Genomic DNA, 122,947 nt, shown 5'->3' on the forward strand with positions numbered 1-122,947 from the left:
TCCCGGCTGCGGTGGTCAGTATCATTTTCATCTGTTTTCACAGGCAGGCAGCACAGACAGACACCATCTTGTTTGGAATTCCAGCAGTCCCACATCGTTGCAAGACCTTCAGTGTCTCCTTGTGGACATACCAGAGGGGCATTAAGGGCAGCCGATCTGAGCCTCACGTCGGTTATCATATCTCCACGCTGTCGTATCTTTCAGGGGCATCACGCCGGAGGCTTTGTGATGGCACACATTGCTTTGTCACAGCTGAAAAAACAGAAGGGTCTGGGTGACGTCAGAGCCGGCGAATCACTGTGTTGATTCAGCAGAGGCAAATCAGGGCTGGAGTGTGTTTGTCACTCTGTGGGGCAGACTTCACAGGCTCGAGTCAAAGTGCAGGATTAAGTGTGAAAGACACACCAAAACCACTTTGAAAAGCATGAGGAGGAGACGAGTTGTGGCACCGCCGAGGTTGGCTGCTCATCATGACTTGTGGGGGTGTGGAGATGGAATAACTTGTCAGGAGGGGTAGCTCACCACAAGCAGAGCATGAGAAGCGCTAAAGTGGTCCGCAGGCGAGCTGACAAACTCGGCATTGGTTTTAGATGAATGGCAAGCGCTGGCAACATCTAATTAAATGAACTATCCCATCATAGTGAAATGCAGAGTTGTGATTGTAGAGTAAACGAACAGAACAACCGAGTGACAAATTTATAGCCCGAGCGATGTCAGAAGTGCTTTCTCAGAAACATAAAGTAATCATGTGGTATTCTGCTAGTCCCCCCATCACCAAAATCCCAGTTTGAATTCCATTTAACAGCCACTTTGGCAGACGGTGGTGGACTATTCTGAAGCACAAATAGGCCTTCACTTCAACGTGCAGAATTAGAAACCACTTATTCATGAAAAGCAAGAAAATATGCAAGTAATTTATGAACAAAAGTAGATTGTGTTTTTAAAATTTAAGCATGCGAGTGGCATCAGAGTGTTGCCTCAGGCAGGCCGTATGTGGTGGACTCCTGCTTGATCAATAATTGAGTGAAATGACCCAAAATCTCCAGACACTCATGAATTAAGCATCAGATTTCATTCTGAGCAAAACATTTTGGATGGAGATTGTTTGGTGGGGACTTTTAGGGTGAAACTCCGAAAAGTGGATGAAAAAATACTGCACCCACCATGTCATCATATGCATCTGCAAAAAACACTAGGAAGAATATTTCGTCAAGTTGGGGAGGTTTTCAAACTTCCTTAAAGGAACCGTTCAGCATCAATTGGCTTTTTCACTCAACATGAGAGAAAAATTTTGCATTAAATGCGGCCCTTTACAATTAAGTTACGCAATAAAATTAGATGGAAATTTTTAAATGAGTAAAACACTTAAATTAAATGTTTTAATTATCTTTTTGAGTGTATGGACCAAATAAATACGATACACCGTGTTGATTGGTGTGCATCAGAGCTGCTGGTTGAAATTTCATCCTTCTTTTTAACCTTTGGCATAGCCGTTTCCCCATCTTTGTGCTAAGCTAAGCTAACCGTCTGTAACTTCACATTTATCGTACAGAAATGAGTTCCACCAGTCTTTTCATCCAACGCATGACAACAAAGCAAAAGTCACACCGTTCCCACACTGAATACTGATATCAAGCTCAGTCATTGTCTCATGTCATACAGTTCAAAGAAAAAAAACAAAACTCCACTTTTATAAAGGAAACGAGAGTCAGCGACACAACTGACCTGCTAATGTCAAATAGCTCTTGTGTCTTCCACACTGACCAGCATTGTTGTTTTCCCTGCTCAGCTGCCAATCACTTCACATGGCGGGTTAAGGGTCACAGGCCACATTAGGACAGAACTGCCCACTCTCTGCAGGGAGCGTTTCCTGTGCTAGTCTGCAGGCTGCGGCCAATGGGAGGTCAAACACCAGGGGTCAAAGGTCAAACACGGTGCTATGTATTAAGGAAATTAGTTTCTCCTGCTCAGATCCCAAATATGCAAATCAGCGCTTTGGAACAGTCTGAACAGCCTTCCCTTTGGTGCGTTTGATTTCTATCGCGTGGTGACTTTAACTGATCAAATATGTGGGACAAAATCATTTTCCACAGCAATCCAGAAGATCTACAACCATAACCTCTATGAGAGCAGCACAGTGAAATGAATGATTAACTGGCACGTGGGAGGGGCTGGAAGGGATACCTGAAGTGCATAAGAAATTCCTCACATCTCCAACCCATTTAGCAACTGCTCATTAATTTTAAGGCGACTGGAAGGCAAACAAGTAAGCTAAAAACAAAAAGAACCTGCGTTTATAATCACAACGTTTTGCAGCTTCACAGCATTTCAGCTTCTTTATTGTGTGTTGTTCTTTTTTTTTGTTGTTGTTGTTCCAGTTTGAACCAGTAGGCAATTAACAAATAGTGCAAATTTTACAGAATAAGATCACCACTAAACCAGCTGGTCTCTGATGCTGAGCTGAGGTGGTGTAGACACCAGAGTTCGGTGACGTATTCCTCTCAGGTTTTAAAATGCTGCCTTCTGTTTGACACATACAAGGAACAAGTGCAAATGCCAGGAACCGCGTGGAGAAGGTCTTTACAAATCAGCATGTAGCTTCACGTAATGAAGGTGTTTCAGATCTCAGAGATCAATAAGAGCAGTCAATGACGAGTGGTTTAAAAATTCTTTAAAATGAAGATTTTCTGTTAAAAAGAAAAGCAGCGCGATCATAAAAGAGTAAAAATTTACAAAACTTCATTCTTCATAAAGAGATTCCTGCTGTTGTGACTCACGTTAAACAAAGCTTCACCTAAGCCCAGGGTCCCCAGGCTCCGCTGGGGCCCGGGTCACATTTGGGGTCATCGGCGGGATAATTTATGGGCAAAGCACTTTTCTGGTATTGGTAGAGCCTGCTGAGGAGATACTCCACCACTGCGGGGAACTGAGCGGATACTTCATTCCTCTCCTCTGGATCTTTTTCTATGTCAAACAGCATGACGGGCTTCAGCTGATCCACCTGCGAGGGCCTCGACTCCGAGCTGTTGTGGTCCGGCCGGGGGAACCAGATGTCACAACCTGAAGAAAATAAGATGAAGGACATCAGGAGCAGCAGCGGAAAGTGACTAAACACATTTACTCCAGCAAGTTCAGTCTTCCACCTTTTAAAACTTAAATTTCACAGCAATTTAGAGGTGTCTATGATTTGTTAGCAGTACAAAAGAGATATTTGTAGCATAAAGATATTTGTTGTATATCTTTTTTTTATTTTTTCATCTTTCCTGTCCCAGTAACCATCTCACAACCCCTCAGATTTATCAGATGATTGGCTGTCGAGATCTCCACCTTCTTTTGAATATAACAGAACTAGACAGAACTTAATTTCTGTGCTCAAAGCGCCCAAAATAACAATAACCCACAGATCTTGTTGTGAGCAGTTTCACGTCTTTTCTTTCTACTGAACTACACCTTATGAGATGAAATACACAGATAGCTTTAATAAAATTACAGATTTCTCTGGGTTTGAACATTGCTGTAAAACTTTGTGATAATATGCAAGCACAGAACTGAACAAAATACATAACAAAGGTTGGGTAGTTTTGACATCTTGATGCTGAACTGTTAGATATCTGATTAGCAGAGATAAGAAGTGAACGTGTGTGTCTGTGCCTGATTTTTTTTGGTTCTCACTTAGACTAAACATGTCATTACAGGTGACAGAGGATACCGACCCGGGTAGCCAGTCAGCAGCTTCCAGTTTGAGGATCGAATGGCGGCGTGAATGGACACATTGAAGCCAGAGTTGGCCCAGCAGCCTCCGCTGACCTCCTGAGCCAAAGTTAACCGCTGCTTCGTGCCAGTACCTGCAGAGAGCAGAGGACAGAGCCGATCACGCAGGTCATCCGTTAAAGAAAATAACAGAAACTGCTGATGAAGATCATATTAGACCACCACTGGATACAAGAAGCCCTCTGTGGGCGCCTATGTAAACCATATGTGTAGGCGCCGAATACCAGAGAATACCTGGGAATCAGTCAGTATCAGGTGAAGGTGTGAAAATAAATGGACCAATGACAAAGTGCTGTAAAATCAACAGCGAAACAGCAGGAAGTGAGCCATTCAAAAGTTGCTCCAAAACAATCCTTCCCTTTAAGAAGAGAAATTGTTGTGTGTATGAATTTGCTCTAACACATGGAACTTCGGGACTGGAGGAATTTGACAAATATGGTGGTAATGTGGTCAACTCAGCACCAGTCTCCCATTTCTGCCAAGCACAATGAATAATTTGCCGTTGCTGCAGCTGGGCAGATTTGAAAATGGCGAACAAATGAGGGACAAGAGTCACGGTTAGCAACTGGCATCACTTTACCAGTTTCATAAGGCAAAAGCAAATAATTTCTCCTCATTCTGAGGGTGTCCAGACATGTGTGCAGCCTCCTGCCACAGGCTGTTTCTGATCTTATGGAAAGTATCTCCCAGAAGTGGAAGCACACTTTAAAAAAAAAAAAGAGGAGATCTGGCCTTGTGAGTATTCTCAGGTTCATGCTGTGGTTGACCCTGACAATATGGTCCTGATTAGAAAGATTTGCAAGTAATTTCAGCATCCTAACGCTCTCAAAAACAAGTATTTCCTCCTGTTCTTAGCATATGGACAAATCCCCACCCGCTGAAATCCCACGTTCCCCATCAGAGCTCGATTTATAGTCGATCCAACTGCGGTGACACGACTGGAGGATGAAAACACGTCCGATCTTGGAGTTTTTTGCAACCGCGTGACGTTTGACGCTGAGTTCTTCACTGATCATTGCACAAATGACATGTGGGTATCTTAATGGTTCACACATGCACAACGCCGAGTTGCTCAATGAAGATTTGCGCAAGACTCGCAGAGATCATGTCATGAGATCAGTAAACGTCGTTATGTAAGCAGGTGGGAAGATAAATGGTTAGATTTGCTTTGGGGGAGCTCTAGCTCTTCATCCACTCGAGGGGCCTCAAAACCCGACACACAAACACACTGTGAAGGACAAGAGCGCCTCAAAGCAGGCTCATCTGGACCCACAGCAGGAGAACCCACTAATGGGCCTGAGAAAAACGAGGGCGGCGAAGGGGAGGAACAGTGGGCAGTGGGACCCTGACAGAGCGGAGGGGTGTGGAGGGAAAATTTTGGGGCGATTTAAGGCTTGGACAAAGTCCAGGGTTTCTCTCTTTGGGCAAGTGAGATGTTCAGGGACCCCTTTGAGAGGGATGTGAGAGGGATCCCCTCACACAGAGGACGGACTCTGAAAAGCAACTTGAAAGGAGAAAGTATGCAAAACAAGGACAACAAGGCCTTTTCATGAGTTAAACAGAGAAAGTGAAAGAAGCATGAAGGCAGAGTGAAAAGGAAAGGAGAAGAGAGGTGGAGGTCTCAAAGAGAGGCCGGGTTAATAGGAAAGGGGGGATGAAAGAAGGAACGAAGGAGGAATCTCAGCCTGGAATGCATCAGGAGGAGCTCCCGGTTGTCACCGTGGTGGCTGACGATAAAGATTCACACATCAAACATGAAGGCTTGTAAAGCAGCAGTGTTGGTCTTAACTGGGCTCCGTTGTCATCCCAGTGATTTAGATGGTAACGACCTGCAGTAAACTCTGAGGATAATTTGAGCTCCACTGACTTAACCTGTGTAAACAGTCGTGTCTCAAAAACGCTAATAAATCAAACCCACAGAGGATTATCACCCTGCGAGGCTGCAGTTCCTCTCAGCTCTACTGAGGGTTTTAGCTCCTTTTAGCTCATTGTTTTGTTTTTTTGATCCACCAGTCGAATGTTTTCGTCTCACTGCTCCTGTCAGACTTGTTTCCAGATGCTGCGGGCAGCTGTTTTCAGCAAACAAGCTCTGAACAATTGAACACCTGTATGCAGGGAAAACAAGTTTAGTGCCAGATGGACGGGCGTAACGGCACACAGCAGCCACAGTTCAGGTGAGTTTGGTACAGTAGGGGGAAAAAAAATCCATAACGCTTTCTTTTGCCAACACGCCGTCTTTGTCTCATCCACAACTCTGACCGGGAAACTGACTTCGTTCCGCCGTTTCATTTACATTTGCCAAACTGTGACCGACCGGTTCACCAAGCCACCCGGATCAGCACCGGGCAGAGACCGTCCAGATGCCACCCACTGAGCAGAATGAGTCTGAGGTGCTGCAGTGACATGAACATGATCCCTCACCCACTTCCCACCAGTGAACGCTACCAGTTGTGTTAGAACAAAGAAGAAAACTCCTGCCCTTCTAGGGGTGACTGTAAAACCCTGTGGCGGATCAAAGCGCACACATATGATGCCCCATTACGTGTCCATTATGGTACATCTGTGAAACATTTCGGCACAAAAATACTCCTCCTATACCTCTGCTATTTTCAGATGTGTAACTGAGGTGCAGCGTCGTCCGCAGAGTCAGAAATAGCGGGCTCGGACCAGGACCAGGACCGAGACCACCAAATATTAAGTGGTTTAGACAAGAATGAGACCAGTTCACTGTGTCTGACAGCAAGGAGAAAGAAGCACTCACAAGACCTGCTTCCTGGAAAGTTCCCTATGATCACAGTGTTGAAACTGTAAGCACACACACACACACACACACACAAACACTGCTCTCAGACGTCAACCATCTCAGATTTCAACACTGTTGACCAATTCTGCTGTGACCGATTAGAACTCCAGCCTTGTGCTATCAGCATCGCTCAGATGAAAACAGAATAACAAACCATTTTGAGAGTTACGGTAATCATGAAGACATGGCTAAAATATGAGGTCCAAAATGAAGACAGTTAATGCAATATTTTCTTAAACAACTCAGATAGCCTTTGGGGACAGCCCGTATTCATGATCATCTTAATAAAACCTTTGCAGGCCACGATGAAAGATCAAATTAAAGCAAAATGTGTACATTTCATAAAGGAAGCTTTCAGGTTTAAGGACATGCACTGATAACAATCAAGACACAAACTGACTCACCTCCAGACAAATTCCTCACCAAGTCTTAATCAAAATTTCAAACCCTCATAATAAACATAACGTGGATGCTAATGTGAGTTTAGTCAAATGTTATATAATGTGATATTCTTAGGCCTCGGTCTGCTCTGACTTAATTGGATTCACAACGTCTGGAGTTTGCGAATGCCGACTCAAACAATGAGCCCTTGATACTTGTGGTCATGTCAGGAAGAAAGAGAAAACGGTGAAATAACGTTAGAAAAGAAGGGACACACACATGACGGACATCACACACACACACACACACACACACACACACAGAGGAGGAGGAGGAGGAAGGTAACATGAGACTTCCATCACCTCGACATGCTTTATTCTTGAAATTCTCGTCACTGAAACCATTTCAGCCTGTTCTTCATGTGTTTCCTCCCACAGTCCAAACACGTGCACGCTGGGTTAACTGGTCAGAAAGGCTGTCTGTTTATATTTCTAGGTGACACCCAGGCAACCTGTCCAGTGTGATGTGCGCCCCACCTTCCTCCCAGTGCGAGCTGATGGATGAGTCTAAACCCGTGGCTCCCAGCGTCATGAGAGGTCAGCACATCATCAAAAGGGTTAGCAACTAGCAGCTCTGTGAGGCTTTATGAGAGCTGCCAGTGATCTCCATCAGAAATGCTTATCAACCTTCCAACGTCTGATTAGGCGGCGAGTGTGTCTGACCATTTCCGGGACTAAGTGTCCAGCTTTACATTAAGACGTGAAATGATCTCAGCTGCTTGGCAGGATTCTCAGCTGTGAACATAACGTGTGGTGAAGTGATGGGATCTCTGCAGCTGTCAGCTGATGTTTGTATTTCACAAGATCCTATTTCAAAATTCATGTCAGAATTCTCTCTTTGGCAGGTGTGCATGGGAGCTCAGACCCTATCCTGTACTGTACCGAGTGTGGGAACTGCACCTCAATAGATGAAACCCTGCTGGAGGTAGCTGAGGTCTTTACATCATGTGTCGAGACCATCAGTGAGACCTGTGAACTTACATGGCATGATGTCGTTATACAGAGGATCAATGTTGTGCAGCAGCTCCAGTCTGGGCGAGGCAAACCCTTTGCTGCAAGACAAAAAGCAGAGTAACTCTTAAACATATGGATTCACACACACACACACACACACACACACACACACGATGCCTGACTCATGCACTGTGAAGTCCACTGGGGTCTGTAAATCTAAAGCAGCTGGCCGTTGTTCACCAGGCAGTCATATGCTCTGACCGCACTCCACCACAGAGAAAACACGCTGCTCTGGCTGACCACAGTGTCTGATAACACGACTGAAATAACTCTCGCTCTCTGCTGCCCGCCTACTGTTCATTTGCTTTTTAATTTCCCCCGGCCGGGCTGTCAGGCTTCTGTTTTCTGTAACATGAGAGCCAATTAAAAACAAGGTGAAGCAGCGAAAACAAACAGCAGTTTGCGTCCTGTGTTGCTGCGTAGCTCAACAAGGCACCGCCAGCAGCCGGCGGTCAGCTGACGTGCGTCAGCCAATCGAGTCAAGTGGAGGCTGTGAGTAGTAGTTTGTGGTTCGGGCTAAGCCTTGATTTTCTGCTAGGGCTCTGCTGCAGCCCTCAATTTCACCTTCGTTGCCGTGTCCACATTTAGTTTACAAATATATTGTGTCAGTCAAACAGGACTCGGTGACAGCTGGTGTGATGACCTGTTAACACGGAAAGTTCATCTGTGGCCTGCCAACTGCTGCATGTGACTTATTATATCACACAAGTTCTCCAAAACATACAAATTAAACTACACATAACTTAATATATTAAAGGAATTAAAACATGTCAGGTATGTTGGATTATAAAAGGATTTGTAGCTAAACTAATTATCTTGTCCAGGAGCAGGCTTTCAGAGGTCTGAGAGGCAGAGCTGAGGAAGGAGAGAGAGTAAGGGAAAAAGGGATGGAAGGACTACAGATTTGTGTGAGAATGACTGATGGAATTTCCTTCTCTTTGAGCACCCATTGCCTCAGTAACAAAGGGCTTATTGAAGGAGCAGGAGCTCCTACAAGAAAAAGACGCTGGGTCAGGGAGACAGGCAGAGGGACCTGGAGCTGGAGGAGGGGAATCGGAAAGAGGCACAAAGAGAGGGCAGGCTGTCAGAACTCCAGAGCTGGTATCACCCATGCTGTGTCACCAGCCAGAAAATACACAAGCCCGTGGATCTGCGACCACGGCACAACAGCCCTCACCTGATTGTGTCCCACACGTTGAATCCGTCCAGCGGCTTGGTGCCGTTGGTGCTCCCTCCTGCCAGGCTGACGAGTGTTGGCAGCCAGTCGGAGATGTGAATGAGTTCGTGGCTGACGGTCCCCGGTTGCTTCAGCAGCGGGCCGGCGACAAACCCGACTCCCCGAACCCCTCCTTCCCACAGCGACCACTTCCTCCCTCGCAGCGGCCAGTTGCTGCCCCCGTACACCGTCTGACCCCCGTTATCTGTGCACCAAGCAGAGGGACAGGAGGAGGACAAAGACAGACACGTAAATATAAAGAACTGAGGACGTGTCAGACACACCAGGAGTCATTTAAATCAACGTTAAAAACGCGTGAAAAGAGAGCAAAGTGGCGACGTCTCTGAAAATAAACATTCAGCTTTCCAGTCAGAAGGGATCTTTGAAGACACAACCCACTGTGGGATTAAAGCAAAAACATTCACTTTTTAGCACCAAAGACAAAGTACAGCTGAGGCTCATGGGAATGTCACGAGTTCTGCAGGTATCTGGTCATAAACCAATAAAGAGGTGGACAATTAAAAAGTCTGAAAAGTCAGCTAAAGTTATTACAGGCCATCCTGAGGAGGAAATGAGTCAAATTTTAACCACAACCCATCCAGTGGGTGTTGAGGCATGTCACTCAGCACTACAAATGTCAACCTCATGGTGGCGCTAGAGGATTACCAAAGTCTTTAGGATTATCTGCTGTGGAGTACAACATGACAAAGTAAAACAAGTAATCTAGGTCATTTCAGCAACACACCAACACCCATCAGTTTGTCTCCCCTTGTTAGACAAAAACTCCTGCAAAACATCCAACCATTACACAAGAGCGCACACACACACACACACACAGCCAGTTAGACAGACTGTCATCATCCCAATAAGTCTGTCCAGCACAAACACACTGGACCAATCACGTCCAGGCAGGGCTCCCCTTTCAGCAGCAGCAGCAGTGTCATGCAAGTCCAGGAAGTAGTCTGTCCCGAAACTGTTCTGGAAAAGACCGTCTGCTCCTTAATGCCTTTTCAAGCTGCCTTGGCTCCCTACTGGCCAATTCTCTTTCCCCAGCTCCCACCCCCAGTTTCACCTCTCTCGCTCATTTGCTTACAGTAAAGTCCCAGTGAGGCAGTCAGTTTGCAGAAAATTTCACCAAAAAGGAATTTCAGCATCAGGGCTCACTGAATTCCTGTAAAGCCCGGCACATGCGGGCCAAAGACGACAGCTTGAACTTGAGATATGACAAATAAACCCGACAACAGCCCCAACTGATAAGTGACGTTTATGTGTTTTTATTCTTACAAGTCAGATATTACATAAACAGCGCAGCAGAATCAGGAAATATTCTGTGTTTCTGCCTCAGCTTCAGCTCAGCACAGTCAGTGTCTGCCCGACATATGGCTGACTGAGTCCTTCCAACCAGAGCCGCAACCACCGTGTGGAGGAACAATGAAACAGGCCACCTACCGCAGCCCAGCACGGGCATAAAAACCCTCACACTTTACTTTCACAGCATTGTTCCCGTCTTCTAATCACCCTTTAAAAGCCCCTAAAAATAACCCTCAAAGGAGTTACCTACATCACATGTGATTCATTACACGTTCCACATGTGGAAACCCGAGAGCGGACGCATGTTTTCCGTGATGCTGCATACATTCATGTTGGCCGCCGTCAAAAAAAAAACAAAAAACAAAAAAAACAGTCTCAGTGGATATGTTTTAAAAGTTCAACAAGACTCCAGTGGTGTATGAGCCAATTAAAGAGCTCCGTCAGTGTGATGTCTCTCTGTGAGTCTTCAGATCCTGCTCGCCAAAACAACCCCCCCATTAGAATAACAACAACTACAACAACACTGCTCTCTAGTGGACATAAAGACTACTACAACAGCTAGTGTCAGTGTAAAAGGCTCTACATTTTGTGCACTCTTTCACCAATATTTCTCAACCATTTTCAGCTTTATAAGATAAGAAGTCAAACAAATAATGAGTGTGTATTTTTACCACGTAGATCCCATACATTACAGGTGTGATATCCTGCTACGACAGTAAAAATGTGGCTCATCCAGCCTCTCAGTACAAACTCGTACCTGTTGAGAACACCAAGACCGTGTTGTCCCAGAGTCCTGCCTTCTGCAAAGCCAGAGTGATGTTGCCCACTGCTTCGTCCATGGCCGACACCATGCCGGCATACTGCCTGCGATTGTGGTCTTTGATGAAACTGTAGGGGGCCACGTAGCGCTCCGGCACCTGCAGTGGTGAATGGACCGATTGCATCGCCACATAGAGGAAGAGAGGCTGAAAGATAACAGCGTGAGACTTCTGTGACTTCCTGTTTAGTTTAACAAAACACAAATCGGAAATGCCACATTTCAAGCAGGCTTTCATCAGTGCACATGTCGCTATGGTATCCGTATGCACAAAGTACTAAGTCATAGTGTCATCAGCCGTGTGCAGGTCACCTTGGTCGAGTTGTGTTTTTCAATGATGCTGGTGGCCCTCTGGCTGAACAGCTCAGTGGAATAGACTCCTTTGTATGCGGTAGCGACCTCCTCTCCATCCCGCAGGTCCAACGCACAGCGGCTCAGGTTCAGAGAGATGATGGGAAAGCAGTGGACATGACTGTAGTAATCCTCGCTGCCCGTCAGGTAGCCTGGAGCACAGTGAGTGAGGCAGAGGACAGGAATCAAGCCATCTGTGAATGTGTAAAAGTTAAGAATAAAAGCGCATGCTGGCTTTGTTTAGTGTGAAACACACCAAAGTATGTGTCGAAGCCCCGGCGTGTGGGCAGGCAGTCCTTCTTGTACATGCCCAGGTGCCACTTGCCCACCATGTGCGTGGCGTAACCCGCCTCCTTCATCAGCTGAGGCAGCAGTTTCTCATCCAGAGGCACGCAGTACGGCTGACAGGGCCAGATGATCTGGTGCTGCATGCCGGTGTGGATCTGAGGAGGACGAAACACACACACACGTGGTCAGGAAGTAGACCCTGTCCTCATTCCTCGCCTCCTCTGCCTCCCACCTGGGCTGCGAGCACTACGAAAGGCAGGAAATGTGATGGCTTTAAGTGACTAATTTCAGAATGGAATACAAAGGTGAAATTTTCGTGTTTGTGCCGTGTGTCACGCCTCTTTCACACATCACGAGAGCTAAAAAAGACTGAGGATACACCTGTGCGTCCTCGCTCGAAGCTCCTCCACCGAGCCTCCTCGCTCCTCAACACGCACTTCAAGAACTGAGACGTGCTGAAAGATGTCAGGCCTTCTTTGAAAGGAAGACGGGGGAGGAGACGAGCAGACACACAACAGGGGAACGAGACGAGCCCTGAATACGCCTTGTGTTGAAAAAGGTGCAAAACAAGCGAGGGCTCATGAAAGAGGGAACCAACAGTCTGTGTGGTGATGCAATCAAACGGTTCAAAGTAAAGGTCCTGAAATGAGGCCACGCTGTCCTCTTGTCCTGCACTCTGCTAGAGTTCAAACTCTGGACAGTTCTTCTAAACGTGGTTAGGACCTGTGACAGCGTGAGGACAGGCCCGAGAGTTTCTCCTTCCTTGTTTGCTGTGTTTTCCTGTCTGCCAGGCCACTGACGGACGAAGCTGAGACGACCTGGTCACATGCAACGCACCTGATCAGGCTCAGCTCAGGAAGCTATGAATCAGACGCGGAATCAAAAGCGCAATATTTGCCTTTGGATTTTAGTGAAGTGCGTGCATCAAGCAGCAGGAAACGGAAATAATGAGCTGAAGTGCCTTAAAACTACACAGGAACAAACTCAGCTCAGCAGGATGCGGGTCTCACCTGATACCTCCCAGTCATGAGCTGGTTTCTGGAGGGGGTGCACAGAGGCTGGACGTAGTAGTTCTCCAGGCGGACTCCCCCGGCCGACAGCTTGTCCAGGTTCGGTGTCTTGATCTCTGAGTGATGGTAGCCGACATCGTACCACCCGTAGTCATCCGCCAGGACGAACACGATGTGAGGCTGCCGAGCCGCCGAGACCCCATGAAGGCTTACGAGGAGCACAGCAACGACGAGCGAGAACGCGGACGGTCTTCGATCCATTTCTTGGTTTTGAACCCAACGGAGGACCAGCGGTGGAAGTCACTGAGTAAAACCGGAAGTCAGTCTGGTTGACCTTAGCGTCAAACTAGCGACTGGCTGTCCTGCTTACATGTTTTTATTGTAATGATATAAAGAAATACATCACCGTAAGTTAAGTGTTGCTGACGCTTCCGTGTAGTGCAAATCAAAAACGCTGCCCCGTTTAGCGCAGCCAATCAGGTGACAGGAAAAAGCAGCGAATCACGTGAATGTATGGAAGAAAAGATGGGTGACTACTGTACGTAAAATACGTAGTGTAAAAATACCACAATAACCCGCTGTTGTCCTCTAATAGTGCGGATTAGATCTGAAACGATTAGGTTATCAATCAGTCAGTCGGTCGGCAGAAATTTTGATCACTTATAGATCATTTTGGTCACTTTTAAAGTATATATGCCAAATGTATCCTCAAATACGACACCTAAAGTTGATTATTAAATTAAATTAATTTACTTTAAATTTTAAAAAATTAATAAAATGTTTGCTGTTTTATGACATTTTGTAGTTTGATTGAGAACACCATAAGCAGATTAATCAATAATAAAAATTGCTGCAGTTTTATTGCATTGCATTATCATTGCATTATATATTTCCAATACTATATAATAATACCATATTTTCACTATATTATTATCGTGCTTTTGTTATTATATACTGTATCATTGCATTCTCTTTCATTTCTATTAGACATACTTCACAATATTTGTAATATTACTGTATAGTGTATGTATTTGGCATACATTATAATGTATATCCCATTTAATGTGTGCGTGCAAGCTGGGTGGGGCCAGGTTTTGATGACAGGTGACCTTCATTGTGCTGTGCTTCTATTGACCTGAGCTGTACGTGGACGTTTCACAAAAACAATCATTCAGCAATTATCAGACACTTGGCATTTCTCACCTGCTTTAGACACAGAAAGTAACTAATCTGTTGGGACTCAACAGAAGTCACAGTGGAAGTGTTAATGTGAAAAATACTGTTATGAAATAAAGACTTGTGAACATTTTGACTTTTTTTTTTTTGTTTCACACAATTCATTTATGTCATAATGTAAACTATGATGTGTTGAACACTCCATACAATGTGGCCATGATGGATTTTATTCATGTTTTGACTAATCCATCATCTTCATGTGATGTTCTTCAGACGTAATTTGTAATTTCTGGTCCTCCAGTCAAACAAAGTAAAAATGAGGAAGACTGTGGCTCTGAGGAAAGACACCATCACCAAATACAACACAGTGAGTGCATTGTTTTAATTATCAGGGTATTAATGTACACATATTAGCGCAAAAGAAAATAGAAAACAGATTAATAAAACAATCTTTGTGCATGTTTGTCAGCATTCTGTTTCTTTTGTTTATTGGTGTACATTTCTCAAAGTCTCAACAATTATGAAATGCAGCTGCATCATTTTTTTAAAACAAAAAAGGCATTTGTCATTTGATCCTTTCTGCTGAAAATTAAATAATCAAGCACCAAAAAAGGCTCAACTGCCGACCTGTAAACATCCAATTCATGGAATTACAAAAAGTCAATGACTCTTCTAACACTCTAAGACATTGTGGTGCAAGAACATCAACAGTTACCACTTCACATTCATAAGAAGCACCAAGCACTCTCACACGCCGAGTCTGTTCTCAGCTTCCTCTTCCTCGACACAAGACGAGAAGAGGAAGTTGTGAAGAAATGTGACTCTTTTTCCCTAAACTGGCCGCTTACTTTCAGACACAAACAGCTCAGTACAGTTTGTTCCATATAAGACTCATGTAACACAGTAAAACTGTTCTTCATTAGCTGGTGAGAAACTGATTGTGGACAGTCTGTGCTTATGCTTTGCCCTTTGCTTTCTTTTGCAGCCGCGTCCGTGTGGGCTCGGTGAGGACTAAGGGCTCCTGGATGACCATGGCGGGGTACTTCCTCCCCAGCAGTTCCACCTCCACCTTCTGGCCCACAGAGCACAGCTCCAGAGGCAGGTAGGCGAAAGCAAGGCTCTGCTGGGAGCTGTAGCTGTAGGCTCCGGATGTCGTGTTTCCAACCACCTGATGAGAGACACGAGGGACAGGCTGAGCGAGCATGAACACAAAAAGACAGATAAAAGCGAATGTGATCACAAAAACTCTTCACAGCTCACCTTGCCGTTGTGCCAGACGGTTTCGTTGCCTTCGGGGTCGATATCGTCTGTATCCACGGTGATGTAGGAAAGCTTCCTCTTCAGACCCTTGGCTTTGATCTCCTGAAGCGCTGCTTTGCCTATAAAGTCAGCAGGCTGGACAAACACAGGAGCAAAGAGTTTTTATTCAGATCTCGTGGTTAAAGAGGGAATAAATCACGGAAACCTCTATACGAGCAGTTGATGTATGTTAAAAAAAAAACGATGGATGGTTACCTTGTTCAGTTTGATGAAATAATCCAGTCCAGCCTCCAGAGGATTGGTGTCACAGTTCATCTGTAAAGATCCACAAGCTGATCTCACGAGCAAAAAAACATAATATCTGCTGCTTAAAGGAACAGTTCAACATCTATCTTCCCAAGAGTTACATGAGGTCAGTACGCCAGTGTTAGCTAAGCTTAGCCTAAGGACTGCAAAGAGGAAAAAAAATGACTAACTATTCCTTTAAATCCCTTAGGCATGTGTGTGTGTGTGTGTGTGTGTGTGTGTGTGTGTGCATACCTCAGCTCCCCAGCCCCTAAAGCCCTTTTCCAGCCTGAGGGAGGACATGGCGTAGGTGCCGAAATTGTCGATGCCGTCGTCTTTTCCCGCCTCCATCACGGCCTGGTAGATGGCAGCCATGTTCTTCTGGTCGATGTACAGCTCCCACCCGAGCTCACCTGAACACACATGCATGTAGTATCACCATCAAGTACATTAAGAGACAATCTAAAAATCAAAAATATCCTCAATTCACACAACTGTATGAAACGAAAGGAAAAACGTGAGAACCTGGAACCATCATGTTTGAAAGGTTTCGCTTGAAAATTTACTCCAGCAAAGGATTTAACTCCTGTTAGACAACAGGATGTGTGTAGCACCTGTGTAGGAGATCCTGATGGCCCGGACAGGAATGCCGGCCAACCTGATTGTCTTGCAGTGGAGAAATTTGAATCCGTCATCACTCAAATCCTCATTTGTCAGTTTCTGCAGAACTTTGCGGGAGTTTGGTCCTGCGATGCCCAGCACACCGATATCTTCTGTTACGTTGCTGATGTCGACATCATATCCGCCGTCTGCAGCCTCCGCCTCTATCCACCTGAGCTCACATCCACAGGGAAAACATTCAGCATCTCTGGTGGCGGATATACAGCCATGTACAAACACATATCACACATTGTCACGTCTCTCTTGAGCTCTTCATCTGTAGTCTGGTCGTGTCACCACTAGAGGGCGGTACACAGCATGAATCCGTCCTTGCCTGCCCTCAGGCTTTGGGAGAGAGTTGGTTACAATATAGTGGGGGGAAAGAAGACGAGTTTTCACGTACTGCCTCCCGATTGGAGCAAATGGAGGGGCGTTTTGTTAGCAGCTGCTGAGAAGTTTTAGGTTTCCTCTGTATAAAAGTTTTACTGAGCACAGCCTGAGCCTGGGTGTGACTGAGAACTGAGGGGTGTTGTGCTAATCTGTTAACCAACCATTATGTACTCTGTGTTCTCTGTAACATGAATACTGAGATGTTTGTCTGCTCATATATGTGTGCAGTTCTGTGCACAAAGCCGTGTATAATACTGTGGAAACTCAATGCCTCTGAGGACTACAACTACACCAAACAAATAACTTCCTGTAACAGCATGCACTGTTACAGGAAACACATTTCTTTAATTTTCTGCAGAGACAATATTGGGCGACTGATAACAGGAGCTTGAATGCACATGAAACTCCTCCAGTTGAATCATCAGAACAAAAGAAGATAGATCAACATCTATAAATGTCGGCGTGTTTCACCTGAGGTCGTGACCCTCTGACCCCGAGCCTGTGATGAGCAAAAACTCTCCTGGTGCCAGCTGGGTGATGGTGACCTCGGCAAAGACTCTCCCAGTGGGTGTCAACATGTGACTGATGTTTGTCAAGCCCACCTGGAAACACACAAGGTTGAAAGGCGAGTTTGAGAAAGGCGTGTATTGCCTCCAAGGCACCGGACTAACTTTCAGAGGAAGAAGAGGAACTGTTAGCCGATGTGTGGTGGTACAGCAGGCAGGCATTTTGCAGTGATGTGAATGAAGTGCACATGTGTTTCACCTTGGGCATGGTGTTAGCAAACAGGCGGTCCAGCAGCTTTTGCGAGTCCTTCCCCTTCACTATGAACTTTCCAAAAGGCGTCAGGTCGATCACTCCCACCTTCTCCATCACCAGCTTGCACTCTCTGCCAACTGGTCCGAACCAGTTGGTGCGTCGGAAACTGGGCCTGAGCACAATACAGCATAAGTGCTCGCTTTCCACTTGGCTCTCTGTAGTTTTAACCAATGCCAACTTTCCTTCCGCAACTTTTTTTTTTTTACTACCTTCTTATTGACTTCATTGCATAATGTTAAATTTATTGCATGCGGGATTTAAAAGACTATTGTAGAGTCTACATCCAAGCTAGCAGCTCTGTAAGGCTGTACTTAGGACTGAGCTGAACACTGATGTTTAGCATGTACAATGTCTAGCTTGTTCACCATATTACTTTAGTGTGTTAGCATGCTAATATTTGACAATTAGCACTTTACACAAAGTACACCCGAGTTTGGCGGTTTTGCAGGTATTTGTTCATGAAAAACCCAAAGTGCTAATATTTTTTTCCTGCTCTTGAGACATTGAAGACATGTCCATTCTTAGAGCCATGCCAGTAGTGTGCCTGCAAATACAATATGGCAAAAGGGAGGGGAAAGAAAGATGCACGGCAAGATTATGAGCTTTTGTGAAAGGGAAAACTCTGTGTCACAGATATAAACCAAGTATGCAGTGACTGAGAAGGCCAAATGGATTCAACACTCGCGGCTTTGGCAAGACGCCAAAACATTTGCTGGATTGTCTCAAAAAATCTACGATGGTTTTTAAATACTGTCATGGTGTATACTGGATCCTGCCCATGCTGTTAGGTGAGCGTTAGCAGCTGTCCTGGTCTTTCCAGTGTGGCATCTGAACATCTAAATGGTTTTGCTGTACGGCTGCTTAGCTGTACAGCAGAAACAGCTCACTGGAAGCGGCTGGCAGGCTGTGCTTTATTTTACACCTCCCAGTTTCACCTAAGAACATTTTGTCTTCAAGCATTTATTCCAACAAGCATGTACTGGACACTATCAGAGCTTCCTTCTTTATGCTTTGGTATGTATGTATGTATCAGCTGAGCCCTCACTATATTCTTTCTTCACAGTGATGAGAGTTTTTTGTAAAATAAAACACAGTAAATGTGCTGTGATTAATTAAAGGACTGCAAAAACAGCAGTTAGCAATTACATTAAAACCGGTTATGAAACAACAGTGTGGAAACCTCTTGTTCAAAGGTTTACTCTTGCAAATGACTGTTACTGTTGAGATCCAAATGTAGTTATTGTTGGCATCTTGCCAATCAAACAATAAATATTTGACTAACCGACTGCCTTACTTGTATCCAGTGTCATCTCCTTGTTTGTAGAACCAGTGAGGCTGTTCCCAGCCAGCGTGAAAGCCCATGGATGCTTTGTCCTTCAGCAGCTCGTAAACACCGCTTGTCCGGTAGGTTGGTCGACCAGCGAAACGCTCCTCCTTGGGGTAACCCACTGGAGAGACCGACAAGGTGAGGCAGAGACAGCAAAGAGTTTAGTGACAGTAAAAAAAAAGAAGAAGAAGATGGTCTTGTTGAATGAAGGTGTGATCCTCTTGTGTTCTTCTTACCCACATTGTTGAAGCCATAGGACTCTCGAGCTTTGGCACACATGTACGGCACATCAGCCCATTTACCGTAGCGGTTGGGGTCACATTCAATCAGGTCGTAAGGAGGCTCTCCATTCCTGATCCAGTCGCTCAGGAACTTACCTATACCACCGGCGTGGATGACTCCATACCTGAAAACCCAAGCGAATCAGTTCTCTGAATGTAGAAAAATATCAACTACAGAACTAAACGGTCTTCATCGTGCCCAGATAACACATACCCAAAGCCAATGGCTGTCCAATAGTTGCGAACTCCTTGGTGTGGTCCGACCATGGGCAGGAGGTCAGGGGTGTATGTGATTGGTCCAGACACAATGTTGATGATGTCAGCTTTCTTTAGCACAGGAACCATCTCCATTGCCATCTCAACATGCTCCATTATCCTGTCGAGGTCTGACTCAAACAACTCCTTACCGAAACCTGTAGCAGCCGCAGAGGAAGCAAGGCGGACGTGAACATGATATTTAACCTCCAAGAAATGTACCCCGTCAAAGGTGTAAGAGCTAAAACACACAAACAGTCTAAAAGGTGAATGGACCAATCTTTATCCACGGCAGACAGACCTGGAGGTACTCCATCTCTGACCCAGGAATCCTGCAGTTTCATCTTCTCCATCTTTTCATACGGGCCAAACAGAAGGCCGTCCCTTTCCTGACGCAGGTAGTAAGAAGACTCCAGATCCCTGATGACAGCCAACTCCTTCTTCAGAGCCTTCACCTCCGGTATTGTTGCTGTGACGACGTACTGGTGGTGCACTGGGATGGTGGGGTGCTCGAACCCAATCATCTTGCCCACCTCACGGGCCCAGAAACCTAAAAACCCACAGAGATGGAATTAAATCAATCAAGAAATCAAGATGGATTTCAATTTACCTGTATTACTCTGAGTGATGCAGCGCTAAATGAGAAAATGTGTTCTGCATGTACAATAACGTGATTTTAAGGTTGAGATTTAAAAATTGTAAATGCAAACATTCAAAAATACGCCCAAAAGTAAAACTAGACACCCAAAGGCACATGACAAACACAGACAACTGTGTGAATGAGAAATTACTACAGGAAAGAAAAACTATTTGATGAGGAGAACGTTTAGTGATGACTTGCAGCGATCTCCTGTGGTAACATCCTGGCATTTATGAAATACAAGACAATATACAAGTACAGAAGCATGTAAAGTTCAAAAAGCTAAATGAGTGCATGTCCAGTATATACCTGACGTCACTGCACAGTCTGCTGCCGTGACCCTGAGCCACATTGTCATGGCAAGCGTCCGACGTGTCTGTGAGACCATGAGATTCTATTGTGTTTCAACAGCACTTGTGGATGTAAGTTATGTAACAGCAGAAATATTTCACTGTGTGGCTCCCCTGCGAAATCTAAGTCAGATGACTGAAATGTGAGCCTGTTTACTCACAGCAATTCAGTTGGTAAAGAACACCTAATTGGTTCACAAAATGTTCAAGCTTTAACTCCACTCAGGGACTGTGGAAACAACTCACCAAGGATCAGTATAGACCTGGTGCCAGTTCAGTTGCTGTGACGAGCAGAGCCTGTTCCAGACCCGTTGATCTCTGCTTCTACCTTCAGCGTTACAAGAGTGACTCTCATACACAATAATCTACAAATTCAACCTAAATTTAAACAAATCCCCACTTGAAATCTATTGTCTCAAATGGTGTAAATGTGTTTTATCAAATGCAAGTCTGCAGCCCATCAACATTCCAGCATCTATTCATGTTCTTTATGTGAACTTTATGTGATGGTGAGGGATGGGGTGGAGGTCCCAGGTAGTTTAGGCAGGAGGCGAGCTGCAGAGGAACACGTTTACCAGAACACACAGGGTCGATTCACTGCGTTACCCACTGATGAACACGAGCTCACAGAAATGAAAGAACACTTTGCTGAATTCACATCAGCCATCCATCCTGTTAATCTCTATTTGTTTCTCTATTCACAAATCTAAACTCATACAAAAATAATGTATAAACAGCTGAAACACTCAGCATCTGCTATGTAAGTGGCAGCATAAAAGCAGTGTGAAAATACGGCAGAAATAAATTTTTATGTAATCAACAGTGTTAAACACACACCCAGCGGGAGCCACTCGGCTAAAACAAACTACTGATAACATGTGAGAAGGTACAGTTCACTGTTCACGCAGCGTTGCCTCCTTTCCTCAGGTCACAAAGCAAATGCACTGAAACCCTATATATTCTATATGAGGTGACATTCCAGGGAACGACCTTTGACCTAAACTTAGGCTCTCGTTGGTCCGAGGGGTTTATTGGGAGGAGGATAGTGAAAATGAGATGTCGGGGAGGGCTGTTGGCCTGACAACAGAAGTGGTCACGGTTCAGGACGAGGCTCTGTGTGGGCGGCGGTGGGGAATGGGAGACATAAAGTGTGGAGAGAGCTCTAAAATGAACCCACTCAGGACGATGCGTTTTAAACCATAAAGTGAACACAATGCGTTAAAAAATGACTGCGGTTGCTGTTGTTTCTTGGGACTTGTTTCCCTCCTTGCTACATGGGATTTTCAGGGCTGAGATTTCAAACTAACTGCTTTCCTGCTGGGCTTATTTCTGCAGCAACGAAGCAGCATCTGCCGTTAATCACAAAAACGAACAAAGGGAAAGACGGCGACCGTGACTCAAAAACAATGTTAGCTCGCTGTGGGACAATAATTCATGCAAACAGACATACATACACACATCAGTTGGTTATTTTAGTCACCGGATAGAAAAAGCAGCAAAAAAATGTTTCAAACTGTTTGTAAGGAGGAGTGCATGTGCTGCTGCTTCAAGATTGGATGAAGTCTGAACTGCTGGCCTGTTTGGATTGGCTGTCAGGACACAGTGAAGGCGAAAGGCTAGCAGGGCCAACAACATAACTGGCTTCAACTGGAGAACAGAATGTGCAAATACATGGAGAAAATTTGGAGCAAAAAGACGTGAAAGAGCTGTAGAAGATTTGTTCTGCAAGCAGAGTTTCTTGCATTGTAGCAACGGTCAAAGCACGATTTTAAACATGCATGCATAACAGCTATCTGATGCATTGATTTAGTGTATTTTGGGGGTTTTCCTTAGCTGTACTTTAGCCTGAACGTTCCTGCAGAGAAAAGGCAACTGCCGAAAAACATGCATGACCTACATATCAACATGTGTTACACAAAACACCCCATTTAGTCAGAGGAGACACTAAAGCAAATTCTTGAACCTTGCCGGGTAAACAAACAACAGCAGCAGGGATGAAAAGAGTCTTTGCCAACAAAATCCCCCCAGAACTGGTATGACCCAGTTACAGCTGAACTCTGCAAGCAGTGGTCTGTGTGGGCAAAGGTCTCCTGTTATAGAGCGTCCACAGATAACAGGAATTACAGTGACTTCGGGATTCTGCACATTTTTTTGTCTTTTTTTGGACAAAACAAACAACCTGGAAGCAAAATTCTAATTTCAGCTAAGCTTTGTGAAACACCACCAGGCCTTAAATAAAGTGTACACACCTTTCAAACCTGTTCTAGTCTGATCTTTCACCAAAGAACACAGTAAAACATTTACTTTTTCTACGCTTCTGAAAATGGACGATTCCCATTGGCCTCTGTTGGAATACGGAAGCTCAAACCTGTTGCGTTGACGATGCGGTTTGCACGGATGGTTCCATGAGGAGTCTGGACATCCCACTTGCCATCAGCGGTCGGGCTGAGCGCGGTGACCGGGGCCGGGTTATAGATCTGGGCACCGTACATACGAGCGCCAGCAGCCAGAGCCATAGTGAGAGAGTACGGGTCAATGTGGCCGTCTCCTGGGGTGTACAGGCCAGCCAACACCTGAAAACGCAGACAAACCTCCATATAACAACAGATATTCGTCTTTGTGCACTTGCTTTCAGAGTCGATACTGATTATTAGTAACCATGGAGACCAATAACCAACATACAGTTGGAAGAAAAATGAAAATCTTAGTGTCAGGCTGAGAATCACACCCTCCATCAAGAAAAAGACTCACACTGACCTTGTCCATATTGAGCAGAGGGAAAAGTTCTTGGATTTTCTCTGGTCCGATCAGGTACTGTGGCGTCACATTCCAGTGCGTGCGGGTCATCTGGTACTTCATCTCATCCACTCGAGCTGCCGTTGAAGCGATTCGGACACTGCCGGGCTGATGTAAGCCCACTGCCTACAGAGGGAGACAATATGAACGGTCGCAGGAAGACACCTGAAACACATCAAAGTCGTGAGGGACGAGCGACGGACCTCACCTGTCCAGTTTCAGCTTCCAGCGTCTCATATAGTTTAATACTGTCATAGTGGACTCTCTTGAGGTTGATGCCTGGATGGTAGTATGTTGTCAAACCAGCCTGAAGTGCAAAACAAACACTGATGTGTTAGCAAACATCTCTCCTTTTGGCTCCGTTCTGGTCCCTATCAACTCCTTAAGCAAAAGCATCTGGCTCTTCAGCTGCTAAATGCTTCACCTTGATCACAAGCTAGTCTCCATCTTTGTCTGTCTCCTGTTTGTTGATCATCGAGTCAGTTTTCTGAGCTTTTTTTTTTTTTCTCACAGAAAACAAAACCCCGGTTTCGTCCGGAAACAGGAAAGTGATGGGATGTGAAACAAAACAAGCACGAGCTGAAAGCCCCACTCAGATACTCAATGCTAACTCAATACTATTCTATAACAAAATACAGCATACAGAAGAGTATCTGATTATTTATATAAATTCATCACAACTTCTTGCTTTTAAACCGAATATAAAAATAGTAAAAATACACATAAGAGCCTCTAAACTCCCTCCAGGAGTTTCAGTTTCCTCACACAGCAAAAAAACATGCAACTGGTATGAATGTTAACCTGGAAATCTGTACACTGCTTCTCACCCAGTGCATGCTGGGATATACTCCTGTAACTGAGTAAGAGTAAGACCCCCCTCTGACCCGTCACACGTGTATTAATAGAGTTAAAGTGAAGCGCTTGTGGGTCAACCCCTCACATGCCTTGAAAACTTGTGACAGCTGCCCACACTGGATGTGAAGCTACGACCAAACGACCCAAACAGAAATGGCTGTAAACACGTTCGCCGAATGAGGCTGTCGAGGAAGACTTCGCCGCTACTTGCTTGAAAGTAACATTTTCTTACAGTTATCAAGAGATGACCCGAGATTACTGGGGAAACAGTGAAAAAGTAAATGAAAGACAGGCCTGACACAAGCGGTCAATCAATTTGAAATGATTTTTCAAGCAAAAATGCCAAATATTCCTCCATCCCAGCTTCTCCTCTGCCAGGATTTGCTGCTTTACGTTGTCATTGCTGTTAGAAAATCAGACAACTTTTGGTTTCAGCCTCCCGGTTGGACAGAAGAAGCAATTTAAACATTTTTTTACATTTTATGGACACAACAATTAACCAAGAAAATAACAGATCTATCAAAAATGAAAACAGCTGCTGGCTGAACTGAACATCTTTAAAGTATTTTAAGACAGAACTTTGAGCTTTAGGAAAATGTAGTGGAGACTTTTTTCATTAATTCCTTACATTTTATAGCCCAAACCATCAGTCCAGAAAAATAATGGCAAATTAATCGCCTGAAATGAAAACGTTTGTTAAGAGCAGTAAGTGTGACAATTCGCGCGGTCTTCCACAGACTTTGCCCTTTGCAGCCTTTGTCAGGTCATCTTTCTGCCATACAAACTGCAGACTCTGTCGGACGTACAGCGTGCCAGGTGGATCCAGCCGTCAGCTCAGACTTCTCCAGCAGCACCACATCCTTCATGCCACCTTTGGCCAGGTGATACGCCAGGCTGACCCCGACGCATCCGCCGCCAATGACGACAGTCTCCGCTGTGTCCTTCCACCTTTTTGCCAAAACTGAGGAGGCATCGCTGCAGGGAAAGGAGGAGGAGACGGTATTACAGGTGAATAATCACAGCTCCAGCATGCACACACCAAGTGCCACGACCGGAAACTGCTGTCACACCTGCACCCAAGGCACTATGTGGACAGAACCACCGTAACAGCCCTGCGCAAACTGTGCAGCTTTACACACGCGAAGCAGTGAATGTAAGTCATTACGAAGTGCACGACCAAAGCGTGTTTAATGTGGTCTCACCTCTCCTCGGCGCGTTTTCTGGACGTGCAGCAGATGGTCCGCACAGGAAGCCGAGCGACGCACCGACACGCCGCCAGATCTGTGCGCAGCCGAGTGTTTATCAGGTTTAATATCCGCGACATGACTGAGGAACTGCTCAAACGCTACAAACTAACTACCGACGCACCTGAGAGCATAACCGACCCCCCTCTCAGCGGCCCACGGCCCTGCTGCGTGACACTCACTCAGTCGTATCTCAGTGTGACCCGCCCACAGGACCACAGCAAGTCAGGGCGATAGACGAGAAACTTTAGCCTGATCAACCGTCAGCCCTGTTAACGCTTTGTGTGCCAGGACTCCAAATGTAGGCCACCGGCACCAGGACGGGGTCTGATACGAGCTTTAACAAAACCTTACTCAAAGGGAAACAGTCAGAGAGGCGGCTCACACTTCGCGTTAAAGCATTTTTGTAGTTGGCTGAGGGGGAGTCTTACTTACTTTATACTTTATATGTACTTTATATGTAGTTTAGTGCAGCAGTGTCCAACCTAAGGGTCGGGGCCCCTTCAAAGGTCACTACAGAAATATGGGGGGGGTTATTTTGTAAATTAACTAATGCTGTAAGATAAATGTAAAACATAAAATGTACAGTTGCAGTACTTGAATGTACATATTTGTTGTGAATCATGTTTACTGTCATTTAGCCTGTTAGCATGCTAACATTTGCTAATTAGCATTAAACACGAAGTGCACATGAAGGATGCAGCCTGTTAATCTCTGTAGATAGATAGATAGATAGATAGATAGATTGATAGATACTTTATTGATCCCGGGAGACATTCAAACATGCCTTAATATGCTTTCATGAAAACAACAGAGCAGATTAATAGAAACAATGATGGGACTCATGCTGTTATTTGTGTCTAGATGTCATGTAACGTGTGTCATGTAAATGTAACCGACCTGTGGGATCCGGTCTGAGCAGTCCGAGCAGAAACCTCGATCTCGGCCTCTGACCCACCTGGAACAGCAGCGACAGGTTTGAGCTGGATGTTTATCTGCAGAGCTCGTCGTGTAAACACTGAAACGGAGAGACAAAATGCATGTCTGTGCTGATGTTTGTTTGTTTGTGTGTGTGGTCATCTTCACAGATCGTTTGATAACATCAATGACAGATTTGATTTGATCGGTCTGTACTGGGAGCCCAGAGTGTGTTGAGTGTTCAACTCCCCTGACTTACCGGACGTAAATTAGAACATCAACAACAAAATGTGGCATCTGTGCAACATGTGGCGTCACAGAATATCACGTTATGTTACGAAACTTTCTAAGATTCTCAGGTGTCTTCGACTTTAGGAAAAGATCCAAGACATTTAATCATTACATGTTTTGTCTTTTCCTTAACTGTCGGCTATAAAGTGAACTCGATATAAATGCGGGCTGATGCGTGTTGTCTCTCTGTCCAGAGGTTTTGTGTTTTGATTTTCCTTGGTCCATTGAGGACAGCTGGTCCAGGATCAGTGTGACACACCGCTGGTTGCCTTGACTCGGTCTGTTGTGTTGATCTTGGCTGGATTTTTGATCATCACTATGGTGACGTGGACTGAGAGAGACAATGTGGGACGCTGAGCTTGTCTTGTTTCTCAGTTTGGGATTCTTGAGGTTTCATCCACTGGTATTGTATTGTAAGTATTGTTGTGGTGAGATTGTTTTAGCCCTGAACATCTTTAACTTTTAATTATTGCGAGACTAATTAAAAAAAACCCCACATAATTAAATCTAAATTTGAAAAAGTCACGTGGCTTTGAATGAGATTTTCAGCCTCTGTGCTTAATTTGGCTCTGATGTGTTTTTTTAACCCCTGAAGTCCCCTCAGCTTCACACTTATGTTTAATCTCTTGGGTGCCTGGAATAACAGGTCATCTCTGTCATCCCTCACCTGTCCAGCAGATGAAAAGGCAAACTCTGCTTTTCTTCATCTGATGGGAAAGTAAACTGATTTAAATATTCTGAGGGATTTGAAGCTCGGCCTTTAGGAAGTCCTGAAAATAATCAGCAGATTAATCAGTAACCAGTGATGGAAAATATTATTCAGCTACTGTACTTAAGTACAATTCTGAGGTACTTGCTTCCATTTTCTGCTGCTTCACAACTTCACAAACTTCAGAGTGAAATAATGTACTTTTAATTCATTCATTTATTTTAAAACTTTAGTTACTTTGCAGATTCAGAATAGTACTACAAAATCTAATTAATAAATAAACCAGAATGTTTTATGGGGACATGAGGTGAGACTTCATTCACAAACTGCCCTGTTTTTGAATGAAGTGATTAAAATGAGCTCCAGCTCTTAGCTGCATCATTACTGTGATGAACAAATTGCTACACACATGCTGTGTGAGTACTTTTAGTTTCGATACTTGAAGTATATTTTGATAATAACTGTTGTACTTGTACTTACTGAAAAGAGAAGTTTAAAGAAGTTTTAAGAAATAAAATTGGTGCTACTGAACACACGAATGAATGAATAATCAGCCATTAGCTGTCTCTTGGTGGTGTTTTTGGAGCAGGCCATGTTGCCTTCAGGGACCTCAGGACGTGTTAAGACATATAAAACATACACTGCTTGGAACAGTAATTTGCCTTCTCTGCCTTTTTCATGTTAACACAAAAAATTCTCTTCTTCCACCCTCATTGGAAAATCCAGAATTGATGAATATGAAAATAATTTTCATCTCACAAGTTTAACTGCTCAAAGCGTTGAAGCTCTAACATCTGAAGTAACAAGAAGCAGAACACATTTCAGAGCGGAGGAGGACTCATCCATGAGCAGGCGTGACCCGTCCCTCATCACGTTCTCTCTTTTCAGGAGCTTTTCACGACAATTAACATGTTGATTTTTGTCTGCACCGTTTGCACAGTCACTCACATGATTTTCCACCCTGAAGTTATGACATATTTTTCAGAAAACGTTCATCTCTCTGACATCTGCAGGTCAGAGGAGTCGCACCTGAGCGTAACTCTCAGACTCTAATTTATGTCGCAAAATGTGAACAGGACAAGAGCCTTGCATGTCTGCATTATTATGAAGCGTAGGTTGTCTTGTGCAAACTTGCCCAGATGAGCAGGCGGAGTGACATCGGGAGAACCACACCCTTCTCGCGTTATAAATGCAGCTTGGATGAGTGCGCACAGCCCCTTCCAAACTCAGAGGGACGCTGCAGAGAAGGGTGGGTCGGTCACTGCTGCAACAATCATGGCACCAGCTGGAGCAAAGAAGGTGAGCAGGTGGAGCAGCCTGAATTGTTTTTTTGTTTCACTCGTTGCGAGGTTTAAGTTTTGAAGCCGCTGCGCGTCTGTAGATTTCGGCTGCGTGCGCGCACTTTTGCGCAGAAGGAAGAAAGTTTGCACACTGAAACTACAGCAAAATGTAAACTTAAAAACAAACTTGGGTGCGTTTGTGTGTTTTGACTCCTCGCAGGGCATTTTGGAGCGTCTGGATGCTGGAGAGATCGTCATCGGGGACGGAGGCTTTGTCTTCGCCCTTGAGAAGCGGGGTTATGTAAAGGCAGGACCGTGGACACCTGAGGCTGCCGCCGAGCACCCTGAAGCGGGTACAACTCCTTACACGACCATTTCAGTTAATCCCTCTTGGGTCTCCCGACGAGCAAATCCTGTTCTGTGGCGAATCACATGTTGAATGAGGCGTCGTGTCGTTTCAGTGCGGCAGCTGCACCGGGAGTTCCTGAGGGCCGGCGCCAACGTCATGCAGACGTTCACTTTCTACGCGAGCGATGACAAACTGGAGAACAGAGGCAACACTCAGCGCTTCACTGTGAGTAGAGAGTGAGTGTATGTGTGTGTGTGTGTGTGTGTGTGTGTGTGTGTGTGTGTGTGAGGCCGCAGCTGCTCTCAAGCCTCAGCTTCAGTCATGAGGAGGCGCTGGCAGGTTGGCACCTCAGTTGGCACGAAGCCACCTCCTTCCGGGACCTGAACTGTATTTCCTGTGTGTCTCCTTCCTTCGAAGGGGGCGCAGATAAACGAGGCAGCCTGTGACCTGGCCAGGGAGGTGGCCAATGAGGGCGATGCTCTGGTGGCAGGAGGAGTCTCTCAGACCCCCTCTTACCTCAGCTGCAAGAGCGAGGATGACGTCAAGGCCGTCTTTAAGAAACAGATTGACGTCTTTGTCAAGAAGGACGTGGACTTCTTGATTGCAGAGGTATGCAGTGAGCACTGAGCACTAATCCTGTTGGCAAGGTGGCCATGAGATCAAATGAGATTTTTAGCAGCAAAGGCTTCAGATGTTTACCTCTGTGTATAGATTGAGTTACAAAGACTTTGGAGCCTACATTTCCCATAATGCAACCAACACGATCATACAAATTCATGGTAGATACTCATGTCTATCAAACGCAGCTTTTAACGCTGGTTTTTAGCTACAGACTGCGCGGTCTGCATCATCAGGGTTATCTTGTCAGACTCTAGAAGAAACTTCTAGAAGAAGCTGAAAACATCAGCTGTTTTTCACGAGATGAGTCTTGCTCTACATGGCCAACTTCAAAACTGATAGGTTATCCCTTTTGTCGTTTTGTCGGTCGCTGCTTCAGGCGCTCTCGTCTTCACCTCAGTGTTTTTTATTCCCGAAGTGCACTAATCCACTGACTTAATGCAAACGAGGAGCAAAGTGATGAAAGCAACCGTGTGTGTATCACTGCGCAGAAGAAGGAGGCGACCTTAAGTTTGAGTTCAGCCAAGGACCCCATCAGGGCTCCCCCTCCAGCCCCGTCACAAACACTCGCGTGTCCTTCTGCGATTCTACATGAAACTGCTCACGTTTAAAACAACTCGCTTGTTTCTTAATGATATGAATTTTTAAAAAAAGCTCTAAAGATCAACAGTTCACGTTCCGTGACGTTTACGTGTTTTTCTTGCAGTACTTTGAGCACGTGGAAGAGGCCGAGTGGGCGGTGCAGGTTCTGAAGACCACCGGGAAGCCTGTGGCTGCAACTCTGTGTATCGGACCTGAAGGAGATCTGAACGGCGTGAGCCCCGGAGACTGTGCTGTCAGACTCGTCAGAGCTGGTATGGCCACAGTCTACTGTGTGTGTGTGTGTGTGTGTGTGTGTGTTGTCCTTTCTCTGTCTGGTTAGCCCAGATTTTTCAAACTCCATGCATTCTGTTTGGAGCATCCCAGCCCAAGCTGAGATTCCAGCTGGTGATGGGGCTGAGTTGAATTTGGTGTTTGGCAGATTTTAAAATATGCGACACTGGCGCCCCCCAGTGGACATATGAAAAGACTGCACACAAACTGCAGCAGTTTTCCCCTGGACTTCTCAATGAAAGGTCTACACTTTATGGTGGTTACTTGTATTTTTTTTTTATTTTATTTTATTTTTTTTGAGCCCTGCTGAAGTCTGCATGTTTCCTGTCTGTAGGAGCTCAGATTGTGGGCATTAACTGCCACTTTGACCCGGAGACCTGCGTGAAGACTGTGAAGATGATGAAGGAGGGAGTGGAGAAGGCCGGGCTGAAGGCTCACTACATGAGCCAGCCGCTGGCTTACCACACTCCTGACTGCAACCGCCAGGGTTTCATTGATCTGCCCGAGTTCCCCTTCGGTGCGTACACACACACACAGACACACACACACCAAAGCAGCTGCTGCTCAGTGTCTGATCCGTCCGTCCAAATTGTCGACACCATAGACAACAATACTGTCATGGTCAAACGTGTGCCCCCCAACAGGTCTGGAGCCCAGGATCCTGACCAGATGGGACATGCAGAAATACGCCCGGGAAGCGTACAACGCTGGCATTCGTTACATCGGAGGCTGCTGTGGGTTCGAACCCTATCACACCCGTGCCCTTTCTGAGGAGCTGGCGTCCGAGAGGGGTTTCCTGCCCGCTGGCTCAGAGAAACATGGCACCTGGGGCAGCGGTCTGGAGATGCACACGAAGCCCTGGGTCCGAGCCAGGTAGAGATTTCCTTCTTTCCTCTTCACATCTTTTTACACAAAATGCATCCAGTTTGGTAAACGCCCTAATCCTCCCTGTAGGGCCCGTCGTGACTACTGGGAGAACCTGAAGCCCGCGTCTGGCCGTCCCTACTGCCCCTCGCTGTCAACGCCCGATAGCTGGGGTGTCACCAAAGGCCACGCCGACCTGATGCAGCAGAAGGAAGCCACCTCCCAGGAGCAGCTGCAGGCTCTCTTTGAAAAGGCCAACAAAGGCCTCTGAGTTTCCTCCAAAGGCTTCTGCACGTAAAGAGGATGGCACACTGAAGTTTACATACTGGAAAAAAAACAAAAATGCTCAAGTTTTGTCTTTTTTGGACCATTTTTACTCTTGTGTCTGAGGGGGGTAACTGATATGCTGACTGACAAAGAGTGACTGTTTAAGATTCTAGCCTTGTGAGATTACTGTGAGTACAAAAACACAAAAGAGCAGCTGTGAATGCAAGTAATGACACTCCATAAGTGCCTAATGTTGTCTATAAAAACGGATTTAAAGATGGGAAGCAATAAATTTGCTTTAAGTGATCAAAATCTGCGTGTGTGTGTGTGTGTTACTATCCTTGGAAAATTAAAAGCTACTCATGAGTGGTAAAAAGAAAAGTTAGAATTGGCTAAAAATTAGTTTGTTTTTCTTTTAAATAAACTGGATGGAACATATAATGAAGCTTCAGTGTAAATGAGGTACGTGTACATGAGTGTTTGGATTTTATACATCAACCTAATTTACACCTCAGAGATTTTTTTTCTTTACTTCCACGTTTGTCTGATGACTGCATTTTTTCTTCCCCTTCCTGTAAAACACTGATGGGGAGCATTTTACTGCACAGTAAGTAACTTGTTGTCTGTTTATTTTTACTGCATACTTTCACTTAATGTGTTGGTCCTGGAGACATAACCAGAGTTCGACGTGGTCTTCATAAAGTAGGTTTGTTAATTTTACCAAAATGCGGCAGAGATCTTTTTTTATTTATATTGTTACAAACGTCAAACAATGGCAGTGATCAAGATAAGCGCTGCTGCCATCTAGTGGAGGAAATAAAGGAAAGGAGGAAATAGAAACGAATGGTTTACAACTGATTAATAACATCCAGACTTTATTAGCGCTCTTTTTTTATCCCAGAAAACCCAGCTGTGATTTACTTGCGTGCTTGTGTTTTATACAGGGTGTCCAGAGGGAATTGTTAGTTCCTATGTTTGGTGGATGTACTGTGCTGGCACAGTGATGTGGAAAAGATGTGTTATTATTCCACCTGCTGATTTCTTTTAATAAAAATAATGCATGACCTCCACTCAGTGAACCATATTTAAAATCTTTCCAAGTCACCACTCAACATGTTTTTTGACTCATGAGACCTGCCACCAGAAGTCCAAACACAAAAGCAGGAAACGTGATTATAATGTTTTTGTTTTTTCAGATTTAATAAAATGAGTTTTTCACTCTTTCAGGAGTTTTTGTATAATAATAAAAAAACTTCTTACTTTTAAAAAATATCCTTGTTTTCTGAATGGCTTGAAAAGGACGTTTCTAGACTTGTTTATAAAATTAAGTATCTTTTGTCCCAGTTGGCTTGCCATACAGCACACAGCAGTCTGCACGTCCCCTGCGCGCTTGCGTCATGGATTTGCCCACGTGCAGATGTTTATGCTCCTCGTGCACGTCTGCGGGAGACGATGTACAGAACGCAAAGGAATAATGGAGGAAAAATGACAAATATTTACATTAAGAATATTAAATGACAGAATGAAAAAAAATAACTAAAGCAGATTTAATTTTCTCTTGTGTTTCGTCCAATAAACCCTTCTAATGAAGGAACTATTATGCTGCCTTCAGGGCCCATGGGAGAAAGTGAACATTCTCTCATGGTTCAAAGGTGGTCGTCGCCATCGTTTTGTCACTTGCCTAATTGACGCATTCCTACCTCAGAAAATATCTGTGTAGCACTAATAATTAATAAACTGACTGACACATTGGTTATAAATGGTTATACAAATGGTTATAAAGGTTTCAAAGGAGGCTCAAATTCAAAGCCCTTAATGAATATTCTGCCATGTAGTGATATCAGTAAGTACCTGCTGTTTGTAACCGTAAGTAGCTCGTAGCTGAAGTTAAACAATGGGCCCCAGGTCGCAGACATGAAAGAGTTTCCACACGCCTCATCAAGGAGTAAGACACTCACACTGAATAAGACAGCAGTGATTAATACCAGCCTGATACTAATAAACATTCCCTTTTCAGCTCTTTTTGTGCCTTCTTGTGGTGGTTTTACATCCTTTTGGAGTCACTTTGTGTCTCCTTGCATTTGTTTTTCATCATTTTGCGTCACTTTATGGTAGTGTTGCATCTATTTTTGCGTTTCCGTGCGTTTGTTTATTCTCACTTTGTGTCGCAACTCTGATGATTACACCCGAAAAAATATGACCTGGGACACACTTTAAAAATGAACTTATAAAGCTTCAGTAAACGAATCCCACAAGAAGCCTCTTAGTTACCATCTCCATCACAGAACTTGAACGCCACATGGCTGTAGGGGGGAAGGGTGCACCAGTTAAATCCCTCCCCGGATTTGACAACACGCACGCACCTTGACTGCTTGTAAACAGAAGCTCACACGTGACACCGAGAGCCGAGTCGCGCGACCGCATTGTCTGTGAGCGGACAAAGAGCAACACAGACAGCGTTGTTGAGCGCGAGCATCGGGCAGGTAAACAGGCAGGTGTCATGACGACCGACGTTATCTGCCCCCCCACCCGCCCCGATATGAAGCCAACTCCCCCCCTTCGTTTACATCGCGGTGTCCGAGCTCGTCTGACCGCTTGAACTTCTGATGTCTGAAGCCCGAACCGGACCGTTTGGAGGGATAACGACGTTAGCTGCGTTTTCTCCGGCTCGCGAGCAGCTGGCAGCGGCTAAACAAAGCTGGACAGCCTTTGTTTCACCTCTTAATTTAGCTACTCTGTTTGTTCGCTTCAACTACGCCAAATCTCACTTTTCTAGCTGGCATCTTACGTTAGCTAGCCTTAGCTAGCAGTAGCCTTTAGCCTCCACACCAGAAGAGATTTTTTTTCGAGCTAACGTTAATCTACTTGTCCTTTTTAACTGGCTGGATGAGATGTCATTCACGATGGAGGATAACTTGGAGTCCGGATGGGTGTCCGTCCGACCCAGAGTCTTCGACGAAAAAGAAAGGCATAAATTTGTCTTCATCGTGGCCTGGAACGACATCGAGGGAAAGTTCGCCATAACCTGCCATAACAGAACCGTACAGAGGCGGTCCATTTTTCTTGACCCGCTGCCCGACAGTCCTCCCGCCGCTGGGCTTCCTGCTCCCGGTGCCTCCGTGGCAGACAAACACGCAAGAAGCCCCGTCACAACGAAGAAGGATGAAGTCCGTCAAAGTAAAGTTAGACCGCACTCTGTCCCTAAAGGAAAAGCCACAACAAAGGCTTTAAAAGTGGGCAGTTCAAAGACATCCGAGTGTGTCAGCCATACTTTGGGATCCTGGGATATTGTGACACCGAAGGTTATTGACATCGAGTTCCTGGACCCAGTGGACGTCTCTCTCTGTCCGGATGACCCAGACCCGGGGGACAGTGAGAGCAGCGACCGGGAGGATTTCAGCTGGGCCGGGCTGTTCTCCTTCCAGGACCTGAGGGCAGCGCACCTCCAGCTGTGCGCCGTGAACTCGGACCTGGAGCCGTGTTTGCCCTCGTTCCCCGAGGAGCAGTGTGGCGTGTGGACGGTACTCTTCGGTGCCGCCGGGGTGTCCCAGCGGGAGACGGACGCCCTGTGCTACCAGCTGCAGGTGTACCTGGGTCATGCCCTGGACACCTGCGGATGGAAGATCCTCTCGCAGGTGCTTTTCTCCGAGGGAGACGACACGGAGGAGTACTACGAGAGCCTGAGCGAGCTGAGGCAGAAAGGCTATGAGGATGCTCTGGAGAGGGCCAAAAGACGCATGCAGGAGGTGAGCTCACCTTTCTTTGCTTTTAGGTAGTTTGAGAGTTTATTTTTAATACATGTGGGGTGTGAAGTCTGTTGGCACGTGGTGTCACGAGTTCATAAAAGTCTCTTTAAAGCCAGTCCTGTTAGGCGGAGGGGGATTTTTAAGAGGGACTGGTGGTTTTCGGAACATAATTGTGCCTCATGGTCTGCTTATTCTCCTCCTCTTCCTTTGCCCCCCCTTCCCCGGTCTCTGTGATGCACCATCTGTTGCTGCACGTTCACAGACCTGTAATATGATCTGGTCTGGCCAGTCACCACACTGCAGCAGGCTCAACAGTTTGAGGGGAGTTGCATAGGAGCACGGGAGAACAATTAGAGGCGGAGTTAATGAGATGATGTGTCACCACAGCTGCTCAGATTGTTTCAGCGGCCGCGGCTCAACGAGCTTTTCCGTATTTTTAACAAGGTCTGCAGAAACGTGCCAGATACTGCTAAGAATAGACGAGTGACAAGCACAACTTTCCGTGTAGATGTAGTAAAATCCGGGTCACGATCACTGTGTGTGTGTGTGTGTGTGTGTGTGTGTGTGTGTGTGAGTGAGTGAGTGTGTGAGAGGTTAGACCGAGCCTCAGGCAAAGTCTGTCACCTCCTCTGTTGTTTTTGTTCCACTGATGACACAAAGCATAAACAGCTGGCTCAGGGCTCGGCCCGGCCAGGAAGAAATTATTAAAATGTCACACTTGTGTCTTTTGAAGGAGCTGGTTGCACCTGATGTCATTAAAATGGCACAGATCATTACATGGATATGACCTCATGCACTGATTCATTGTTTGTTGTCCGAAAGGTGATCTCCTTTAAATGCTTTGTTTGTCCCGCAGTCCAAAACCCAAAGTTCGCACAAGTATGACAGAAAAACAACGAGATCCTCGCATTTGAGAAGCAGGAACTGCTGAGTGACGTGACAACATGTGCCAAATAACAGACCACAGAAGAGCTGAGATGATGAGCCAATTAGATGATTAGTGAAACAGTAGGAAAATGGCAACTGTTCTGGTCTTGTATTAGTTGTTGAACACTAAACAAGCTCTGGTTTCAGCTTCTCAGATGTTAGGCTTTGTTTTCTATAAACCACTGTAACTTGAAAATCTCTTGGTTTTTGACTCGTGCAGAGCAAGCATCTCGTCTCCATGGACTCCGCTTAACAGTGTTGGTACAGTCTTCACTATATTCTGATATTTGTTGGATTAAAAGATTAGTCAGTCGACTGAGAAAGCAGTCTGCAGATCATAACCATAGTTCTAACCGTTAGCTGCAGCTCTGAACAGCAACGTGCCTTCGTGTCATTGTGACATTAAGTTATTTGAGAAATTCAATCAAGAGCAAAACCAAAGAGTCTCAAAAGTGAGGACACTCTGAGTTGACGGGGTCAACATCAGCATGTTTTATTATTACAGGACAGTTTTGTTGGATTGCACGTGTCTCCCACTTAAGTCCACCCTTGTCAGACCTTGACTGCAGGTCATATAATAAGCCTGGTCTCAGCACTTGAACACTCGGAGCCTCCAGTTAATGACATGTTGAAGTCGGAAGAAAATCGGACACATGCTTTTGCTTCTGTTAAAGTAAAACGAGATCTTAACCTTTTTTTTTTACCTGATAGTTTACTTGATGTACTGTAGAGCTGCTATAATTTGTCCAATATCCATTTAATCTACCAAAAATTAAATCGGATTATTGATTTTGCAGCAAAACAGCACAGAATTTCCTGTTTTTAGCCTCACAAATGAATGATTTTCTGCTTTTCCTTCTCACATATGAGAGTTAACGGATGTTAAACACATAAATGTTGCTCTGCGGGGGAAACATAACAGAGATTAACCAAGAAAATAATCAGCCCATTATTAGATAATAAAATGTAGTGCAGCTCTTCTGTAACACCCGAAGAGAAGAAGGAGAAGAAGAAACCGCAGACTGGGATTAAGATATTATGTGATTAGAAGAAAGTATAGAGCATTAGTTGAAGATGCTCACTGGTTCTGTGCCCACGAGCAATATGGGCACCACAACAGATTTGTGCATCACAGTCCTCCACTCCTCCCATTTGCTGGTGATGGTGTTTTCAGGACCCCCCACCCCCCTGGACTGGTTGTTTGGTGTGTAGGGAGCAGCTGGAGGGTTGCTGTTGTGCAGCCTGAATCTCAACCCCGTTTGAGGTAACTGGGCTGAAGAGGCAAAAAAATAAAGATGAAAACACTCCACAGATGGAGGCCATCCATCCGTCAATCATTGACCAGAGTCGCAGTTTTTCCTTATCTGTGGCGTGTTGTTCCGTACAATCAGGCAAACCGCTCGTCCGCAGTAAAGTCGACGTGTTGCAAACTCATTTTATGGCTTTGTTGGGCTCTTTGATAGCTGCTCGAGAGGTGACGGTAATATAAAGCGTGTGAAAACTGGTGAAACATTGACTCGATTTGTCGACTGGAAGTCAGACCGCATGATTATAAAGCAGATTGTTTACAGGCTGCAACAGTTATCCTCATAATGGATTCACATGCTGATCAAGCATGTGGTCTCTCTATATGAAGACGTTTTTGTTTTCAAAAGAACTTAAATGATAACCGAAATTGTTGGATAATTGATTAGTTGACTCATCGTCTCTGCTCCACATAAATGTATATTTCAGGCAAGTTTCTTCACTCTTGATTAGTTTTTAATCTGCAGAGCCCGAGGTGATGTCTTCCAGTGTCTTGTGTTGTACAACCAACAGTCCAAAACTGAAGATATTCAGTCATAAGTGAAATAAAACAGAAAATCCACACAATCAGGACTGATTTCATCATTTCAGAAATCAGTCAGCCTCGCCTGTGTGTGATATATAATATAAACACCATGTGTCATGTAATGTTGCATGGTGTTTATATTATTTAGCATATAAAAAGTCTTTTCCTGCTGGATTTCCTGCCACAGGTCCGAGTCCAGTCGATTCGGCTCCGCAAAGGACGTCACCGTTCATCTGAGGGAACGCTAAGCGGTGTCCACTTCAGACTCGTTTTGAATTTTGCGTTTTTTGAACGGCACTCGGTTTCATCAGAGCTATGAAACGGAGCGTCGGCTCGAGTTCCTGCTGTCAGACGCTTCAATTAAAGGGCGAAGAGAAAAGTCCTGCAGCCGGAGCAGATTTAGTGCCGACAAACTGGAAGAGTTAGTCCTGATGACAGGGCTGCAGCGGCTGCACTGTAGCTCCCATCGCTCACAGCATCCTGTAATTATGGACTCATGGCACAGTGGCTCACTTTCTGTAGGCTTAACTGCTAAATTTATCACATGAACATTTGTGTTTTTTTGTTTTTTTTTAATGACATCTTTTAATTAAGTCCGGAAAATGACAGAGTTCAGCTGTTTTTTTTCTTATGCTCAGTCAGTAGTTTTGTAATTGTGATCATATCATCCACAATAAAAGTGTAAAGTGTTAAGGTCGGGTGCAGGGCTGAACCTGAGGTCTTCCTTCATTATCGAACAATCGGATGGTTCAGCTTTTCCTCTGAGAGAGTTGGAGGTCGGAGTTCCAAGAATAAATCTGCTCATTATTTTGTCCATTATTTGATAATCAGGCTGTGAAACTTTAAAAAATGATTTTGTCACTGATGACAGTAAATGAAGGCTTTGCTATTTAAGGACAGAACTTTGGGCTCTGGGAAAGTTTGCGATCAGATTTTTTTAAACAGTTAATCGTGAAAATAATCTGCAGGTTAATCAATAATGAAAATAATCATTAGTTGCAGCCCTGTAGGTCAGAGAATCACGACTCGTGTGACGAGGGACATCCTGCCCAGAGCTCGCATTTTTAGGTCACCAAACTGCCATCAACATCAGCCACAAGTTTTAAATCATTTTTATTGTTTATTATTAAGACAAGTAGACCCGCTGCCTTTTTAAAGTTCAGGCTCATCAGCAGTCTTTGCTCCTCTGCCGCCTTGAATGTCACCATCAGCACACACATTTGAATATGTAAGAACAGATAAGGCAGGAAATGCACATGTGGCATATAAACAAACATCCACCTTCAAAGGAGGCAGCAAATGTCAGGATGGTGTCAGGGATTCATTTATTCAGTGTGAGTTCAAACGAGCACTCGGTCCGGACTCGACTCGTCGGGCCCAGGGGTTTCCTGGCTCGCGGCGGCTGCAGGGGCAGCGAGTCGGTGTGCGGCCGGCCAGCGGTTGCCAGGGAGACGGAGAGCCAGGGTAAACAGTGGGAGCAGTGTTCGAGCTGAATCGTGCTGTGTCTGCCCCATTCCCCGACGTGGAGGGCTTTGGAAAAGCAGCCTGGAGTCAATATAAGAGTCTCTGTTCATATCTGTGGCTCCTTGCAGAGAGAAGAGCACTTTATTCACTGTGGTACTATTACATTTCAATATTATCTGAGGCAGAAGCGAAGGACAAGCGTTGCACTGTATGAATGGGAGCTGCTGGTTTCTGAGAGCTCGGAGACGAGTTGTGTTTGTGTGTACAATAACAGTTTCGAAAGCGTTTGTCTCAGGAACAATGAACGATCTGTGGGTGGTGGGACATATGGTGTGAATCAGCACCAGTCGGCCCATTTATTCTCATCGTACGGCACTCAAACATTGCATTTTATGGTATCATTCCCGACCACACACACACACACACACACACACACACACACACACACACACACACACATACACACACCAGTGTGCCTGCACTTGCTTTTATAGATTAGGCTTTTTATTTGCCTTGAGCTTTGAATGAGCTTTTGTTTAGGACTCGTAATCACGAATTTGACTCGCAACACACCAAAATCCAGTTTTTCCATTGAGTTTAGCAAAGACAGCATCACACTCTCGTTCTGTTCTTGTAACTAATGCCGTTAAATAGGCGGTTTTGTTGTGCTCCTGGCAGTATTTTTGTGATGAGATATGAGAAGTGTTTCACTTTGTCATGGAATTTCATAGTGGAAAGTGTTTAAAGGGTAATTCTAATGATATTCTTCCTTTATTGCTTTTATTGTTAACAAATCACATGATTCACAAGATCACTAAAATAAACAGCTGAAAACAGGCTGCAACTAAGATTGTCAACTATCAGGACTTCAACACTCCTTTGATACTACATATTGAGAAGATTTCCAGCTTGTGATGGTATCAAAAGCACTGGAGCCATTTTCTTTTTGCTGTGATGTGTAAAGAGGTTTCAAGTATGTTTTTGTTTTTTTTAATGCCAGTGTTGTATGAAAGTTTAAAATCTGGGTATTGTCACAAACTTAGCCCATAAAAAATACCTGTTATAATCTCCTGAAACCCAAGTTTCTTATATCTGATTTTGTCCACTGTAACCCCCCCCCCCTAATTTATTACTCATTAAAGAAGACAAATAGTCACATCTGAGCCCCTGGAGCTTGTGGGCTTTTAAAAGAGAAATTGACTATCAAAGCTGTTAAAGGAAAATATTTGAAAAGTATGTATTCTAGACTCTTTGGAGTGAAAGAAAGCATTGGTTTTTAAAAGAAAGGATTTATTGAAAAAGTGAAACAACAGCAGCATCACATCCTGTGGACGTCTTCTCTTTCCGTGTTTTGTCGCAGGTGCTGGACAGACACAAGGCCATGGACAGCATGGTGGAGCTGCTGCAGGTGTACCCCGAGGAGGACGAGGCGTATGGAGAGCTGCTGGAGGCAACGACTCACCTCTACCACTACCTGCTGCAGCCCTTCAGGGACATGAGGGAAGTGGCAATGCTGCGCAGACAGCAGATTAAGGTAATACACATACGCACACACACAGATACCATCTGTTTTAGGGTTTGATTTAAGTAGGTTTAGGCCTCACTGTAGTCTGCTCACTCGTGTGTCCTGGAACACACTTTGACTCTCTCTCTCCGCTGCAGTGTACTCCACCAGTTCCAGTGGTATTTTTGTGGTTTTGCAGTTTCAAAAAGCCAAAGTTAGCGCTGGGAAATGAGCCCTGAACCGCTGCGTGGTAGAGTCCTGCACTGAGCCCACCCTTTAAGTCCACTGTAATGACATTAGCATTAGTTGCCGAGGCTACATGTGATGATGATGATGATGACGATGTTGATGGTGTAGTAGCTGGTCTGTCTTTGCATCTGGGGGTTGTGGAGGGTGGAGGATCAGCCAGAGGGCCCCCCCCGTCCCCGTCCCAGCCCAGAGCGGCTTAACAACCAGCTTTATTACAGCCGCCACTAAACCACTCAGTAATTCTGCAGCTTCAGCACACTCCTCTGTTTTCCTCACTTCATCTTTGTTGCTTTTCTTCATTAGAGGCTTGAAAAGAGATGTAAATCCGCAGGCTAATCTCTACTGTCTCACGGCCTCCACAGAGCCGGGTTCAGTCTTCCCTGGGGTCAGTAGGTCACAGTTCTTCACGGTCCTCGTACACTCGTTAAGCAGCCCAGCAGGAGGGGCTCACATACATTTAAAATAAAGGTGACGATGTTGAAATACAACAGCAAAATGGATGACTACAAATATGAAAACATTCATTTAAACAAAAGCAGACAGGAAGTCCATTACCTCAGACACGTTTATCAATACTTTCCAGAGCTGCTGAAGGTGTGACAGCTGCGGTCAGCTCCACCGAGGCCAGCGTTAGTTGTGGGTATTTAATATAAGATTTGGGTTATCATAGCTGTTTCTGAAGGCTCATGCTGCTCATGGTACAGTTTACAACCCAAGAGAGATGACAACTGTAAACAGGAAGTACAACTTTGGAAAATTGTCACCATTAAAAGTTTAATGAATTAACAAGTAGTCGTTCCTGTTCGCAGTGTATCCGTGCATGTACAGACCACTGACGCTGGACTAATGTGATACTGATGAAAACCTAAAAAGTGAGAGCAGATTTGGTAGTTGTGATGCACAGATGATAATGACATCTCCAGAAAGTGTACATGCAAACCGACTTTATGACATTCGTGAGTCATCATCATTTTGCCTCATCACTGACTTGTGTAACATTTTACGACTGCAGTTCTTTAAAAGGTTTTGCATCGCGGGGATGGTTAGCAGAAAGTTTTTACATGGAGCTGATTCAGGGATTTTTGAGGGCACTGCGTAAATCTGAAGGTTGGAGTGAAGTAACCAGCGGCAGCAGGTGTGTCTGTTCCACATAACTTCATGAGCTGCACGAGAGCAAGTGAGGAGGAAAAACCCACCAAGCAGGAGAAAATGTTCCAGTGGTAAGGAGAGAAGAGAGGCAAAGAAACAAAGGAGAGCTTGTCCGAGGTCTGTGTCTTGTTGGTTTGAGTTTGACTGAAGTGTCACACAGCACTGAGTCCTGTTTGAATGGACGCCTCCTGCTCATGTGTCTCCGTCTCTCTCTTTGTCCTCTGTCCCTCTCCAGACGACATTCCTCACGCTGCTCATCCAGCCTTGTGTCACAACCAACACAAGCCACCGTGTGGGTGTGTTTATGACTGTTTATTGTGATGGTATTTGGCTTCTTGGGCGGGTGCTGATCTAATTAAAGAAGTTTCACTGATTCAGTCTGTTAGTGAATCAGTCGAGGATCAGTCTGATGATATTTCTGTGTATATAAAGTGTGTTTATACGGTAGCTTCTTCCTCTGCGCCAAAGAGCTCCTTTGTTGTTTAGAAACTGTTAAAAACACGTCGGTGAGCGACACTGTGAACACACACACTGCAGTGTATTTTTGGCTCAGTCTCATACATACCACCCTTTACCAGATGAGGATTAATCCGCCACTGAATATAGTCCCCTTAACAGACTGGAGGTGTGAGGTTTGAGGGCAGAGAGGAGGGGGATCTAATGACAGATACTTTAGTGTTGCAGTGTGGTTACTGTGGTGTCCAGCGTTTTTAGAGCAAAGAGGCTAAAAAGTCAGAATATCTTGGCATCTGCTTGTGTCTGTGATTGTTGTGAGGACCTCCATACCCCCCAGTTGGGAACAGATTGCTCAGTGTTAGCGTGTGGCATTATTTTAAGGTTAGAGAAGAGATGTTCGGGTGATTCCTCCTGAGAATGTGAACTCTGTACGATGCCAAAGTTTCCAGCTCCACCACCTGCTCCCCTCAGGGCGATCCAACGACAGAAAACAAAGCTGTATGTAAATGAATCACCGATGCTGACAGCGGCGGTTGGTTTCTCCCGACCTGATGAGTCAGGGGATCGTAGAGATGTGAAGGGAAGCAGTGGGAGTGGGGCACTGGAAGAACAAAGCATACAGTCATTTGCATACAGTTTGTATCCTGCCTAATGTCGCAGTGAGGTGAAACAGACGAGCTGCCGAGTATCAGCTGCTTGCTAGAACTGCAGACGGCCCTGACCTCATCTGCAAGCGTGGATACACAACACTTGAGAGGTGGTTGTAAAGACACGTCAGTGCTTCAAGACAAAAGGCCTCCGACTTCAGGAGGAAAACATGTGGATGATTTGTGGGGTTGGGAGGAGTTAATTAAGTGTTTTTGATCCGTGATGTTTCAAGGTTGTTGTATTCAGAGGCTATGCAGGCTGAGTTTTACTGAGGACTTGATCTGCTTGATTGATTTTCTTGATTGGCTGATCAGCCCAAGGCCCAAGGTGACTGCCTCAGATTGCTTGATTTGTCCAGCCAGCAATCCAGAATCCAAAGATGTTTTGTTCAAAGCAGAAATGAGAAGCTGAAGCTAAAAAAGAGCTGCAGACTGTGGCCCCAAATGCATTTCTTTTTCATCGGGCTTTAAGATCGACAATCATTACTGATCTCGCGTATCAAAATATTTTCGGATTATTTTTCTTCGGGTCCCCTACAGGCTGACCGTTGCTGCTCTGCAATGAACACTCGTCTGTCCTTCTGTAAATGTTGTCCTTTTGACTCCTACTCAGCTGTGGACGTCCAGGCTGAACTGAATTGGTGAATGAGAGAGCAGATGGAGCAGTGAATGAATGTTCACCTGAATGAACCAGCAACAAAGGGTGTCAGGTATTTCGCTGACTGGTGCATTGTGGGATGGACCTCTGGCGTGTTGGAGCGTTGCAGGCTCGGTGTCCTGTTGCCTGGAAGGTCAGAGGGCAGCCATGAATTAAAAATGTGGTTTCTCTCTAACGTGTCTGAGATGCTTTTGCACCACAGGGAGCTCCAGTTTCACATTTGTCACATGGCAACGGTTGCCACAGCGGCCCCTCAAACACCTGCCATGTTTACCTCCACCTGTCAGGCAAATTTTATACAAATTCTGTGATATCACAAATCCAAATATGCAAATGAAGTAGTTGTAAGACCTGAATTTAAGTAAATAATCTACCTGAACGTTCACTTGCACTGGGGGAAGATTATTATTAGGGTGTACATACACACAAGAACAGCTCTTCTAATTAAACACATCATGACTCAGAAAAGTAGTTTTTACACATTCATAGATCATGACTCTAAAAGTTAAGTAGTCACGTCATTCATCTGGGGCTCATCGATTCATCTTGTTATTTTCTCAAGTAGCTGATTAATCAGTTTGTCTATAGAATGTCTGAAAATAGAGAAAAATACTTGATAAATTTTTTTAAGTAACATTTAAAGTCATATTTGTATATAGTACATTTACACCAGAAAGTAATAATTCTTTAAAAAAAAAAAAAAATTAAATTGTGCCTGAAAATGAGTCTGCAGCACTAAGAGAGGATTAATATACACATTCCATAGGATGTTTTTTTTTGTTGGTCGACTGATTGATTTGTTGTTTTAGCTCTAAATTAATCAAATAAATAGCTCAGACTGCTGCTGTGTGTGTTTAAATGCTTATCATACATTTACAGCAAATACATCAGACAGGAAGTCCAGAAAGTGTGAGGACACTTTCATCTTAAAGGACAAGGCTGGTGTTTTTCGGTGTTGTTGTTTTTGTCAGCAACCACCAAAATGTTGGGCGTCCATCCTCACATGTAAACGGGCAGCTTTGTGGAGCCTGACAGTGTTTTGTTTTTTTTTACTCACTATTTTAACCATATGAGATAAGGACCACCATGACGGTATCTGCGCTGTAATCCTAGCGTCACTTCTATTTTCAGTGACTCTGACACGTCTGGGTCTCGTCACCGGCAGCTGTTGACCGGAGGTGTGGAGAGAATTCACCAACGGTCCACATCCCCCCACCCTCCACACCCCCCTGCCACTTCCTGCCTGCTTTTAGCTGTAAACAAGAAGAGGAGTGAAATCCGTTATGGCTGCTCCGCACTGCTCAGACGTGAAGCTGGTTTGGTTTGGTTTGCTTGCTGTTATTCACAGACATCCCAACATTAACGATCGTTACGGTGAACAGAGCTAAAATATGAAGTGACACCAGTCGGTTGAAGGAGACAACACTTTATCCTCCCCCTCCGTCGCATCATCCTGTCTTTATTAGTCGGTCATATTTCTCACTGCACGTTGTTCATAAAATCACGTCACTTTGTGTGTTTGCAGAGCAGCTTTTTACAGGTTGATGTTAAACCTGCTCACTCTTACACAAGCCTTTTTTTGTTTTTTTTTCTGCATTTTGGCTGACCTCAAGTTGAAATACGTTTTGTGCCCATCGATTTTGTACAAAATGCGGTGTCTTGAACTATCTGTATAAAACAAGTCCAGCAGAGTGACAGCGAAGGCTCTACTTGATGCTAAGATGTTTTGCTTTAGTTTGACAGCAACAACAACACGCGAAGAAGTTGAACGGCAGAAGCTTTTAAAAGTCACACAGTGAGACATGTTGACATGTCGCCGGGCCTGACTGACGTGCTCAGGGCGAATTTCTCTGCCGTTTGTCGCTCTGCGGGTGTTTCGTTTTGAGCCGAGTTCACGTGTAGGTGCAGCTCTTTGGCTCCGTTTCCTCTTTGTTAAAGGATACCTAAACAGTGAGATCAGGGCTAAAAGTGAGCCCAGTTAAGTTGTTCTTTCTCACTCGACTCCTCTCGTTCCTCACTTTTCTCTGCTTTTTCTGTCAGACTTTCCCTCTCTGGTGTCTGACGTAATCTCTCCCCCACCCCACTCGGTCCCGGTTTCACCCCAAAAACCACTCCCTGTTCTTGTGCCTCACGTGCAGACACACATACACACACACACACATACACACACACACACACACACACACTCACACACACACACTCACACAAAGCACTGAGTATGCAGGCTGACAAATCAAGGCCTTTTGTGGTTTGTGATTACTGGGATTCTGTTTATTTTTGTGCACCTACACACATCTGTTTTACATTGTGATATTAATACATGAGTTTATGAGAGGAGGAGGAGTTGGAGCTGGTCTGACTCTGTACATTTTGTTCCACGTGGTCTTCTTTTGGAGGAGGGGGCAGGACTCCACGTGGCACTGCTTTTTCCCCCGTTTCTCACTCTTTTTTCACATGGCCTGACACGAGCTGCTGAACTGTGAAAAGTGAACCTTGGTTTACTTGTGATGTTGTGCCACGTTACACAAACTCCTTCCAGAGTGTATTCAGATTTGTCTGTCGGTTTAATAATTATTCCAGCAGCCCAGTAGGACACTGGGTTAGTGTCACGGTAAACAAAAACATTCGGCCTCGACTCACTATCGCCACCACCTGCCGTAACTTGCAGGTATTACAGGGCAGCGAACGGTCTGAAGCGGGAGTTTTCACACTGCTGCTGTGAGGCAGCGGCGTTTAAAGGGAGTCGAGAGGGAAGGAGGGTGAGGCAGAGATACAGTGTGAGATGAAAGGGAGAGGCGCATGCCAGGACCACAACAGGAAGTCTGTGATTGTAGTTTGGCCTGCCGTGGCACCTTTAACTGTAATTTGTGTCATGCTAGTATTCCTTTGTGGAGTCACAGCTCAGTCAGCTCTGAACACTCTGACGTGATACACATATTTCTAAGTCTCGTTTTCCGAGGATAAATAAACGAATAAACATCCATAAATCTGTTGGAAGTCCGGGATAAAAAGACACCCCCTCCAAAACTCCAGAACCTGCCATGCACCCTCATCACGTGTTGAAGTTTTCTTGAGTGTCAGAATAATCCAGTGGTAGTTGTCTGTCCGGGCACATCCACAAACAGGAAGGGCTAACGGCTAAATCAGCGTACTTTTAACGGCACCAAATTGCCAAAATGTAAACACACAGGCAAGCTGGGTCCTTCAGCTAATTCACTGATTCTGTGGCAACAATACACTTCCTGTTTACATTCCCAAAAACTGATTATGTACCAGATAAGACAAAGAAAGTGTGGCGGGCAGTGAAAAACCTTTGATTTATAAGTTAATCTGCTAATGCAAATATTGTATGTTTGACCGGCTTCAACGACCTGCTCTGACCCCCCCGTCAGATCTCACTGGAGACGGAGCGTCTGGGTCCTCGTCGTGTGGAGAGCCTGAGGAAGGAGGATGAGGAGTGGCAGAAGAAGGCTCACGCCGCCGTTCTCTCCATACAGGACCTGACTGTCAAGTTCTTTGAAACTACGACTCGGGCACAGAAAGGTAAACACTCCGAGGAGGCATTTCCTCTCTTCTGTACAGCACTGTGTGGCTTTGGCTTTGCTTCTGACCTTTGAACCTTTGTGTTGCATGTTTACTCCTTAACAAAGTGCAGCTAACAATCGTCCACCCAGGAACGATTTCAAACCAGCGTTCCCCCCCGACTCCAACCTCTCACATACCAAAGGTCCCTCCTTCCTCTGAAAGTATTTTAATCCTCTAAACATCTCAGCTATGAACCGCTGGGAAGTTTGTCAGCTGATTTCTGTTCAGGCTTTGAAAAGACTTCGCTCGCTTGAATCGAAACACTTGTGCTCTGTTCTAAAACACTGCTTTAGCATCCATTTCAGGGATGCAACTTATTGATTAATCTGTTGGTTATTTTCTTGATTAATCAATTAATCATTCATTTTGTAAAGCCGAAGAAAACAGTAAGAAACGTCAGTGCGTATCATCTAAAACCCAAATATATTCAGTTTAGAAGGAAGATCCTCGCATTGCAGAAGCTGACACCCTGAAACTTTGGCTTTTTTTATTTACAAAGAATCAAAAATGATCAACTGATTGATTAATGGATCTGTTTCTGACAATCACACATGTGTTGCAGCTCTGTTTGAGCGGATGCGCGCTGACCAGAGGAAGTTTGGCAAGTCGGCGTGGGCAGCAGCAGTGGAGCGCATGGAGCGGCTGCAGTACGCCGTCTCCAAAGAAACCCTGCAGCTGATGAGAGCCAAAGAAATCTGCCTGGAGCAGAAGAAACATGGCTTGAAGGAGGAGGTAAAGTAGACCACAGTGTGAGAGAGAGTTTCAGCCACAGTGACGGGAGTGAAAGACGCAAACGCTCGGATGTGGACATGTTGAGAGTGAAGGGAAAAAGCAGGATAATGGCCGTGTTGGAGAAGTGACCTCATGGCTCAGACATGCTGCAGTGGAGTGAATAACATCCTGGTCGACTACACTGGAAATGAGTCACTGGGAATGTCTGCTGGGGTCAAATCCTCGATGTGCATGTGTAAAAACATCAAAGAACTGCAAAGTATTTGAGAACAGGAACGCTTCCTCGGGTTCAGTTTCCGCTGGGTCCACTTATGTTAAAAAACGCAGTCAGGAAGTGAAAAGCCACCCAGCCTGTGGGCTGCGGGCGTCGAGTAATGCAGCTGTGTTGCTGTGGTTTCAGATGCAGAGTCTGAAAGGGGGCGAGGATGCCATGCTGCGTCTGGACCAGCTGGAGGCGCTGTACTACGAGCTGCAGCTGCAGCTGTACGACATTCAGGCTGAGGTGCTGCGCTGCGAGGAGCTGCTGCTCACCGCTCAGCTGCAGAGTCTGCGGAGGCAAATGACAGGTGAGCCCGTCATTTTCCCCCTGCGTCCGTCAGCACGGGAAAATCACTTTTAAATTCATTTTGATGACTCTGCTCTGATGCTGCACCAGAGCGACAGGACGAGGTGGTGTACTACGATGCCTTCGAGAGCCCTGACGCCATGAAGGGTGAAGAAGACCCCGTGAGCCCGCCGTCCCCCCTCAGAGATGAAGAACTCTGCCTCCTGCAGCAGAGGACGCGGCAGCTCGAGGCCCGCAGGGGTCGCATCACTGCCAAGAAAGTCTACCTCAAAAACAAGAAGGTAAACAGCGAAGGTTAACGAGGAAAGAAGTCTGGAAGTCTTTTACAACAGCTGCACAGGCCGCTTTAGTGTGTCATTCATGTGCTTTGTCTTGAACAGGAAATCTGCATTGTCAATCACAACCAGAAGATTCAACAGCAACAAGGAAGCCATGACGACAGAAGGTTTATACAGGTGAGACAGAGACAGGTGCTGCTTGAGCCAGGCGTTGTATGGCACAGTACGCACTGTGACGGAGTAGGAACCACACTGGAGTTTGTTTGGTTTACTTGAATTAATAACCCACTTGTTGCTACATCTGCTTTGTTGTCTCCTGTACAGGGAGGAGAAGCCGATGAAGATGATGAAGCCAAGAGAAATGCCAGCGTGAGTCAGGAGAGGCAGAGGACTCTGGACCGACTTCGCAGCCTCAAGCAGGTGAGAACTCGGACGTCCGCCGTCTCCCTCGCGCTTCGCCTTTTGACTGATCCTCATGTCTGACCTCCTGTTGCTGACCTCCCCCTCACAGCGTTACCCTGGCCAGGTGACCCTGAAGTCCAGCCGGCTGCGTCTGAGCCAGCCTCACAGCCGGAGGAGACAGCAGCCCAGCACTCAGGCGGCCAGCGTTCAGACCGACTGCATCTCGGACCTCCCAGAACTCTCTGCTCCTCCTCCGCCCGACGCCTGCGACAGCGTGTCTTTACCTACAGTGGAACTCCAGAGTCTCGACTCTGCACCGCCCTTCCTTTCGCTGCCTCCCCTCTCAGCCTCCCAATCTATTCTTTCACTTGGTGCTCCTGCCCCTCCCCCTCCTCCTCCTCCTCCTCCCCCTCCTCTCCCACCTCCCCCGCCCCCTCCACCACTTCCTCCCTCAGAGGAGCAGCAGCAGCAGGGAGCAGGCGAGAGGATGGAGGCGGGCAGCCCAGTGCGGCACCACACCAGCGAGTGTGAATCTTCCTCCCTGCCGCTGGCGCCGTTTTCCCCTCGATTCTTCGACAGCAGCCAGCTGCTGACGGCGAGGAAGAAGCTGAGGAAGACGGCCTCGCTGGACTCGTCGCAGTGGAGGAGAGGTGAGGAACAAACGCAGTAAAACTACACATCCCAGAATGCAAAGTCCGGCGGTTATCTTTTCCCATCACGCGTTTTCTGAATCTTATGTAGATCTGATGATCAGGGTCAGAGCTAAGTCCTGCGATTGCTTCCTGTGACAGACTGTCACAATAAAAGCAACAAGGGAAATGTTGAGTTTGCGTCCACAGGAACGTGACGTTGTTTTAAATGTGTCTTTTAAACGTGTCGGTGTGTGTCTTCAGCGAGCTCCCCCATGGACGAGGTGCTGGCCTCCCTCAAACGGGGCAGTTTCCACCTGAGGAAGGCCGAGCTGCGCGTGCTGGCTCCCGACCCGGACGACGACAGCAACAACATCCTGGCTCAGATCAGGCAGGGCGTCAGGCTGAAGAAGGTGCGGACTCGGCCGGAGCAGCAGCGTCACGCCAAGAGCTTCCCGCACTCGGCCGACGCTCTGACGCGCAGCATCCACGAGGCCCTGAGGAGAATCAAAGAGGCTTCGCCGGAGTCCGAGTCTGAGGACGAAGGCCTTCCATGCACTGACTGGGAGAACTAATTCGGCTTATTGAAAGGCTTTTGTGTTTATGTGGCAGACAAGCCAGGGTTAAAACCCCCGGACCACCTTGGTGCAATTTGAACAAAGAAACAAAACAAAACAAAAAACGTTTGATTTTTAATTTTTTTTGTTTCCTTTTCTTTTTATATCAGCAAACTGCTCAGAAGTGTGTTTGTGTTCATACTTCTGCGTGTTGTTTGTAAAGATGGACCACTAATCTTTTCTTTTTTTTATGTTGCTGTTGTTGCTGTGGCGTTCATGGCGAGGATACAACCTCTAACCTCTCATTATGTCCGAGTCGTACTGTAGCTCGCTGTGATGGGTTTGTTTCAGGAAGGGAGCAGTTTGGTTTTCTCTCACTTCCAGTCAGCGTTCAGACTTTCTTCACTGAAACCTTCACATTCAAACATGTGACGGCCGTTCGTACTGTATGTTTGCGCTCATTCACTCACCCAGAGTGGTGGACATCGCATCGTTTCACCCAAAAAGCCAAACAGGAACTGATTTGTGTATTCAGCAAACCAAACCTGCTTGTTTTAGCTTTCTCAGTTTACGTCTCAGACTCTTAACTGAGTCGAATCGGAGCTCGCGGACGCGATGAAGAACAGCACACTCCAGAGCTCAACCACGTGATTGTCATGTTTTTACATTGTCCTCCGTGTCAAAGCAGTCCACTGACATTTGTCTTCTGTTGCAATGAGCTTTTCACAATACGATAACTGTATTACACAGTTGCCATCAATTCCAGGGACCTTTACAGGAATGAAAACAGGAGGTTTGATAGGTCGCAAACGAACGCCTCATTACTTTATGTCCTGACAGACGTGAAACGTGTTACTGTCCATAAGCGGTCAGCGCAGTCGTTTTCTGCCGGTCCCAGAATGAAGCCCTTCTTTCCCCTCATACAAAACTTTCTGTTCAGCATCACACAGCAAGAGGACAGCGAAGACCACTGCAGTGTTTTTTCTTTGTTTGTTTTTTTCCCCCCAGAGCTAAATACCATTTAGATTTCAGCACCAGTTAAGATGTAAAAGCTTCTTGAATGTAGCTTTGGTGGTTTTCTGTGACCGGCTGTCACTCTGAGATGGGAAAAAAAAGAAGAAGAAGAAGACAGATGGATGTAATATTTTCAGTATCTGGAGAGGATTCCCTCTGATGACTGATTCCCTCTGTTAGGATACATTAAATCACGCCTCAGGACCCCGTAAGGAAAGTGATGGCACACAGCTGCAGATGGTGAAAACATTACAATTAGAGCTGGAGGGATTCGTCAGAAAAATAATCTGCAGAAAGATGAGTCGCCCTGTTTAATATGCTGTAAACATGCAGCATCAGTTTGGCTGAGGCTTCAGCGCCCCCTGCTGGTAACAGACGACCTGACATCATTTGTATCGTGTGCGATGTTGACCCGACAGCCTTCTCTCTTCCCACTGCCTTGTTTATTTGATCCCACAGTATTTACTTAGTTGAGTTGTTGTTTGAGTGTGTGTGATTTTTATACCAGCCTCTTTTTATGTGTTAAACCTGTCTTAAACTGAAAAAAAACTAACACTTCCTGTATTTAACAAATCCTGCACTGATGGCTGAATATAAAGGAGTAGTTCGACATTTTGGGGGATGCATTTATTTGCTTTCATCTAACTCTTGCCAAAAACAAGTCGAGTACCTGAGCGCAGGTGGAGTCGCACCGCAGAGCTGCCATTCGAACAGCCTCCCTCGCTTTACTCTCAGCCCGTCGTGCTTTTGTTTTCCCCACAAGCTGAACGTCACACGAGTTCGACCTTTGACCTTTATGACCTTATGCATGTGACTGGTTTTAAGGACGAACCCATCACAAACGTAAGTGCAATAATTAAAAATGAAAGACATTTTATGAGTTATACTGTAATGAAATGTAAAAATCATGAGAAAGTATATCCGCATGCCTAAATGTTTTGAAGTATTTATTGAAACTTCATATTTTAAATTTTTAAAGCGTACAAATGTAAATGTACTTTATAAAGTTTTCTTGTTTTTGTTGCTTTTTTTCCCGTTTCCTATCATGACATTCCTCTCTGCTTTCTTTGTCCCAGTTATTGTTTTCCTTTCCAAATAAAATTACGCACCAACATGTTGTCTTTGAACGCTTCTTGGTGCCTTCATGAACAACATTTATTCAAATTTAAAAAAAAAGGTAAAACTTGGTTTATAATGTCGTTAGAAGCAGACGTGAATTTGCTAGTCACAATGTAAAATGTTATTTCTTGACAAATATTACACATTAGCATTAAAAATTGTCGGTAAAGCCTCTAAAAACTGAATTAAAATGAAATACAAAAGATCTGAATCCCAGATTTTGAAAGAACGACACGATTGCATGAATGTCATTTGGTTTTGTTTTACTATAAACTCAAAATTACAATTTGTGTTTTTAAGCACGTGATATAATCAACAATTAAAACTCGTATTCAAATGTTTGTTTTTTTTCCCTTTCCAAGCTGCAATATTCACAGATTTTCAACGTGATGAAGTCATTCAAGTCTCCCAAATGTACTCGAACAAGCCCCAAGTCAACAAGCCCTTAAAATAGTGTTCTTCAGGTGTGTACGTCGTATTCCTCTTAACGTCGCTGAATTTTTGGCAAAAGTAAATCCCGCTAAAAGAAAGTACCGCTAGTCAGCTACCACTGATGCATCTCTGTACCAAAGGCAACATCAGCAAAAATTCTAATCTGTACAGGAAAACGTTATTTGGCAAAAGAAAAAATTCTCTGCAAATCCACCCTGCGATCGCCTGCTATGCTTTCATTCCCTCTGATAAATACATCAAAAATATTGCCAGTTTTTCCAAAAACAGAACCACCTCGACACCCACGTACCAAACAATATTAATTAAAAAAAAAAGATAAAGTGAAAACGAGATGTAAATAAAGATCTTTGCTTTTGTACAACTTCCGCCTTCATCTTCAGGAGCAGTTTGCTAATAAATTAACAAAGAAAAGGATTCAATCATTGCACTTCAAGTCGCAACAGAAACGAGAGGGGCAAAGAAAAACAGCTGACTCACTCACACACAAACTCCGTTTTTACAAGTGCACTATGAAGTTGTTATAGAAGTACTCTTAAAAAAAAAAAGGAAAAAGTGTATAGAAAGAAAGACCGTTGAATAAAATCCCGCCTCGCTTGTGGTCTAAACGTATCCGAGAGTAAAATTACCTGAAAGTGAGAGTGGAAAGTGTTCATCAACCCTCTGATGCTTGATGCTTTTTGTATTGCTCGTATATTGTAGAAGAACATCAGACCCTCGATCATCTCGTCCCCTTCAAAAGTCCAAATAACTGAAAGTGAATCGAGCTCAGAGTGCAGGAAAAGCCCATCCGAGTCCTTCTACAGTGACTCCGAGTGTACGTTTTGGCTGACGTTGACGTGAGGAAGAGAAAATCTGAATGATCGCCGTCTCCAGGCGACAGCAGGATGCACCAAATCCAAAAAGCACAGGATGTCTTTAAATACAAAAAAAAGTCTTTGTGATTGAAGGAGCAACAACAACAAAACATCCCGTCAAACGGAATGACATTCGTAGAGACAAAAATAAAGTCGTTAAGAAGTTTTAACGTGTCGTTAGAGAGTTTTCCAGAGTGGAGCGGAGGGAAGGCATGGTCCAAGCAAAGCCTCTTTACTTGGCGTCTTTGTAAACGTGTACCGTAACAACGTGTGTGTACCGTTAATGCATAACGCTGTGTGTAAACATACTCTTTTACACGTATCGTATACATGTGGAAAAGAAAAAGAGAGAGAATTCAAGTTGCTTTACGTGTCGGTGTGAGAGCCAACATGCAGGTGATTTGTTCTCTGAGCGCTGGCTGTGGTGGAGGTGGAGGTGGTGGAGGTGGTGGTGTCGGTGTCTTTAGCTGCCCTGCAGGAGCTTGGCCAGCGTGTCCCGCAGCTCCGTCAGCTCGAAGATCTTGCTGTCCAGCAGCTCCAGCAGCGAGCGCAGGCTCTTCCGAAAGGCTTCCCTCTCCTGCTGGCTGCTCTCCAGGCGCTGCTCCAGGTCGCTCAGCTGGGCCTCCAGCGTCTGGTTCCTGGACTCCGTGTCCTGACACAAACGGCAAATCAAAACTCAGAACTTGGTGCTTCAAACCAGGTTTAAACAGGAGCTCTCAAACTCTTAAACCATCTTATGAAGAGGAAGATCGGCTCAAAGGGTGACTCTTTTCCTTCCTTTAAAAGACTTTTTTGGTCAGACTCAAAAGGATCGCACATTTCCTGAAACTGTAAGGCAAAACGAGCGCGAGCTGCAGCCCGTGCGACAACACGTGCGTTACTCACCTGTAGCTTCAGTGTGAGCGAGTCTCTCTGAGCCTGGAACTCGTTGGCACTCTCCACCTCCGCTTTAAGCCTCTCTAGCTCCTGGAGGTGAGTAGAGACACAGTAGGCATTAAGATTACGTGAGCTGCACGTGTTAACACTTCGTCGTCCCATCATGCGTAACGAGCAGCACACTCGCCGTACCTCCTCCTTGGCCTTCAAAGCCAACTCCAGCTCCTCTATGGTTTGGTTGAGTTCTGTTTTTTGGGATTTGTTCACGGTGGTTTGGCCGCTCACACACTCCAGCTCCGTCACCTGGAAAAACACAAATACCACCAGCCTTCAGAGACGCCATCACAACATGGCCAACCAATCACATCGGTTCGCTCGCGCAGCGACTCAGCCGATACCCGTTTGTGTAGCCTCTCGGCCTCCTCCTGATAGGCCGCCAGCTGTTGTTTCCACTGCTTGACGTTGGCTGTGGACTCGAGCAGAGCCGCCGTCAGCTTGGCGTTGTTCCCCTTGAGCGCCGCCAGCTCCGCCTCCCAGTGTTTAGTGATGCTGGATGAACTGGGATGGGACAAGAATTCAGATGCTTTACTTTGGTAAAAGTGGAAAAATCGTGCCGTAAAGATACTCAGCGTGGTGAATTCAAAATGTTACTTGAGTACATGTACTTCTTAGTTATACTCCACCACAGGGAAGAGACATTCAACTTTATGGTGAAAGACTCAAAACGTCTCGATATAAACTGCAGTTTTACTCTTTTTATTGTTTATTTACACACATTTTAACTTTTATCCTTCTTTGGTAAACTCACTGTTCAGACTGAATCGTGTGAACACCAGTTCACCCTGACCAAACAGTAAGCGAAGCAGGCAGAGAAACGACTCGGCTAAACTCAGCTCGCCGTCATGCTGTGCGAGCAGCGGCTGCCTATCAGGTGTCATCCACCCACAACCCCCTCGCATACCAAGGCTGTTCACTGCTGCTGTCACACCAAACTGACCTGGACTGACTCCAGATCAGATCACAATGGAAAAAAAGCATCAGTAAAAGTATTCAATAAGCATTATTGTGTGTTTTCATTCTTCCTGTGTACGACAGGAACCACCAGCTTTTTATCGGATTACCTGTCCGGCCTCGACATGCCAGCTTATGAGACATTCAGCCTTACTTTGTACATTTCTGCAACGAATGGCAGGTTAAAACAAAACAAAAAACATCTGGGAAAACGCAGACAAACTTCAAGTTCAGACGGATACTTCGAGTACGTGCTGAGTACTGCTGCAGTAATATTAAAACAAGCTCCGCCCAGTTTATTACACATCTGATATCAGAGCTGAGAACCGCTCAGGTCACATGACATCTGAGCAGAAATCCATCCGATTGGCCCAAAGCTGAGATTGTTGATCGTGAATCAGGAACTGTGAGCTCAAACTGTACAACAAACAACAACTGATGTGGAAAAATACGTCCAGTAATTAGTCAGGGGCGTCCAACCGAGCTGCTGTTTGGCAGATGTGATTGTTGGTTTCACCTTTAGACCACAATGCTGACAGTGAGGATCGTCCGCTAACATTTAACTTGAAATAAAACCAAAGTCCTGTGTGTTGTGTGACATTTCTGATCAGGATCTATTTGTAAGAAGAAAAGCATTTAAGTTTTTAACTCTTTTAAAGTCTGTCTGCTGCATTACTGTCCCCTGAGGCTCGGCTGACAGGACCATCTCCACTCACTTAGTGGTTTATAATTAATAGGAAGCTTGCGTGGTGTTGAACTGTAATGCTTTAATGCTGTCCAGAGGCCCAGAGGGACCAGATTAATAATGAATGAATGAATCGACACAAGACACGAGCTGCAGCGATCTGCGCTGCGCCAATTTCATTTTAAATCAGCACTCCGGAGAGTCGCTGACGGGCGAGTAACTCATTTCTCACTGCTGAACGGGACAACATCGTGATCAGGACGCATTAACTATTGAAAGGTCATTTAACAACCAGGAAGGTGACCGAAATCAGCTGCAGTGAGACCTCTCACACCTCAGGCCTCCCCGGCTCCGCTTTACCTGTGCGAGAAGGGCAGTGCATTCTGGGAAGGCTCTGCTCTGGCGTCGCTGTGCTGAGGTGTGTTCGGTGCGACTCTCTCGTCGTCTGTACCGTTGATGCTCTCAGAGGTCAAAGGTGACTGCAGATCACCTGGTGCCGACTCCTGCTTTGACACGTCGGTGAGACGGGGAAAACTTCTGTCAAAGATCAATCTCATGTCTGTATGCTACACATGAAGCTAGAGCCAGCAGAGGGTTAGCTTAGCTTAGCACAAAGACTGGAAACAGACAGCCTGTCTCAGTTTTAGTTGTCTCTATGCTAAGCTTAGCTAATCGGCTGCTACTCATCGAAGTCCCAGCAAGAAGGCGAACAAACACCCAAACATCTGAACTGTTCCTTTAAAATCTGGATGATTAGGTGTTAATGACTTCATGCCCTCAAAAATTAACACAAATTCCTGCTGAAATGTCATTCAGGATGCTCTGAATTCTGAGCCTTTTGATGCCCACTCTGAACTCAACACTGGGCACAAAATGAACCTCAGCTGCAGGGTTAACTTTGTACTGAGGTTCCTCAGGGAGCACAAAACACACTTCACATTTCGTCTGAGTATTTTAGTAGCTGTTCCTTTTTGAGAGCAGAAGAAGAGGAGGACTGGAGGGTTGTCTGTGGAAAGTGTAATGGGGGGGGGGGGGGGGGGTTCACAGAGACAGGGTTGTTAGTCTGATGGCTCTCCCAAGAAATAAAGATACCAAAACAATGACAATAAGTGAACTGATATGAAGAAATGTGCCCGATACGTCACTGTACTGCATGGGAGACACCTAAATGGGGGTTTGCTTCATTAACAGGAGGCAAGACTGGGGAAAGTCGTAAGAGTCGTGAAAATGATTCCTCTCATCTCTTATTACCTTCTTTCTAACAGGCGTGTTGACAGACAACACGGTCCTTCTTACAGCGCCACCCTGAGGAGGAATCATCGGGGGACAGCAGAGGAGGTAGAAGAAGCCGCAAGGCGTTAGCTCAGTGGCTGAGTGTGAGCATCACGTCGGGGTGAAACGTAAAACAACTTCTCACATCAGGACTCGTAAGGTGCACCGCAGCTGTGGTCTGTACATGATTACATTAACCTCTAATGAGCACAGATTCACACAGGTGGACTACGGCGTCGCAGGGGGCTTGTTACCAACTCCAGCGTAAAGCATATTAAACCAGACAGGCTAAGAGATTTAGAGGAGATCAAGATGAGTTTTTGTGCCTGGATCACACTAAACAACGGGTGGAAACTCTAAAGAAAATCTTCCTTGTAACTGGTAATCTGGTCGGATCCCAGGAGTTTAATGAGGAGGCAGACAGTTTTGCACAGAAACTGAAGAGAGAGAAACTTGTTTTTACAGGTAAGATGGTTGCTTTCGTAGCTTTTAAATGAATCATGCAACCATAATCTCATGTGTCCACAGTTTTCTTTCACAGTCCTTTAAATCCTGTGCTTCTAACGATGTTTCTGAGTTTCCTCACTAACATATGACTCCTGGCTGCATGTCTCTGTGTCCAGTGTGTGGTACACTCTGACGGCAAGCAGCAGCGAGTTAAAACATACTAATATAACACAGGCAAGTTAGACACTGTTTTGGAAATGCGAGGATGGGTGTGACAGTTCACATATTTCCAGCAAGTTGCTTTATTTCTACACCCTGAAAATATAAAAGCTAAGAAGGACTCAGGTGTGCGGAGCGTTCATGGACTGAGTGTTTGTTACCTGAGAGGGAGTGCTGGTGAGCTCGATCTTCTCCTGAGACTTCTCCTTGGCTAATCGCGCTGCCTCCTTGAACTCAGCAAATTTCTCCGCAAACTAGAAATAACAGGAGCAGGAAACACAGCAGCACGGGTGATGACTCAACAACGGCTTCACATCCGTCAGAGGACATTCACACTTTGATCAAAGTCTGAGTCCTGCTGCGCTCTCACCTTAGTCAGGTGGCTCTCGGACGAGAAGCCGAGGCCGTAGACAGTGTTCGCCCGGCTGTCGGCCCACTGGCCAAACTTCTGCGATGTCTTGGTGAACGTCATGTTGGGGGTGATGGTGCTGTTGATGATGGCCTGTGGAGGACGAAACACATGGGACTGGGCTACAGCGCAATTATCTCTCTAGCTCCTACCTTATTCTTCTTCTTATTATTATTTTTCCGACTTCTTTCTTTTGTTGTCACAGAAATTTCAGCAAAACAAAGAAATTTGGGTGTTTGGGTGAACTGAACACAACACAGTCACAATTTTGAACTGGTAGGAAATCGACTGGTCTGAGGATTTTCATTTCGACATTTCAAACACGTTTCTCACAAAGTTTTCTCACTTGTGCAACTTGGAAAGAGACAGAGCCGGAAAGACGTGTCACAGTGTGGCTTCCGTCTGTCTGTCTGTCTGAGAAGCCTTTCTGTTGTCCTGTGTCCTCCAGCAGCAGCAGCCCACCCGGTCTCTGCTATTTCCAGCAGAACACAGCAAAAGTTGCTGGTTCAACAACAGCAGCGGTTACTCAGAAAGGCTCTTACATAACGACGCTAACTCCACCCCTGCTCCTCTCGCATGACTAAAATAATCGCTGCCACAGATACGACAGACTCGAACGTCCCGTCATGTCGGCCGAGGCAGACAAGTCAGACGCTGAGAGCAGAGATTTTACAATCCTCAGTTCTTATTAAATGAGATACGGCTTTGAGTTCTGAAGAAATGACCACAAAACAAATGTCTGGTCTGACTGAACGTACAGAATAACGTTAAAGAGGAATCTGTACGAGCCGTATTCACGCACCTTAGATCCATCCAGACTGATGATTCGATATACATTCCTGGTACTGTCGAAGAAGTAGGAGACTGTGACAGCATGTTTACTGGTGGGAACCCAATTCTTCTTGGTGTTTGGGTCGATCTGGAAGACGTGGGCCCGTGTACTGAAGATGGGCTGCTCTCTGTGGAGAAAAACCGAGAAACAGACGGTGGAGGGGTGGGTGCTCGTGCCAAAAAAGAGCCATCTGTAATGAATTATGGTAAAAACTGAGATGTTTATAGGTTGCTTCAAGTCTGGCTACAGTCTACATCGCATTTCAAAATTGAGTAAAAGATTGTGGATCGCAGTTAAATAGTTTGTGATATTATTTTTTTGGCCAGAATACTCATCCGTACCCCAAAAAGAAATTCATCTCAAGGAGAAGATGAATGTCTTTCAAGGCAAACCATCTGGTTGTCAGGACGTTTCAGTAATAACCAGCAATGTCATCCTCACCAAAGTCATGAAGACTCATCATCTGGGAACCAGGAATGTCTGCACAAACTTCATGTGCCCGTCCAGCTAACAGATGCTGGAGGATTTCACACAGAAAGTGAGCGCTTTGGTTTGCCTTTTGCTGGTGCTAAAGGGAAAGGTGCAGGATCACCAAAATCCAGAGGAGACCCTGAACGTATAAATTTTAACGACAATCAAACACAAAGACACAAAAGCTCGGCATCGATTATCTAACGCTGACCTGCGAATGAACGAAGTGTTAAGGAATGTGATGAACCAGAGGAGCGAGAGAGAAACAGCTTCCCAAATCCCAGCACATCCATAATTCACTGTCTGCTGTGTTACTGCACTACCAGGGACTCGACAAGGAAAAAATACATTTTACTCTGAAAACAACTGAGTTTACGAACAAATGTCCTCACACACACACACACACACACAAGTGTTAGACATATGAAAAGTCTCTTCACTTGTGGCACGCAGCGGCAGACATAATCGACATAAATTACGTTTGTATCTGGAAAAAATGACTTGGTAGAAAAAAAAATGAAACTGCAAATATTGAAATTGGCTTCATAAAAGCAGACATTCTGTTCCAACACACAAATACACCATAATGACACAATCACTTCATTACTCAGAGTTAATGAACCTCACAGTCTTCAGCTGATGGAGGCAAAATCACTAAAAATGATTTATGTACAAAATAAATCGTTAGGGAAGTTTGACAAAATAATGTCACACAGGCAGTCATAACACTGGGGTTCAGACGGCCTAAATGTTGTTTACTCTGCTGCAACACTGCTGCACCAGTGTCACGCAGTGGGACGGTACTGGGACGATGTGCGATGTCCCCACTGAATCCAACACATACATTAAACTGAAAAAGAATAGCTGTGAAAAAACAACAACAAAAAAAACATACTTTATTATAAGTGACCTGGACGCAGGAGGAGGGGAAGAAGACAGAGCGTCCTTCTTGAAACTTGCTGCCTCGTTTGTGGGCGGTTAAGATAAAAATCAAGCAGGAATGATGCAGTTTTTTTAAGAGCAGATATGCTAATTTTCCTCTACTTTTAAAATAACAGAGCTGAACAATGCAGCAGAGCCCACACAGACGTGGACAGCCATCATCCCCCTGTGAGTGCAGAAACTGTGCTGCTTCAGAGATGACAGACGAGTCCCGAGACCCTGAGGGGTGACTCAAGTCACAGCCGAGGATCTCCGTGCTGCTCTTCAGCGCTGGTGCACCTGCTGAGCAGCCTGCACGTCAAAGCGGAGATCAGACTACACAACATGTTGACTGACTGACAACAACATGTGGGTTCAGATCAATACCCCGGAGAGAGTCGGTGCACTTCCATTTCAGTGTGCCGGGTGCAGCTGTGGAGACACTGCTGCCGATTGGCTGTCACTCACTTCATTTTGGACACCACTTTCACTTTAACCTGCCACACAGGCAGCGCAAAGTGACAAGCTCGAATGATTTGGCTGGGAAAAGCAGCAGGACGATACCATCTCTGGGCCTCGCACGTGTGCAGGCCGGAGCTGAGCAGCAGGGCGAACACTGGGGGTGGATGCCAAAGGTGACCTGAAGGCACCTGTGCTAACATGCAGAGACCAGCACTGCTATGGATGAAAAGCTCCCAGGCTGGTCTGCTCTGAACACTTGTGGAAATCCACAGGAAACTAGGAGCAGATTTTTTGCCCGGAGACATACAGACTTGGTTTGGAAACGTCCCAAATTATGGTTTCCTTCAAAATATCAAAGCGTGGGATTGATGCTTGAAAGTCATCTTGTTCCGCTCAAAAGAATGAAGGATTGTAAAAAATATAATGGAGGAGATAAAATTAAGTTTTTACAATTGCAGTGAAAATTACATTCATTCAAGATCAAAAGGCAACTTGTTCCTTACAAAAAGGCTCAGTCACATGTCTGCACCAGAAACAAACATGTGAGTCTGGTGATGTGTGGCTCCATGTTTTGCATGGAGAAAGGTTTCAGTCACTGGACAAACTGTGAGACTGCCACTGAATTTGATGCTAATCCAGTCAATAATCACTCAGACACTTCAGTCTGAATCCGTAGGGCAATGCTGCGGGCACATTGTGACGTCTGTAAGTGTTTTGGTTTCCGTGTCGATAACCATATCTGACACAGGTATCAAAATGCAAAATGAGTATCCAAATTGCAAAGCATAGTCACTTCCAATTTCTGCTGCACAGGTTCTCGATGACTGAGATCACATTTCACACAGCTCTGTCAGTCACAAATGGACAAAATCTAAAAAGAAGGCTCTTGCTGATTGATTGGGCAGCTTCAGTCAGGCTATAAAACACCAGAGTAAGATCATCTTTTGTTTCTTAAATCTGTGTGTGGGTAGCCATGTAATCTCCTGGCTGTATCTGCTTGAGCAAACAACAGGCTAAACTAAACCAGCGTGGACTTTCTCAAACAGCCACCTCGCCCAAAAAAGACAAACACAGAAGCACCGAATGCTCATAACAAATAGCAAATACAGTCCTATAGCGCTTTCCTGGTCTCACCGACCCACACACACACACACACACACACACAGATGAAGGCCGTGCTTTTGGTAGCAATTTGTGGTTCAGTATCTTACCCGAGGACACTTCAACACAGTTGTCAGGAGTCAGGGACTGAACCAGTGACAGACCAGCAACATAAAACAGTCTCTTTATCTTGGCACAGGACTAATTTAATGTAGATTTGGTCTAAGATGTTTATCCCCATATCTGCCAGTCTTCCAGGAAAAGCAGATTTAATTGCCTGGCTGGAAGCTGAGTGTCCCAGGTCTCCGCTGGGACACAGTGATTGTTCCCCTCTCTGGGAACCTCTCGTCTTGTGTCAGTGTGTTAATTAAGTCAGCAGAGTTGAGACAGATATTATTTAAAGATAGCCACACTTAATCAGCGAGACTGTGGTAATGTGAGGGTGTGTGCATGGCATCCACAGGCTGGCAGCTTAACAGTGGAGCCAGAATATATGGTACTACATACAGCATGTTGGTGAACAAACTCATGCCAAGAAGGGAGAAATAAAGTGTTAGATTCCACTAAGGTTGCACCGGTATGACATTTTAGAGTTCCATCGATAAGCACGTACATGTCAGGATGACAGTCAGGTTTAACAGCACAGTAGAGCTGCTGCGCTGCTGTGACTGGATTCAATGCATCACAGTTCTGGTTCTGTATTTGCCTTTGATGTAGAGGTTTCGTGCAAGTCACCCATCACCATGAAGACATGATTTGCCTACAGCTGCTCTTCCGTATTATCTATCAGAAGATATTATGTAAAACCAGCAGTGTTTTCTATCAGATTTTGTCAGCTGTAGCTAAGTAATTAAGCTTAAGTTGGCTCCGTTTCTGGAAACATTAAAAAAGCAAATATTCATGTTTGAAGATTAAACAGATCCCCATTATATTTCTGTCAACTGACTAATTAATTGACTGACAGTATGTTTCACTTCCAATGTACAAGAGAAAAGGCTTTTAGGATGGGAACTAACTGGTGTGTTTGGTGGACATCTGAACACCTTCTGGGGACAACATGTTCAGCTGGGTCTGCTGCACTGGAAACAGAGCTGCTTATGGTTGCACACAGGCCTGCCTTCCTCACAGTGAGGAACCACTACACAGTAACTGCCAATGGCTGCTAACCGTAGCTGCTCGTAGCTAGTTAGCTCAGTTAGCCATGCAGCTAGTGGCCCTCTCAGCTCTGCTCCTTACTGAAGTGGGTGCTCTTACCAAGTTTGAGTGGTTATTTTATATTTGAGGGTGTCAATAGTCTGACAGCGTGGCCTAGATCAAAATCTACACCCAGTGGTGTTGTGTTTTGTGTGTGTGTGTGTGTGTGTGTGTGTGTGTCTATGAGATTGTCTGGCGATTGTTAGCCCATAATCCCTTTTCACAATGAAACGTACTGTGGCATTCAAGTCTCAATGACAAGTGCTTCGACAGAGGAATCCGACCGCAGATGTTATCAAATCAGCAGTTATCCACTTATAACCAGCAGAAACATTGAAAACAGAAGACACACGCGCACAGACACCAGCGTTTGTATACTGGGAAACAGAGACAAGCACTGTCTGTGACTGAAAGGGTGATGTGTTCAGATTATCTTCTAACTATGTACAGCGTGGTCTGTATCACGACATGCTGCTGGTGTGGCCAGTCAGGACATCGAGTGGATGAGTGCCATACTGATCCTCATACCAACAAGTGACTGTTTAACGCATCAAACACCAGGAAAAACTAATACATAGCTATCAAAATATCCAAACAAATATTCAAACTATTATTTTTGTCCAGGAGTCCAAAATATATATATACATATTTTTTTAAAGAGATGCTTATGGATTTTTTGCATTTTTGCTTTAAAATTACTAATTGTCAAAATAATTTCAGATTACTTTTCTGAAAACGGACTACTGATTATTGGGCTAACTATGGCAACTGCAATGCATATTTGATCCTTATTTCAATGCCTTACGATAAAGTACTGCTTCCATTTAAAGAATTAAAAGCCATGCTAAAATAGTAAACATTCATCTCTTATACTGTATGTGACAGAATGCGGTGATAAAATAAAATAAAATACAAAGTACAACTGGAGGAGCTCTGGCGTTTGTGTAGCAGGAAAAATAACCCTGCATTACTAACTTAGCTGCCGTGTTGTCATGGCAACGGCCACGTGACACGGGGCCGGTCAGGAGCTGTGAACATCCTCCAACTCGATCTGTCCCTCTGCTTCCCACATGCTCCCTCACCCAATCCGATCCCAGCGTCCCTGCCGGTTCACCCGCTCGCAGAGAGAGGCAGCGGGGGCTTGGCAACACACAACCTCCGGTTTAAAAACACCCATATGCCATTGAGCAGGCTCAGAGCTTTCACTGTGGTTTTCACTGCTGCTACACTGTCTGGACGTAATGAGTGACAGAAAGTGACAGCTCATACTATCCCGTTTCAGATCACTCATTCTTGGCGTGCATGAAAAATAAAGTGGGACCAATAAAGGGAGTGAAAGAAGAATATAGCAAGTTATGGAAAGACAAACATGGTGCTAAGTAAAGTCAAATGAGCTGACAGATGGCTACACGATCCTGCTACGTCCACTAAGAACATGTATTTCTGATTAATACCACAGAGCAAGAGAAAAAAACAGGAAGTATACACATTCGGGAAACTCAGATCACAAAACAAAATCAATTATGAAAACAGTTGCTTATTAAATTTCTTTGTTTTACTTTGATTCTTTAATTTCACTGTAAAACATGTTGTATTTTTTCCAGTTGCTACATAAATAAAGTTTTTATTATTACTAAAAAAAATCCCTCAAAAACAGAGGTTTACATGAAGTTGCCCTGTTTACACTTTATTGTTTTGGTCCTAAACTTCCAACAGTGTTTGAATTCACAGCCTGTTTTTAGCCCATCACATGCTTTGACCACTTTTCTCTCTCCTTTCTCCGGTGAACAGTGTAAAAGGACCTCGCCAGCTCCTGTCAGCACAGATTTTCTTTAGTCATGTCTGTCAATGAAGCTAAAACAACAAATTGGTAGAAATTCTGTTCTGTTGCCTAATGTGCTTCAGACATAAGAGTTGGAGAAATAAGGCTTTGCAAAAAGGAGGTGTTATCTCACTATTGCATATAATGTGCTCACTGCTGCCTAAATTCCTGTGACTGTGGTCAGTCGCTGCCACCACTGCGCTCCAGAAATATGTGTCTGTCTCCAGTGAAAACATGCTGGTGGCAAGTTAAACTCTGACTGATTGGCCTGACCAGATAAGTAGATGTTATTGCCTGGACACTGTTTTATTCAAAAGAGCCAAGTTTCCGCAGGAAAGCTTGTTTCCAACCATCAATTATACAAGAACAGAAGCTCCAGCACTTGTTGGAAGAGCTAAGTCTGACTTGCTAATTAAGGGGTAAGTGCAAACATTGGACACGCTCCCTCCCTCCCTCTGTGTGTCTGGGGAATTGATTGTTGACTGGATTATAACCATTGGCCTTGAGAATTACAGAGGATGTGCTTTGCACGAGGAGGTAAGCAGTTCACCCCACCCCACTCCGACCACAATATGACAACAAACCAATCACATGCTACATCCTCTGCTTTCATCTGGAGTAAGAACTAGGTCGCTCTTGATCAGGAGGGTCACCATACATCTGCAGGTTCAAATACATGCATTACTGCACGAGCCAAGCACAGGACAGATCCTTATTCTGTGAAAGGGATTTCAGTTGGCAGCATGAAATAAATTATTACTCTTTTTTAAGCTAGATTTTCCTATGGAATAGACAAAAAACAATAATGTCTTACCACTTCGTATCAAATATACAACTGTCTGAGCTCTCATGTTTGACCATCAGTTCACCAATAGCAGCCTGATCTTTTGGCTTCAGTAATCTAAAACGACAGTGTATGGACGCTGTGTGTTGATGTTATAACGGACAGCTGCGTCTGTCTGCCGTACGTGGTGTAAGTGTTGTGTCTCTGGGACCAGTCTGCTCTGTCTGGCCAAACATTTTCTTCAGTATTGACAGGGTGTCAGGAGATGACAGGGGGACTTCATACAGTTAGCCATGGGTGGCTAGCTAGCAGTGTTTGCCAGACTGTGCAGCAGAGACTCAGCTCTGGTGCCCTGCTGGGGTCTGCTGAAGGGGCTGCTCAAATCTAATAAATAACAAAGTCAGACATACTCTGACATGTGGAGAGAGACAACTGTAAGCTTCGTCATTTCGCCGTGCAGCAAGTTAATTACATACCCCATTTTGGCTGGATTTGGAGGCTTGATTCGAAAATGATCCTCTCTCTCGGGTCTCTTGAGGGCGGTGTGAACAGGCTGGAGGTTAGCTTCAGCTTTTGATCCCCTCTCTCTCTCTCTCTCTGTGTCTGTCTGGTTGTTGTGACTTCACGGCCGACGGAGCCACGGTGCTCTTCTCAGTCCGACATGGCTTGTTGTTGTCATGCCCTTGACTTCATTTTGGTGGGGTGTTGGTTTCATCCCAGCAGCCGTGTCAGTGAACGCATGATGAGCGAGAAGCAGCGCAGACGCTAGCGGCTACTACTGTTAGCTAGCTTAAATTAAACCAACCAGTTAAGCGCAAACGAGGATTATCGAGCTAAACACGGGACGAGGCTGACAGGACTGGCAGAGTGATTTATAACCAAATTAAGCTTTCAAAATCGCCCTTTTAAATAAAAGGAGAAAATGATGACGGGAAGAGAAGGGGAGTACCAAAAATGTTGTCTAACCGGTAAAATATCGCACAGTCTCTAAATAAGCTAGCTTTATCCATTCGTTGCTAGCTTAATGTAAATACTCCGTTGACTGCTGCTGGTGTGTGTGATCTCCACAGAGGACAACGCTGAAAAATGACCAACAGTAGACAGACCGGTCCGTGTAGAGAAAACAAACCAGTAAATCTCACCGCTCAATCTCAATAAACCGACTGTTCATAAATCCCGGTTTCAGTCGCTGGCTCTCTCTCGCCGTCGGCTGTGCCATTAAAATCCTTCAACCAAGTGTTTTACTGCCGCAAGTGAGACGTTTGCCGCCGCTTGCTGATGAGGGACATCTTCTTTCAAGACGGGGCTTCATCTCTGTTTTTACAGAAAAGACATAAATCACTCGGTGCATACTTCAGGCTTTATCACCCGCCTCCTCCTCCAAGACAAAAAGCTTCACAGATGTCGATGCTGACCAAAGATCTATAGGCTAATAATATATGTGCAGTTATTGCTGAACAAACCGATTCCCCATCTCAGTTATTCACTTGTAATTCAAGCGTAAGCGTCAACCCGGGATTCAGATCATGTCAAGGTACGATGCTGATGCTCCATCGGCCGGTTTATCCTCTCATCGACCCACATCTCATTCATTTGCTCCATCCTCTGCCTCTGCTGCTGCTGCTCTGTGGGTAGCATTAATCTAACGACGTCATCACGTAACCGCTGAAATTGGACGTAATTGGTAATAAAGTTTTTCCTCGCGTCCAGCGTGGGTTTAATAAAAGTTGTAGCTAGTATTTTTGGGAGAAGTGTGGATGACCTACAGTTACCGTTGGGCATTATAATAACACATTATGTTTTTTAAAACTTACCATAAGGAAAAGTAGCGAACCAGTCTGTACGGTTGTTAGGATAAAATCAGCGAGGTAAAAATGTACACTCCAATAATTTACTCAAAACACACAAAAGCAGGACGAAATCCACTTTTTTAAAAAAATACTCTCCTATCTAGGCTATGTCTCATCGTCGTCAAAAAATATCAAAATCAAAATGAAGGGTCATCATATGTTATGACGGAATCTGTCAAAGTGACGGACATCGATAATGTCGTACGCAATCTTGGACTCAGCAGAAAGCAAACAGTAATCAGTGTTGTAAATCCAAAATTAATACTTGAGTAAAAGATATCATACTAAAATATTGCTATAGGTGAAAGATACCTATACGAGCAGTACTTGAGTAAAAGTCTTAAAGTATCTAATGTAACATCATTTTATGTATAATAAGTCCACGTTTCAAAACTTTTTTTTTATCCCACAACATATGCACATTAGTATTCCGACCACCATTTACAAGGTTTCAAACCTGCTCTGAATTTTGAAACTCTGAAAATGTGTTGAAAAGCTATGAAGGAAGAAATTTTAAATACAAACTGTGGTTACGGTGGTTTTAACTTTAACTTTTATTTATTTATATTTTTTGCATTTAAAACGTAGTTAAAGACATTCCAACCCTTTTTAACTGAATTTCAAGCTTTCAAATTGTTTCAATCTTCATTGTCCTACTGTAATAAATAAATAAATACTCTATGCACGGCGTTTTGTATTTCGCCAGATATTTGATCAAATTTCACAAAAAATGTTTGATACCCTACGGTGTTTTTATGTGCATAAAAGTTTAGCGTTTTCTCTGATCCTTCTTTGTTCTGTTTTGTTGCCCCTGTTTTAACTCTATTTCTTCTTATATCTTTAATTGTTCTATCTGTTAGTACACTGAGAATAACCAAAAAACTCAAGTCAAATCCCTTGTTTCACAGGGTCACATTTCGGTGTAACACAGGAAACAGCACGGATGTGATTTGATGGGGCACAAGGCTCTCTTCCGGCCTCTTTTCCCTTAGCCACCGGACGAAAATGGTGAGCTGAAACGCTGGCAGACAGAAATCTGTTAACATCTGTGTAATGTGCGATTTATCTGAATCGCAGTGTTGGTGTTTTGATGTCGGATAAACATTGTTGCTGTTTGGATGAAGTATTTTTGAGACAAACCTTCATTTTAATGTAGTTAACGTTGTTTCTTTCGCATCCATCCAGCATTTATTTGCTGCTCATAGCTTTGAGGTTCAGTGTGTAAAATGGGCCTGATTTAGCCGAGAGAATAAAAACGGATAACGTGTCGATTACTTTGAAGATATTCGGTTATAATCTGTGTGTGACCACGAGTGAATTATTGTTATTATTGATTTGGTAGCCAGTTTAATGGATTACTAGCATTTCCATAGCGGCTAGCATAACTAGCTAGTTCACTTAGCGCTGTGTGTAGCACTGAGTGAGCTTCCTCTTAAGTGTACTAATTTGACAACTTGCTACTGTAAAAAAGTGCATACTTGTAAACGATTTTCAGGCCAGTGACTTTGGACGAGATGTCCCCTTTTGTGGGCCTTATAACAACCTAAATGTCAGTAATGCTGCTTAACAATGACGCAGTGATCAATATTATTGCATCCCTTACATCCACCATGAAGTACTGATCAACGTTAGTGCCTCACGAGTCTTGTCAATGATGTCTCAAAACACAAATGTCTGAACAAATGACTTCCTGTGATTCAACCTTAAGTGCTGAGACAAGGCTGCCAGAGCTTTGAACTATGCAGTGAAGCCTTTAGAGTTTGTTTAGGGACTGACATCTCATTTCTTACTCCTCAGACCAAGGGAACATCATCTTTCGGTAAGCGCCGGAACAAGACGCACACCCTGTGCCGTCGTTGCGGGTCCAAGGCCTACCACCTGCAGAAGTCCTCCTGTGGCAAGTGCGGCTACCCCGAGAAGCGCAAGAGAAAGTGTAAGTCACTCGCCGATTTGTTTTTCATGGCTCTAAAATGAGCAGGTAAATGCACGAGACAAACATGTTTTCTTTGAGCGTGTTTGTCAGCCCACAGCAGCGTGATGTGAAAATGTTCTGCTGTTGGAGCTTTTGAGTGACTCTAACTCTTTAAGAGTAGGGTGTTGTTAATTCTTTGCATGGTGACATCCACAGTCATTGATCGTTATTCTCAGGTGGAACATGCTCATACGGTTGTACCACTGAATTATATATATGAATCAGTCTCGGATCGGAAAGTCAAATTTAAATTACAAACAACAAATCCCGAGTCCTACCTTGTGTCTGTCGGCACTTTACCCAGCTCTGCGTTGATGTGCCTGGCCAGGCTTCCTTGATGCATGTGGACTTTTGTTTTGTAGACAACTGGAGCGCCAAGGCCAAGAGGAGGAACACCACTGGTACCGGCCGTCTGAGACACATGAAGGTCGTCTACCGCAGATTCAGGTAAGACCTTCAGCTGAAATATACTTTAATAAAATGGAACAGAACAACAAGTGTTTCCAGATGTGCTGCTAGTTACATGTTGATTCTGCTATGAAGAAAAATCTCTGCATCGATTCAGTTTAATTTGGCTTTTCTGTGTCATAAAGGTGAAATGGGTTTTTATTGCCAAGACATTAGCAACGGAAACGATGGAATAACATCTGGGTGCTAAGACTTGTTGGCTTTTTTCTAACCAAGTACTTTGGGTACTTAAATCGAGTGACTGATTATTTAAAGGACACAGTGCAAATTTGCTCGAAATCGCTCCTATAACAGTTCAAGAAATACTGAACACCTCAAGTATACGTCACTTTAGTGATTCATTTTGGTTTCATCAACTTGAACTGCAATTGTTGAGTTGTGCTGACTTATCCGCAGCACCTAATAAACCCCAGATTTCTGCTGTTATCTGCCAAGAGGAAACCAACATTACTACTCTCTGAGATTATGTTGATTTAATGGTTACAGTGTGAAGTGGCTAACAGAAATGTCAGATAAATGTTTGTAAAAATGTCACCTTGCATTATATGTGGTGATCATCTCTTGTTGTCAGAACTTTGAAAGTTGTGGTTTGGGGAGGATAAATAAGGTTTCCACCAACATGAGTGTAAGCAATTTTTTAAATATTTACAAAAACAAGATGATTGTCACCACTGAACTGGTTTGAAAGTTGAAATGAGTGTATGAGTCAGCACGGCTTCATAGTGTGAGATGATATAAACCTGAAAATGTAAACTAAATATCTGTGGTAACAGCAACTGTGTTTGCTTTTGTAATCGTAATGCGCCTTTCACTCCAGCAGTGGCCGAGCATCTCGTGTATAGTTGTGTTTTTTTTCCACAGCATCACACTATAAAATATTAGAGATTTGTCGGAGAAATGCAGTATTGAGATTCTTGTCACTGCTGCTTACCAATGATGGCAGAAAAAAAATGTCTGAACAAATGAATTCAATGTGATATCAGCATTTTCTCTGAGGTAAGCTTCACTGTAAGTCAGTGACATGAAAAGGGACACTCTGAGCCTTGAGAAGGTTTCTGGGTGTCGCTAGCAAAATGAACGCATTTTAATTCATGTTAATCGGTTTTATCAGCATATTAAAGTGAGCGGTCAGTCTGTAGGTTTTACTGTATTGTCCCATCTTTGAAAACTATTGTAGATGTTATTTATGTCTCTTTTAGCCAGTGGTTTTGTATATGCTGATAACTGGGACACTTGAGTCAACTTGGTGTTATTTAAATGTGTTATTAAAGTCAAAATATCTTCTACTGATGCCAAATCGCAGTAAACTTGAGTTAGTTGGTTCTTGTCTTGTTCTTGTGCTTCAGCTTTCACTGAGAGACCAGTTTTTGTTTGCTTTCTGCCAAAAACATGAGCACCAGTTGATGTCACGGTTTCTTGCAGTTAGAGATAAACTTACAGTTTATCCTCGTGTCTAAACAAGCTGAGGAGCAGTAAATATTTATAGTTGAGAATTAATCATCAACTCACAACAGCTGCAGTAACTGGTCAGCTAGTTAGCTAAGCATCCGGTAACCACTGGCAGGAGATGGTAAACTGTGGCGTAAATAACATCATCATCTGCATCAGCCTCACTGTTTTTTCCTGTGTGTGTGTTTTCAGGAATGGTTTCCGGGAAGGCACCACCCCCAAGCCCAGACGTGCTGCAGTGGCCGCCTCCAGCTCATCCTAAAAGACACATTTTTGGTTAAATAAATGTGATGTTAAACAGGAATTTCAGTCTTGTCTCTTGATCTTTAAGCTTTTATTGTCTGACCAGTAAAGGCAGAACTCAAGATCATCGATGTCAGCAGGTTAAATATCCAGACTTGACTCCCACTTGGTTAATTTGTGCAAGACCTGAGTAAAAAAGAGTTTCACATGTCATGTCCAAACTAAACGCAAATGTGAAATAAATGGTGTTTTCAAATTGGTGAACTGCTATATTAATGTTGGAGGTTTTGTGGGAGGGACATCAATGAGGTCTGAGCTGCTTGTGATTTTACAAAAAATACACACCACTACATCTACTGCTCCTGCTTACGACTCCACACTGCACTCACAACTTTGTGAAACTCGCAGAGATGTTCCTGCAGTGGCTCACGCTGGGAGTCGTACAGCCGTGTCGGTGCCGTTTCGGTCCTGGAGCTGTGGGGACGTTTTAATTTTGGGCTGATCAGTAACGTGCTGAAAAATCTGCACATTAAAGTTCTGTGGCCCTGATTTACACGTTCTGCAAATGAGCTGTTGTTTTTTGTCTTCAGCTGCTGTTGGAAAACAACATCATTAGGAGTGTAATGTTGCAGTCTAGATGGTCACAGCATACGAGAAGTTTATGAAGCCAATTTATTCATTTTAGAGCTGAATGAAAAGCTGTTCCAGGGCCGAACTGAGCACCTCTTTCACTTTTCGAGCTGCAAAGAACGTCTGGTTTCATCCAACAAACATGCAGCCTTAACGACAAAGCAGCAGTTTCCAAACGTCTTCAACAATAAAACAAGTCTAAATATTTAACAGGAGTAACAAACAATACTGAAAGCTCTCAGATGACAACTGGAGGGAAGTCGGTTTACAAATGAGTCCGCAGTTTGAGTTTAATGGCCGCAGCTGGAAAACGTCTGTGGAGAAAACCAGCAGTCCAGGTGTTTTCTGTGCTTTCCTGCCGAATCCTGGACAAGAGTGAGGATGAATTCCCCAGCAAGAAACTGCAGGACTCTGAAACATGAAGAGTCCGTGTGAGTCTCTGAGATATCAACGCTCCGTTCTAATGAGTGTATTATGCCTTGAAGGCTGTTTAATGCTATGCTTTCTGCCTTCTCTGTTTGTACAAGGGCAAAAAATGTTTAATCAGTTGGTGGATCTGGAAAGTATGCAACCGCACAGTGCAGGGGCAGAGAGTGTCATCAATCACAGATAAGCCTGCCAGGGTTTCACAGCAGCAGGATTTCTCAGTATTGCTGTTACACACTGGCACAGGGTTTCTCCCCCACGCTGCCAAAATACTTTTCACCTCTGCGAGAGCGCTGAGCCCTCCTGTTTTGGCATTTTAAAGCAGTTCTTCTGCCAGCTTCACTACGGCTTATCTCTATATTATCACATGTTTACATCTGTGGGGGGCACTTTATCACATTGTCTTCTGATAATCATCTTTTATCCACAGCAGAGACATCCAAGAGGGCACTTTGAGGCCACCAGGACCAAGACCCTGAAACTGGAGCAACCAAATGGGATTCCTCCATTGCTGTGTGCTTTCTTACTGTGCAAATGAATTGTATTTTGTGTGCTGGGAGGAAAAAATTTCATCCTGTCCCACAGGATGAACGTTAATCTCCTGCCTCTCCCAATTGCGTATCAAAAGCACTGAAGTGACCCTGTGTGAGGGCAGGAGCGGGGTGCAGTCCCCCCAGGTCCCAGCAGGGGGCGACAAAGGAGGAGAAACGCGCCCTCCGCTGAAGTCTCCGTCCCACTTTCCTTTTTCCGTATGACGGCAGGTGAAGGCGCAGTGCAGGACCTGGACTGTTGGACTGCTCTCACTTTGGGGATCTCCTCCTCCAAGCTCAAACCAGCCGGACGGTCAGACTTTTCTCCCAGTTTTACTCGGTGGAATGACATTTCCTTGAACTGCTGTAATGAGATGTAAGTATGTGTGATTGTTTCATGTGAGGCTGCTGTGTGTTTTCTGCACCTCTCTGCTCTTAAAACGCGCACTGATTTCACTCTGCTGTTCAAGCCTCTGTCCTAGGATCAGTCTTGGCTCTCCTCTTGCTGTTGCGGGAGCCTGCATGCCGGGGTGATGAGGTTACCGCCATCACAGGTAGGTGAGAGGCCAGTGTGGTTGGACAGGATGTTTTGCATGCATTGTGTTTGTATAATTGCCTGTTGCTGAGAAAATTTGCTTCTTAATAGGCGCTTGTCAGATGCAGGAAACACATGTTGAGCATTAAATCATGTGCGTGCATTGTGGTGTTTACTTTACCCGTGTGGGTTTTATCAGGTCTTCCTCTGAGCAAGGCTTTTAGGCAATGCTGATAACAAAGACAGGCTTTGACAGGCTCCTGCTCCTCGTACAATAACACGATTAGAAGGGACACTTCCACAAAAGATATGGTCACCTTTGAAGCCTTATTTTTCGAGGGAAACCGAGTCCGGGGGGTCTAATGAGGGTTTTTTCCCCAGTGCTCGTCAACTTTTTCATAATCTACATGAAGTCTGCTTACTTAACTTGAAGTGAATGAGTGAAGCCCCCTAACAGACTTTTCCTGTCTGACCTGTGGCCTGACATGTGGCCTGACCTGTGCAGCCACCCTCCTTACATACACAACATATCACCTTGACCACGCCCACACCAGCTTTACCCCACTATGTCTGATTGACCCAAAGTTTCACCGTCTTTCTCCACGTCCCGCTCGGTGTGGGGTGTCTGAATGAGATGCGTCATCCAAGGCCCACAAGGCAAGAGTTTCGGGATTTTCAGGCCAACGGGAGGAAAACTTTATCGACCAGCTGCTGACTCAGATTTAACTGCACAGACCGTGGCGCGGAGCAGGCTGAATTTCCTCGCGGTTCGAGCTCATGTTAAATCCGATCGTGGATTACGCAGCAGCTGGGTGAGGTTACCGAATTACCGAATGTGCTGAAAGATGGAGGGCTGCGTGGGCACGTTTATATTTTACATGCACGTAGCTCATCGCACGGTTCGTCACGCCACACCGTGAAGCGTTCTATAATACTGTGATCGTTTGGTTGGTGGTGCATAAACCTCACGCAAACAGACTTGTCCCGTGCTGTCATTCGAGACGATTCAGTTTCTCACCCTGCATGTATGAACTTTGCTTGTTGTATCATGTCGGTGTGCCTGTCACACATCCCTGCTGCCCTCTGCCTCTAAGAACAAAGGCCTTTTCATGTGGCTGACCTGCCTAGCATGTTTCCCCCCTCCCAACACACACACACACACACACACACACTCACACTCACACACACAGGGAGGGGGACCTGCCTAGCATGTTTCCCCCCTCCCAACACACACACACACACACACACTCACACACACGGGGAGAGGGACCTGCCTAGCATGTTTCCCCCCTCCCAACACACACACACACACACACACTCACACACACGGGGAGGGGGACCTGCCTAGCATGTTTCTCCACCCCCACTTATGTGCTGGAATTGTAGCAGACGTGCGTAAGCTCAAACACATAGCAGTTTTAACAATTGTTATGTGTGTGTGGTTGTAAATTAGAACTTTAAATACTGAATGCATAGAATTTAAAGTCTTGGCCCCTTGAACCCCTTTATGATATGCGCTTGTTAGCTTTCTGGCTGGGTGAGCAGCTGGTTAGCTTAGCTAGCTTAGCATAAAGGCTGGAAACAGCTAGCCTGGATGTAACAGGCTGATATGAGAGGGGCATCACAGTTTTCAGCAAATAGGCTTTCCAAAAGAGTCAAACTTTTGTAATATAAGTAAAACATATGGGCCAGGACTTAATTGATTACATTCCTAATCATTTTCTAATAATTCCTTAAGGAGATTTCTCAAAAGAACTATGTAATTTGACACTAAAATATACAGAGTAGTCAAATGCAGACAGCATTGAACATACAGAAATGTGCGATTGCAGTCCGACGTATGGAAGTTTGCATTGAGCAGCTAATGATGAATGAATATTTTCTTCTGTTTAAATTCAGGTTGTTTTTGTTTTATGTTTGTTTGTTTACATTGTGGTCATTTTTGCAATAGTACAGCAACTACAACATTCAAGATACTGATAGTAATTTTTAATTTGAATTCCATTTTTTTTTCTTCCAAAAAGAAGAACTGCACTGAGAGCGGGAACTAAATGGAATTACCACACCTTAAGGGCAGCTGTCTTTTTAATAAAAGTGGGTCCTGAAGACTCCATCTGAGACTTCATGTCTGGCTCAGAGAAACACAGATGTGGTGGACTGAAACAGATGTTTCTGTGTGGGAATTCAGTCACCGTGCAGGAGTGTCCAGTCAATGCTGGACCTCCTTTTCACTTTCTTATAATGTCTGAGCTTCATATATGTTCTGATTTTATGTAAGTATTTCCCACGGTCTTTGACACGAGTTCTTCTTCTTGTTTCCCACAGTGAACCCATGCTGCTATTTACCCTGCCAGCACTGGGGCGTGTGTGTGAGGTTTGGCGAGGACAAGTACGAGTGTGACTGCACTCATACTGGCTACTACGGCGAAAACTGCACCGTCCGTGAGTCCCTTTATCCTCATGAGAACAGCTCTCATATCCTGCCTCATTATTCCACTTTCAAGGAATTCCAAACATCTTGTTGTTCTTTTGTACACAAGACAGAAACGGTTTCATTCTGTTGTTGTTAAATCAGGAAATAGAGCAACATAACTCCTGGCTCACAGAGTTAGGACTTCTTGTCTAGACCCAAATATTTGGAGAAATTGGAGGAACAGCCAGAAAGAGACCAGCTGGACCAGAGCTGCTTCTCTTTACTGAACCACCTACTGACTGTGCCGGTCAGCTTCCCATTAACAAGGAGTCCTCACACACCGAAGTCTTTAATCAGATGTGAAGTGTTTGGCTTGCAGTTATGCAGTTACATCACACTCATCAGGCAAAATAACAATTAACCATTGCTTTGATTGCGCAGGGAAAAGAAAGAAAGGAGGAGTGAGATGAGAAGGAAGAAAAATATGCAATGTCAAACAGAAAGGAGAGAAATAAAGTGAAATAATAACTTAATCATCCTGAGTACATTTCCATTTTGAATTCCCTGCAGCTCTGAGTTCCAGTAACACAATTGTTTTGCTTTTTTTTTCCCGATGTGTCCTCCCACCACAGCTGAGTTCTGGACCAGAGTGCGTCAGTTCTTAAAGCCCAGCCCGGATACAGTGCATTACATTCTCACGCATTTTCGCTGGATCTGGGACATCATCAATTACACCTTCCTACGCGATTTTCTCATGCGGCTGGTTTTAACAGGTCCAGAGTCAGCCGTTCATTCAAAGACATTGACTCAGAGCTGTCATGTGTTCAATCCCTCTAATAACCTTTGATTTATTTCTCTTTTTTATGAACAGTGAGGTCCAACTTAATACCCAGCCCTCCTACTTTTAACTCAAAATATGGCTACCTCAGCTGGGAGTCCTACTATAATCTGAGCTACTACACTCGGCTTCTGCCCCCAGTGCCGGAGGACTGCCCCACACCTCTGGGGGTCAAAGGTCAGTCGCTTGATTATATGTTTATATCATCAATAAGTCAAATTATTAAGTGTAAAAGGTGTCACCTGTAGGATGAGACAGATATTTAGAAACCGACTCTTCACTTACCTTCTGCTCTATGGAGCATTTTAGCATCTTTCAGCTCAGGTTTTGGTTTTCTTTCCACCCACTTTGCTGCTCTCATCAGTCCTTTTTGTAGCAACAGCAGTTGGCTGTTTTCAGCTTTCAGAGGTTGTGGAGAGCAAAGCAGAGCTAAAAGAGAGTCGATGTTGAATTTATCAGACAGAAACTGGACTACAGGTGAATGTTGCTCCGTATCTGTTGGATGTGTAAACAGGAAACCCAACAACTTCTTGTGCTGTGGCAGCCAAGAAGTCAGTTACTGCAGATTTGAATTTAAACCTCTCTTTGTCAAATAACATCAGGCTGAGTACTAAACACTGTCGACTGTTGAAAGCAGTTATCCAGTGTCAGGTTAGATGCGTGATCATGATCAGATTCAGTCCCTGATTTAAACCCAAATCTTATTTGTGCAGTGGTTCTTGTATGGCTGCTTGTGTTGCACTGTGAGCTGCAGGTGTATTGCTCAGTGTTGTCTCTGCTGAAGCCAAACCTTTCACCACAGCAGCACGCGTGACAACTGTTGACCTTGGATGGTTCACAAGTGCAGTGTGACGTGTTAACGCTGTATCTGCTGTTTACACAGAGGCACTGCGTCACTATTATGACTGGAGTCGTGGTGTGTCGGTGCGTTTCCCTGTGCTGTGTTTCACGCTGTGGTTTTTCCTGTTCAGGCGAGGCCGGTCTGCCCGACCCTGAGCTTCTGGTTGAGAGGCTGCTGAGGAGAAGGACGTTCAGACCCGACCCACAGCGCACCAACCTCATGTTCGCCTTCTTCGCACAGCACTTCACCCACCAGTTCTTTAAGACCTACAACCGCATGGGTCTGGGCTTCACCAAGGCTCTAGCACACGGGGTCAGTCCGTTTAGGGCGTCTGTCCGTTTAATAACACTAGCACTCTTCTTAACAGAGTCACACACAGATATGAAAAGTAAATAAAATACAAACTGCCTTTCTCACCAGTATGGCTTCAGATTTATCGTAATTGAATTTTAAGAATTTCAGATCCACATTTGATATCACAAAGGCATTTATTGAACTGCTAGAATCATTATCACCTAACTGAAGCAAAGCATGTAAATTAAAACGGCACCACAGAGACGCCATAGTTTAACTAACTTACAGAGGGACATGAATTTGCTAATACAGAAATGAAAGTTTAGTTTGCAACGTAAGAATGTACCAGGATTAAAGTAACCATCGTAGAGGGAAAGTACGACATTTTTCTTTCTTAATTAACAGACAGTCACATGAAGGCGTGCTTTTATTTTCTGTCTCATTATGTGTCACATCCAGGTGGATGCAGGCCATGTTTACGGAGATAACCTGGAACGTCAGCTCCTGCTCAGACTTCAGAAAGACGGAAAACTCAAGTATCAGGTGAAAGAATGAAAACTGTGAACGGAGAAAACATGCGTACGAAGACGCAGCTCAGCATGTTGAGTTGTTAGCATGTCAGCCAGTTCTGTTGCCCGCCAACAGTGCTGTTGAAATTTTAGCATTTCTCTTCATCTGCTGCTTAATTGCAAGAAGCATCTGCCAAAGGCTAAAGATGTAAATATACCTGCAGGACTATGGAGTGTGAGTTGTAATGTATAATCATTAATTATTGTTTTTTCCTATCAGCTAATTAATGGCGAGATGTACCCCCCCTCCGTAGCTGAGGCACCCGTTAAGATGAGTTATCCCCCTGGTACCCCTCCTGAGGACCAGATGGCTATTGGTCAAGAGGTGTATGGACTCCTCCCTGGTTTGGGAATGTACGCCACCTTGTGGCTGAGGGAGCATAACCGGGTGTGTGACATCCTGAAGGCAGAGCATCCCACCTGGGATGATGAGCAGCTTTTCCAGACCTCACGCCTCATCATCATTGGTGAGGTGGACGTAGTCTTTGGTGGAATAGTAGGACATTTTGGCAAATACACTTATTTTCGTGAGAGTTAGATGAAAACATTAATACCACTCTTTGTCTGATGTGCCAATTAGCTTAGCTTAGCACAAAGACTGGAGTCAGAGGGAAACGGCTGGCTTGTCTCCGTTTGAAGGCAGCAAATTTTATTTACCTGCAACTCAAAAGCTCACTTGTTAACTGTGAGACTGTGTGTGTGTGTGTGTGTGTGTGTGTGTGTTGGGGGGGATTAAGTGCTTTTCAATTTCTTGATAATGCAAAGGAACTTTCTCTGCTGGTAGGAAGTCAACACACCCAGAACAAATAAGATTTGTTTTGTTACCTTGGACAAATCCAGGCAGTCTTTCACCATTCAGTCTTTTGTGCTTAGCTGCCCATCAAAAGCTCATTTCCCAGAATGCTATTCCTTTCACACACACTTTTTTTTTTTAAATAGCAGGGTATGTCAGCCCACATCTCCTTAAGCTAGCATATCATAATTTTATTTGATTTTAGTCTGAGTTTGGACCTGCCCTGTGCTGACTCAGTATCAGTGCTTTATTTTAATCCGCCCGCCCTTCCTCTCTGTGTCTTTACGTCTTTCTCTCAGGCGAGACAATAAAGATAGTGATAGAAGAGTATGTGCAGCACCTCAGCGGATACCTGCTGCAGCTGAAGTTTGATCCCACCCTGCTGTTTAACACCCACTTCCAGTATGGGAACCGTATCGCTCTAGAGTTCAGCCAGCTCTACCACTGGCACCCGTTGATGCCCGACATCTTCTTCATTAACGGAGACAAGCTGTCATACAGGCAGTTCCTCTTCAACACCTCCGTTCTAACACACTACGGCATTGATAAGCTGGTGTATGCCTTCTCTCGGCAAACTGCTGGCCAGGTAACACACCACAGACAGTGTAACATAATAAAGATAAGATTATTGTCCCACAATGGGGAAATTCACGATATACAGGAATTCCCATAGTTCCCTCTGACTTTCAGTTACCATAGCTCTAACTGTTGGATGGAATCAATGTTTCATGATTGTCCTTTGACCTACAGATTGGCGGTGGCCATAACATCAATGCTGTGGTGACCCACGTGGCTGTGGGGACCATAAAGGAGTCCCGGCAGCTCCGCATGCAGTCCTTCAACGAGTACAGGAAGCGTTTTAACCTCAAGCCCTACGCATCATTCAGAGAGTTCACGGGTAAGAAAGACAGTTTTGGGCACAAACCACACAACATGAGCCATCAAAACATGTCATTTATAACTTATAACAGACGCTGTTCTACATAAGTATCAGTTGCTGTTATGTTGTCTTTTATTGCTGTTCTCTCTGGCCCAAAACAATGTCCTGACCAGCTGACAAAGACATCCCAAATTAGTCCCTGATTTCACTGTAGGGTAGATATTTGTATTAACTGTGTATTACTCTTGGTTACTGTTCACAGATAACAAAGAGATAGCCCGCGAGCTCGAAGAGCTCTACGGTGACATTGATGCTCTTGAGTTTTATCCTGGTCTGATGTTGGAGAAAACAAGACCGGGCGCCATATTTGGAGAGAGCATGGTGGAGATGGGTGCGCCGTTCTCCCTTAAAGGCCTGTTGGGAAACCCTATATGTTCTCCTGATTACTGGAAGCCCAGCACCTTTGGAGGCAAAGTTGGCTTTGACATAGTGAACTCTGCCACGCTGAAGAAGCTTGTCTGTCTAAACACTAAGACGTGTCCTTATGTGGCGTTTAGAGTACCAGCTGAGGAGCAATCACAAGGAGGGAGTGATGACAGTAAAGCAAGGACTGATGAGCTATGACCCTTTGCAAGCACCAGAGGGTTATTATTTGAGATCCCACAGTGAAAGCTAAAGAGACTGCTGCTTAAAACAAAAAAGACACCAAGTGTTTGTGTGTAGAGCATGCAGTAATGCTTGTTTGATCAGCACTGGAGAATCACATGGGACTCAGAGCTCAGTATGGAAACTTGTGTCGTCCTTAATTTGCCCACTCTATCTCACACATGAATAGCAAGGATATAAACATGATATATATATATTTGTGCCTGAAGACTGAAATATTGTCAAAAAAAGATGTTTGCACGGTCCAGTAATAAGGTGTATGTAGATTCATTTTAAAAGAAAGTCGTTGTAATGGACAACATAGCCATTAATTGAAATAAAAGTATAGAAACTAAATGAACTATTGTCCATTCTTTTGAACTGGCAGCTAAATCTTTGCATTGTCCTGTACCTCTCCGTCTCCTGTTCCACCTCCTTGTCTCACGTCCTTGTCTCACCCACTGCCTGTTGAACCCAGTGTTTCTTTTGGCTTGAACTTGAACGCTGATGGGAACAGAGGAAAGTAAATCCTTGGTTTAAAAGACATGATTACCTCATAGCCTTGTGAACAGATACATTTTAGGTAAAAGAGGATACATACTAGATTATTCTTGTCAGGGACGAACCAGAAATAATCTACAGACACCTTTTGACATGTAAGTGGCCTTACATGTGTGCTAACTGTATTCTAATATTCTAGTGATTTGTAATTACAATATTAATTAATTACAATATTTAACAATTTTTCAACAAAAAGGGGAAGCAACGATGAAGTCAAAATTTTCATGAACTTTTCAACATTGGCTGTGGTAAAACCAGTAGTAGTCTGTCTCATTTCATGGTCATGTTGCCCCCTACTTGTGGAAGTGGAAACTGCACCATAACGCTTCCTGCATCTTCCCACATTTCCTACGTCAGTGGGATAAACCGTGGTGTCGTGTTGCTTTTAAGTACTCTATGTGAAATCCAACTCCACAGTGTAGTTGCGTCAGAACACCACATATGATCACATGTTATACATTGAAATACTAATCTGGGTGGCAGTAACGCAGGCATGGACTGTGCAGCTAAGCGATTCTGAGTATCGCTTTTCTCATTGAGTCCACACTATAAATATAGCTTAAATCACAGCTAATCACAGAGGTACATGTAGGCGCTCTTTGCGCTCGTGTGTCATAATTACAACATCGCTGTGGTACCTGAAGGCGTCAAAGCAAAGTGGCTTGCACCAGCTGAAGTAGGCAACAGTCGGAGTTATCGTTCTACCGTTAGCCGACTGTGTAATCGAGGTAAGCTCAAAACATTCATTCATGTGCAACTTAAGGGACACTTTGTATGCTTTTATAGCAGTGTTTAGTATAGTATGGTTAGTGTACAGTAAGTTAGAAGAAGAGGGACGTTTAGCTTTCACTCGGTTTATGGCTAGCTAACGTTAATGTTTACTGCTTGCCTCAGGAAGTCAAAAGCTAGCTCAGTTGGCTAACGCTAATTTATATCACTTTTACGAACGCTAGCAGTGCTGGTTCGGCCTGCTTAATCGGCGAGCAAATTGGATTGTCTCTCTTCTCTCTGCAGTAGGGTTTAGACGCGTTAGTAAATAGGAATGCAGCGTTACATCAGCTAGTTTTGCTAATCATAAATAGCTGATGCGGCTAGCTGTCGCATCGGCAGGGATTCCCAGTTAGGTGTAGGCCTTCGCTCCTACTGTTTACGTGTATTTATTCAAAGGCAGTGCAGGGTTATTGTTTTGTTTTGTCACCAAATCACCCCACCCTCAAAAATAGCTGTAAGCACCGATTCACCGATTAAGCGTATTATCACCTTCCATTTTGCTGGCTTATCAGTGTTAAAGTGAGGGGGATTTATCAGCGGTGTGTGTCTCCTGGTCTCTCCATCTGTGCACATGGGTTGGCTTATACACGGCTCAGTGCATTATTAAAGGTCTCTCCGTATAAGTTTTGTAGACTGACACACTTACTGAAAGCTATGTATAGTGGAGATGTCCTATTTTTTCCTAAATGAGCCCTTTTTAGCCTTCCTATGAAGGCTGTCACTCTAGATTATTACGCTCCACTTGCTGATGACAGTTACGAGTCAAAACTGTTGTTAATCTGAAAAGCTTTTATCTGTGAGCCTTTAAAGACAAAACAAATGGCAGTATTGTTTCGCTGTCAACTGCAGCACTCATGAAAATTATTATGCAGTTTACACAGCAAATAGAACTTGGTGTGCTTATTTAAATAAAGGAATAAACACGTTAGATTAGTGCATACTGATGTTGCTTAATATGCAGACCTTCCTCTGTAAGCAGAACAGAGATGAAGGATGAGCTCTCAGTCATGTTAATAAACAGAAACGTAATGATACCGTCTCATATGGAAGCATTAAGCTTAACATTGCGTCCCAACAAAGTTGCATTAGACGGTTGCGTCGGCGCCCTGGTCTAACACGTTAATAACTGCTTCCCCTCAGGTGAGCCATCGCCATGACGACTCTCGATGACAAGCTCCTGGGAGAGAAGCTGCAGTACTACTACAGCAGCAGCGAGGACGAAGGCAGTGACAACGAGGATGAGGATGGGGAGAACAAGACCATCCGGGACGCTGACGCAGAAGAGCCAGAGATAGACTACAGTGCAGATGGAAGTGCTGTAAACACAGGTACTAAAACAAGCACGTACTCACAAGTCATTGTAAACATTTGTTAGACACCGATGAAAATCTGTGGTTAATATGAAATACTTGAGTAATGCAGTGGAATGTGGGATCATAATGTAGGGAGAGAAGATGACTGTACTGTACACACATAGTACTTCTTCAGGGCAGAATACGTGCTCACAGTAGTTGCCATGATGACAGAATACTGGCTGTTCTTTTCAGGACCAAAGGGTGTCATCAATGACTGGAGGAAGTACAAGCAGCTGGAAGTTGAGCAGAAACAAGAGCAGAAGAAAGAGATGGAAAGGCTGATCAAGAAGCTGTCGATGACCTGCCGCTCCGACCTCGACCTGGAAAAAGACAAAGAGAAACAGAAAGAGCTACAGGACAAAATAAAAGGCAAAGTAAGTAGGTTGGGGATAAAACACATCAAGTACACAGGAAATTGTTCTTATCGTTTTTATGGCGGTTGTGTCTCTGGCTGTCTCTTTGCTGGGACCAGTAACTTCCCAGAGTGTCTGCCAAAATTTCAGACTAGTCCTTTACCTACCTGTATCTGTTCTCCTCTTTGCCGTCCCCACAGATGACCATGCAAGAGTACAACATGCTGCAGGAAGAAGAGGACGATGAAGACTTCCTCCAGCATTACCGCATGCAGCGCATCGAGGAGATGCGGCGCCAGCTGTGCCGTGGCAAGCGCTTTGCGCAGGTCTATGAGCTTAACAGCGGAGAGGACTTCCTGGAGGCTTTGGACAAGGAGGACAAAAGCACGCTGGTCATGATCCACATCTACGAACCGGATGTCCCGGGCTGCGAGGCCATGAGCGGCAGCCTGATGTGTCTGGCTCAGGAATACCCGCTGGTCAAGTTCTGCAGCGTCCGCAGCTCGGCCATCAGCACCAGCGCACTGTTCAGAGACAGTGCTCTGCCCGCCCTGCTCGTTTACAAGGGAGGGGACCTCATCGGCAACTTCGTGCGGCTCACAGACCAGCTCGGGGAAGACTTCTTTGCTGTAGACCTGGAGGCCCTGCTGCAGGAGTACGGCCTGCTGCCCGACAAGCCCCCCATCGTCCCGAAGACGGTTCGCAATGGAGCCATCATACAGAACGCTGTGAGCGACGAGGACTCTGACCTTGATATAGACTAGAGCCATCATATCTCACATGTATAATATGCTTGGAAAACATACATACACAGTCTGCATGGACTATAGATCATTTTTATGTATGTGGACCCCCCCCCTTAGTGATGACGGACTGAGCCAGGATTGTCACATTACCACATGCACAGAAACATCCAACCAGCACTGAAGCCAAAAGTTAATGCATACAAAACATCAGTGACTTTAATCATGACATCATTCCATTTTATTTAATAAAAGTCTAATTTCTCCCTTTATCAGTAGAGATTCTACACAGAGTGAGATTGATGTAGATGTTAGGTGTTAAGTGTTTTGAGTTTTTACTGTCTCCTATTTATTTGTTGTGTTGAAACCTGTTTCACCTCTTTTGTTTCATGTGCATCTTTATTGCACTAAACATGTTTCACTCTGTAGAATACGAAAACCTTCAGTCAGAACCGACTTTTAGTTGATTTTATAACTTTTATATGTGCTGTACCATTTCAGATAGTGTGAAAAATAAACAAATGTTTGGACTCGCCACCTGCTGGAGCTTTATTTTTTGATCAAAGTTGTTTTAAGTAGGATTGACAGACAATAAACCAACATGGAGGTCATGAATGTTAAAGCTGCACTGCCCCATTTCTTTTTTTTTTGTTTTGTTTTTTACCAACAACTTTATAAATGCTTAACTTCTCCCTCAGTGGCCAAAAATCTCAACAAATGCAGCTTTTTCATCCAACACATTAAAACACAATAAGCTGCAGAGATCACCTCACTTGTAGCCATTTATTTTAATCATTCACAGCTCAGCTCAGATGAACGTTACTAGCAGACATTCTGACAAGCACAGGTGTAATTAATGTGAGTAATTGCTGGAGCAACATCAGTCATTAGCTCCACTTGTGCTTCTCCTGCTGTGAGGTCTGGATCACATGCATGGGATTATATCTCTTCCCTCTTATCCTCACTACGACAGGAGCAGAAACGTGCCTCGGTTTAGCAGCAGCTTCCCCTGTGATGAAACACCAGCACCAACAGGCTGCTTTCCGCTCCAGTGAATCCCCCGGAGGTGATTCGTCTACATAACACACATCGTGATTGGGTCAACTCGCACAATCATGTCCGCTCAATACTGACTCCCAACAGGCTGGGGCGCATCTTTGTATCGAAACTCACAAATTCAATCATTAGTTTGTATAAGTTTGCACGTATTCCCGCCGGGCCACGGGACGGGACTGTTAACTCTGTATGAACGGCCGAGCAGCAGCAGCAGCAGCAGCCTCGGTGGAGCCTACAAGCAGCCCGTCAGCAGCAGCGTGAAGCAGGGGAACGTCAGCAGCAGCACGAGGCTCGTTTCCTCGTGGAGGGGAGCACCGGAGCCGTCCAGGTCATGTCCACAGAAGGCGTGTTCCAGCAGCAGATGAGTGTCTGCGCTGATGCCTGCCGAGGAAGGGAGAAATTCACGTCACGTCGTCTCATGCTGCGAATCCAGCACCTTTACTACTAATACTACTAATACTACAAATACTACAAATACTGTGCTGCCAGAAGGCTCATTTGTGGCAGAGTTGATTAACAAGTCAACACCGCACCTCCTCCCCCGGACTCGCATGGCCCATGAAATCAATGGCAGCTAATGGTATGGGCTCTGACACATGCAGTGAAACCTGCCCGGAAGCTTTTCGCATCTGCCGCGCGACCTGAAACCACTGAAGTGTTTGCGTCACCATACGCACCGTGTTCAGACCACTCGTCCCACAGGTGCAGGACGTCCTCATCGTGATGTTCGTGGTGCTCGTGGTGTTCTGGGTCAGGGTCTGTGTCCAAACACACACAAACGGCCATGTGAAGGTGCAGGCGTGCAAGCTTATCGCAAAGGTGCTGAAGGCTGATGCGTGAAAAACTAATCACAGCAAACATGGACAGATAAACCAGTCCTGTGGGTGAGTTCAAAGGGCCACGGAGATAAATCTACAAGAGGACGTGGATGAAGGCTGCAAGGACGGGATTAAGTGAAAACACACGAACAGGAAATGATGAAAACGAAAGGAGAGAGCGAACAGCTGTGTTGGTGCCGGGGGGTTCATAAAACTAACGCAATAATATTTTTAGATATAAAAGTATATATATTATAATCCTGTTTGAGGCTCAGTTCTTTGGAATCAGAAGGTAATGATAAATAATGTGCTGTTTAATGTTCAGTTCAAAGGTTTTGTGTGCATCTAAACAAGACGTGTGAGCAATAATAAATACGAATTATAATCAAGAAATGCAAAGGATACAAATTCAAGGAAAAATCTGAATAATCTGACAGATTTTTTAAACATGTTTTTTGTGTGTACTAAAAAAATCTGCATTGTAGAAAATAGAAAAAGATTTGAAAGAGTTGGTAATATTACATTAAGTCTATTTTGCATAACCTTAAGTGTTTAGTTTGGGACTGATGTTTTTCAGTTCATGAATACGGTGAATGTTTGAGGAACCCTCTGAATATTAACTTCCTGTTAAATAACTAAACCAAACTTTTGTTCTTACTCCCCTGCACTTCGTATTGCACAGATAAAAGTTAGGCTCAGTACCATTGGAGTGATGCCACAGCATCCGCTTGAGTTCCCTGAGGGCTTTGGTGAGGTTCTCCAGCTGGTCGTGAAGATGGATGTTCTCCTCTATCAGTGCATGAATTGTGTCCTGTAGCTCAAAGCTCCGACTCTGCAGGACCAGCAGAGCGACAGGCATGAAGAAAAGCACCGGCCTTAGTCTCCTCATCGCAACCACAGCGCCCAGGCTCTATGACATCTTCACAGGCGCCGGTCCACCAGAAGCCCGTGTGGAAGAGATGCGCCCCGCTGCCGAAATGATCGGTGCAGGATATTCCATCAGCTTAAACTCCAGGGGAGGTGACCGCTTGTTCCTTTCCAAAGCCGTGTGTGGAAAGCTGCCAGCGGGCTGCTTTAAAATCCATCCGATGTTTCTGCATCAGTGAGCGCAGCGACCAAAGCAGCAGAGGCCCTCGCTCGCTCGCTCGACTGAAAATCCACTTCAAACCACACAAATACACGATGCAGACACATTGAGTGTTCAGGTCTTCAGGGATTTGTGGAAAACTGTCCAAATTTTCAGGAAAAATGTGCCAACTGATACATCAATACGGACAAACATCCTCCTGCTTTGTAACTACTTCATTTCAGCTCATGTCTGTCACGTGTGGTACAGGAAGCACACGAGGACAGTGAGGTGAAGGGGACAGACTGAAGCCATGTCTGTATAAATATTTGAAAACCTTGCTTAGAGAACAAAAGGTAGCTTTTTCTCCAGTCATAGTTGCTGAATGGTTGTGTAGGTTTCAGCTGCACCGACATGTTCAGAGGCTGTTCTGGTGCTGAGGTCTTTCAGCAAAAGGTGCAACAGAGTTCACTGCAAACCGATCACTTAAACTAAGTGCTCACTCACTGAAATGTTTTCTAACCACAACAGCCAAACTGCATCAGGCTGGGGTATGTTTTGTTTGTTTGACCACAGATTGTAACCCACATAACTTTTGTGATATGAAACACTTAATTCTCCTCTCAGAAACCACAGATGTAATCAAGATGCTGGGGCAAGTTAAGACTCAGAAAAATATGCAGTTTTTTTCCAAACAAGAAGCTTTTATTTATTTATCATGTGTATGAGTTTATGCGGTCTTGGTGGCCCTGGTGCGCTTCTTCTTGACCACAACAGGCTTCTGGCTCTTCAGAATAGCACTGGCACGACGCAGGGCAGCCTGGGGAAACAAAGTGGACTTGAATTATGTGCCCATCAGCAGTGGGATACGAACTGCAGCTAAAAAGGTACCAAACAAACGAATGGTGTTAATGAATGTGAGATGCTGCTGAGTAAAAATCCCAAACTGAGCTCACCATGCGCAGGTCCTTCCTGTAATTGTTCTTGCGAATGATGTGCCTCAGGCTGTTGAGGGTGGCGCGGGAGTTCTTGTTGATGGTGATCTTCTCATAAGAGGTGGCAGGTTTGTGCTGGCCTGTTCGACGAGAAGACATATTAGATCGTAAGCACATTTACTGCAGACATCCAAACGTGACAAATGATCGGAGACTGCAAGAACTCTGAGGTTACGTGAAGCTGCTCCACATCTTTCTGAAGGTGCAGCACTCATTCTGCACCATGTTTCTGGTCTTCACAGTTCAGTACACGTTAGCTGACTCCAGGAATTAGTGAGTGCAGAAATAAATCTTTAGGGCAGACATTTACATTCCTGCTTGTGAACGCAACCTCCTGAAATTCAATTCTATTCAATTTCTGCAGTTGAGAGCTTGAGCAACTCAGCTGAAGCAAAACAAGCAATAAACAAGAGTTAAATATGAACTTTTCTTAAATCATTTTTCTATAGATAATGCAATAACGTAGTTATCGTGATGAATACTTTTGGCCACTATAGTCATATACTGAAATGATCACAACCCTAGAAATGCAACTGGTGTATGAAAAATCCTTCCAGCAGATACAAGTTACTAACAGCAGCTGTCAGGATGTACAAACATCTACATCACATCCAGACAATGTTTTCGTTAAAATGGTTATCATACCTCTTGTGAGAGTCAGGTAAAGCCAGGTTTTATTAAACACAATTAATCACTTGTTTAACAGACACAGGAACGGGTGTCAAATCTTTACCTGCACGCTTCTTCAGCACCACCACGACTCCCTTGCCATCAGCCGCTGGCTGCACACCTACGGTCTTCTTGTGAACCAAACCATTGAAGCGGAAAGAGTTCCTGGCCTTCAGGTTGTTGGGCTCCTGTCACAGAAATGCATTTAATTCAGATAAGCCCACTTGACCTCTTGTGTTGTCACAGCTGACATTCACTCCTGTCATATCCTGCTAACTACAGGGCCCACACTGAGCACCTGCCACAGTGAACTGACAGTATATCAGCTTTACTGTAAGTAAGCAAGAAATCAAAGTGCAAAGCTGACATCAAATTGTGACTTCTGAAGTTTCAAGCCAATCAAAGCTCAAAGAGAAAACTACATTTTCTTCAACAGATCGAACATAAGTTATAATATGCTGTGGATCAGCGGTGCACTGTTACTATTCATACAGACTTGTTTGTCACTTTTCTGGTATGATCTCGCCACATAACTGGAGCCCCGCTTATGATTCCCGTGTTTAAGTTGGGGGACAGATTTGGTCAGGTCTTCAGTCAGGTGGTCTGAGCGGTCACAGGTAGCGTACTCACAGTGCTGTAGGTCTGTCCGTTCCTCTTGATGAGGAAGCTGGAGCAGTTCCTGATGACCATCCACTGCAAATGGGACGACATGATGAACCTGGACAAAACAGCAGCTAGTGTTAATGAAACAGCTTACATAATGGTAAACTGAAACAACTTTAACAAGGCGGTTAGAGAAACAGTCCAACAGGCGTCATTTTGCCATCGTTTTCTCAACAACTAACGTTAGCTAAACGTGTTCACTTGGTCTCTCGATTTTCAGATCAGTTGCCGGTCGAGTGGGGAAATTATGGCCTAATGTTCAAGTACCATAGCACAAGCCACAGGGTTGTTTTACGTTAGCACTCATTTATTAAACAAGGATCTGTTATTACACACTGAAGCACTTTGCTAAAGTTAGCTCCACATATCTCAGCACACGGGGCTGACGACGAGGCCTACGCTGGGCGACGTGCTCAACATCTATTTTCCCGTTTCTACACTATTCAGGGACATTTCCTGCCGCCTGTGGTGTACACGACAATCAACACAACAATAAAAGCTTACTTTGTGCCACTAAATACAAGCAGGGAATCGCCACAAATATACTTTAGTGACCTGCTATTAGCAGCCGAAGCGACCACGTTACCTTTTAGCGGAGGAAAAGGACCGGAGAGAGCGGAAACCGCTTTACGGAAGCTCTGTCTCAGATCACTGCGCACTTAAAGCCTCTTTACTGTACGACATCTACCGTAGAAACCGCATTTAAACTCATATAAGACTTGTACACTTAGTTTATATTATTGCTGCAATAATAATCTCATTAGTGTTATGACACTATGATATATTCTGAATGTTTTTTATGGGGTACTACTTAACCGCAAATCTAGCGGAGGAACACGTCCTCACCGCTCTACTCGGTTGACGGTGACGTCATTAATACGCGCCCCATGTTTACAGACAACCGAAAAAAAAAAACCCAGCTGTTTTAACCTAAAGCACTGGAGTCCTATTAAATTATAACGCGAGTGGGTGTGGAGGACAAGCACAGAGTCAATGAGACGTTCGCTGCGAGGAAAATCTGATTTTTGGACGTATTTTGTTAAGTATTTTGTGGATGCTGCCTAAATGTTGACGTGATTCGAAGCTGTGTACCAAAAAGTTGTCAGGGGTCAGCGTCTTCTTCTTTCAACGTCTCATTATAAAGTGACAACATGGCATCTGCAAGCAGCATCTTAATGTGAGAAGTCAAAAATGGACGAGGAAGAAGATCTGGAGACACTTGGTGAGCAACTGTACACTCGGATTTACCTCAAACACAAAGAGAAAGCTGGAAAACTCACAGGTGAGGCGACCTGCTTGGCGTGTTGCTTATTTTGTGTCATTTTTTTTTTTTGCCTATATGAATTAAAAAAATCTCTCAAAACTCTCTCAAAATGTGTAGGAATCTTTCTTTGAAAACTTAACATAAAACCAACGTTCCCATGCCTGTCTGTGTGTTTCAGGTATGTTGCTGGAGCTGCCAGGTCCTGTTCTGAGGCAGATGCTGCAGGATGAGGCCATGCTGACCGCAGCTGTGGAGAAAGCCCTGAGAGCCCTGCAGCCGGCACAGGAGACCAGGTAGAGGGACGGGCAGGGGGGTTACCAGGCCTGGTCTCCTCTCTCAGTCACCTTGGATTCTCTTAGACAGTATTTTTGTTTTCATCACTGAACCAGATGAGAAATTTCTTCATAGTTTTCTGATGATCCCCAGTGACTTCACCATTTTGTCATGAATAAGATTAAAAAATTTTTTTTGCAGATACCACATTCAAATACTTATTTTACAGTCTTATTTCTAAGTTCTGCTGATTTTCTCTGTGGATAGACAGCGGTGAAGATAAAATATGAAAGTTTTTTCCATGCAGGCAACATGAGGAATTTGCAGCCAACTTTAGGTCAGTGTATGATGTTGAGAACAAAGAGCAAAACCTTTTTTGAATTTTGCATCCTCGTGTGACTGCAGCAAGGCGGCGTCTAAGGACGAGGACGATGTGTCGGTGTCCTCTGACTCTCTGGGTGAGCAGCTGTTTGAGTTGGTGGACGTCTACAACACCGGCCACTCACAGAAAATCACAGGTAAGCAATCAGTGCTGTGACTCCACTGACACTTAATACGCAGCAAAGCATGTCAGTAAAGCCATGAAGTGGCTAATGAGTCACTTGCACAAATGTAACGTTTTACACTAAGTTCACTTAATCTGTAACTGCTGTGTGCAAAGTGGTTTCTCCAACAACGTCTGTTGTCTGAAAGGATTTTCTCATTTCATTTGGCAAACGAGAAAACATTTGGTTTGGTTTTGTTTTCCCACTTTGATTATCCAGTTCGCTCTTTAACTACCTGATTAAGAAAAGCACTTGACCTAATGTACATTTTGGATTCGGTTGGTCCAGGCTGCATTAGCTCTACAACTGTGGCCATAAAACGTTTGGTGCACTCATAGCTTTGCTGTTCCTCACTAGAGCTGCTTGGATGGCTGTGATTTCTTAGAGTTATACATTAAAATGTGATTTGCTGTTCTTCAACAGGAATGCTTCTGGAGCAGCACAACGAGGCAGTTTTAAAACTTCTCTCAGATCCAAAACTGCTGGAAGAGCAGGTGAACGTCGCCCTGAAGACGCTTAAAGAGTACGTGACCTGTGATGTGTGATGTGATTTTCAACACGTTCTTATGCATTTCCTTCTGCGGGTCCTTATTAATATATCTCTAACTCAATCATTATCATTATTTTACCTTGCTTGCAATTGAAATAAAATATTTAAAAAAGAACCAGCACTTACTGATAAATTCCAGTTAAACCACTTGTGTGAAATAACGTCCCTGCTGCTTCCCTTCAGGCAGAGCGTGGAGGAGACGGACATTAGCGACTCATCGGACGCCGACGACACAGAGAAGCTCGGCGAGAAGCTCTTCTCGCTGGTGGAGGAACTAGATCCACTTCGTGCAAATGATATTACAGGTAACCTCATAGTGGAGTTTATTATCTTTCTCACTGTACAGGCTGTGTCAGGTGTGGATAAAGACTAAATGTCTGTTCTTACGTTGGTGTAGGTATGCTTCTGGAGATGGAGTCAGCTGCTCTCCAGCAGCTGCTCGGTGACCACGCAGGGCTGCAGGTTGCTGTTCGGAAAGCACAAAAAGCACTGGACGCTAACTGAACTCTCTGTGCTTGAACAGGAGAAGACGTTTCATGCACAGTAATAAATTAACGACTGACTCAGATGATATGATGTGGAGAAGAGCTGACACGTGACAGCATAAGCTGCATAAGCAGCTGGTTTTGTTTTATACTGATTGATGGGTGAACTGTGGACCACTTTGACTGGACTCACTGTAAATAACTGATGAGTTTGATAAGCTGAAATGACACGTATACTGTCCCTCTCCGGGGACAACGTGAGCACCCGTGATTGTCTTTCCCAGATAAACAGACTGAACATAAGTGCCAATGTCCTATAAAACATATTTGTCTGTCAGTGTTGCTCCACCTGAGAGCCAAACATGCACAGCCACACATCTGAATCACTATTGCTTGATGAAAATGTTTGCAGCGAGCTGTTAGAGAGGATCTTAAGCCTGTGAAAGGACAGTTAAGTTTAATTGTTGTTCTCGTACTGCACCCACAGTGATGTAACTGTAAGCTGGTGAAATGTCTTTGCTGTCTTCATTACCAGTTAAGTGAAAAATGCAGCAACCCCAAACTGACACTTTCCTCACATAAAGATTTAACACGTCTGATATTTTGTTTAATGAGAGTCAGTCACTTTATTTTAAGACACAAATTTCTGTGATGAATGAAACCAATTGACATTTTTTTCCAAAGTGCTACAGAGCGCAAAAAATAACTTTATTACTGTTTGTTTCAGCTTGTATTCACTGCTTTATGTCAAGAATCTTACATGAGCAATTCTAAAACATCTTTAAACAAAGGGAAGTTTTTTTTTCTTCATTGTAACCTGTTGTCTACAAAAATCACAGAGTCAGAAACATCTGGACTGACAAATGAATTAAAATCATATCAGTAAATTAAAACGACAGGGAGGTACAACTAGCTGTCATTCCACAATTTAGATAAAGTTTTATTTGTCTGCAGAAGCGGCCGATACAAATGAATCCGCGTCATCTCTGGTGATTCATAAATGCATTTCTTCAAAGCTAATCAGAAAAAATTAGTCGCTCTCCACACACGCGCCCGCACACACACATCACACACACACACACAGCTTTATCCCTACAGCTCATAAATACAATCAATCTGATATACAAATATTTGGATAGATTTATTGTTAGCAACATTTAAATGCGGTTTTTAATCCCAATTCCTGCTGTTCTGAAGACCACCCCTCGTTTCAGTGACGCTGTCAAATTTCTCAGGAGAAACCGAAGCCCAACTCGGACGAAAGACCCCGACGCATCTTTGAGAGTTGCTGACAGGTAGGGAGGACATTGAAATAAATATCTGAAACGAGCAGCGTCCTAACAACGCAGACTTTCTCCAGCTCTCGGCTACGTGAGGCCAGTTGGAGTCTCTTTCCTGTGTGTCGTTTGACATCCTTCCTTCACTGGAGGGCGACTGAGGAAGAGCAAAACAACACAGCAGACGATGCACTACTGACATGATTCATTCTCACACTGACGGCTATCTGCAGCTGACAGAGGAGCACTGAAGAGATGCAAATGCACGTACAAGGTCACAATATGAAATTAAAAAGGTGCCACTTTCTTTCTATCCATCTCACACACGCACACTCATTTAATCACACATGGGCATTTGGACTTCACACAAAGGGAAAGCTAAAAGAGGATCTTGGGTGATCATTCTGTTAGTTTGAGGGGGAAGGAGCAACATATTTATCGTATGCTAAATGATGCCTTCAGGAACACACAGTTTGCGTATGAATGCATTGATGGATAAACCTTTTCGTGTGTGTTAAAAGCCACCGTACGGCTGTCTGGTTTCGGTTTGTATGCGGGGAAAAAAGCCCTTTGAGAAAACAACGTGCCTGTTAAAAACGGATCCAGAGATACAAGATGAGCGAGTGGTTAAGCTGTTGGACAAAGATCGACAGCGTGGAGACCGATTAGGCTCTTCTTAGGTGCAGGCAAAAAAGAAGGGTCCTTAAGACAGAGAGCAGTATGTCCATGTGCTTCATTTACTTCCAGGTAAGATGTCCACTCTATCCAACAAGTCCGTTTACACAATCTCTAAGCAAGATGATGTTTATTTCAACACTGGGTACTGGCGCTGACCGCCCAAGCGACCAGCGCGGTGTCCACCTCCCGATGGTGCACTCGTCTGAGTGGGTAAAAACAACAGCAAGGGAAATGCGTTATGAAGTGAAAAGGAAGACAACCATCATTTAAGAACTGTAAAACGCTGAAAGCCTCACCTGTGCAAACTGTGCAGGGTTGTAAAAGGTGACGCCTCCCGTGGGTGCGACTCCCTGGGCAGGATGACTCTGCAATGGACAAACAGAGTTACTACAGTGTGTGCAGTATCCCATTATTTCCATGGGCTGAGACGGAGAGGAAGGCGCACCCCCAATGCCACACGGTGGTTTGACGATATTACACAACAGAGGCCAAGAAAAAGTGGAAAATAATGGCAAAGTGGAGTTGGATCCACACTGAGGCAGCATTACAAACCACTGTTTCACTTGTTTTAGTGACTGTGCAAGCTTTATGACGGGTTAGTGAAGCTGTGTGCGCGGCAACAAGCAGGGAGTTGTCCTGCTGCCGTCTCCAGCATGCTCCACTCTGACCTCTAAAGAATCGGCTCAGTTCTGACCCGATGATGGAGACATTTGTTAGAACACAACATCTGAACCAAATTTTTACAAATCACCACTGTCAGTCACATCGTGGCATAACGGCAAAAGTCAAAAAGGAAATGACCAGTCATTCATGGTGTCCAAAATTTTGTCCCAACCAGTCAAGCAGACTTTGAGATATTTCATCAAATAAATGTCAGCAGAAAGTCATCAGGGCTCATCCTCTGGGTACCATGAAAATCCAGGCTAAAGTTCATGGCTATCTTTCCAATAGCTGTTGAGATATTTCAGTCTGGACCAAAGAAGCTGAAGCACATACCGACATTGCCACCCAGAGCTGCAATGCTAGCGTGGCTACAGATAGGGAACTACATTATAGTCACTGCGGCTCCGGTTCGTTTTCGACCAGATACAGAGCTGAGTTATTCATGCTGGAGACAGCAGGCAGACATCCTGGGCTGGACGGGTGGTGAAGCTTCAAGGTGCAAATGAGGGTGAAGCATGCTACTACTGATGTGGTGAGCTGGGTGGGTGGCAGGCATGGGTGAGAGTGGACCACTTGAGGCCCAGCTAGAGGTACCTGGTTTAAATGCTGACTCACTTCGCGTGATAAAGAACTCATTGAGCTAGAACGTGAGAGCTAAAGACAGCAGGAGGGAAATAGAGTAGACAACAAAAACAGAAACCATAAACCCACATTAATAATCTCCCATGCATTGCATTAGATTGTTTCCACTGTCCACCAGTTCAGAATGAACATAAATAAATCAGCGTTAGGACATTGTGATTCTCATCAACAGACATGGAGAGAATTAGATTTTAACAGCAAATGGAACTGAGATTTTACATACTATCAAGGCTGTGCACTTAGCATGATTATGGCAAAAGGTTTTAGGTTGACATGCATGCATTCTCATGTTCTGTCATACACTATCTGACATTAACTTGTAGTCATACAAATGAGCAAACTGCACGCACTGGCTGTTAGGGTGTCGAGCATCATGATTCAGTGGAGGCTTGATGGCACTGCGGTAGCTACAGAGGCAGCTGTCAGGGACAGTTTGTCTTACCTCTCCGGACTGTGAGCCTTCGGGCACAGGAGGACCCTCTGGGGCAGGTGGTAACAACGTTGGGTTGAACATCTGAACAAGTTAATTGAAGTGCAAGAGAATTTGGGTGAGCTTCAGCTTTGTTACATTACATTACAGCTACATTACCTCTAATCTGCTATGAGCTCTTATAAACATATCCTGGAGGCTCTATTCAGGGAAGAAACCTCTCGAACAGAGCTCCTTCAAGGAAAATCCATAATAAAGCGGTATTATACCAACAAGCACTCTAGGTTCTCTGATAAAAAGAGCAAAATACCTGTGGAGCAGCGCTGGCATTTGGCGAATTCTGCTCCAGGCTTCCTCCTTCGCTGCCCTCTAGAGGCTGTTGATCGTCAGGAGCTACACCAGAGATACAGAGAAAAACATTTCATTACTTCAACCCCTAATTGTACAGTGACTCATCCTTTCAAAACCAAACAAAAACCTGCCACAACCATCAGCAGAACCTCACTAGCGACCGTACTGTGACACATATAATTCTGCAATCATCATTTAAAAGGAATTTGCTTTAACCCACGACACGCACCTGAACTAGGCACAAAGAGGTTTGTGGGCATGGCCATTGGTGCCAAAGGAGCAAAGATGTCTGCAGGAGCGGGAGGTAAGCCGCCTGGTTTAGTAGTTCGACCGGGGTTCAGAACGTCCACATATCTGCTCCTTGTGCCTGTAAGACAATTGAAATTTATTTCTGTGTGATTAGATGTTTGTGGAGCCAAAAGCCACAGTGTATAACCCTCATCTCACCTGCCTTCCTGGAGAACACGTTGACAGGAGGACCACTACTCGGGGGTGCAGCAGGCCCCCCAGGACCAGGCATGTGAGGCATCGCGGGGAAGCCAGAGGGAGGAGGGGGAGGGGGCTTACTCTGACAGATTACAACGAAAACCTCAACATCAGAACTGGTTGATCTATGAAGCTCGCACTTTCAGTTGCTCAGTTTAGACCAGAAAAGCCAGTAATTCAAATAATTCAGTCTTGTAGACCAGTTTTACAACATTACAGACCTCCTCTTCAGGCTCGTTCAAGTCCACCCATTTCTGCTTCTGTTCGTCCCACACAATCTGATAATAAAGAACACAGGGAGCTTTTCAGTACTGCTCATTTGTACCACATAAAGACATAAACAAGACCTGCATAAAAATGTGAAAAACTGAATGCTAAGAAACCTTCAGATAAAACTGCTGAAACTTACAGATTTGTTTTTGTCATCTGGCAAGTGAGCCTCATTCTTGCCTTTCCAGAGCCAGTTTTTGAGCCAGCTACCACCGCCACCCTGAGCGAAACAAAGGAAACTGATCACAGGCGAAGGCTGCAGGAGCGCAGAGTAAACATCTGAAGGCTTATGTGTGAGTATGAACCTTTTTCGGGGAATCCTTCTTCGCTTTCTTGGCCTCTTCTTTGCGGGGCTGCTCAGGAATTGAAGGCGGAGGTGGAGACGCCTGCTTGATAGCAGAGTTGCTCCGCTCTCTTCCGCCAGAGTGGGTGGAAGATTCAGATGTGGTGCGAGAGCGACGTCCTGGAGCCTGGCAAAACAAAGAGTCGTCTTAGGTATGGGGTCGTCTTTGTCCACGTCAAGTAACAGCGTGTTAACCACATGCAGCACGGCATTTAAACTCTGATAAACGGCTGAGTTTAAAGAGATGCCATGTGAGTTGGCTCAGTTGGGGGTGAAGAATCTTGGCAGGCAGAGTTAGAAAGAAGTGAGCTTATCAGACCTGTGAAGCCCACTCCTCATCTCTGCCTGAGTCTGTTAGAGGCTACGTTAGCTGCTACAAGCACATCACACATGAGTTTCCAACCGATTTCACTCCACTGTGAGTGTCATATTTCAAGAATGAAATTGCAGAGATTCAAACAATTTTCCAGAAAGTAAAACCAAATTAAAAGGTCAAACACGATTAGCAGTTTGTTTTTTTCTAGGTACATGAGCAAAAACATGCTGACAACTAGCACAAAGACATATACAGATTAAACAGAGTAACCATCAGGCATAAATTACTATGCGTGACACGCACACGCACCATATGTGTTGAAGACTGTGACGTAGTCCTTGACCTCCTCCCAGGACCCTGCAGCACCAGAAAAGACAATGAAGTATTTTCTGTCAAACTGATACAATACAAAGCAAGAAAGTTTTTAGATAACCAGACAGACACTGACCATGTGAGCCATCTGGTCATAGAAGTCCGTCTGCGGCATGAAGGAGCTTCTGAGTGGGGAGGACGATATTGGTTGAGCATTATGCATCTCTGGAGGGGCATGGGAGAGCTGGTCTGTGGGTGGCACATGCCCCGGGGAGGGGGGCATGTGGTGGGGCATCTGGGGCAGGGGGGGATTCATCTGCACAGGTGAATGAGGCATCTGAGGGGCCATGTGTGGTGACATCTGGCCAGCTTGAAGATGTGGGGGCTGCTGATGGGTGGCTCCTGGATACATTTCTGGCTGCTCAGGTTGAGGCTGGAAAGGAGGAGCAAAGCCAGGATCCTGTGGAGGGTAACCTGAGACAGGGATCTGGCCTGGAGGTCCAATGGGAGGTACTGGGTAGAACTGGGGCACATCATTAGAGGATAAAGGCTGAGGAGGGGCCATGCCATCTTGGAGGATGGAAGTAGGAGCTGAAAGAAAGTGGAGAAGATGAGATTTGATGTATTTCAAATCTGGAGACCACAAACAGACTCTTTCAAACACACAAACACACACACACACACACACACACACCTGGAGGCATCAGCTGTACTCCTTGTGGTGGAGGCCCGGGCAATAATGAGCTCATTAGTGGGTTGTCAGGCGTGGGGCCGTCCAGCTCCACAGGCATGTTGTAAGGTTCAGGTGGACTGGGCTCATCCAAGTCAGAGCTGGGGCTGCTGCAGTCAAACTGTGTCGGAGTTGTTCTGTCTTCCCTGTATTTAATCACCCCCGTCTAAATGAAGACCAGCATCAAGCAGAGAATAACTCAAATACCATTAATGCAAGTTCAAGAAATTCTGCATCAAATGAAGAAATAGAAAAAATAAAACAGAAAATACATCCAAAAAGTGTCCTTTGCATAAATAAAAATAAAGACACAAGACAAAAGAACAGACACTTCTGCTCCTTCTCCTCACCCTGATCTGTCCATCCAGCTGTCGGAGCTGGATCAGCCATTCAGGCTCATTGAACAGCTCCTGCTCTGGCTTCTCTTTCAGTTGTGGATCAAAGAATCGCAGCTTTTCAGACATCTGTCACAAAAAACATACGGTTAGAAAACAAATCTGTACGTGTCTGCGTGGAAGAGGCACAGACAGTGAGTGCATACCTGGATGGTTTGGCTTATGAAAACAGGAGAGTAGTAGGCAGGCTGCATGAGGACAGCCCGGGAGACAACTTCACAGTAGTGGAAGGCTTGAGCGCTCAGGCCTGCTTCAGCTAAACGGCATGCATAGATCAACTTGAACACCTAATAAGACACGATGAAGAGCAGAGCACAGTGTTAATCACTCACAGGTAGGAGAAAGTAAACTTTCTCTTAGTAGTCTGAACAGACCTACTTTATACAATCACTGCAATCACTTATTGCTTTCCATGAGACACAAACTCCATGTGTGCTTGTTGGATTATGAATTTATCTGGAAATACCAAAAAAAATCTACCTGGAAATTGGGTAGCGAGTACTGCTGGGAGCCCAGAGATTGAGCGTACTCATAGGCCTCAGTCCTCTGGATGGCTTCATTGGTCGCAAATTGGTAAAAGGGCAAACTGCAACGAAGAAGCTAAGATGAGGTTATGGTGCCTTCACGTGTAACATTTTACGTGCAAACTGCATTGTGGTCCAGAAAAGCTGCCTTATAACCGCGCGCCTGCGCCTCTAACCTGTGATTGGAGCCGATCAGAACCATCTTGGTGCTCTTCTTTGTGAAAACTCCCAGACCAACTTGGGCCATCAGGTAGCAGAAGTGTGCAGCGTCAATCAGCCCCTTGGAAGCTGCCACAACACAAACAGAATGTGAGCTGAGCAGGTTGTTGTGGTGAGGAACAAAAAACGTTCGTAGCTCAGCGCAGCAGGAGGCTGCCTTTCAGGTGCAGTCCTACCGAGAGTGTCACCCATGGTGGTGATTGTGCGAGTATCCAGGTCCAGGGTGTGTGTGAGGTTTGACAGCACCATGGCCAGGTGGGGGCGCCAGTCACCCCACTTCTCCTCTCCGCAGCACTATACAGAATGAAAGAAGTAACTCAAATTTAGTGCAAAAACACAACAACATCTTCAGAAGAACTGAGAAGAAATAGCAAACATGAGATATAAAGAGTGAAGGCCAAAGCAGTGCTCACAGTGGCTGATGCAGGCATCCTCCCTGACATCAGCTGGTACACTGTCTGCAGAGGGTCATTGATGGGCAAACTGTTGGCAAACCTACACAACAAGGAGACAAATAAATTATGACCTAGCATAGCATCCATACTATTGGCACATTAGTCCTTTATTAGCCATTATAAAGCACTTATTAATGCTTTATTGTCCAAGACTGGATTCTACAATTACTCAGCCATCAGCTAACAGTTTTGCCTCAATAATGTCTCAAAATCAGTATGGGCCTTAAAACCTAATCTAAGGTGTTACCACACTATCAAAGAATAAAGGTACAACCGCTACTTTATATACTTTACCTTGTCATGACTCGTGCATGTGTCCTATTGTCCATTTTACTGGCCAGCAGCAGAGCGTGGCCCCACAGACCTCCTTTCATGGCTGCTTCTAGCGCATCCTATACCACAGAAGAAGTGAAACTCATCTCAGATTTCACAACATACTTCTGCTTACTATTCTGCAGCTACACAGGCTTTTTTTCTCTACCTTCTTGCGGCCAAACAGCAGCAGCTCCCTGAAGCGCTCCGTTTCTTTGCCAACGTTCTCAGGGACAATCATGAAGGTGTCGGACAGGAGGGAAAGCGGTCCAGCTCCAGGCTCTTCTTCAGCTCGTGCCAGTGGTTCATTGTTAAAGTCAATCAAGTTGGCTTCGTTAGGACTTTTGCCCGGCAGCCAGACAGAGCGGTGCTCCTTCAGCAGGAGGTCAGCGATGTCCGTGCCGACCACGGTCTTAAGACACAGAGTATGACAGTGAGGAGGTTGTTTCAACGTCACATCCCTGCTCACAATACAAAGTCGGACATGTTCCCGGTTGTGTCTGCACAGTCTTACCCCGTTTTGTCTACAGAGCAGCACAATGAAGTCCCAAAGCAGGCGGGCGGAGTCCCGGTCCAGGAGGTTGTTGTCACGGGAACACTCCAGTGCCTTGTTCTGGGAGAACTTGATCACGTCCACCTTATGGGTCTCCTCTCTGATGGACAGGACACAAGAAGAGTGACGGGTTAGCAGTGATCGGATATTTTTCTTAAAATCAAAAAGTTCCGTGAAAACATCAAAACCAACAGGAGCTGGTCTTGTTTTCTAGTCTTGTCTGTGTAACCAAAGCCCCAAAAACACACAGTTTACCCTGACTGTTCATAGTTAAAAAAGAAACATGACTTTTAAGATTTATGTTTTCAGTGGGGAGGAACGGATTTTGGGCTGAGAGACTCAGACTGGATTTCCCAGAGAGACAGACTTTGCATTGTTGGTTTTTTTATGTTTTCATCGCTGACAATAATGAAAGTATAGACTTACTTAACGAGAGGACCAGGGAAGGCTCGCAGTTCTGTCTGATCCGGGGTGTCCTGTAGCATGGTCTGCAAATACAGACATGGTTCAAAATGTTGAGCATCATGTCGGACATATTCTCAAAAGAGGAAAAAAGTCAAGAGGCAACAGGGTTTTCAGGAGCTTTCTCCTTTTAGGTAAGTACCAGTCTGTGAGGTAACATCTGAAGTCATCATCAACATCAACATCATGAAGTCTTCCTACAGTAAGGCGATGAAATACAATCTGTTAAAAATGTACCTCCAGGCTGTGGATATCAACAAGAGCAGGTTGACCAGCTGAGGGCAGATTGGGCAGAACTTGGACCAGATGGCCACCTGGTCCAAAGCGGGCACAGCGGTGGGGCATGGTGAACTTCTCTGGGGTTGCAGGACGAGGAGGAGCTGGACGGGGGAAAAAATAAGGAGCCAGTATATAACATCCCAAATCTACTGCTTTAACTAGCATTTGACTACATTCTGTTACTGTTTTCAAAGCACTAGATGCCAAACTAAGGACTGGATTTACGTTGCTCGGGGGCGTTCCAGGTGCTCTCTGACGGATAGAGGTACTGGCTATAGTTCTGGGAAGCATCAGTCTGGTTTGGATACTGTACATAGGAGTAGTCCACAGCCAGAGTGGATGATGTGGTGTCATAGACTGCTGACACCAGGTCAGGCTGGCTTCTGTACACTTGGCTCTGCAGGGTGGGAAGACAGACAGAGGCTATTACCAAATAAGAAGACAAATAAAAGCTGCAAAAGTTGTACACAACAAGAAACAGTTACTATACGAAAAACCTTCAAGAGAGCACAGTTTCTCCTTTCCGTTTGTTGCCAAGAACTTAAAGCAAGTCACAAGAGTGTAAGTGAGGAGTAGATACTGCAGCTCTGCATTTAGAGCTACAGTGGAAGGAGACCATCTGAAATGTCAGCACAAACCTTTCACTAAAGCCTTACACCATAAAAACACACCAAGCACCATTATCAGCTATCACAGATAAGTTTTGAAATGGATGACCATCTGCTCCGGCTGCTTTAAAGCATAACTAACAACAAAGGGTCGCTGCTACAGGAGATGTCTTGGGAAAACAACCAGCAGCTGCATGTTGGCTGCACCTTTAAAGCTGAGACATAGATGAGAAGATCAATACCAACCTCGCTGTCATGGCTAGCAGAAATTAACAACCTTAAAATAAACCAAAGGAATTCAAACAACTTGTTAGCGTGCAGGAACTGCATACTGAATGTTCAACATATTCCCACAACACAACCACAGCTCACAAAATGTGTTCCATGTGGCAACGTGTTGCCCTACTCTCTGAACCATCTAGTACTCCTATCATTTCCTGAGAATCACACAGCCCACCTATTGAGGCATACAAGAGTACAGCTTCAACAAGAACAGCACTCTGTGGAAAAGATGCTTGGCAATGAAGTTTTACAGTAATGTAATGTGATGAAAGCAAAATCAGCTCAAGGAAGGAGCACCATAATCTAACAGGAAGCACTTTGCTGGATCAATATTGTAAAACGTGTAGAAAACATTTAGGAACACAATATACCTCTCAGATCATAGTTAAAACAGATTCAGGAGACACAACATCATCTGTCCTGACTGACTATTAAGTTAATAAGATGGATGGACTCAGGAGAAGCAACATCATCTTTTGTCTGAAACCTCCACACGTTTACCTGTTGTGACCGTGAGCTGAAGCTGCTTTGTCTGCTGTGGTGGCTGTGAGAGCTGTGCACACTGTGTGCCGACTGCTCGCTGTGGACGCTGCGCCGGTCAAAGTCATCGCCGTACATGTCTCCACGACGACGGTAATCATCATCGAAACTGGCATCGTAACCAGGATAGTACCGCCACTGATCATCGTAGCCGTCTTTCCTGCGAGTAGATTATACAGCATGACGTCTTTGTGACACAAAGTAGCACGCGGTCCATGAAAGATCATAAATATAACAAACACAGCAAGAGCAAACATTTTTAACAAAGCTAAAAAAAATCTACATTTGACAGAAAAATTCAATCACTGCACAGATAAACTGCTTCAACACATTCTTACACAATTCCAACCATTATCAAACATACATCAACATGGCTGCATAACATCTTTATCCATATGAACAAATTAGAGGAGACTTCCTCTGCATACCTGGGAGGATACGTGTGTTGATTGTAGTAGTCTCTGCCTCTGTAGCCCTCATCATAACTAGACCAGTAGGACTGGTCATAGTATGCTCTGTACCGGGGGTCATACTGTCCATAGTTGTAGCCTTCTCACAGAAAACACAGAGGAAAAGAAATATATGCACACCAAATATTAATATGTTTTGTTTTTACAGCAAATTCATTTATCCAGAAGGTGAAAATGAATTCAGGTTCATACTGGAAAGTTAATGCAGCTTTCAACTCAGTGGCTCATACCTCCATAGTCATAGTGCTTGGCGTAATCTGCATAATAGTCACTATAGGCACTTCGGTTTGCTCTGTGGTAGTCGTCAGGATAACCTTGTCTGTTGGACAAAGCAAACCAAAAGGTGAAATTTACGGGAGAAGAACCATCTGAACATTCCAGAGAAAGTCATTAAAAAACTAAACTTACTAAGTTTATTTGTCACTTGTAAGGCACAATCACAATTGAATAGATGATTCTCTTAATAAAGTAATACACTTTATAAACAACAAAGACTGTGTAAGACCTGGATGAGGGCCTGTCAGAGTACTGGCTGGTCCTGGAGCTGGGTCGCTCTGGCTGAGGCTCTCTGTACTGGTAGTTTGGATCACGATAAGCTGGGGTCTGCCCTTCGTATCTGCCATACCAGGGATCTGCTCTGCTCCTGTATGAACCATCCTGAGAGATAAGAGCATCGATTTTTACATTTCATGTCAGCAGCTGAATTTATTATGCATCTTCACAAAATTTGCAGATGAATACATGAAAAAGAACTTGCCACGCACTTGATAATACTGATGTACTCTGGGATCCCCAGGTGGTGGTGGGTACTGCCCGGGAGGATATGGTGCTCTGCTATCGGGGTATTCTCCATAATTACCATAATAACCACCATACATCTGCCCTGGCACTGGAGGAGGGGGCCCATAGCCTTGTTGGCTGCCTGCAGATGAGGGTGGCCGGGGTGGCTCTGCAGGAGCCTGTTGGGGAGCACCTGGAGGTACTGGTCCACGAGGTCCTGGGGGATATGCAGCAGTAGAGGGAGGGGCACTCCCTGCAGCAATCCCCTGTGCTGGAGTTGGATACTGGCTGTGGGAGGGTTGTGTTCCACCCACAGGAACAGGTGGAGCAACATTTTGTCCCTGCAGCACAGCCTGAGAATCTGATGTCTTAGGAGGTTCATCTGGTATTGGCTGGGTGTTTGGAGCAGCTTGGGAGGGTGTTGGTGTTGGTGGTGGCTGTGGGGTAGATGAAGAGGTCGGGGTCTGGACAGGGGCATTCCCTTTCACTCTTAACCCCTGCTGAGCATCTTTGGTGACCTGTAGGTAAAATCCATTACTAGACTGTGGAGACTCATGTAGTGAGGAAGGATGGGCAGAAGCTTGATTCTGGGTTTGTGATTGGTGCATAGAAAAATCAAGCAGTTCATAATTTGATGGCTGATTATGATTAGAGACAGGGGGAGTCACAAGAGAAGCCTGTGGATTAACCTGGAGAGCAGAGTGGTTGTCAGCATCCAATGACTGACCCCTTGAAAGAGGAGGGTGGGCTGGCTGAGACTGTGGTGGAGCCATGATGTCTGATTTCGCCGCTTCTGTGTTGTCCAGGGTCAGATTCAGTGCACCCTGGTTAGGGACTGAAGAAGTGAAGCTTACTGGTCCAGGGGCAAACAGTGGATTCTGATTAGAGGTTACTGAAGGTGGCTGGGAGGTACTGGCACCCTGCCCCTGTGTGAGCGGTCTCACGGGTGGGGTAGATTCTCTAAGGCTACTTTGACTGGCTGCCTGAGCAGGAGAACTGGGGGGGATCACACTGTAACTGGACACTGGAGGGGCAATCAAAACAGGCTGCTGGAGCGAGTCGGACACAAGGAGAGACGCATAGCCGAGGTTGCCTTGAGAGTCAGCTGGCTCTGTCTCACTCACCTTTGGTGGGTTCTCCAGGTTCTCTGAGTGTTGCTGTGAAGCTGCCTGGGTTCTCTGTGATGGCTGCAGGTCCAGTGGGCCATCCTCTGGGGGTTGGATGACATCAGCACTGGGCTCTCGTAAAGGGGCAAGAACTGTAGGGGCAGCTGGGGCTAGGAGGATATTAGCACCCAAGCTAGCAGGATCATTCTGAGCCCACAGTGTAGTAGCAGGGCTCTCACAGGGCCGACTGGCCCCATATGCACGGGATGAAGGTCGTGAGTGAGAGTGAACCACAGGATGTGCAGGATGAGGTACACCACCTCCAACCCCGGCAGGCAGGGGGTGTCCTGGCCCGTAAATATTTTCCATGTTATCTGGTGGCTGCTCAAGGTTGCCAGGTGCAGAATCTGCACCACCTTCTGCTACCATTTTAGCCCTGTCAACTTCAGGAGGACGCACCCCAACCCCATGTGAGCGCACAGGTTCAAAAGAGCTGTTAGCGCTGGCCTGAAAGATACCAGTTGGTTTGGGAGGGCTAGGCGTGGGAGGCCACATCTGCTCATGGGAGCTCTGCTGCGCACCTATATCTCCAGCTGGAGAAGTATCTATCTGCTCAAAGTAGCCTCCAGTGGCAGGAGACGGATTAGCTTCATCTGTGAGACGTGGACTTTCCTGCTGAATAAAGGTACCTATTACCCCCTGATGCCGACGAGTGCCAGTTCCACTTCCATGGCTCATATTGCTATAGTTTGATGACACACTGGCAGATCTCATTGGTCTTGGAATAGAATCTGGAGTCTCCAGGTTTGGCCCGGTTTCAAACTGGTCTACTCCATGGGCTGTAGTAGCAGCAGGGCTGCCATGGGTTTCATTAGGTAATACTTCCTGGTTCGGGACACACTCAAAATTCTCAACATGGTCATACTGGGAATCAGGGGGCTTCTGTGTAACTCCCTGTGATGCATGGTTACCATCATTCATGTATGGCAGATGTGAATGATCTTGTGGAGGAGGTCCTTGGTAATCCAAGGGAGCATCTGCATGACCACTGTGGGCTTGATGGTTGCTGTGATGCTGAAAGGATGCAGGACTTCCATTCACAGCCTTATTTCTGTCTCCGGCCAGTGTTTCTTCATTTTCAACATCATCTTTGTAGAACATTGAGAGTGTACCAGACTCCTGTGAGTATGGGACTGGAGCAGGAACAGAACTAGACACAGCCCCAGTGTTGGACACATGTTGAGCTCCAGCAGGGTCAGGCTGGGACTGAAGATGGCTCAGGCCGGTCCCCATTTGGTGGTAGCCTGAGTCCTGTGAGGGTTGGCTGAACCATGAGTCCTGGGGTGCAGAGCTCTGACTAAAGTAGCTCTGAGTTTGGAAGTGGGAATTGTGATGCTGGGGTGTATTTGGGTCAGCCCACTGAGAACTGGGGGCCTTTGCAGCAGTCTGGACCTGGGGATGTCCAGGCTGTGTTGGAGGGGTGGAGGTGTTTTGATGGGGTGATGGGGTGTGGGAGGGGTAAATCTGGGTCTGTGGAGGTAAATTAAAAGACTGTGGTGGAGGGTCACTCGTAGGCTGGAAATAGTTTTGAACTGATGGAGGACGACTTCCGTGATCAGGGGCCCACTGGGAAGAGGAAGCCGTGGGAGGCACAGGCTGGAAGGGCACAGGCTGGAAGGGCACAGGCTGAGGAGGAGGAGGAGGCTGTCCATGAAATTCCTGGTTAAAAGGTGTCTGACACGGTACTGGGGCTGAGGCCGCGTGTGGCAGCTCCGCTGCTGTGGATGGTGTGTGTTCTCTTGAATGAAAATATCCCTGTTCACTGTGTGAGGAGGATGCATATCCTCCTGGAGTGGGCGCTTGGAGAACATCAGGGGATGCTGTACTGTGAGGGCTGAACAGCGTCACCCCAGGCAGAGACGATGGTGGAGGTCCAGGGGGAACAGATGGGATATCCTCCAGTGTATGCGGTTGTGGAGGCAGCCCTGAGCCAGCCTGAGAGTACATGGTGTTAGGTGGGACTTGCATTGGCGGAGGGTTGTTGTTAGGTATTGTTGGAACACCACCTGCTGCCATAGGGGGAGGAGCTCTAACAAAAGCAAAAGGGTCTGTCATCGGTTGTGCAGCCGGTGGCATTGTGGCAGGAGCTGCTGCTGTATGCTTGTGAGGCCTGGTCCTGCGGAACATATTGGGTCCAGAGGGAGGAGGGCCAGAGGCTCCTGGAGGTCCAGTCCGAGGAGGGGGCTGCATGGCTGCAGAGCACACAGGTCCTGGGACCAGATCACTCTAGTAGATGTCACTGAAGAGATTTAAGTCAGGCAAAGCTGGACAAAGAGAAGGAAAGTGGGACTAGTTCACTAACAAGGTACACATGCCCTTGATGGGCTTTACCACACCTTTATTTGCAGTAATAGTCAGTGATCCTATTTAAATGAATGATACAACGTGGCAATTTCTACATGAGCTCTAAGATTTTATGACAAATAAATACATACAGTACGATACTGAGCAGAACACAAGTGACTGTAATGAATTCCAACTTAAAACAATCTTAGTCAAACAGTTTTACTTTTAAAACAGATGCAAACACAGATGCAAACACTTTGTGAAAAGCAAAAAAAAGCAAAATTATCAGCCAAGTCTCCACAGGTTGCAACTGACGAAAATCAGGAAATCCACAACAGCTTAACTACTTATTTAAAAAAAACCAACAGCTCGTGGATCACTAACCAGTTTTTGCCAGAAGCAAATGTTGAATCTTCACAATTAATCTGTTAAAATACAAGTAATGCCAATCTTGTCATTTAACTATTTAAACACGAACCTGCTAATTTAACTATTAAAGAACAAGTGTCAAAATAAGCCCTGTTGCTAATTTGAGTCTTTGTGTAGTCTTAGTAGTGTTTTTGTAACATTAGTAAATGAGGACATATTGTAATAGGGATGCCACAAATATAAACACAGGATCACCGACTCTCCTGGGTATTTCATATATCAGATACACACACGGGGCATCTGTTAGTGGGACTGACATTGAGCATATTAAATGTTAGAAAGGAAGATCAATAACCCAATGTACAAGTAGCCTTTATCAACGTGATCCCGGATCAAGCGCACCGGGTTATAAATTCACCAGGAACCGTTGCTACCCTGTAAGCTAACATTAGCGTACCAACTAATAGCTAAGCAGCAGTCAACATGAAACTAAACTAACTAAAGTTAGCCTGTTGAGATAGGCACTATCGAGTTCTGATCGTTATTCCACACTTGTGAAACTATAATCGGTACCTGAGTGCTTTCGATCTGATACATCAGGTTAACATTACACACGAAGCTGCCTACAAGGAAGGGTCCAGAGTGCTTGGCTCAACAGCTAACGGTAACGCTAAGTTACATCGCTCTACATGTCCTGATCGCCATACCCACCAAAACACTGATATCGTAAGTCAACTGATTTTGCCCGAAGCCAAGACTTCTAAAGACTGTCCGAAAACGAATGATCTACATTTTTGTGGATATTTAACAATGACATGGGCACAGACCGAGAAGTTACAGGTCCCCGGCCACTCGTCGAGCATAATTTAACAGGTTCACTGCCTGTTCTGGTCAGCTAGCGTTAGCGTCGGTGCTTAGTTAGCATGGCTGGCTAACTAGCTTACGCTAACTCCAGCAGTAACAGTTTCTCGCCTGTTGCAGACACCAGATCAAAACGTTCAGAGTAAAACATTGTCAATGAAGGTATATATCTGCTCTTACCCGATGTCGGAAATGTATACAGATACAAATATATTCTTACAAATGTGCAGGACAGTGACTCTGACACACCGCCACCATCTTCAATGAACACATCCTACTAGGCTACGTGTACAAGCAGCGTCACGGGCCAAACACCGATTGCGTCACCGAGGGGCGGGGCTTGTTAAAGGTCATTTCTGTGCAATTACCTGAATCAATTTAAATTAGATTGACTGGGGAGCCGTTTTATATTGTGTCATTCCAGTACATTCATTAGACAAAGGAAAGGTCTCAGTTAGTCAAACTGTAGTGGAAACGACAATTCTATCTTTTAAATTATCTATTAATAAATAAATAAGTCAAGTTAGAAAGGTGCATAGTCCATCCCACACCAGTTTACAAAAATTACACGTAGATTCAAAACCAGCAGAGCAATCTCCCGATGTCCCAGATTAAAGTGGCAGTGGACAGTATACGTGAAGTGTATTTTACATTCTTATATCAAGTTATATATATGCATAGATCACTATGTTAAAAAATATTACGTCTAAGCATCAAATAATAACAATAATTATCATTTGAGAAGTAAAGTATATATCATATATAACATAACACTGTACATTACAAAGTAAAGATATTTAAGATGTATGTGCAAGGACTAAAAATCAAAGAAAAGTAAACATTGCGTTTGTCCACCAGGGGGCGCTACGGTGACGTCTATATGATATCTCATTGACGCTAACCAGATTGGAAATAGATGTGGATGTGTTTTTGTAGTTCAGCTCGTTGCTAATTTGTGTCATTCAGCTGCATACTGAATACTGTAGTTCAGGAGTAAATCAAAAACTATTCAGTCATAAAATATCTCCCTCTAGTATAGTAATACTTTATATTTCTTCCTGCATATATGCCTTTCAGGATTAATCATCCTCCAAGTATGTGTCCAGATGAACAGTTATCTTAAAAATCTTTTAAAATGCTCATAATAATATAATAGTGGTGCTTTATCTAACTTTCTGCGCACCTCCCAGCCCTTCATCCGGGGCAACATGCGTGAGATGTGCAGAAGTCATTGTGATTCAAAAGTCATGAAAGCCATCCTCTGTTTGAAGGGAAATGGAAAAATCCACATTGCTAATTTGTGGTCAGAAAAAAACAAATGAGAGAAACGCACACTGAGTTCAAACTCCCACTGTACACACAGATCTGTGTCTTGCTCACACACCTCCTTTTCCTTTTTGCTGAGACTTGTCGACTGAAACCTGCCCTCCCATTAGACTGTATCTGGAGACTGCGGGGCCACGGGGCAGGTTGGAACAGACCTTCACGTTTCAACCCCCCCGGCTCGCCCGCTCGGTGCAGGATGAGTGTGTTGAGAAATACCGAGCTGGGTGTGTGTGAAGCCTTGTCGCTGCTGATAATGTGAAAGCTTATCAGGACAGCATCTCTGCGTGAATCCTGTAAATGTCATACATCGCTTTTCTTTTATTATTGCATTATTTTAGGTGATTCTGCCTCAAAGTTGCGACATGTCGGATGGCATAATTTCAACACAGGCTTTATTGTTAATAATTCGTTTAATGACTCAGGTAACATCTCAATCACGTGATGTAAGGATGTGATATTACAACACAGATTTTCCAGCGGTTTGGGGTTGTTACACCGTCAGTTACCTGTGCACTTTTTAAACTTCTAAACAAATCAAACTTTATTTATATAATACTTTTAATACATTATGTCTTCTAATACTTTACTTGAACCTCTCGCCCTCTTGTTATTAAATATTTTAAAAAATATTCGACAACACAAATCTATGAGAAGATATAAGATATGTTTAACAATGTCAGCTGCGACATTTCCTCCGGCGAGCACCCATAACCTCCGCACCCCTTCACCTACAGACACACACACACCGCATTCACACACACACACACACACACACACACACACACACCTCACTGCTTTCGTTTCGTGTTTCATCCTCTCCTGCCCACAATTTTATTCCATTTCACGAGCCGCTATAACGAATGAAATATGAAGAGGTTTTAGATTTAGTTGTTTCCGTTGAAACGCGAGCTGCACGTTTGTACGAATGTGTGGAAGGAGAGAAGAAAGCTCAAGCTGAAGAAACAGCGAACTTTAAATAAACTTGGCGTTATTTATGGTGCCATGTTTCGGTGAAAAGCAGCTGGCAGTCCGCAGATCTCAGTGCTTCACCGCCTGCCGTCCAGAGCCAGTCAGTCGTATCTGCGGCCTCCAGCACTTCCTGTGGGTGCACCGTGTATGTGCCGCCGACAGCGTTTGTCCTCAGAGACTCTGCCTACCCTGTCATTAAGGCCGTGTTTACAGGAAAGCCAGGAGAGTGCTTAATGTTTGGTTAACCGCTGTCTAAACTCCTGATAAGTCCCTGAAAATCAACCTGAGCCCTGCGGTTTGTTAATGGCGCAGGGGTCTCTGAACAATAGAGTTCATCCCTGCAGAGGCACGTAATCACGTTCGGCAGGTGTGTGATGACTGAGATAGGAGCTCAGCAGACAGAAACGTTTTTGAATAGTCATGAAGGAAATAAATATTTAGGTCTGCAGGCTCCTTTGTCTTTCTCGGCCTCTCTCTCTCTCTCCCTCTCTCTCCCTCACACACACACACACACGCACACACACACACACGCGCATACACACACAGAGAGCTGAGGTTAATGATTTGATAGGAAAGATTATATGGACAGGTATGAGCCCGGTTTTGCACTACAGGATGCAAAGATTAGGTCGATGCTAGAACACCTCCTATCAGAGAATCTCATCCCTTCAAAATAAAGCCGAGCTCACGTCTCTGGTGTGAGAAAGACGCCCCCATCATGGCTTATTGTTTGCATGGATGCAGTCTTTTAAAAAAACGAAGCAGGGCTGCTGAACGTATCACAGAAGTGTATTGTACACAATCCTTCACACATGCTGCATTTGTTTCATCTATAACGTGTCGTCTTGTAAACCTATCGATCGTTTTGCATGGAACTGAAGATTAACAGCTGGAACTATAGCCAGAAGATTTCCCTCGGGGTCACTAAAGTATCTATCTAAATAAACGTAGTGGAGTTAAAAGTCAAATATTTCCCAATGAAATGCAGTGAAGTTGAAGTGTAAAGCGGAATAAAATGGAAGAAAGAACAAGTGAGCGTAAGTAGACCTCTGACTCTCCTCTTAACTTAATGATATTTTGATGTTCGTGATTAGTAAGTGTGGCCTTTCTGCCACTGGTAACACCGGAGGAGGCCCGTGAACCAGCAGACACACTCCCACTGCTCCCACTGCTCGACCTGGCGAACAGAAATCGATGTAGTGGTTACTTCGATAATTAAATACTCCGGTGTTCTGTTGTGGAAAGGATCCGTTTCAAATGGACAATCCTGACATGTGTGAACCGAGAGCACAGGTCACGCCGCCCTCAGGCTGTTGAGAGACCTACCAGATGGGGGCGCTGTTGCTCAGACGATTTGTGACAGCGGAGAAGCTGACACAGATGTAAAGTACTGGAATAAAGCAGAGGACTGGATCAGAATTAGTTTTGCCTTTTCATGGTGAACTGTTTAATAATACATTTTTCAGATAGTGTTTTTTTAAATTTCTAAATTCAGTTCTGTTTTGCTTTTGTGTCAGTGTGAGTGTGTTTGTTAGTGAAAAGGTAGCAGTGAGAGGGAAATGAAATGGCAGACTGAAGGGCGATTATTGCATTACTGTAATGTACCGTATCAGGTTTAACCATCAGTGAAGGTTGGATGCAATTATTGCACCACAAGATGAGGGATAATTTCGTTTTTCGTGTTGATTAAAGCGAGAGTTATGGGAAGAGGCGATGGAGGTACAAGGTAATGTTTTTACAAGTGGAAGATGGATTGTTTTACAAGTAGCAGAGGGAGAGTGTGAGGGCAGGAGGGACAGGCAGAGCGGGGGAGAGTGGATGTCACATCTGCTCCTGCCACTCCCTAGTGGGCCGGAGAGCATGGGAACCCCCAGTAGCTCCAATGCGCGTCATTTATCAGTTTATAAAGGTAAAAGAAGCCGTACATGGGTCTGAATGCGTTGTATCTGGGGGGTGTAAAGGATGGAGAGTTCAAATCCTGCTCCACCCATCATCCAATTGTGAGACAAAATAAACTCTGCATGCTTAGTCTGTGGGTCTGTGGGCAGCAAAAATAAAAGCATCTGTCATCAGCATTTCATGCATGCGATGTGTTCTGTCTGTGTAAATACAACCAATAAAACGATCTCATGAGTCTGGTGCTTCCTGTCTGCGGCTTGTGGCCTGCACTGCGCTCGGTTTGCCAAAGAGGGTTTTGAGTTTCCCTCGGTGTGTTGTCCTGCCTCGGCCCCCCGGAATCGTGACCACCACACTTTAATAAGCCATTTCACAGGGGTCAATTCTCCTTTCTCCACGGCGTCAGCTGGGTCGCCCCATTCACCCTCTTCACCCCTTCCTCACCCAGGTTCCCCCACTGGCATGTGTTCAGCCCAGTGTTGTTTACTGGACTGAGCATTTAGAGGGGTTAGCGTTTCACCACGGCAGCTGTTGGCACCATGTGCCTCCCCCTCGGGCGGCTGGCCGACGGCACGCAGGCCACTGCTTCACACACCCTGCAGCATCCCCCTGAGGACCCTGCCCTCCCTTCGCTTGGCCTTGGTTGAAACCAGTAGCCTCGATCGTATATCAGATATCAGTTTAATGTGAAGACAGGGTTCTGGGTTTAATTGATAGTTACCGGATGGTACTCAAGAGCTTGTAGCCAATGTAGCTTGAGCTGGAAAATGCAAGTTTGGTGTCAGCGAGGGGCATCCATGCTTTCTGTCCAATGTGTCTGCACACCTGACACATACAACCTTTATTCATTCTAACACAGCAGCTAATATCCCGCCTGTCATTAGCAGGATTACAGACTCCTGTCCCTGCATTTCCCACGTCACTTCTCTCCCTGACTGGGCTGACTGTAAAGTCCACCGCAGCTCAAGGAAAAAACTCAACGTGATGTTTCAGCTCATGTTTGAACATGGCGGCCTCCGTTTAAAGACATGTCAGCAGCATGATTCTATGAACAGCAGGTTCATTCTGTTGGCTGATTGTTCTGTCCACCACCTTGCTGTAGACAAAAAATATCTCAGCATCTACTGAATGCATTGACATGAAATTTTGTATTAACATTCATGGTACCCAGAGGATGAATCCAAATGACTTTGCTGATCATCTGACTTTTCCTCTAGCGCCATCAGCAGGCTGACATTTTTAATTTTTACTGACATGTGTTCACAGCTACAGATTTCCACAGTGCATTGGTGATCATGTGACTTTTCCCATAGCACACTGTCCTGATTAGCAAATCTCTGCTGTATTAGCATTAATACAGCAGAACAGAGCCAGTGGCATGGCCGTCCACTTTTCGTCTCGTTTAGTAAAACGAAAGATATCAAGACTAAAAGAGCAGTGAAAGGTTCAGCTCAAGCGGTGGAGAAAGACAATGAGGATAGGAGGCACAGGGAAGACAAGTAGGGAGAGCGAACATGCCGAGTGGAAAGGCGAAAGTATGCGACTCATCTCTGTGACATTCAGATCTGCAAATCAGATGTGACTCGCTAATCAGCCAATAAAGCAGTCAGCAAATTCTGTCAGGCTGCTTGTCACCCTCTGCTGAGATACCAGGTGACATGCGAGAGAGGCACTCAAACAGACGACAATTCTCCTAAATATAAACCCACTTAAACGCATGCCCCGAGATTCTAACATGTTAGTGTCCTTATACGCTTTGAACATCAGTACATCTCAGTGACTGGCAGATGGCTGTGTTTTTGGAGAGACCGGGGAGATTGTGAATGTTGGTAATCTCATCTCACCCGCCCCAGAGAGTCTAGTGAGTCTTGGGAGAGCGGTGTAGAGAAGCAAGGTCAGGGTGACAGTTGTCAGACCCTCATCCATACCATTTGGATGGAAAGTGATACCACAGACAGCTGACGCTGCTTCTGTCACTCTCAGGGTTAATTTGGAACATCTTAACATTCACTTTGCTCGGGGCGGATTTGTAATGAACGTGGAACTCGGGGGTAAATGGAAATCTCAGCGTCTGTGTCTCCTTCACTGCTCCCCCTGCTCTCTCCCACACACACGCACACACACACGCACACACAGGCACACACAGGCACACACACACCGAATTACAGTAAACACCTCGAGGCCACAGACAGAACATTTCCTTTAGGTTTTCTTGTAAGCGAGTCATGTGGTGTCCATAACGTGTTCATTCATATCCACTGTAGCAAGGCCTGTCACCCTCCAGCACACGTCTCGCCCCACCCACTCACTCCTGGGGCCCGGATCATCCTGAGAGACCCCTGGTGAACGTATCCCTCCTTTACCGCCGTCAGGCTGCATATCGGCCTGACATCCCTAAAATAAACAGCTGGCAAAAGGCTCTATGGACACCAGATCTCCAAATGTGAACCAACAAGTTCCTCACTCAGTCAGCGTGTGGATTAAAAGAAATTAAAGAGCAGGGCGATAATCAGCAAAACGACAGAATACGTGACGTACAGGGCGTATACTGTTTCCCTGAAGAGGATGCTCTCTTTATGATAAACAACGTCACATGTTCAATGACTCAAAAGTGTGTGGGTATTGACGTACAGTGATGTCTTTGTTAAAGGATCATTCTGGTATTATTTGGCTTCCTTGTTGCTCTCAGCCAAGCTAGAGGCATGACTGGGGATGCCAAAGTTTGTCTGTGAGTGTTGGTTGACCACTTTGATCCAGACGGTGATATCGTGACTTCTCCTCCGGTTACACCATGAGCTTGACCTTTTAAATGAAAGGGGAACGCCGCTGCTGTCGTTCAGATCTGTTCTGATGTAAAGCCTTTTGTGTCTCCAGAGGGAGATACGCACAATCTGCTAAATGGCCTCAAGTGAAGTCACTTGAGTCGGCGTCAGTGGGTAGCTGAAGACTGCGAGTCCTGAGGATGCAGATTTAGGAAGCAGTGAGATTGGCAGACCCCTTAGGCCTGCTTCTCATCTCTGCTAACATGAAATTTGGTGAGGCCATCGTCTGCAGAGTGAAGACTTTGATGATCCCAATCTGTCATCTAGTACCACCATCAGGTCAAAATTTAAAGTGTGCAATACTTTGGTTTATTTTAATGCACCAAATCAGGATGGTGGAAACGATGAACAAATTACCTGCTAAATCTCAGCATATTAACTTGATAGCATTAGCTTTTAGCTGAAACTTACAGTGGAGCTGTGGACTCTCTTTTGGTGTACTTTTGACCACACTTCCTATCCATATCACTGTAATAAAATGTAAAAAGTTATTCACCAAGTTAATTGCTGAGATTTTGGGATTACAACATTAACACAAGCAGTCAGGCAATCATACAGGCTTCAAACAAATTCCCATGACTGGCAAAATCATCACCCAGGATGTCCTAATTCAGTTCTGACCTATTGTACTTACCATAGCTGCGCATTCACACACCTTTTCCTCACGGTATTTATGACATTTTAAATTCATTCACTTCTGGTTTTATCTTTAAGGTAGTTTAATCTGGCTAAGCAGTTGTCTTGTTCATAACCTGAATGGTTGTTTTATGGCCTTTCAAACCTTGTTGTCATGTCACTGTGTTCCCAGATGTCAGAATTTACTCCAGTGAGTACAATGTTATCTGAGCTGACATATGACTGCCAACATTATAAATTCAAGTTGTAATAAACCCAAATGGTCCTGTAAAGATGGATCTTGCCAGCCTCCTGCCACTGCATGAACACTCCCTCTTTCCAACCCAAACTTGGCATGTTCTCAAAGAGAGACGGACAAAAGCATCCAGGCATCCATTAGTGTCCATTAGCACCAACATCGGCGATGTACACTGAAGAGGGAGATCATTATTCACTGTCCCTGTTCTCGAAAGCGTAAGAAGAACATCAACATTCATCTGGTTATGACAGCGAGGAAAAGCCGGACTACACAGTCCAGCTGTGTGGTTACTAATCCATCATTACTGTGCACAGCAGTTTATGTGTGCAGTTTTTCCTGCTCCTTTGTCTCACTCCTGCATATATCATGACAGATATTGGCAGAAAACACACTTTATAAAGTAAAACAGGCTACAGGGGCTCGTTCCTGTGCCCCACTTGTCTTTGGAGCCTCAGAGGGAGGAAGAGTAATGATGGTGGTGGTGGTGGTCGTGGCGGAGGAGGAGGTGGGGAGGAAGGGGCTGAATCTTCTCCTCACGTCTTTCTCTCCGCTTGCCTCTTGTTTACATTCCACACCCCCAAACCCCCTAACCAGAGCTAATCTCATCAGTAAATTCCCCGGCTGAACAAATATCTCCTCTCATAGTGAATATTCTCACACATTCTCACACACGTTGGGTTTCCAGGCACACGGTTTCAGTTAGATTTCCTGCTTTGATCCCTTTGCCAGATCAGGACTTCAGTTTATGTCTTCTCCCTGCTGAGAACCACAGAGAAGATCTCAACTCTAATTTTGTGCACATCAGCAAAAAAAATTAGTGCTAAGGTCACGTTCTTGCTTCTCCCTTTCACTTTGATTTCACTCTCTGGCTTCCTTTTTCTGCTCTTTTCTCTCAACTAAAGCACACGAGTCAAGCCCAGTTACAGACTGGCTGCACTAGAGGGGATCAGGGTTTTGGTTTTATGGGCTTTGTGGGTCTGTGGGTTCAGCAGGATAACGAGAATCTTTGTTCCAGTGCTGCAGCGTTTGGCTGGCAGGAGAGACACACACCGACACACTGCCCAGAGAGAGAGAGATGTCATGGCGGGATGGGGAGGTGGATGTGAAAGGACAGACAGACAGGCAGACAGACAGGGATGGTTATGGGTTGTTAGTGAGCCACAGAGCAGAGCACAGACCTCCAACTGTGCGACCCTGACCTGTTCGTGCAGCTATTATGGATCGGATCAGTGGGTCTGTAAGGGCCAACTGCGTGGCCTGCTGCACTGCTCCAGACCTCAGCCAAAACCAGGCAATGTCCTCCTCTGAAGGCCTTGAACTCTGCTCAGCGAGGCAGCAAATCTAATTCATGTTGTTTGGTGATTTGCTGATATAATGGATTTCTGTATTTGGTGTGTGTGTGTGTGTGTGTGTGTGTGTGCAGAAATAGTCAGAAAATGTATGGGATTCATGTTGGTGACTCTCAGGACAACTATCTGTCATGCCAGCGCTTTGTTTCTTTGACTAAACAAGAGCCAAAAGGAGGCGGTGGATGTCAGATATGCAAAGTCCAGGACTGTCACACCACCATCCAGGGTTTGAATCCCATCTGTGGTTTGGTTTTAGGCAACAAAAACGCTTTGGTAAAAGTTAGAAGACTGTACTTTCACTTTGTGAAAGAGTCACAAAGTTACAGCTATAATATTGATGGTTCAAGTTTAGGAAAGATTGTGATTTCAGTTAAATATTCATAAAAAAAATCTTCTGTCTTCTTCTTAATCTCATTTAATCTTTAGGATTTGTGTACATGGACAAAAATTTTCCATTTTTAACTCGTGCTGATGGAATAAATGAACAACTGAGGCCCATGTACATGACGTGGATTTAACTTGATTTTGTCACAAACTGGTTTTGTGTGTGTGTTTGTGTTCCTCCAGTTGTCCATTCTGCCACAAGGCTGTGAATGAGGGCCCATTTCCTGCACTCTTCTCACCCGGGGTTATAGAGGTGGGGGAAGGACCCAAAATAACGGTGTGGTCCTGTGTGTAGGTGTGTGTGCCTTGTCTAGGACAGCATGGAGCCAGGCCCTTCCTGCCTTTCATTGTCCTTCAAACAAACATGCAGACATGAACATATGAATGCATGCGTGTAGCCTGTTGATACAAAAAAAGAAAGAAGAAGATATGTTAGCATTCAACAACATAGCAGAGGAAGCTCTCACCATCACATTTTGGTGTGGTGATTATCTCCAATCAGATCAGTCCTCCACTCCTTCCTGGTGATCAAAATCTGCCCTGAGGAGAAAATCCACTTGGTAGTTAATAAACTCAACCGATTATTTTAATCCAATCTAGTGTTGATGTGGAGAGACACACAAATCCACATGATATTAGCTGAGGTTTGTGTTGTGAAGCTCTTCTGCCCTCAGAGTAAAAATTCATTAGAGCAGCTTTCAAAGTGTCTTTTGTGCCTCCAGAGGGAGCTGCGTGAAACAAACAAAAAGATCTCAAGTTGCTCCAAAAGATGTCAGTGTTTTAGGAGTGAAAATGCCAAAACAGTTCTGTTAATCCTATTGGTTTTTAATCTGTAAAATGTCAACAACATTCAGACACGTGGCGGTAAGTGGCGTCTTTCTCCTGTGCTGCGCTGCCACTCGGGATTAGATGTGATGAGCATGTGGCAAAGTGCTTGATCTGTAATGTTCTTTTCTCATCACTGAGTGTCTGGGCATGTTTGACATTAGCATGACTTATACACATCTGAGAGTCTAAAACCTGCATGTGAATTAAAGCCATCAGAGCAGGGTGATAATTGGGACACCTGAGGACCTCGGAGGTCCGACCGCATACTCCAGAGAGAAAACAAACAGAGGCTCCACACCGCAGGGGGGGCCTCAGCGTTGCTCTTGATAAAGTGATCTTCCATTCACTTATCTTCAAATAACCAACAGAGGGATTGTTTTCCAACAAACAGCAGCCAATTCAGTCCAAGCCCTTCAGTAAATACTGGGCCATCAGACTGGCAGAGACAAAGGTGTGAAGTGAGTTTAGCAGGAGCAGATCAGGCAAATTTCTTGTCTCTGATTATTGTCTTTTGCTTGTAAATCCATACAATGGGTTTTTAAATTACTGGTGAACGGCTTAATCTTCAATCAACTCCAAACTTCTGCAGCCAAAGTATCAACTGAACAGTTTGATTGAAAAGATGGATGAAAATAAAGTATTTTTCCAAACACTTTAAAATAAAATGTTTTTTAAAAGGTAAAGTACTCAATATGTCATGCCCACATGCTAAGGAAAATTTATTTTGACAAGAAAGGATAAAAGAGTGTGTTGAATGTGTGAAAAACTGCTATTTAGTAATTCCATTAATATGTCTTTTTTTGTCAAAATTGGACAAAATTTCCTTTTCTACTTAAACATTTAAAACACTCAGCTGCAATCTGTCTTTCCAGAAATCCTGACCCAGTCAATCAAGAAAATCCAGAGACCTTGTTGTGAGCGGTTATTGGGGTGTTTTGAACACCCAACAACTAAGATGGATAAAGGTAAAATAATTTATTTTGGGGTGAACTGTCCCTTTAGATAATAGTTAGTGGATGCTAAACAGAGAGACATTGTTTTCAG

At 44.9% G+C, this 122,947-nt stretch overlaps 10 protein-coding genes, 1 long non-coding RNA gene and 2 other non-coding genes across 21 annotated transcripts; 8 read left to right on the plus strand and 5 right to left on the minus strand.

The window, feature by feature from the left end:
• Positions 1–2,655: 2,655 nt before the first annotated feature.
• Positions 2,656–13,488, minus strand: arsb (arylsulfatase B). 2 transcript variants are annotated; one of them, XM_046375268.1, is made up of 9 exons: positions 13,022–13,488; positions 11,980–12,166; positions 11,685–11,875; positions 11,313–11,520; positions 9,206–9,449; positions 7,996–8,066; positions 3,714–3,845; positions 2,778–3,060; positions 2,656–2,687 (listed from the first exon to the last, which is right to left on the minus strand). In XM_046375268.1, exons 1-8 carry the CDS (start codon positions 13,280–13,282, stop codon positions 2,795–2,797), a joined length of 1,560 nt encoding a protein of 519 aa, XP_046231224.1. In that variant the 5' UTR covers positions 13,283–13,488; the 3' UTR covers positions 2,656–2,687; positions 2,778–2,794. The 2 variants fall into 2 exon arrangements, with proteins under 2 accessions (XP_046231224.1, XP_046231223.1); XM_046375267.1 differs by having other exon boundaries at positions 2,656–3,060; positions 13,022–13,487.
• A 1,067-nt stretch (positions 13,489–14,555) lies between these two features.
• Positions 14,556–25,664, minus strand: dmgdh (dimethylglycine dehydrogenase). The gene is made up of 16 exons (XM_046375271.1): positions 25,318–25,664; positions 24,922–25,090; positions 23,469–23,567; positions 23,222–23,386; positions 22,833–23,037; positions 19,776–20,024; positions 19,434–19,632; positions 19,175–19,344; positions 18,906–19,059; positions 17,558–17,723; positions 17,264–17,394; positions 16,357–16,574; positions 15,998–16,155; positions 15,713–15,772; positions 15,458–15,592; positions 14,556–15,365 (listed from the first exon to the last, which is right to left on the minus strand). Exons 1-16 carry the CDS (start codon positions 25,437–25,439, stop codon positions 15,153–15,155), a joined length of 2,613 nt encoding a protein of 870 aa, XP_046231227.1. The 5' UTR covers positions 25,440–25,664; the 3' UTR covers positions 14,556–15,152.
• Positions 25,665–28,415: 2,751 nt separating this feature from the next.
• On the plus strand, positions 28,416–31,840 carry LOC124051676 (betaine--homocysteine S-methyltransferase 1). The gene is made up of 8 exons (XM_046375272.1): positions 28,416–28,576; positions 28,778–28,910; positions 29,019–29,131; positions 29,324–29,515; positions 30,231–30,378; positions 30,732–30,914; positions 31,042–31,270; positions 31,352–31,840. Exons 1-8 carry the CDS (start codon positions 28,478–28,480, stop codon positions 31,530–31,532), a joined length of 1,278 nt encoding a protein of 425 aa, XP_046231228.1. The 5' UTR covers positions 28,416–28,477; the 3' UTR covers positions 31,533–31,840.
• A 1,905-nt stretch (positions 31,841–33,745) lies between these two features.
• jmy (junction mediating and regulatory protein, p53 cofactor) lies at positions 33,746–53,035 on the plus strand. Its single transcript, XM_046375269.1, has 10 exons — positions 33,746–35,274; positions 40,857–41,030; positions 47,552–47,702; positions 48,307–48,476; positions 48,877–49,042; positions 49,132–49,322; positions 49,422–49,496; positions 49,644–49,739; positions 49,831–50,371; positions 50,615–53,035. The coding sequence occupies exons 1-10, from the start codon at positions 34,420–34,422 to the stop codon at positions 50,923–50,925; spliced, it is 2,730 nt and encodes a 909-aa protein (XP_046231225.1). The 5' UTR covers positions 33,746–34,419; the 3' UTR covers positions 50,926–53,035.
• Positions 53,036–53,286: 251 nt separating this feature from the next.
• On the minus strand, positions 53,287–68,502 carry LOC124051677 (homer protein homolog 1-like). The gene is made up of 10 exons (XM_046375273.1): positions 68,341–68,502; positions 67,330–68,167; positions 60,069–60,225; positions 59,228–59,359; positions 59,019–59,111; positions 57,280–57,422; positions 55,622–55,781; positions 55,416–55,526; positions 55,233–55,313; positions 53,287–54,999 (listed from the first exon to the last, which is right to left on the minus strand). The coding sequence occupies exons 2-10, from the start codon at positions 67,332–67,334 to the stop codon at positions 54,811–54,813; spliced, it is 1,071 nt and encodes a 356-aa protein (XP_046231229.1). The 5' UTR covers positions 67,335–68,167; positions 68,341–68,502; the 3' UTR covers positions 53,287–54,810.
• A 1,077-nt stretch (positions 68,503–69,579) lies between these two features.
• On the plus strand, positions 69,580–72,896 carry rpl37 (ribosomal protein L37). Its single transcript, XM_046374593.1, has 4 exons — positions 69,580–69,711; positions 70,501–70,636; positions 71,038–71,122; positions 72,785–72,896. Exons 1-4 carry the CDS (start codon positions 69,709–69,711, stop codon positions 72,852–72,854), a joined length of 294 nt encoding a protein of 97 aa, XP_046230549.1. The 5' UTR covers positions 69,580–69,708; the 3' UTR covers positions 72,855–72,896.
• On the plus strand, positions 70,346–70,425 carry LOC124052182. The gene has a single exon (XR_006841960.1). It is a non-coding gene; the product is annotated as a small nucleolar RNA SNORD72 (small nucleolar RNA).
• LOC124052181 lies at positions 72,068–72,146 on the plus strand. The gene has a single exon (XR_006841959.1). It is a non-coding gene; the product is annotated as a small nucleolar RNA SNORD72 (small nucleolar RNA).
• Positions 72,897–74,635: 1,739 nt separating the features above from the next.
• On the plus strand, positions 74,636–86,547 carry pdcl (phosducin-like). The gene is made up of 14 exons (XM_046375998.1): positions 74,636–74,797; positions 74,892–74,975; positions 77,282–77,398; positions 78,002–78,142; positions 78,241–78,384; positions 79,179–79,360; positions 79,802–79,885; positions 80,132–80,378; positions 81,004–81,290; positions 81,455–81,602; positions 81,847–82,205; positions 84,706–84,889; positions 85,109–85,290; positions 85,470–86,547. The coding sequence occupies exons 1-14, from the start codon at positions 74,791–74,793 to the stop codon at positions 86,031–86,033; spliced, it is 2,730 nt and encodes a 909-aa protein (XP_046231954.1). The 5' UTR covers positions 74,636–74,790; the 3' UTR covers positions 86,034–86,547.
• Positions 86,548–87,534: 987 nt separating this feature from the next.
• On the plus strand, positions 87,535–89,773 carry LOC124051329. Its single transcript, XR_006841807.1, has 2 exons — positions 87,535–88,178; positions 88,569–89,773. It is a non-coding gene; the product is annotated as an uncharacterized LOC124051329 (long non-coding RNA).
• On the minus strand, positions 89,636–91,896 carry rpl28 (ribosomal protein L28). Of its 2 annotated transcripts, none has more exons than XM_046374592.1 (5): positions 91,866–91,896; positions 91,247–91,334; positions 90,681–90,804; positions 89,909–90,027; positions 89,636–89,772 (listed from the first exon to the last, which is right to left on the minus strand). In XM_046374592.1, the coding sequence occupies exons 2-5, from the start codon at positions 91,325–91,327 to the stop codon at positions 89,683–89,685; spliced, it is 414 nt and encodes a 137-aa protein (XP_046230548.1). In that variant the 5' UTR covers positions 91,328–91,334; positions 91,866–91,896; the 3' UTR covers positions 89,636–89,682. The 2 variants fall into 2 exon arrangements, with proteins under 2 accessions (XP_046230548.1, XP_046230547.1); XM_046374591.1 differs by having other exon boundaries at positions 91,784–91,873.
• A 242-nt stretch (positions 91,897–92,138) lies between these two features.
• On the plus strand, positions 92,139–94,997 carry LOC124051325. 2 transcript variants are annotated; one of them, XM_046374590.1, is made up of 6 exons: positions 92,139–92,501; positions 92,722–92,836; positions 93,222–93,334; positions 93,785–93,884; positions 94,095–94,216; positions 94,309–94,997. In XM_046374590.1, exons 1-6 carry the CDS (start codon positions 92,471–92,473, stop codon positions 94,413–94,415), a joined length of 588 nt encoding a protein of 195 aa, XP_046230546.1. In that variant the 5' UTR covers positions 92,139–92,470; the 3' UTR covers positions 94,416–94,997. The 2 variants fall into 2 exon arrangements, with proteins under 2 accessions (XP_046230546.1, XP_046230545.1); XM_046374589.1 differs by having other exon boundaries at positions 92,142–92,561.
• Positions 94,998–95,310: 313 nt separating this feature from the next.
• On the minus strand, positions 95,311–111,793 carry sec16a (SEC16 homolog A, endoplasmic reticulum export factor). Of its 6 annotated transcripts, none has more exons than XM_046374585.1 (32): positions 111,636–111,776; positions 107,898–110,203; positions 106,758–107,291; positions 106,499–106,650; positions 106,224–106,312; positions 105,952–106,072; positions 105,485–105,683; positions 104,319–104,490; positions 104,052–104,194; positions 103,779–103,840; positions 103,314–103,452; positions 102,969–103,211; positions 102,782–102,879; positions 102,446–102,527; positions 102,209–102,326; positions 101,990–102,101; positions 101,770–101,875; positions 101,436–101,576; positions 101,245–101,358; positions 100,859–101,060; positions 100,301–100,755; positions 100,162–100,209; positions 99,499–99,663; positions 99,333–99,413; positions 99,145–99,201; positions 98,885–99,005; positions 98,667–98,804; positions 98,397–98,479; positions 98,099–98,170; positions 97,609–97,668; positions 96,648–96,716; positions 95,311–96,553 (listed from the first exon to the last, which is right to left on the minus strand). In XM_046374585.1, the coding sequence occupies exons 2-32, from the start codon at positions 110,127–110,129 to the stop codon at positions 96,479–96,481; spliced, it is 6,483 nt and encodes a 2,160-aa protein (XP_046230541.1). In that variant the 5' UTR covers positions 110,130–110,203; positions 111,636–111,776; the 3' UTR covers positions 95,311–96,478. The 6 variants fall into 6 exon arrangements, with proteins under 6 accessions (XP_046230541.1, XP_046230540.1, XP_046230537.1 ...); XM_046374584.1 differs by having other exon boundaries at positions 107,463–110,203; XM_046374581.1 differs by having other exon boundaries at positions 106,758–110,203; positions 111,676–111,793.
• Between the last annotated feature and the right edge of the window lie 11,154 nt (positions 111,794–122,947).

This window comes from Scatophagus argus, chromosome 20 (genome assembly GCF_020382885.2).
Source record: "Scatophagus argus isolate fScaArg1 chromosome 20, fScaArg1.pri, whole genome shotgun sequence".
NCBI lineage: Eukaryota > Metazoa > Chordata > Actinopteri > Scatophagidae > Scatophagus > Scatophagus argus.

What these genes read in the sequence shown, in the direction of transcription:
- sec16a (XM_046374581.1), bottom strand. Translation starts at nt 110,129, where the DNA reads ATGCAGCCCCCTCCTCGGACTGGACCTCCAGGAGCCTCTGGCCCTCCT. An exon ending in CAACACACGTATCCTCCCAG is followed by an intron (nt 105,684 to 105,951) that starts GTATGCAGAGGA and finishes ATCTACTCGCAG; the next exon opens with GAAAGACGGCTACGATGATC. An exon ending in TGCTCTGTAGACAAAACGGG is followed by an intron (nt 103,212 to 103,313) that starts GTAAGACTGTGC and finishes CTGTGTCTTAAG; the next exon opens with ACCGTGGTCGGCACGGACAT.
- dmgdh (XM_046375271.1), bottom strand. Translation starts at nt 25,439, where the DNA reads ATGTCGCGGATATTAAACCTGATAAACACTCGGCTGCGCACAGATCTG. An exon ending in TGGACAGCCATTGGCTTTGG is followed by an intron (nt 19,345 to 19,433) that starts GTATGTGTTATC and finishes TTGGGTTTTCAG; the next exon opens with GTATGGAGTCATCCACGCCG. An exon ending in ATTTCATCAAACTGAACAAG is followed by an intron (nt 15,593 to 15,712) that starts GTAACCATCCAT and finishes GTGTTTGTCCAG; the next exon opens with CCTGCTGACTTTATAGGCAA.
- pdcl (XM_046375998.1), top strand. An exon ending in CGGCGAAAACTGCACCGTCC is followed by an intron (nt 77,399 to 78,001) that starts GTGAGTCCCTTT and finishes CTCCCACCACAG; the next exon opens with CTGAGTTCTGGACCAGAGTG. An exon ending in CCAAGGCTCTAGCACACGGG is followed by an intron (nt 79,361 to 79,801) that starts GTCAGTCCGTTT and finishes TGTCACATCCAG; the next exon opens with GTGGATGCAGGCCATGTTTA.
- rpl28 (XM_046374592.1), bottom strand. Translation starts at nt 91,327, where the DNA reads ATGTCGTCCCATTTGCAGTGGATGGTCATCAGGAACTGCTCCAGCTTC. An exon ending in ACGGACAGACCTACAGCACT is followed by an intron (nt 90,805 to 91,246) that starts GTGAGTACGCTA and finishes TTTCTGTGACAG; the next exon opens with GAGCCCAACAACCTGAAGGC. An exon ending in GGTGCTGAAGAAGCGTGCAG is followed by an intron (nt 90,028 to 90,680) that starts GTAAAGATTTGA and finishes CTCGTCGAACAG; the next exon opens with GCCAGCACAAACCTGCCACC.
- LOC124051325 (XM_046374589.1), top strand. Translation starts at nt 92,471, where the DNA reads ATGGACGAGGAAGAAGATCTGGAGACACTTGGTGAGCAACTGTACACT. An exon ending in GAAAGCTGGAAAACTCACAG is followed by an intron (nt 92,562 to 92,721) that starts GTGAGGCGACCT and finishes TGTGTGTTTCAG; the next exon opens with GTATGTTGCTGGAGCTGCCA. An exon ending in CAGCCGGCACAGGAGACCAG is followed by an intron (nt 92,837 to 93,221) that starts GTAGAGGGACGG and finishes GTGTGACTGCAG; the next exon opens with CAAGGCGGCGTCTAAGGACG.
- LOC124051676 (XM_046375272.1), top strand. Translation starts at nt 28,478, where the DNA reads ATGAGTGCGCACAGCCCCTTCCAAACTCAGAGGGACGCTGCAGAGAAG. An exon ending in TGGACTTCTTGATTGCAGAG is followed by an intron (nt 29,516 to 30,230) that starts GTATGCAGTGAG and finishes TTTTTCTTGCAG; the next exon opens with TACTTTGAGCACGTGGAAGA. An exon ending in TGTCAGACTCGTCAGAGCTG is followed by an intron (nt 30,379 to 30,731) that starts GTATGGCCACAG and finishes TCCTGTCTGTAG; the next exon opens with GAGCTCAGATTGTGGGCATT.
- jmy (XM_046375269.1), top strand. Translation starts at nt 34,420, where the DNA reads ATGTCATTCACGATGGAGGATAACTTGGAGTCCGGATGGGTGTCCGTC. An exon ending in AACATGGCTTGAAGGAGGAG is followed by an intron (nt 48,477 to 48,876) that starts GTAAAGTAGACC and finishes CTGTGGTTTCAG; the next exon opens with ATGCAGAGTCTGAAAGGGGG. An exon ending in CTCGTCGCAGTGGAGGAGAG is followed by an intron (nt 50,372 to 50,614) that starts GTGAGGAACAAA and finishes GTGTGTCTTCAG; the next exon opens with CGAGCTCCCCCATGGACGAG.
- rpl37 (XM_046374593.1), top strand. An exon ending in CGAGAAGCGCAAGAGAAAGT is followed by an intron (nt 70,637 to 71,037) that starts GTAAGTCACTCG and finishes TTTGTTTTGTAG; the next exon opens with ACAACTGGAGCGCCAAGGCC. An exon ending in GTCGTCTACCGCAGATTCAG is followed by an intron (nt 71,123 to 72,784) that starts GTAAGACCTTCA and finishes GTGTGTTTTCAG; the next exon opens with GAATGGTTTCCGGGAAGGCA.
- LOC124051677 (XM_046375273.1), bottom strand. An exon ending in CCGAGAGCCACCTGACTAAG is followed by an intron (nt 59,112 to 59,227) that starts GTGAGAGCGCAG and finishes TGTTATTTCTAG; the next exon opens with TTTGCGGAGAAATTTGCTGA. An exon ending in TCACCAGCACTCCCTCTCAG is followed by an intron (nt 57,423 to 59,018) that starts GTAACAAACACT and finishes GTGTCAAAGCAG; the next exon opens with GAGTCGGCACCAGGTGATCT.
- arsb (XM_046375268.1), bottom strand. Translation starts at nt 13,282, where the DNA reads ATGGATCGAAGACCGTCCGCGTTCTCGCTCGTCGTTGCTGTGCTCCTC. An exon ending in AAAAACACAACTCGACCAAG is followed by an intron (nt 11,521 to 11,684) that starts GTGACCTGCACA and finishes GTTATCTTTCAG; the next exon opens with CCTCTCTTCCTCTATGTGGC. An exon ending in GCTGCTGACTGGCTACCCGG is followed by an intron (nt 3,061 to 3,713) that starts GTCGGTATCCTC and finishes TATTTTCTTCAG; the next exon opens with GTTGTGACATCTGGTTCCCC.